The 144,179-nt window shown below is 31.7% G+C and overlaps 1 protein-coding gene across 1 annotated transcript; it reads right to left on the minus strand.

The window, feature by feature from the left end:
* Positions 1–23,126: 23,126 nt before the first annotated feature.
* On the minus strand, positions 23,127–117,963 carry LOC129957400 (uncharacterized). Its single transcript, XM_056069701.1, has 4 exons — positions 117,866–117,963; positions 102,724–103,728; positions 40,398–40,579; positions 23,127–26,880 (listed from the first exon to the last, which is right to left on the minus strand). Exons 2-4 carry the CDS (start codon positions 103,691–103,693, stop codon positions 26,827–26,829), a joined length of 1,206 nt encoding a protein of 401 aa, XP_055925676.1. The 5' UTR covers positions 103,694–103,728; positions 117,866–117,963; the 3' UTR covers positions 23,127–26,826.
* Positions 117,964–144,179: the final 26,216 nt, after the last annotated feature.

Below are 144,179 nucleotides of genomic sequence, written 5' to 3' on the forward strand. Positions count from 1 at the left end.
CCATGAGACTTCGATGAACTCCTCTTTTAGACTTCTCTGAGTTCGAGAAACACATTTTTGGAAAATGTGCATCTCTCTGTCTATGAAAGATAACTCAAAAACATTTTGAGCTAGACTAATGAAATTTGGAATGCAGCATTTATTACAAATTTGTAGATTTCTATCAAATTTTGTGCAAACTCCCTTCATTAAAGGTCTGTCTGTCCGGCTGTTTGAATATATTTTAATACGATAACCACAATATAAAAAGAGCTAAATAAATAAAATTCAGTGCTGGAATTTAACATCTGTAAAGTAGACACCTATCAAAGTTTGAGGCAAATCCGACAAGGGGTTGATCGTCTGTCGGTCTTTAATTTCAAAAATATGTAAACGCGATAACTCAAAAGCGGAAGCACTTAGATATATCGATTTTGGTATGATATTTTGTGACTGCAAGTGTAGTTCTGTTTCACATTTTTATTTCAGTGGTTTGAGAATAATGCATCTAAAACGCAAATTCAATTTCAATTCCGAGATCTATCGCCAATAAAATCGCCGAGGATTACACATATATTCAGTAAAAAATGCTAAATTCACTTTGAAGGTTAATATTTCGTAACTTTTTTACGCCAATGCCATGCAAAGCGTTCTCTGGCATGAGAAGTTTGCAAGCATTTAAAGTTTACTTTGCAGAAGGATATCTGCAATTTAAAGGTTTTATTACTATTGTTTTTCGTAATATTATCTCTTAAAATCTGCTTATATAGATATTATATTAAAATCAATTAAAATAAATATGGATTTTATGTAAGAATATGAGGGATGTAAGAATTAAAAAAAAAATCTGCACTATCTGAAGGCCCCTACAGACCTTAATAGAGCTGTCTGTGATATGCCTTAGAATAAAATATAAGAAAGCGCAAAATATACTTTCATCATGACCAAACATGTCCGCCCTTTGTATTCTATCTCCTGATACTAACTGTAAGCCCTACAATCTGTTGAATTGCATTCCCCAATCTCGGCCACCGTATTTACTCCGCGGTCCTATCAGGGCTCGGATATGGGAAGAGCAAGTGCTGTGTATAAGCGCAAGAAGCATGATGAATTTATCCTTCCAAGGGTAATCTATCACTTGACACAGCGGTAGCAGCTGAGATATGTATTCTATGATCAAGAATGCAGCGTCTCTCCCGATTTTCAAATATTAGACAGCGGGGAGATACAGAGACGCCTAAAAAATGGATAGGGGCAAGAAGTTAAGTGAGACCGAGAGTAGATATCTGTCAGAATGAATTGGAATCGTTGTGTTGGCGTATACACAGGAAATATGCACTATACACCTCCGATGACCAACTATATATATATATATATATATATATATATATATATATATATATAATGTCAATTAAATTAAAACTAGCTTGGTTTCTGAACATTCCAAAATGACTAATTTAAATAATAGCTGCACAATAAACTTAGAATATTCTGATTGGTCAGCTATGTATGCAAAATCAGTGGACGAAATTCATTGGCGAAATCAGTCCAATGACTCAGATTGGGGAAACTATGACAAAATATTATTTTGGGATATCCATCGAAAATGGTGAGGAGAGAGTGTAGACGATTAAGGATAATGTATCTATACTTAGTGGGATTTCAAATAAAATAAAAATTGGCGAATTCGATACAGTCATTTGAGGTGGGGGGTTCTGCCAATATTCCCCACCTCCTTCATCCAGTCAGTGACATAGTATCTTTGATATTTCTATCGAAACTAGAGAATGGTGATGGTAAGAACTATCGAAAACATGTCTTGAATCAAGACCTTTCACATGAAATAAAAATTGGTGAAATCGGAGCAATAATTGGTGCTGTTTGTTTGTTTGTTTGTTTGATGTTGATGCAAACTGTTTCTTTGTTTGATGTTCCTTACTATTTAAATTTATTATTGAATCTTTCAAGTTATTAATCAATTTCTCGTAAAGGGGGTCATCCTAATAGATTTGAGCTCTCTGGGCTGGAGGTATTTAGCACCCAATCAGAACCCTTATTAAGAAATGGAGTGTCCAATAATTTGAGTATAATTAAAAATAACTGTCTCATAAAATAATAACACATCAAACCAGCCCCCCCCCCAACTCTCCAATACAGGCCTTATTCCTTAATAATTACAGATCCTTGAGTGAAGCCGTGAGTGGCTTGCATTGCATTGATTAACAATGGTTATAAAATATAGGTCTTTGGCGAAAATCTAGCATTTTTACTGAATATTTCGCATTAATATAATATTTTCATGCTCATAATAATGTTTAAAATTAAAAATACATTTCTAAATAAGTTTGTGAAAGGAATCGTTCTTGGGCCTATCTGTTTGATTGAATGCATGATTTCAAAATGGTGTAAAATCGTTTTCTTCCAAATGATAATTATGAAATATTTTCGCAATTATCGTCTGAAAATTTAAATTAAAATGAAAAATATATATATATATCAGCAAAAGAGGTAATTTCGTAAGCGTTCATAAGATTTGGATATTTAGCAGTTGAAAATATTCGAGAAAATTGCTCAACAAAATCATTTTTGTCCAAAGATTATAAACTTTCCTTTGTTGCCATCATTCTTGACGAAATTACTTTCGCTCAAAAATTATAAATTTCTCTTTGTTAAAAAATGTGGGAAAGTAAAAGAAAAATTCTACTTTTTTTTTTTTTTTTCCCTTGGAAGTCTAAGAGATTTAAAAAAAAATATCCCAATCTCTGCACCTGCTTGTACCAAACATAAAACAATCACTTTTCAATTCAAGCGTGAAAAAAGACAATAATTTTCTACAGTTTCACCGTAACTGTTTCTTTCCCATCGACATCTTTCTCAAATTTCTTCAGATATCAGATACATTTTTCGAAACAAGATGGCGATGCTTTCCTTTTGTTCCAAATTTCAGCGATGTCATGTGATATCCTTCCGAAAAAGCAAACACCTGCACCAACAAAGAGGAGGGGGGTTGTCCTACAGCTGCAGGCGATATGCGGTCAGTTTCTCAGCGGGGTGGAGGAGGGACAAAACCTCTTTTCAGGTCCGTTTACACTTGTTGGTGGGCTGAATAGACACAGCCAAGGGGATGGATGCAGTTATAGGCTGTTGATGGAAAAGGGGTGGACGTTATTTTGTTTTTGAAAGAGTTGTGACGCTGTTTGACATTTATTACTGCAACATGGGGTTGTGGTTTATGATTTAGTTTGAAATCTGTCCTCGGTGTCATTCTCTGTTGTACCAAACAATTTCGCTAGAAATCTTTAAATGAATTGGTTGTAAAATATACAGGTACTAAAGTTGCTTTTAAAGTAAAACTTTGGAATATAGGCTACATAAATTTTTAAGGAATTCAAGTAATCAATGTAGTAAAAATTCGAACTTATTATTTAATCAGCCGAATTCACCCATAAATCGAATTTATTCTCTGGCACTTTGAAGTTCGATTTGCGGTGGTAAGAACTAAAAAAAAAAAAAAAAAATGACATGCAAATGTTGTTTAGTTTAAGATCCTTCTCTAAAACATTATGGCGGCTCTTTCCAGGCAGGTCGAATCATTTTGGGCCATGGCAAAAGAATGATCTCTTAACAGGCATCCCACAATCCAAACCTCCCCTACCAGAGAATAATTTATCATCGCATAAACTAGAACACAATTCGCGATTGATTTTGGTTGAATTCGGGCCTCGAATCAGAGATTTTTTTAGTATTGTAGTGTGATTCTACCACAAGTCACTGTGGCGACGGGTAGATACAAAAAGAGAAGTCAAGAAAACTGGGAAAGATTTTTTTTAAAAAATACTGCGCTTCACTCGCCAACCCTTATGTTGTCCGATATTGTACCCAAAGTTCGTCATTCTGTAAGCTTAATCCTTCCATAATGAAAACATATGTTTTCCGATTGTCCTATTTTCGATTCAAAACTCAAAGCCCCATAATGAGAACCTTAATAGTTTATATCTCCAATATCTAAATATTGAATCAATATTCCATATTTTGTAGCCAATTTAGCAGTTTCACAATCGGATTTTCTTTTCAAATTGGCAGATTCTCGCTCGGTCTTTGTGCGCATTTTTTTTTTTTTTCTTCATCTGATATCGCTGGACACCTCATTACTATTTGAAAAGAACAATGCAGAGTTAACACATTTGCTACCCAAGAAACGAAAAATTTCCGTTACTCGGAAGAAGTCAACAAATAAGAAAGTTATTTATTAGTATTGCCGCAAACGGTGTGTGAAAAAATAAAATTAACAAATAATACTGTTTTAAACTAATTTGCCTTAAATTAAAACTTTACCATCTCCCCCCCCCTTTTTTTTTTGCAGAGCCATTTTACCATCAAGTGCAATATAAATACTGCACTGCGACGTATAATAATTTCTGTTAAATATTTCAAACAATACTGGTAAAACAAACCTCGAATACCATAGATCAGATGACTCGTTATCTACCAATCGCAAAGAGAATAAAACGCGTTTATATATATATAAAAAATTATATAATGGATAGGTGATTTTTTTTTGTCAGATGTTTATGTAAATCTACAATTATTCTCATTTTAACATCACAAACAGGGAAAACTTTGTTCAAAATAACGGAAAGTTCTTTTTCTGAATGAAATTTTCTTTGGTGACGATACAAGTTTTTTCTGGCTGAAAAACTTATGCTACATTCATAGCAAACAATGCCATATTAGTCTAATGAATCTTCAACTTGGTTGTTACTTCCTACAGCTGAATGATCCATATTGTTATCCGCATCCAGAGTTTATATCAAAGGAAGACGGGATTAAATGTTTTTCTCCAGTTCATGCTCCAAATTATTCGTAATTTGTGGAAGGTTAAAAAATTTTTAAAAACAATTACGACAATTCAAAAGAAGAAGAAAGAAAGACAGATGGAACAAAAGAATTTTAAAACAGCATTAATTTTCATGCGAAGCAAGAACAAAAAAAAAAAAAAAAACTTTATCAAAATTGCGTCTGTTTATACCAACTGTATGTTTTGATTTTCAAATAACAAAACACCTCATGCCACGCGCGTAGTATATCGCGTCTGTTTATACCAACCGTATGTTTTGATTTTCAAACAAAAACATTGCATGCCTCGCGCGCAATCTCCATTTTTCCCTCTTTCCCCACCTGTGATTTTAATAGATTAAGCTAATCGGATAGGGAGCCACTATGGAAAAGATCCGCTAGTTAACTTCTATCTCACTGATTACAGATATATGTTCAAGCTTGAAAAGTTGAAAGATTTTAACTTCTTTTAAAAATCTAGTTAGTAGAAGCACTTATAATAGAAAAGCATAATTTTTTGCCTTTTTCTCAAAACATGTTTTTTTATATAGTTTTTTTTTTTTTTTTTCAAACTTTGAACACACATACGGGATTCTTCACTTCTATAAAATTTTATAATGCAACATTTATAAGCATTTTTCATCTATGAGACCAATTTTTATGCATTTTTTTTCTAAATGATATGTTTTTAAGGAGCTATTTATAGTGAAAAACATGACACATTTTCTTTCATTTTCAAATTTTATGATATATATTTTTTTAAATTTTGTAGTATGCTAAAGTAAAAAAAAGGTTCACTGCATTTATTGAACGTATATTCAGAATTTTGTGCCCATTTTGAAGTAATTTTATTTGAAAATTCCGAGAGTGCTGTTTTGTAGATTTGAATTTAAAATTTATCACATCACATATTCTCGTTTGGCCTTTAAAAAACAAAAACTTCAAAAGCAACATTTTTTTTGTGTTTGTTTTTATAATGAAAACTGCTCATTCTCAACATTGTCACACTGAAAAAATAAATAATGAAATCTGTACGAAATAAGAAATATAATTTCAGAAATGATTTAACTCACATAAAGAATAGGTTTATTAGCTGGAGGCTAAAAGAATGATTGGATAAATGAAAATAAAGAAACATTAACTTCCTTTGGCAACATCGCGTAGAAAATGATCGGAAGTTTCTGAAAGCTGCACGTGTTTTCTTTTGATTTTGATGTTTAATCTTGTTCTAAAAATCGATATTGTGAGCATTCCTTTTTATTCTCTTTTTTTTTTTCTTTTACCTTTAAAAATTATTTTAAATTAATAGAATTTATTTTAAATTAATAAAATTAATAGAATTATTTTGTTAAATAGTATGCGCATAAGTTTTATTCGCAAAAATATATACTAAATTTTACATAAACTATAATATTTACATGGTGAGAAAAAAACTTATTTACAACTCATATTTTGATAAATTTTTTCGTCGAGAGTTTCCCAGTTGTTTAAAAAATATTATCAACAAAACGAAAAAGAAATTAATTTTCTTTACATTTTTGTAGCATAATAATTTTAAATGCAAAGAACAACAACACGGTTATCATTAGAAACAATAATAATAATAATAATAATAGTAATAGTAATAATAATAAATTGTCATAATGTATTCTAAAATCACAGTATGGCATTTCTGAATACTAAAACCAGGGTTCTTTTATATTTGAACACCATTGGAATTGAGTGCAGAATTAATGGCTTTGCAGCAATCGTAAAATCGTTTGTTGACAGATTTGTAGAAACAATAAATAACAAGTGAAAACAGAAGGCAGACGATATGAGGGGATGTTCAGGGTTGCACTTGTTCATGACTCAGCCTACTGTCATTACCGTTCGAAAAATAAAATAAACTCCTTTTGATTTATCAGTATGATGGAGTTAAATAAGTTGGAATCTCGTACCTCTAAAAAAAATAAATTGATTTAGTTATTGAAAAAGGAATTTCGGAAGCGGAAAAAAGATTTATAAAAGTGGAAAACAATGTTAAATCAGCAGAAATATGATTCTTTGTGGAATTAACGAACTCCTGATTCTTGTATTTAAAAGTTTCAGCTTTATTTCAAAGTACCTTTGAATCTAATTTGTTTGCTTTATGAACAATAAAAATAGTAAACATTCATTTCCTGATTCTAAACATTAATAATTTTTCTATCTACCGCTATTCGGAAATTGATAACTTACGCAATTGGGAAGTGCACCAAATGCAGATAATCAACATAATGAAAGGGAAAGGGATGCGAATGAGTACATAAATTCTTTTGTACCATTTTTATTTACTTTAGAGTCTCTTATTAAGTCATTAGTTATGACTTGATATGACTTATTATGATCACTTAATTATGACTTGATATGACTTATTATGATCACTTAATTATGACTTAATAAACAGTAGATTTCTTTGAACATAAGTTCATAGGTACACTTTTTTTCCCCTTCGTATGCGAAATATAAAAAAAGAAACCTTTAAAATCGTCAAAAATAATTCGAACTTGGTTTGTTGAATCTCCATATTTCAAACACGAATCCAAAATATGCATTTTTGGAATTTTATCTGTCTGAAATTGTGTTTATTTGTCAATGAATATAAATCAAAAAGTTTTGAGTGTGATGGATAAAGTAATCCATATGATAATTACACCAAATTTTTAAATTTCTATCAAATTTTGAACGAAATCTATTCATAACAAAATTTGTCTGGTCCGTAACAACAAGCCATAAAGTATGAAATAAATACAATTTATATCAAAGTTTTAGCATCTAAAGATATATCCGTAAGAAATGTTAAACCAAATCTATCAAAAGATTATAAGATTATGGTGACCTAATTGTAAACTCTCGCCTTCAAGGTCAAAATCTGATTCTACAAGATCTATCATATAGAAAACCTGATGCACAATAAATCTGACTTCGTAAGCCAATACCCTCCCGTTAGTATGATACAAAAATTTGGAGAGGAGATGCCAGCTCAGAAGTCGTCCTCAAAATCCGATTGGGCTTCGAAATTACAAGATCTGTTGAATCCAAATAGGATGTTAATATGATTAAAAGAAATTAAACCGCCTCTGGGGTGTCCGTTTGTCGGTCTGTACATTCACATACATGTAAACATGATAATTCAAATTGCAGTAAGTTGGATTAATGAAATTTGGTATTGATTTGGCACTAAAATGACAGTTCCGTATTCACTTTAGGTTTTAATTGTTTGTAAAAAAAAGTGGGGGGGGGGCGTCTCAATGCATACTCCTTTTATACAGTTTTGTACATGTAAAATGCGTTTTTTTTTTTGTTTTTTTTATATATATATATATCCTCGTTTGTTTAATTTGCAACAAGCCTTGGAAAAAAATCCAAAATAAGAACTTATTAAGACTTTAATTTGTTTATAAATTTAACACCATTTTAAATCGTTAGCTGCTCATATTAATTCAAAGTAATTAATTAAATTAATTAATGTAAATTTCTTCTGAACTATGTTAAAAGCACCAAGATCAAGATAACTGTCAAGTAAAATTAAATTCCAAACTTTTTTTAAACAACATTTGCAAACAAAATCTGTAAAAAATTATATTAAAAACTTCTTTAGGTATTATATTATTTTAATATATATATATATATATAAAATAAAAATTATTTTCAAATATTTTTCATTCCCCCCCCCCCAAATAAATAAGAAAAAATAATAAATTTCGAAATGATGATACTTTGCCTTAAAAATTTGGTTAATGCGTGGGTGTGTATTAGTAAAAAGGTTTGAATTTTTATATGTATTTCGATTTATTTGATGAAGTAAATATAAATAAATAAATAAAAATAAGAAAATGTATTCGGTTTAACCACGGAATTGAAATGTTAGAATTCTATAAATCGAACAGTGTTATTAACGAGTTAACCCTTTAAAGGGCCATTTTTTTCTAGTCATATTATGTTAAAATATTTTTAGGCTTGAAATTAGAATAAGAAAAGGGATTCATTTAGCTTATTAGATAAATTTAATTTTATTAATTAATTAATTTGGTTAATTAATAATTAAGTAACAAATCAAGACACATCATTTTGTGTGAAATAAAGAACTACAGCATCTAAGTTTCTGTCTTTCTAAAAAAAATTTTCAGAACTTATGCCAGTCTACATAAATTCATTCAAAGATTGATAAATTTGGTGGGAAGCATACTTCCCACGGCCTTAGAAAGGGTTAATATAACGAATCTCCCCAACAAAAATAATTTCACAACAGAGAAAAGTAAAATATTTCTTTTGCTTCAGATAAACACGAATTTCATATCGAAATCGAAACCGCGGAATACTTTTAAACCCCAAACTCGAAGAATTTTTTAATAAAATCTACCCATTACACTCTGCGCTTGTCTGCTGAGAGAACGAATTCTCTGCGATAATATGAACTGCTTCACACAAGGCAAACTCAAATTCCACAGTCAGTCTCCAAAGCTTTATTTTTCCACCATTTGGTTTCAAATCTTGACAGATATTTGTTTTGATATCCCTCCACTCCTTATTTTAAATTTATGCTCTGTAATTTAACAATAAACTTGTAAATGAAATAAATTCCAAACAAAAATTGTGGAATTTATGTAAAAAGAGCGGCAAGTCCAATTTGAATACTCCCAGTTTTTATTTGTCGTTTACTTTCATTATGCAGAATTTTAGTCTTCCAGAATTTTTTTCCCCTCTTCCATTTATTTAACTGAAGGATCCGATATCGTAAAACTGTCCACTTTCTTTTTGACATATATTCTTAGTTTAACTCGGGAATAACTTATCGGGAAATTTCTGAATGCTGGTCTACTGAAGGATGGAAATAAGAATTCCGAAACAAAGTTAGATCCCCCAAAATATTTATTTGTTCATCAACTTTTAAAAGAATGTCTGTAAAATATTACTAGATTAGAAGTAATCATATGATTTGTATCTCAAACATTAACTAAAATATTCATAGATGCATACGATTTTTATTTTATTGAAGTGTATTACAAAAAAGAAGAGGGGGGGGGGACCTGAAGTAATAAAAAAAATGTAAAATAAATAATAATAAAAAAAATCAACGTCGAAAATAAGGTGAATTTCCTCATTTCAGCGCTCCTTGAGTCTAAAACTTACCGAGTGGTGCCTTCAAAACTTTCTCTAATGAAGGTGTTATTTCTTTTTCTCGGCATAAAATTGTGGAACTTGGGCTAGGTAAATGTCATGAGTACTCAGATGCTTATTTTCACACTTTATAGTTGTAAAATTTGCTAGTGTTAAAATATCACTGCTTAGTTGAAATATCACAGTAAATTCTCTTTCCTTATTGGATTATGCAAAAAGATTATATATATGTTGCAAATCTGTAATGTTGTTTCTCAACACGGTTAGTTCAATTACTGGAAAGACCATATTACTACCAACTCTGTTGCATGCTGATCGGGTGCCGAATCAGTGATCCCAGATCTTCGCAACCATTTGATGACTTTGGCGAAAAAATAGATAATATTGGAATCTTTCATAATTTTGACGATGAAGCCGATAGGAACTGAGATATGCCTGATTGTTCCTAAGAGGCCGGCAGTCTAAGCTAAGACAATCGTGGAAAGAGTGCTCAAAAGGCTTAGCAGTGGAATAGTTGGATCAGTCCAGCGAAGCGCTGGCGTTGTGTGGACCTCAAGCATTTGCTGAATTGAGCTGTGTGTTGAGTCCTGGTGTTTATTGTGGTAGCAGCATCGAGTCATGTGAGGAGTAGCTAGTCGTGTAGTAGTGAGTCGGCAGTTGGATACAGCTAAAGCGAGGAGACAGTGGAGAATTGCAACCGTTTGGAGAGACCGTAGAGTGAAGCTATGTTGATTCCCTCCTTCTGCTGAATTCTATTTGGCCGCTTCGTGTGCTGTGGTTGTTATTACTACCGATTATTGCATGTGGGCTACTGTTTGTTGTCGTGTGCTGTTATGTGTACTTGTGAACGTCTCCGCTGTGCATTTGCTGCCCGCGTATTCTTGTCTTCGTGTTAATAAAAATCGTCGTTTGTTACTGAGGCCTATTGGTTGTGTTTCTTCATCGACTAACAAACTGAAAGAACCTCGAATTCATAACAATATATATATATATAGTATTTCTCTTTTTTGAAAGCGATTTACATAACTGGATTTCCGATAATTAAGAAGTTGCCTTTTGCGTATCATTTTGTTCGCCCAGAGAATTTACTTTTTAAGTTGTTACACGATTAACATGGAATGTAGTTTTTGAAAAAATCTGAACTTGTTGTTTGATAAGACTGTAAAACATGAATTTAATTGAATCAGTCTACTACAAAATACTGCTCGCATAACTTAAGAATGTCTATACAACGAAACAAAAAGGGAAATTGAAGTAACCTACTTCGAAAGTATTGTCCAAAGAAAGCAATTTTTTAATCTTAATTTTAACACTGGCAAAGGCACACTATTGAATTTGATGGAGAAGTAGGAATTTTGTCATTACGTTTAAAACAGATAGTGTATATTAATTGATATTATTGTTACCAGATTGTGTATTAATTTTTTTAAAAAGTCCATTAAGAATTTAAAAAATGCATATAATTGAAATCGATATCAATAGAAAGGTAATTTTTTGAGTTTTAAGATAATGCCAATATCACTTTTGTGAAATAATAGCTTTGGAAGATATGATCATCAGTTTCCCAGAAGCAAGTCATGACTATGTCGATTGCATCTAGTGACAGTTAAATCTATTTTCGTGCTCTATTAAATCTTTTATTTGATGTTTATTGCTCTTATCTTGTTTTTTATATATATATATATCCTCTAACGTACTTGTTGCTTCTTATTCCTTGCTGCTGAGTGGTGGGACGGCGAGCCTTCTCCGAGCATTTCTAATAATATTTTACATCTCCATTCATTAATTAAGATAAGTGTTATATTAAACTCAGCTGTAGAAGTGTTCAATTTCTGTGCCATGTACGTCAGCGTATATATACTCTATTCATTATCAGATTCTGAAACCTTCCGCGCTTTTGCGCATGCGCCAGAAGGCCTTTATTTCCAGTTATTAGTCAAAATAGAGGTGAGAGAAACGATAATAAGAGGAAATGTTTACATTTAGCAATAAGGGGATCTCATATTATTTCCAGAATTAGTATCCGTATTAACCGCTTATTTTTCTGCGTTTCACTCCTTAGCGAAAAAGAAGCATCGAATAGTGGTCTGGGGATTTTGAAACGAACAGTATATACATGTAGAGACATGTTAACTCTGGCTCGAAAAACAGGCCCCTACTAACCGGATTATATATCATATCAAATATCTCTCTCGGGTCTTAGGGGAAGTCCGGTTCAGATGAATGCTTAGAAATGGTTCATATTACAAGAATCACACACTAATTTAACATAAACGAATTTAATTAACGGACGGCTGGGCCGCTTTACATCGACGAACGCTATTACAGCACTGAATAAAGTTTTAATGGCGGGGATCAGATAGCTTCTTATTGGCTGTTGAGTGATGACGCGAGCGCCGCCAGGATGACGCTCTGTACACGACATACATGTATAGATGGGGCTTTCGGGCTCAGATGTAAATGAAGAAGATATGGATAAAAATCTCGAAAACGAATTGTTTAAAGATTGCAACACTTTCTTATTCTTTTTTTTTTTTTTTTTTTTTTTTTTTCATGATTACAATATTTTCACATTTTTTCCATCATTAAAATACTACCTCACTTTTTTTCATGATTACAATATTTTCTCATTTTTTTCATGATTACAATATTTTCTCATTTTTTTCATGATTAAAATACTACCTCACTTTTTTTCATGATTACAATACTTTCTCATTTTTTTCATGATTACAGTACTGTCTCATTTTTTTCATGATTACAATACTGTCTCATTTTTTTTCATGATTACAATATTTTCTCATTTTTTTCATGATTAAAATACTACCTCACTTTTTTTCATGATTACAATACTTTCTCATTTTTTTCATGATTAAAATACTACCTCACTTTTTTTCATGATTACAATACTTTCTCATTTTTTTTTCATGATTAAAATACTACCTCACTTTTTTTTATGATTACAATACTTTCTCATTTTTTTCATGATTAAAATACTACCTCACTTTTTTTCATGATTATAATACCTTCTCATTTTTTTTCATGATTACAATACTTTCTCATTTTTTTCATGATTAAAATACTACCTCACTTTTTTTCATGATTACAATACTTTCTCATTTTTTTCATGATTAAAATACTACCTCACCTTTTTTCATGATTACAATACTTTCGCATTTTTTTCATGATTAAAATACTACCACACTTTTTTTCATGATTACAATTCTTTCTCATTTTTTTCATGATTAAAATACTACCTCACTTTTTTTCATGATTACAATACTTTCTCATTTTTTTCATGATTAAAATACTACCACACTTTTTTTCATAATTACAAAACTATCTTTTTTTTTTTTTTTTGATGATGATGATTGCAACGATTTTTTATGTTTTGCCATGGTTGCATTATTTTTCATTTTTTTTATTGGTGATTCCAACACTTTCTCAATTGCATGATTAGTAAGCGAGAAAGTATACAAAATGTAACTGTTGCCATTTGCTAATTTTATGAAACTATAATGTCTCATTTTCATACAAGAGCTAAAGGAGGCCAACAGCTAGCTCTATTTTACAATCATTGAGGCGAAGATAGAAAAAAAAGAAAATAATAATAAAGGGAAAAAAGGGTGGAAAAGAGAGAAGATGAACGAAAGAGGGGAGATAAAGAGAGAGAGAGAGAAAAAAAAGAAGAAACTCGACACCTCTCCAAGCGTCTCTCATTTCACTTCTTCCACCTGAAAAAGGGGTCTATTTAAGAACAGTAACTGGTGCACCAGCACGAGCGCGCACCCTCCTTTCTTCTGTAAGCAATCCCCACATCTGTCAGGACCACTAAATCCAGTTGCATCTTACAGGAGGGGGGGATTCAACGCAGACGATATCAGCCCCTAGTGAACCCCCTTTTGGGGAATCATCCATCACTTCGAAGGCCAAGAGAAACGTGGCAAAGGTTAAGACCAAACGACAACGCACGCGTGAGACAAATGATCGTCTGCCAGAGCAAAAGCAATCGCAATATTGGCAACGGGGGAATGTTGGGACAATTCCGACCACCCACTCAATTAAGTTCTATAGAATAAAATCTTTAGAGAGGGAACCTTTCTTATTCATATTCGCAACGCTATCTGATTTGGCGCGGGGGCTATCCAGGGGAGTGCCAGCCACTTAAAATATTATCTGATTTGTGGCACAAATTGCATCGGGGGTGTAGTGGTCTATTTATCTACATCCTTTCCCAAAGTTTATCGTTTGCTTGCATGGATTGAAGCCTGAGATTGTGTGTAAATGGGCTATTATAATTAAGGGCTTTTTGTTTTTATCTAATTCTCATCTTTGGATTGATGCCTTCAGTAATCATGGGAAAGTAATCAGCAGTGAAGCACTGTATTACTAGGCACAGAATATATTAGAATATTCTGTACAGCTTTTAAAAAGGAACGTGAGGAAAGTTGCCATATTAGGATCATATAAATAAATTCGTTTTACTTTAATACAAAATAATTTTAATTTTACAAAATGGAGCAAAATTTTTCGTAATTTACTTATCTTTAAAAATATACGATTGAATTTTTAAGAAATATTCTTTAGTAAGCAATTTAGTTAGAAATATTCTTATTTTTTAAATTTAAACATCAACAAAAAAATGTATGGTTGAATTTTTAAAAAATATTCTTTAGTAAAAAAATAAAAATTATAGCACATTGAAATTATTATCAGTTTATTTAAAATTGGTCCACTGATTTCTTTAAGTTCAGTTAAAGCAAACGTATTTTATTTATAGTGTATACACTCAATTGTAATTGTTCAGAGCATAATGTATAAACTCAATTGTAATTGCTCAGAACATAGTGTATAAACTCAAGCATAACATTTTGACCAACACACAGTGTATGGACTCAATTGAAGTATTTAATTCAGCTCATAGTATATGAACTGATGCATAACATTTATTTCAGCTCATAGTATATGAACTCAAGTTTAACATTTATTTCAGCTCATAGTATATGAACTGATGCATAACATTTATTTCAGCTCATAGTATATGAACTGATGCATAACATTTATTTCAGCTCATAGTATATGAACTCAAGTTTAACATATATTTCAGCTCATTGATATGAACTCAAGTATAACATTTAATTCAGCTCATAGTATATGAACTCAAGTTTAACATATATTTCAGCTCATTGATATGAACTCAAGTTTAACATATATTTCAGCTCATAGTATATGAACTCAAGTTTAACATTTATTTCAGCTCATAGTATATGAACTGATGCATAACATTTATTTCAGCTCATAGTATATGAACTCAAGTTTAACATATATTTCAGCTCATAGTATATGAACTCAAGTTTAACATTTTTTTCAGCTCATAGTATATGAACTGATGCATAACATTTATTTCAGCTCATAGTATATGAACTCAAGTATAACATTTATTTCAGCTCATAGTATATGAACTCAAGTATAACATTTATTTCAACTCATAGTATATGAACTCAAGTATAACATTAATTTCAGCTCATAGTATATGAACTCAAGTATAATATTTATTTCAGCTTATAATATATGAAGTTTATAGTAGCATTTTGTGAATAGAGTTTGAACTGAAGTATAATACTTTGTTCAATACATAGTATATGAACACAGTTGTAATATTTTGTTCAGGGCATACTGTATGAACCCACTTATAAAATTTATTTCGGAACAGATTATATGAATTCAAGTATTCTTTTATGATAAAAAAAAAATGTTATTTGATGTTCCATACTAATTTTGAAGTGGTGGGAATACATATTAAAAAAAGTAAAGGTCCCTGTAAAAAAAGACCTTGAATTTTTTTTTATTTTTTTTATTTTGAGTAATGTTATAAATTAAATAATCGACATGAGTGCAATTGGTGTCTTTATTTTCTTTAAATCGTTTGCCTCAAAGCGTTAAAGGAACAGCATACTTTCAAACTTGGAAACTGAACTGAATTGGAAACTTGGAACTGAATTCAACAGTACGACCAGTCACTATATTTTATAATTTGGCAATCATTTTTCTTGTTGATGGTGTAACTGTTCCATTGTAGTTGAAGAGCTGCAGCATCCCATGAAATTATATAAAAGACTTGTATTCTCGTATTTATTATTTTTTAGTCATTTTGGTTTTTGTCTTCCTAAAAATTCAATGATTAAAAAAAAAGTGAGGGGCTGGAGGACCTAGATAGTTAAAACAATTAAGGAAAACTAAAGAATTAGCCGCCATTAGCCCTAATCATTGAACTGATTTCGCCAATTTTTATTGCACACAGGACTCCTACATACCACATCAGTAATCGCCTACCTTTACTTTTTAGAATAACCAGTTGGAGTAGTCTCGCCAACACTTTCTCGTATACATTCTAATAAAGATGTTACCCCAGTAAATGCCTTGCATGGTATTTGCGTGCAATAGTTACGGAATATTAACCTTTGGCGTGAGCTTATGATTTTTACTGAATCTATCGGGTGGCCTTTGGCGAGTATTTTGGCAATAAATGTCTGGCATGCCATCAAAAGTTTCTAAAAATTGAATTTGGGTTTCAGATGCATTCTTCCCAATCAATTGAAACAAAAATTTGTCATAAATTCACTGAATCACGTAACAAATATGATATATTTAAGTCATTGCTTTTTTGAGTTATCACTGTTACTTGTTTCTGAAAGTACAGACCGACAGATGGTAAACCTTGCTGGATTTCCTTCAAACTTTAATATACGTTTATACTAGAGATATTAAATCTGTGCATCTAATTTTATCTAACTATTTTCGTTTCTTTGTTATCGTGCTAACTTATATTCGAACCACCGGATGGACAGACTTCTTTTGAACGGATTTTGCTCAAAATTTGACAAGAATCTACACATCTTGTCTTAATTCCATGCATCGAATTTTATCCGTCTAGCTCAAATCAGTGTTTTTGAGTTATCTTTGTCATAGACATACAGACAGACATTTTCCAAAAATGTGTTTTTTCGAGCTCAGGTGGGTCTAAAAATCTCGTCAAAATCTCGAGCTTCATTTTTTTGACAATTACTATAGTCTGTGTATTCTTTGTAAGTGGTTCAAGGTCACATTTTCTACCTCATTACTGATTGTCTGCCTCGCAACGCTGAGGCAGATAATAATAGTCTCTCTCTCTCTCTTTTTTTACACAGCTGTTAAGGTATTTGAGGAACATACTTTGTCGAAACCATGGCAACGGAGAAAGAGGAAGTGTGAAGAGTAGGAAAAATGAGTGTCCTTGAAACGCGTACGGGGAATTACAGACTATATACTTTATACATAAAAAAGTAAAAAAAAAAAAAAAAAATTGGCATGGTGTTAAATCTTAACGACTAGACCGATTTCGCCCGTTTTCGTTCATAGCCGACCCATTGGAATGTTCTATATTTATTGTGTAAATATAATTTAAAAGAACACTTTCATTTTAATTTTCTTTTTGATGTAACATGTAATTCATCTGAGTTTGTTGCAATCCGTTTGTTGGCAATTTCTACCAAGCTTTAGATAAAAACCTGTCTTTCATTCAGTAACGTAATTATTAATAAAAAAAATGGATTAAAAGGTATATATAAAATATATTATATAAAAAGTATATTATATAGTATAAAAAAAGTATATTAAAAAGTATATATATTTATCATTAGAACTGCAAACTTGTTACACATTTTTGGCCCAAATCAGTCAAAGGATTGACCGATTTTCTTTCCGTATGTTTACGATTGCCTGAATGCTATGACTGAAAATGCGACGACCAGAATTGAAGCCAATCAACAATATAAATCTGTATCAGATTTCGAACCAAATCGGTGAGAATGAAGACATTCAGAATGCCGGTACTCAATTTGCTCCAAATTTACTAGTACATAACAGAGCATGCTTTCTGTACTCTAGAACAGAAAACATAATCTATTATGTTCTAGTCACCAGTTATATTAGTTTTCAGTTCAGTCGTTTAGATATAACTTCAAGTCCAAGATTATACCAAATTATTTTATGTCAAAGTCACGTTATCTTAATTTAATTCTATATATTGTATAATAATGACAGTCCCATGATATCATAGAGCTATTACAAAAATGAATACCTGTTTCATCTATCTTTTAAATTTAATGATATTGTAATTTCACTTTCTTTAATCTGTTTTGTAACAGACACGAATATTAAACAGAATTCTTCTTCCTTAGCTTTTAATTAAGTAGTAAATCACGTGATTAAATATTTGATGGAACAATGAATATCAGGGTATATCAGTATGAATTTCAGGGTAACAATGTAATCTACTGTTAGAAATTAGTCAAACTATATTTTATAAATATTGTCAAAGTTCCACAAAAATGTCCAGAATTATTAAATTTATATCATTAAAAAGACCATTTTTTAAAACGGTATAAAATGTATTTTTGTGCATAGTATTTTTGTAAGTTATCGTGAAATAAACGCCAAAAGTCACCTTAATTTTTAACGAATTAAAATTTTTAAAAAATCATTCCATAGTGAACATTTCTCCAAGATATACATATGCCAAAATTAGAAGCTGAAATTTAAATGTCCTTACCTATAAAGTGCCAACACGCACACACTTTCATCTTTATTAGTAGTATATAAATATATGCATAGATTAGAGAACCGAAGGAAAAACAATCTCACTACAGTAATTGTCGCTTAATGCGATTATTTTCAGACTTAAGAATTTTGATGCTATTAATCGATAGATAAAAATAACAAAATGAAATAAAATCATTTACATTTTAATCGCACCAAAATAAAAAGGGAATAAATAACATTTAAATTAGAAAGATTTATATAAAAAAATAACAATAAAAATTTCTTGCTTATTGCTTATCGATAAATATTCCTCAAGATTTTACTTATATTTTGTTTGTAGTTGTACTGTTTGTTTTAATTATTATTATTATTATTATTTTTAATCATGTGAGAGCATGAATTTGTTTTGGTTAGGACGTTTTGAAGCTCGAAATTGATTATGCAATGAATAAAGCATAAATGGCAATTTTCACCATCTTTTAATTGCATATATTTTTTTTCCTGCTTTTACCAGTATTGCATTATTATTATGCATGCTTCTTTGAAAGCAGATGTGCTTTTAAAAGGTTGACCTGCTTTTAACAGTATTGCTTTATTATTACGTATGCTTCTTTGACAGCAGATGCGTTTTTAAAAGGTTGACATAGAACTGTGACATCATAGCTGTTATTTTCATGGAATATAATTTTTTTGGAGGAAATTAAATAATTTAATTTTTATAAAATATTAAAAAAAACTTCACTCGCGTTGAATAACAGTTTTGATTAAAGTATTTTCTCTTTCCCCCAATGGGGAAATATCACTTCATTCATTCTTAAGTGGGAAACATTGACGGATTTGACTCCTGTTTTAAGATTAATCCATTATGGAACTGTTTTATGATCTCAGAAATTAGAAAATAGCAGTTTGTGTTTACAAAAATAGTGTTTTCATCAAAATTCCATATAAATTAATATGTTTCAAAATTTATTGGTAAATAATTTATCGTTTGGAAATCGCATTGCGACGGAAACGCTTGTTATTCAGCTTCCAAACGTGGCATTCCTTTTAGTTTGTTGTTCCTTTTAGTTTAGTTTAGTTCCTGTAGTTAGTTTATGATGTTGTTTTGGTTAGGAGGTTTTTGAAGCTCAAAATCGCGTAGGCAATGAATAAAGCATAAATGGCAATTTTCATTTTCAATTTTTTCTTGAATGGCAAAAAAGTTTTGGAGCTCTCATAAACTGGTTAATGACTTAAATTAATTAAGACAAATAATGACTTAAAAAATAATAATGTTCTCACATGATAATTTGAAATGTGCGATCGTAGATTTCATTTTTTTTTTACTTAAATTAATTAAGACAAATAATGACTTAAAAAATAATAAAGTTCTGGCATAATAACTTGAAATTTGCAATCGTAGATTTTTTTTTTTTTTTTTTAATGAATTTGCACGTCAGGTTTTAAACTGCCAAATGATTGATTCATTTCGATGTTTATTTATTATAATTTTTTTTTTTCAGCACGTTAATCTTTTTCGGAATCATCGTCTGTTGTTTGGTCTTGATAAAGGAAACTCACGATTTTTCAAAACTTTGCGAAAAGGAGTTTGTGAAATTTTCAACTGCGCCGCGTCGTTACATTGACTTACTTTTGGTAAGTTTTCATACCTGTTAAGGATATCGGTTTTATAGTTAACACTTAGATCAATTTTTAAACAATTTAATTTATATTTAACACTTAGATTATTTTTAAATAATTTTATTTTATTTACTATCAATTTTTATCAGTTTTATTTCCTTTACTATCCTATCCTCTGTGTTTATTTTGCTTTCGTAATTCAATCGCAAGCAAAATTTTATGGTGTTCAATAAGCTTCCGATGACAGGGTGGCTATCCTTTAAACTAATCCAGATCACTCTAGTTCATACAAAAGAATGTGAATTCCCATCCCACTGGAAAAATGATACAAAAATTGTTTCTTTACAACCGAAACAAGAAATTTCGCTACTTGTTGAAGGATCGATTAATTCTCTATTTCAAACATAACATTAAACGATGCAGTAATCATACTAGAGAAGTAAGTATTTCTGCTTGCGTTTGAATACGCTAGTTCGGGGCCAGAAGATTTTGTGAATATAAAACGATTGGTAACACTAACCGTGGCCGTACTGAGCAGCGTTCACTGTATTATATTTTCTAGAGAAAATTAATAATAATATTAATTAATAAAAGATAATAATTAATAAATTATATTTTCTAGAGAAATATTTTTTAGCAGCACACTCTTCGTTTATGAGTTGAAAACATTGATTCATCTCATAAGTTTTTTTAATTTGTTTTAACACGTTAATTGCCGCGCTGTATTTCTTGCAGTGTAATTAATATGGGCCCTTTGGTCATCGGTGACCCACAGGGCAGACAAAGTGTTAGTTAATTACATTAATGCTCCATTTGAAAGCAACCTAATGGCGTTTTCTGAGTGGATTTCGTAAGCTGCGGGTTTTAGAGCTGCGGTTAAATGACGAGGGCGTTTCATGAGCTAGTACCCTCCAATTTTCACACCTCTCCAGCGAGAGGAGATTTAGCCCACGCTTTCGTGCTTAAGGCGCACCAGACTCGCATAATGGAATCTCAGTGGATTTGAGCTTCGAACCTGGAACCTTCCGGCTCTGAGGTCGAGACCTTACCACTAGGCAACCACAGCTCTCTCACCTTTCGTCTGATTGTTACCATTTTCCTACCATCGACAGAAAGTGCATCGTGAGAAAGTATTATTAATTAGCTTTTTTGTCCCGTGTAATTTCATAGAAAAACCGTCTAACTTGAATACCGTATAGTAAGCATGACTTTAATCAGAAATTGTCTTTAATGATTTTGCTTTTTTATTATCTAATTAAATGACCTTTCCATTTCGGGAATGTGCTATCTAACTTATTTGATTCACATGACCACTCCCAAGATTCACGTCTGATATTCGGATAATCTATCTAATTAAGTGATCCCTTCTTTGATATTTTTTAATTATAAAAAGAAAAGATCCTCATTTAATAGGCACGTATCATAGGCAAATAACTCGGCAGTGTGAATACTTGCTTTTTGAGGATTCAGTCATTTTTGCATCGAATTATATAGTCTTTCTTAAATTCTTTTTTTCAAGTTCGAGAAACGATCATTTGCTCGTGTAACGCACGAGCATACCGGTTAAGGGGTTAAATTATTAACAGGAGAGTGCCATTCTCTGGACTTGCGTAATAGCGTTTGTATTTAGCTTCGTAGAATAATGAAGAGTAACCTAGTGATCGTTGATAGATTAGATCAAAATTTTGGATGACAAATCCACAGATTTCATTTTGCTTTTTCAGCTATCGTATTTATATATAAATGGATAAACAATTTACTAGTTGGATTTACTACAATTTTTGTAATAAAAAGAGATGCCAATTTTTATCTATCTCGTTCCTTTTATAATTAACTGCTTGTCATAATAGTCTGCATTTGGAAAAGTAATTCGATGCGTAACCATTTACCTATACAAGACTCCGAAAAATGAACCCTTTGCATGAGAGATGACCCATGGTCACTACGCAAGACGGTGCATCATTTGACGTTTTATTTACTTTATTTTTCAATTTTGATTGTTAAAATCAACTTTTGAGGAAATTCAACTTGAAACAATTATATATATTTATCTTTCGAAACGATAAACAAGCCCTTGTATTAGGTGAATAATTATGCATCGAATTACTTTTCCGAGTGCAAAGGGTTAATCGTCTGCACTTGGAAAAGTAATTCGACGCGCAACTATTCACCTAATACAAGGGCTTGTTTATTACCCCGAAAAATTACTACTTCTCTGTAGGTACTTTTAACAATCAAAACGTCAAAATGACAGTCTAGTTGTATTAACGTCCCTCTAATACAACCAGGCTATTTTGGGACGGATTTCGTAAATTTGAACCGTGGTCAGATGACGAGAAAGATACTTGAGCTGCCCCCCCCCCCTCTCACTCCAACTTCGGAACCACACTAGCGAGAGGACACAAAATGGCAACCATCCTTAATGGTGCCCGAGAAGAACCAAGGATTAAATTTTCAAGATCTTAAGGAAAGTTGTGGTTTGTACAAAGGAAGATTTAGGTACTTTGCGACTCTAGGCAGTGCCTATTATTAAAATCCCTCATTCAATGTGATGGCCAATTTAGTTTCATATTTTAAATTTTTTAGGTTAATATTTTTTTTAACACTGAATACTTTACATCTTGACCAACAACCATGTTTTTGCATAATATTTTTGACCAGATGTTCAGGTTCTCATTAGAAATGAATACGTAAACTTGACCAATCATACTTGATGTATATGTTATTTTGTCATGAAGGGAATGTATTTTCCTAGTTTCCAAATAAATTGTGAGAAAGTACAGATTTTTTTTTTAATCGAACTGCTTGCTGTCCTCTTGTTGGAAATCCGGCACTCATTCTATATATAATTACTTTTGCACAATTATAATAGGGTATATTGTGAGTAATGCTGTACGTGTGGATAGCTAAACATTCACGAGAAAGTCATTTATAGCAAAAAACGAATAACTTTATTATTCTAATTAACTTCACATTACACAAAAAACACAATCATAGAAGTACACACTTTAGGCAAAATCATTTCTTAAGAACATTAATATCTTTGTTGTCGTCGTTCGTCCATGTAAATGTACGACACAAAAATATTTCAGATACATAAAAAAAACATCCAATTTCAGTAATAAGTGTACATTTTCATGTAATATAATATATTGGTATCAAAGGTTATGTGAAATAACCATCACAGCAACATTTACAGAATATTTACAAGTTGACGAATGAAACAGATTTTTTTTTTTTTTTAACATACAAAATTTAATGCATCAAAAATTCGTATTTAAAATCTTTTAGTGAGATTAATGATTTGATTACACCAATTTTTTTAAAATCATTTATTAAAAATTAAATTTTATAAATTCGTTTCAGCCGTCAAATTGTTAAGATAAAACTAAACAGCCGGATCTACGCAGAATATTCTATAATAAGCCACTGACGTAAGTAGATGACACTTTTCAAATCTTTTACAAAAAAAAGAAAAATTTTAAATTCTCATTTCTCAATGCGAGTTCACGGAGAAATTTTCCAATTACGTAACATTTTAATAGTGTAAGCCTTAACCATTTTTGAGAAAAACGTTTTCTGGTTTTTAACTGGAATCCAATTTCTCTATTTGGTTACCTAAATATATTTAATAACCATTTACTAATTACATTTATGTGCAGCTAATTCTAAAAACTAACACTTAATAATACGATAAATTTTGATAATTATGACGTAATCGGACTGCTTCTTTAGAATATATAATTCTTGAAAAACGTGCCCGGAAATTTATAACCAGAAAACACTGTTTCAAAAACAAAATAGAACTCGCAATTTTACCCAAAGCTTTATCCTATTAAAACAAAAACATTTCCAGGATCTTTGACTACAGATACTGTCTATGTTTATCACAATGGTTGAGATCATGATTGAAAGTCAAGTTACCATGGAAACCAAGTATCAGATAACATATGAGAAAACATCAAGAAGCTGAAACTCGGATTGTGACACGATATAAAGTTCCAATGCCTAACATGAGTTATTTCTTTTCATAATAATAAACATAAAATGAGCACACAAAAAAAAAACATCTTGATTACAAGCAAATAAGTAAGTTGATTAAGAAAAAAAAGTATATAGAAATAACATTAAAAAAAAGATTATATACAACTGAAAAATAAGGAACATGTACGTATGGCTAAAAACAAAAGAAAACACAATGGTAGTATCATACAAGCGCAAGAAGCATATAAAGTTGAAATATGAATTGGCGAAACCTCTCACATTTGGCGATATTAAAAATATTTTTAAATCTATTATAGTTAGATTTACACTATTATGCAAGAACTTCTTTTTGTTTGTTTTTTTACATTCTAATATAAAAAGCTTCTAGTTTTAAAAATCCTGAACAACACGCTATTTAGTTTTTTTCTTCAGTTGTGCGTTAAGTGGGCAGTAAAGAGCTATTACAATTTACATTTCTATTATAAGATGTTTGATTGTTCACACTAAAACCATTTAGCATTCGAAGTGCGAAAAAAAAATTCGACCTCAAAATTTTTCCAATAAAATTTATAAATTCATCCCTACATTTTAAAAAATGAAATCAATATTCAATTATATTACGAATATTTAAAAAAAAAAAACCCGAAATCTATATTTTATTGCAAAGCTGCGATACAATTTTCAGCGAATGCTGTTTAAAATCTTATTAATTTTGATTTCATGCTACAAAAAAATAAAAATAAAAATAATAATTGAATAAAAGTTAATCGTGCTTTTAATTTAATAACTTCTCTATGTTTATATAACATATGTTTATTTAACATTCACAATTAAAATAATTTTCTATATTCAAGCCAAGAATATAGGAAAAATACATTTAATGCCTCTATAAAAAGGAAATTAAATCGCGTACGGTAATTAAAAGCTAATAACTATTTAGCTTTAAAGTGTAGTTCATAAATTACTATGAGTAGTCAATTTGAATTTCAACCCTTTCAACTCGGATGTCTGCTCTCAAGTACCATTCAAGACGATGCATTTTATTTTTTTTAAATTTAATTGTTTAAAATACCTACAAAATGGTAAAAAGATGAATTTCCCTTAAAAAAATGAATCTGCAACTTAAAATAATTGCATGTATTTTTTTTTGTTTGTTGTTGTAATAAACAAGTACATGTATTAAATAAATAATTATGCATCGAATTACTTTTCCGAGAGCAAAGGATTAAAAAATCAAATTCAGCACTCGTAGTAATAATGAATGTATAAGAAAAACATTACTCTATTTCAAAAGTTTTAACCCTACATTCAGTCTTAATACTTTTAACAGATTTTACGTTAATACTGAACGCAAATCTTTTTTTTTTTTTTATACAAGAAAATAGCTCGTTTAACAAAAGTTAGTATAAATTTCTCATTAAAAAATTCATCCAAAAAATAAGAATCTAGAGATGCAGATTGGAAACTTCACTGTGTATAAAATACTGGCTAGATTAAACTTTGGCTATTTTAGGAAGAGTCGATTTTTTTTTTCTTCAGTTCTTTAAAAAAGAGTCTTACAAAATTCGACATATTTATGTTAAATACAAAACTGGAGTATTTTTATTAGTCTATTTTTTCCAAGCACATAAAGCACAAAACAAACAAAAAATCCACATAAAAATGCATTGCTTATGATCTCAAATAAATACCACAAATGCAAAATGATTTTTTTAATAATGTTATAAACGTTAAAAAATGTTAGTGATTATTGTCAATAACTTTGGTTAAATACAAATGATATTAATATAAGAAACATAACGACAAGAATTAAATACACAAACAGTATAAAACAATGAAGGTTTCTGCTCGCAGACAAACAATGAATCCAAAACCTCGAATCAGATGCAAGGTGCTTTTAAAATGTATTAAAACTTTAAGTCTTAAAAAAGGGCACTAATATCAATTCAATTTAAAACTATGATAAGCTTCGGCAAAATTTTTTACTTTCATTATGAAATAAATTTTAACTTTAAAAGTGATAATGGAATCAAAATGATTATCTATAAAAAAAATTGAGCAAATATATTACATGAATTCTTTGGTAGGAAAAAAAAATGACCTTTGGTTGCTTTTTATAAAAGTAAATAAGATTTTAAGTTAGTTTCAAACTATGATGGTTTCATCCAATATATGCATAATAATAGTAATAATAAAAATAAAAAAAATCATACTCATCAAAAATTAGAATACATTTTCATATCAAATATCAGTCTTGTTTCAAATAAATTTTGCAATTATAATCATACACTTAAATTTTTCAATCCAACATAAAAATAAAAAAAAGGCATTTAAAAAAATTTTACGAATACATATAAAGAAAGAAAAAATAAATCAAGTAAAATTATGACAAATAGAATCAAATACCACGTCTCTCCAAATAAAACAAAAGGTAACAGCACAATTTTTTTTTTAAAGAAAATTCGCCAAAAATATTTTTTCTGAAACTTTTGTTTCAAAGGAATACATGAAAATTTTCAGAACTACAGAGGCATTTGAATCAATGCTCATACATTGGTCAGAATGCTACATGATCGCTCTCCAGATGAATATTTTGAGCAGGGACAAATTGGCAATAATACTTCGACTTGCAGGAAAAATGACAGCTGAATTCTGCCTCCATTACAGAATAAAAATTCTGCATTAGGATCACCAGTAGAAGTATTGAGCTAGCGACGACCTCCGCCGTTGACGATTCCGTTCCTGGAAAACAACAAAAAAAAAAGAAACTTAGCACAAAATGCGATTTCAAGTTTTCAATCAAAACGAATATGAATTAAATGAATTTTATTTTTAACCGCCAACAAATATTTTCAAAACATTGGAATAAAAGCAGTTGTAGTCTTTAAGTAGAAACAACATCTCTCTAAATGGAACTATAAGTTTTGTATATAACTAGCAAATTACCAAATGTTATGCATTTATATATATTATGTATTTTTTATATATAGTATATAATAATAATCATATATATTATGCATTTATCACTATGGCGGTAAAATTTTCCTTTCCCAATATGAGATGACATTGTTTGTATATGATAAATTGCCGTTCGTTTCAGTATTCTGAGACGACTACTTTTCGTCGATTCTATCTCATTAAGGGGTGAGACGCGGGCGCATTTCCAGAATACTTCGTCATTCTTTGACCTTGATTTTCGCCCTATTAGACACTTTTTTCGTTCAATTTTTTTCCATGTATATGTGAGTATCGTTTCGTTTCGTTTCATGTTATTTTATTTTAATTCAGTCCACGAGTAATCTGAGTTTATTTTATTGTTAAATGTAAACATCATATCTTCTCCTTTCATCTTTCCTCTCACCCCTATTTTGACGAATTAAACCCATCCTAACGCATGCGCAAAAGGATGAAGGGTTTCAGAATCCGTTGCCAAACAATACATTTGAAATTTAAATACATTTGAATTTTTAAATAGTTGGTAACTGGCAGTAAAAATATCAACAAAATATAAATATACAAATAACGGGGGGGAAAGTTTTTATTAAAATATAGTAGCCTTTATCATGGAATAAGTATGGTTACTTGTCAGATTTTCTCCAAACAATACATCTTTTCAAAAGAATAATAATAAAAAAAAAAAAGAATTCAACCCAACTTTACCATAATCTTTTTAATAAGTTGATTTAAGATCGCTTTATCAAGTATAGGAATGAAAATTGGAAGAAAAAAATTATGAGAAATCAAGTCGATATTATAGATTTGCTTTCAAAATCTTTTTTAATGAAATTAAATTTACTTGGATTCCAACTGAAAAAAAAAAAATCGATATATAACTATTTTATAAAATCTTGTGAGACAATTAACCCTCTGACTGCATAATTTTTTAAAACCACTATTTAAATGCGTTGTTTGCAAATAACTTCAAATATTTTTCAAACTAATTACACTGATACTATATGTTGCACGATATTATATAATAAAAATCTATAATCGTAAAAATAAACACTCTTAAAATGCGAAAAACACGAGATGCAACAGAAAATAAACTGATTACCCGCGAGATAAGCAGCTGGAGGGATAATCGGATTAATGCTGTAAATGGACATTTTAAACAGTTATTAATGATTTTTTTTTTTTACTTGCATGATTTTTAAACCAAGCAGACGATATTTTGTCCTCCTCCCCTCTACACGCATAAAAAAAAAATCGAACGTTTATTTTTACCAACTCGAAGCTTTTTTTTTTTTTTTTTTTTTTTTTTTTCCCACGGTTCACTTGTTTTAAACAAAACTTCAAAAAAGCATCTGACATTCACTTGATGGCAATTTTCAACTGAAAAAAAAAAAGCTATATTTTTTAACTGGGATATATCTGACAGATGTTTACACTAAGAGCAGATGAAGATAATATTAAAAGGATTCACCACCTTATAAAAACAGCGACTTTTTTTTTCATCAACTGCCCTTTTAAGCAAGATGAATCGAATGATTTAAAGCTGTTCCTCATCAAGTTTTAAAAAATCATCCTGTCAGTGTTGAAAAGCGAAGCTCAGTTTGATAAATAAAGAAAAGGGTATTTAATTCTTATCAGTACTGGAGATGTATGAATAACTAACCGTATTAAATCCTATACTTCAAATAATCTTGTTTGGCTAGAATTGTAAGATTTCAACAATAGATTAAAGAAGATGCATCGTTTTATATGGCAAACGATATTAAAACGACACTAAGAATAACGCTTAGTGAAGTGGAGTGTGTATGGTTTTTCTTAGTTTTGCTACTTTTTTTTTTTTTTTTTTACATGATTTGGTAGTTTATCGCTGTCGCCGTGGGAATCAAGTTGTACCGTGAAAAATTTTCCAATTGCATTCACAGTAAGCTAAAATGCAGTACTAAGCAATGTGCAATTTAATAGGGGGGGGACTAGTAAAAGTTTTAGTTCTTTAGCCATAGTTCCATAAATTTAAATTCTTTAAAACGAAATTCCGAAATGAGTTTCAATTACGTTTAGCAAAAGATATTCATTTTTCAACCCTCCCCCCCCCCAAATATATAATACCAGTTTTTCTAACAAAAAGAGGCGATTAAAAAGTTTCACAGAATAGCTAGAAAATATAACAAATAAGCTTAGTAATACAAAAGACAAAAAACGCCGTTACACACAGTCCGAGTGTGTTTACAAATTCAGGCGAGCACGTACCAGAAGTATTGACAAAAATCAATACAGCAGAGCGGTTACCGTTAATAGCCAACATAGTGAACAACAGAAGAGGGAAGACCGTTTTAGAATAATAGAAGTCTGGCGGTGTTATTAGAATAAAGAATAAATGGTACTTTACGCCTGACTTTTACATTCCGTCTTTTATAATAAACATAATAGAGAATTGCATGGGAAAGGGTGAAATCACTGGATGTATGAAAGCGCCATTAATGCTACGATGGGTTAGTAATCGTGGGAACTGTTTCAGGTAGACTAGGAAATAATTATCGAGTTGTGAAGGGATTTTTAACAGAATATTTGAGCACGGAACAAAAAGGAATCAGAGTGGATGGCTACATTTTCGAATCTATAAATGCTATATTTTACAGCAACCGCTTTTAGAAAATATCTTCGAGATAGCCTATCATTCAAAGATAATCTATGATGAATTTTCTAAAGTTCTAGAACAGTTTTCAGAAAACGAATTGTTCACTGCAATTTATATTTTATATCAAAATATAAAAGATATCTCGCATTACTTCAAATAATTGCATAAAAATTCAGTGGATTACTTTTATTACATATAAAAATTTTATAATATAAAAACTTTATTTTGTGGTGAAATGGAGATTATGATCCGTGCAGTGGAAGCAAGAGGACCAAAGTCTTCGAGAACATTTCTTTAATGATCACATTTCACACAAAACCCGAAAGACAAGACATTAATGCGCATATCTAAACAGAACAACATATCATGACATTACATTACATGGCATGCGTACCTAATCAGGCATCGCCATCTATTATCCAAAAGAAAAGATAGAGTAATGCAACTGCTAAAACTTGCGAATTTCAGATTATTTGGATATTAAAATGACATTTTTTCCAATTTCTATTTTGACAATAGCAGATTTTCTAGAGCAATTCTTTGCAATGATTTATGTAAACGACAATCAAACATTGCATTTTTTAAAACATTTTTGAATACATATTTGTCAATTATTTCAAAACTTTTTTTTACATAATTATTGGCAATAATATAGTCAAGATATTGAATTTACTTCTCATATTCCAAATATTTTGTGTGTGTGTGTGTGTGTGTGTGTCTAAACAACCAAAAATGCTCTTAAAAATGTTCCATTATCAAAGTCTACATTAGATGCCCCATAAATAAATGTTTACAAATTTAAAAAAATTAAAAACTTTCTCCAACAATAATTAATAATATTCGTATAAAAGAAGATAGTAAACTGCTATCAAAATTTTCGATGCTTTCTTATAACGGAAAGTATAACATTCTCCCCACGTATCAACCACCCCGGCACAAAAGCCAAACGAATTACCGCCTCCACAAATCGTGTGCTGCGCGATCCTAACCGACAGCGGCAGGTGTTGCGAGCCCTCCCCCCTTCAGCTTTTTATGACGTTAAACAGAATAGCGAACAGGGGCACTGAGCTCAGACGATTTTACTTCCAGGTGAGGGAGGAACCCCAGAAGCAGTTAGAATAAGAGAAGCCTCTCGCTGCAACCGTGGGAATTTTCTTGCTTCGAACTCCCTCACCTGTTTGGGCAACCTTGAAGGGGAGGTTTGGAGTTATGGAACAGTCATAGTTTTGAGTCAGCAGCGTTTGTTGCACCCCGCATTTGGAGCGAATATCGTTTGCTGTTTTTGCCGCGGAGCGAGAGACCAGGTGTTTTGTTTTCGAAGAGTATAGAAAAAGGAGGGAACTTTTGGAACTTCGGTGTTGACAAAAGAATGCGACACCGCTCAAATCGTCGAGTGACATCATTCGAGCTTTATGTTCACACCTGTTGCATTAGTCACATTAACTGTCAGACGATTTTTTTTATATTATTTTTATTTAAGATAATTGACGAAGCAAGGAAAAAAAAAGTGAAATCAGGGTTAAAAACTAACAGTAAACAATACTTCCAATGACAACGCACAATGTATATTCGACAATTATCAACCCCCTTTTTTTATTTATTCATTTCAAAACATACTTTTACATTAAGATTCCCTAAATAAACCTTGTGAAATGCTTCATTGAAGTCTGACATTGGCGAACTATTTAATTACACTTATATCAAGAATCTGGAAAAATAGGTCAACCAAAATGAGAAACTATTCAAGTTTCTAATCATTAAAATTTTTTTTTCCATCTCGTTAAAAAAAATTTAATAACAACATTATATTTATTGCAGAAAACTTTTTCGATTTCATCGAAACGTTCCGTATTACAGTTAAGAATTCATTATTTTTGCAATGACATCTCTCTCTCTCTCTCTCTCTCTCTCTCCAGTCCCTTTCTTTCCTTGAGGTGAATACCATGAAACCTTGAAGTGAATGTTCTCACCTTGAAGTTAATATATTTTTTTTTCGTTCAAATAATAAAAAAACGTTTCAAAATAATAGTGAAAGATTTATTTTTTATATTTATATAGTAAATAAATTATAACGATTTATAAATGTTATTAGAATGTAAATTATTTTCGTATTTCAACTGCATTACTGTGACAAGAACATTAAAACCAATAATATTCCTGCATGTTGAAAATTGCACTGCGCGTTTTGCATAATGATTTAACCTAGCCGACCCATCCATAAAACCTTCTACAAATTATAATTTGATAAATTTATACATTTTTTGCAGCGGGGATGGTGGGATTTGAACAGTGTAGCTAATCAACATAAAAGGTAACAATGTGCTAACGTAAAGTAATTAAGAGATGTATGGTTCTAATTACATTTGCCCTTTTTGTTTGTTTTAGTCGTGTTGTAACATAGTCCTGAAAACGATATCTCCAAGAAATAAATTAATCTTCTCAAAAGTCAAAGAATTCTTGAATTATCTTCTATGACTTCTTAATAGGATATATATTGTGTGTTTTTTTAGTTACAATATCGTCCTTTTTTAATGCAACATTAGGGTTATTTTTTGGAGGACCTAGTAAATTTGAAACGCGGTCAAATGGCGAGAACGACAACTGAGCAGGTACCCCCTCTCCAAACTTCTACACCATACCAGCGGGAAGACGTTCGAGCCCGACGACTTTAACGTGCACCAAACCCGTTTACACGACGGCTCTTCGGTGGAATTGGGTCTCGAACCTGAAACCCACTGGTTCAGAAACCGAGACGTCTTGTCTTTTTTTTTTTTTTTTTTAAGTACAATTAGTATAAAAGAAACGACTCTTTCATGACATCTACCGAATAATTATTTAAAAGTCGATTACTTTTCACTTGTTAACATATAAATTCTTAATTGCCAATTAAAGGATCACGGAAAAAGGGTCTTTAGAAGGAAAACTTTCGAGCAGGCGATAATCACAGCAATCCAGATTTTAAAAAAAAGTGAAGCGAAAAGCGATACGCTAGTAATTGCATAAAAAAAAGTAAAAGTTCGAAATCGAAACGAAGCATTGCATTAGACACTTTTACCCACAAAGTTATTACAACCCTAAGGGGAAAAAAAAAAAAAAAAAAAAAAAACGATTTTTTTCTTCTTTTATTTTTAGACAAGATGGAAGGAGCAGCTGAGTTTTGTTTACATTAGCCACCTGGCTTCTCCTCCCCTTTCGTCTAAGCTTGAGCTTTCATCGTCTGACCAGATAGAGCGAGTTCCCCCCCCCTTCCATACTGGAGTGATGGACATGTAATATCACTACTTGGCATCACTGCTATTATTAACAAACATGGAAAAAGAATTAGCCCATGACAGCTGATGGTTCGACATTTCTTTTTGTGATATTATTTACTTTTCGAGCTACTGATACCGTCAAGATCAGCTGCTAACCGCAGGGCTCTGTCTCTCCTCTCAGAGTAAATAGTGAATGAGTAGCAATTATAAGCCTCATTAAATTTTTGGCCATGATCTCAATAGAAATAAAAGCAGGTTTCAATAACTTTTCTAAGCAATATTTGTTAAATAAATAATGTGGACTTTAGATATTTCAGTTAAATTATCTGTTTAGTAATTCAAGTTATTGAATAATTTGTCTATTTATAATTCGACGTATTATTGGTATACCAAAAATATTCACTTAAAAAAAAAAAGAAACTTCAAAACTTTTGATTTATAGCAAAAATAGCAGGAGACAAAAATTTAACGATACAGCACCTGACTGAGATAAAAAGATACCCGAAAAGCTTCAAGAGGAGAAAAAAATATTCAAATTTCAACCCCTTTAAACTTCAAAAATTCACCAAGTTTTCCATTTAATCATGACTGAAAATTTTGCTCGCAAAATCTTTGACGTCATCAAATGTTTCGAACAAAACTTAAACATTTAAATAGAACTACATGACAACTAATTCCCCTCTCCCCCCATTAATACATTCTATAATATGGGCCTGATAAATTAAAGGAACCAAAAAAATACACATTCATTTTAGAATTAAAAATTATGAATTTTCTAGATTTTATTCTTATTAAGCGCACCACATACTATGGTATCAGATTCAGGAAATCAAAAACAAAAAATAGATAAGTAGTACAATAAGAAATAATGTTAATAATTTGGTGTAAACTTAAACGTCCCCTCAAAAGTCCCTTATCAAATTCGAAAATAACATAATAAATGACTATGTAACCGCAGTTGGGGGAGAACCTAGGACAATACCATGGAGTTGGGGAGGGGGGGGGGCATTTCTTCTTAAACAAGAGAAACGCTCCAAAATAATTACGCAAAACAGTCGCCCATTTATCAAACAAAACCTGTAATTTAATCCATCTCCAACTCCAGCAATGTCAAGGAACGGAGGAGATGGAATCAAACGATAACCGGCCAGAAATCCCCCTCCAAACGATTAGTCACTCCATCTCTGAATCATCCAAGCAGATCCACACTTTCACCATGCACCAGTGCGACTCAAATCTCCTTCACCCCCTCCTTTCCACCACCTTCTTAAAGGTCAACAGGTGGCCAAATACTTATCACGCATAACGAACAAAAAAAAAAAAAAAAAAAATGGAGCCTCTCTCTAACCTGAATTTAAGACACCCTTAAAAGTACTTACCGAAAAAATAATATGCAAGAGGGGTAGGCAAGAGATAGTGGTTAATCATCAACTTCCGGTAAGACTTCAGGTATGACATGCCCAACAAACGGAACAAGTGAGTCATACCTGCAGCTTATTAAATAAATAGATTAAAAAAAAAAAAAAAAAGCACACCCATCTTTCAACCTATAAACTGTCCTAAACCGAAAGGAAACGGATATTGACAGTAAGAAGCGAGAAAGGAAATGCATTAATCGCTTCAAAAAATTAAAAGAAAGGAAATGCCATCACGAACAAGGGCAGTTTGTTAAAAAAAAAGTATAAATTATCAGAATTGAGCGACGGAGCGTTTAAAAATAACTACACGTCCAGAATCGTTGCGATTAACTTGACAGCTGCATTTTGACGCGATTTGTGGAAAGATAAACGTGGTTTTTTTTTTTGGAGTAACATTACAGTGATTAAATCACTCTTTATAATTGTTTGAAATCACTGTTATTTCCGGAATTTTCTAAACGGTGATTTTATGATGGCATTTGAGAACCAATTATATAAACTGAAGTAAAAATTTTCACTAAAAAAAAATAAAACGCTAATTTTTTTTTTATTTGTATATCGTTTTTTTTTTTATATTTGCATTTTATTCTGTTTATTGAAGAAACAGTGATTAAATCACTCTTTATAACTGTTTGAAATCACTATTATTTTCAGAATTTTCTAAGCGGTGATTACATAATCAGAATCAATTATACGAATTGAAGTAAAATGTTTCTCTTTTAAAATGGAAAACTGTAAATTTTTATTAGCATATATTTTTGTGATAAAATTTATGATTCTAAAACCTACATTTAATTTGCGAATTTTTTTCTATCGTTAATATTTAATGAATGTAAAATATTCTTATGAATAGTTGTGCACTGTTTAGTTTAGATCACAATTCAATAAATCTTAAAATCGGAAGAATAAAGGGAATTTTTCGCTAAAGGCTTTGGCGCCAGAAATTTAAAAATAAAAGGAAATCTCAAAAATGAATCTAAAACAGAATTTATGCATCTAATAGCAAGAAAAAATGAATATCGAAATCTTATTTTAAGTTGAATTCCTTTTTAAAAAGAACTCAATCTTTTCTCCATGGAATCGAGTTTTGTTCAAGGAAGAAACAGTAATAAATAGATCAAAATCACAGAAAGAAAACACTACCATTCTATGACCAATACAGCTTTAATTGTCGAAATAAATTATACGCAATTACAACAATACCCACTTTTACTGGTAAATCAAACTTCTCTATAAAAAACATCCAATCTTCCACTTAAAAAAAAGTCTGCGGTTTTTCAATTAATCGACAAATTAAACCATTTATATTCCATTCGCTGACCTTCTGAAAGTGGAATTGAACATGACAATGGCCTATTTGTTTGTTCGCCAAAGCAAAAGTGAGTGAAATATGACATCCCATGACAAGCAATCTGTTGCTCAGTACACAAAATATAAATCACAACTGCGCAACAAGCGTCAAAGACACAACACACTGCGCCCCCCCCCTCCCCTGCAACAAAACAATGGCTCTTCCAAGAGGATGGACGGACTAAAAATAAGAGAATTAAAATAAAATCTGCTGGAGAAGATGGTTTGTTGACTCATCTATACCTCCTACCTCTTCCCCACTTTCTGTTCCATCCGAGTTGAGTTATCCAGCTTCTTTTTCGTTTGATTTTATTCAGTAAAACCGCAGAAAGGTTACACGTGAGTGCATGATGCGAGAGAGGGGACGCGGAGCTTTTTTCATATGCGAATCGTCTGCTTTTTTTTTATTCCTTTCTTTTTCTTTGCTGCTGTTTCTAATCGTCCCCCCTCCCCTCCAACCAAACTGCAAGCATCTCTTGACGACCTTTTTTTTTTTTTTTTTTTTGCTTTCCTTCAGACTTATGGTCCCAACACGTGCGTGCAGAACGAAAAGAAGAGTCGTGCCGTGCACACACACCCTCCCAGAAAGAAGCACTTCTTCTTATGCCCCCTCTTCCCCTCCCAGAACCTGTTTGGGTTTGGGGGAAAACTGAACGATACCGTTGTTACGGATTGCTTCAAAAGATCAAGGTCCTTTTTACCTTTATATGGTTGTATTCATATGTCAACCTAACCATAAATGGTAAAAATGAAAAATAGCGGACGATGAGGTTGTTCTATGAATAACAAATAGAAAGATCAGTCACTTGGGAATACTGCAAACTAGAATTTGTTTTAATACCTAAATAAAAGTTTCACTTATTGAAAATCACGGAACAAACACCAAGGATTAGATTCCGACTGCTATCATCAACTCGGATAAGCCTTAACTTAAAATATTAACAAAGAGGTTCCTAATCCTAGTAACAAGATCTGGTTGTAAAACACAATGGTTCGATGTCTTGTTTTGATGCATCAGCTTATTTTTTGGTAGAGATCTTGATATTAAACAGTGTGGTCAATTGACAAAGTAACGTTTGCACCAGCATCTAATCTCGCACTTTTTTTACACCATGCAAGCAAGAAACTTATAATCAATGGCAGATTTAAAAATATCAGTGCAAGACGCTTAGCGAATCAATAAAATCGGGTATGGAATCTGAGCAGGGCTTTACTAACAGGTCACCAACACTATATTATACAATACTATGACAACCTGAATTCTTATATATTTTTGCTTACTGCATTCAAAATCAAAAAAATAAAATGTCCTTATAAAATTATGGAAAAAACCGCTAGACAACGGCAATGATGTTTCGGAGTTCCGGGGTGTGACAAAGTGGTTATGAGCACCTCGACATCATAATTCGGAATAATTATTATAATTTGCAAGATTAAAACTAATTGAAGCTAGTTTAGACAAGCGCATAAAGCTGTAAGTCATGAAATTTGGTAGAATTGTTAGATTAAAACTTTTATGATATATTTATTAATATAAAATAATATTTTGTTTACTTATGAGGGAAACAGAACTTTAATGGACTGGTTTTAACTATTTTGATTAGTTATTTTTGGAAAAAAACAGAAATCGCATGCGTGTAGCTAGCTCATCGTAGTTATCTAAGGCCGAAACAGGAATAATTGAGATTGTAATCCACCAGATTGATAACAGAATTAGTAAATTCTTTTTTCCAGACGGAAAATTAATGCAAGAGTTGTCTATTGCCGACCTAAGTCTTTCTAGATTTGGGCACCGCCGGATTTGATTTGAAGTAATTCGTTACGAATCTGGAATAGTTTTTCGAAGAACTTAATCGATGTTCTTTTAATAAATTCTGAAACAGGTTCAATTTGGAGGTCAATCATGCAGTATTTTCCTTCTGACGTACCACGACGCAGTAACCATCTTCATCCGATGTTTATTTTGGAAAAATTGCAATGTTTATAGCGGATAGATTGAAATAGATTCTATTTCTATAATTTCTCAACGCCTGCTTCTACAACTCTATCGCGTTATTCCCCAATCCGGTATCAACTCTGAATTCCATTTCTTCGAACGCGCAACGATTTAGAAATGTTTTCATTTAACATTCAAAAAGACCTCAGAAAACAGTTCCATGCGATATACATAACTCACCTGCCAGACTTAAAAACCCCATCCACGCTATGAATGGAAACACAATTTGAACCCACATCTACAAATACAAAAACTCGCATTCCCAAACATCCCAGGAACGATTGAAAAAGAACCTCCTCCGGATAATTCAAATGAACACGTAATAGGGCAGTGCAATCGATTGCTGAAAAGAAACATGTTACTGCTCGGTACTTATGCTCGTTGGGCAATTGATAGCGGTTTGGGGTTCTTTTAAATGGGCCGGCATCTATCTTGTCAGATGCATTTAATGGCCCGGCTGGAAAAGATGTCTGAATCTCCTGGGTACAATCGACAGAGGCAAGTTGCTTTCATGGAACAATCCGGTGAGTCGTTGGTATAGATTTAAGGGCGATGCCACATGAAGGCTGAATTGGATTTAGAAGGGGAAAAGATTTAATAAAAATTTCAATGGGTCTTAAAAATATAGAGTTTGAATTGAGATGGCAAGAATTCCTGTTATTAAAGTAGCATAAATAAAGTGGATTTCAGTTTTCGAGTAGGGTTATGGTGGATATAAAACGGCAGAGGCTTATTTTACAGCACTTGGAGATTTAATAAATCGATTTTTATAGTAGTCGATGTATTGAATATAGACAATATTAATTTTTCAGTAATGGAAATCACATTCATTGAAACAATCTACTAATGTTTAGTTAAGATTTCACCATGTATATGTTACCGTTAAAGTATGAAATCTGTTATTTTATAGAATACCTAGTTATTCCATGAAATAACTGATCGTGCCCGTTAAAGTGTAAAACTCTCATGTATTTCATGGTTTAACTAGTTATTTCATAGAATAACGATCTGCAGCCCGTTAAAGTGTAAAATAATCTATATCATATATCTCGCACGACAAATACATTTTACCTTCCACCCCTACTGCATTTATGTTTTTGTTTGTTTGTTTTAGAAATAAAATATTTATGTTTTAGAAATAATGTTCTTTGTAATTCCAAGTGTCATTTTAGTAATCCTTGTTGTAACAAATGATTTTATGGTACGTTTCCATAAATACCATTTATACGCTGCATAAATGAGATAAATGGCTTCTTTTTCATTTTAATTGTCTATCATTAGTTTCATTTCATTTTAGATAAATTGTTTATTTTACACTTTAACTGTTTCTCATTAGTTAATTTATAGAATACCTAGTTATTTCATAGAATAACTAGTTAAAGTGTCAAATGAATAACATATTACACACTTTAACGGACACGATCAGTTAGTTCATGGAATAACTAGGTATTCTATGAAATAACTGCATTATATACCTTAACGGTAACATATATACTAAACCAACGAGATAAAATCATTTACATATTTCACTAAATTTTTTTCCCCACCCTTTAATGAAACAAAGCTTCAGAATTTATGAAAAATAAGTATATCGAATAAATACTCAAGCCCTCCCGGCGAATTTAACTTGTCTCGATATCACTGTCGTAACAGATGCAATTTAAAGTGTAATAGCACAATGGAGACTTCTGTTTAATAATGTTTTCTTTCTAAGTCAAAGATCATACATCAGAGCGAAAAATTAAACTTTGGTGCGAATTTAGCATTTTTACTGTCATTCTTGGCGAGTTATTTGGCGATTAATCCCTGTCATGCGGTTAATAGTATCCAAAAATCGAATTTGAATTTTAGACACGCTCTTCACAACCGATCGGAATAAAAATCTGACACAAAACTACACTTGTAGTCCCAAAAATGATGTACCGAATTCGGTATATTTGACTCATTGCGTTTTTCAGTTATCGCGTTTATATGTTTTTGAAAGTAAAGACCGACAGACGGTCAATCTCTTGTCAAATTTGACTCAAAACTTGATAAGTATCTATATACATGTCAATTGTGTGCACATTGATTTTCACCTATTTAGCTTTCTTTGTTCTGTCGTTATAGTGTTAAATTAAATTCGAATAGCCGGACAGACTTCCTCTGAGCGGACTGTGCACAAAATTTGATAAAAATCCTGTATATCCAATCTCATCCGTTTATATCAAAGCGTTTTTTTTTTTTTTTTTTAGATATATTTGTCACAGACAGACGGACATCTTTGAAAAATGTATTTTTCGAAGCCAGGGTGATCTAAAACGTGGAGATTCGTCAAAATCTCGCGTTCGATTTTTCTCACGTTTACTGTTCTTTCTCGATACTACATATATGAGAAAGTAAAAAGATATTGGCTTCTTTCTTGCATTTTCAATTCACTGAAATCATTGTGGCCTGCTGACATTAAATAACTCGCCAAGATTATTACAACCGGGATACCCTCTGGCAAATAAGATATCCAATTTCTTTTGACTGACAAAAAAAAAAAAAAAAAAAAAAAAAAATCAATTTCTACGCCAAACTATGCAAATAACCATCTGGACTTAGCAGGAAAACGCAACACAGAAGAATCCACCATAAAATGAGCGACAACAAAGAAAAGAACTATACCTTACCGCGAGCCTGTTCTCGAAATCGTTGCTCAGCCTTCTGAGGGAGATGCCGATTTCTCTGAGATAGTCATGGTCAAGGGGTATGCTGACGGATTGGGATCGAGCTCTCCTGGAGGACGATTCCGAGGGCAGCGCCAAGTGTTCGGGAGAGTCCACTCTCAATTCCTCCGGCTCTGCCATGGTTCCTGTGGAGAAAAAACAACCAAAGATAAGTTAAACAAGAATAAGGATTAACAATTAAGGATAAGATATTAACACACTGCGTGCGAGTCACGAGAAATCTCGTTTCAGATCACGAGAAATCTCGTTTCCATGTTTCTTCGGCTATATCGATGCATAACCAACCAGAAGGCAAATATTTAATACATTTAGGACTTGGAAAGAAATCTGTAAGGCATACGCCTGGGACAGCACGTTTTGTGCGTTCTAAAATCATCACAACTTTGTTATATATGAAGCAATAACAGACGAGACACGCAACACGAGAAAACTCGTGAGCGGTCCTTAATGTCTTAAAAGAAGATACTGCTGCAAATCGTACCGAACAACATTGCACAAGGGAATATACTTGACCAAATATCACATTCTAAAGAATTATTCAAGTATAAAATAAATAGTTAAAATGTAAAAAAAAAAAAATCTTGTATAATAAATACATGCATAAAATATATAGTAATATTTAAGAACATTACTATATATTTTATGCATGTATTTATCATATAAAATTACTACTCAGGGCTTATTACTCAATAAGAAGTCAGAAAATACATATTATAACAGTGAGCGTTGGTATAAAAACTTTGCCTTCTGGTATTGGTTGTCAAAGAAATGAATTCATAGAGCTGAGGCTTATCTGGCTTCTTTGTTATCCGGCCTGTTCTTCCGCCACATAAGGTCGGATACTTGGGAGTGTACTGTATTACGTATCAGATAATAATTTCATACAATAAAGACAAAAGTACAAGACCATGTACAAAAAGTAGTAGACCGTAAACAAGACCATGTACTAGATGGAAAAGTAATTCGGTTTATATTTGAGTGCAATTTATTGAGTTGCAATAAAAACCTTGTTTTAAGCAATGCTGATTCGATTTTAATTGGGAGAAAAAGTAAAAAAGAATTTTCATTTGTAACAAAATTATTCGAGAATATTTTGAATCGTTGATTTTTTCCCCCCTCTACAAAGAGATTCTTTTATTACCAAGAAAAAAAAATCGCTGAATAATTATTGACATAAGTTTGAGTGACAGCTGAAAGACACTACATTTTCAGTCACTTCATTGTATTCTACTTTTGAACCATTCTCCTTAGTGATGGAAGACTAACTTTTAGCAATCGAAAAAGTAATTCGATGCAGAATTATTCAGTTAATACAAGGGCTTGTTCATTGCTTCAAAATATATATATATATATATATAAGTTGAATTTCCATTGAAAAATTAATCTACGTTTTTTTACCATTCTGCAAGTATTTTTTAAAAATCAAAATTAAATTAGAATCACCGTTCGAGTGCAACGGGTTAAAAACAGAAGCAATATATATGTATAATAAGACACTAATAGTAAGAAGAAAAAAAAAAAAAAGTAAAATTCAGTTTTATACTGGCAACACAAACCATCGAATTTAATTTTCCTCCTTAATCTTTTTAACCCCATTTTAAATTTCATTTTATTCACAACAAATAACTTGACATCAGAACATTCATAATCGACCTTCGATAAAAGAATTATAGGAAAACAACAACAACGAAAAAAAAAAAAAAAAAAAAAGGCCGCTGCATTTATTTCATCCAATAGTATTCCGCCGTTTAAGATATCATATATCACACATCTTCATATTCACTTCCTTATTTGATTCCGTAGATTAATTTAAGTGTCGACAGCTGATTCGACAACAACAGCAGCAGCACGCCTTATTTTGTCTGAACAGCACTGATAACGCGCGTGCCCTGTTCCAAGTTCCGAATAAATATTTAAATTAAGTGTTGATTAACGCTGACACGGGCACGCGCCAAGCAGACTGTTTGCGAATGCAGTTTTAAAAGCAAACGATTTCGTAATGGCATAGAGTAACCCTGAAAAACTAAGCTCTGTAATAACACGATGCTTGATATAAACAGTTGTTCTTGACATCGTGGCTTGGAAAACACAATTAATCTACTACTAGAATAAACAACACGAAGCTTCTTTTTTTAAATTTTATATTCTTAAAATTGAAATTGCGCCAAATGTTTTTACTGCATAATGCGTTGATCGTAATTTTTAAGTACTAAGTTTTATATTGTAAATGTTCGATAATTAAAAAATGACAGCTAAAGAATACTTTTTGAATGACGAATCGGATTAAAATGTATTGATTTTCAACCAATAATTTTATTTAGTTAAATTTAATTCATTCCATTACAATTTTTTTAAAGATTTTTTTCCTTTCTGAAAAATTACTTTCTAGCAATATAAAAATGTTTATTAGAATAATAATGAAATCTGATATACTAAATTGCAATGTTAAAGAACATTACAATAATTAGAATGAATTAAATTGAAATAAAATAAAATCCCCCCCCTTTTTTGAAAAATCTAGCATTATATAAAATTTTTATTACAATAATAATGAAATCTTATATGCTAAATTACAATGTTAACGAACATTACATTAATGACAATATTTTTAAATGACGAATCAGATTAAAATTGCATTAATTGCCAACCCATAATTTTATTCACTTACAATTCCAAAAGATTTTTCTGGAGATTTTTCCTTTTTTGAGAAATTGTTTTCTAACAATATGTAAAATTTTTAGTGTATTAATGAATGAACGAAAATGTATTAATTAATATGTAATTAAAATGTATTAATTTTCAACCAATAATTTTATTTAATTAAATTTAATTCATTGCAATATGATTTTTTTTGAGATTTATCCTTTTTTTATTGAAATAATGAAATCTTATATATTAAATTATAATATGCATTACATCATAACAATAATAAATCATTGTAATAATTTTTTTATACATTTCTTTAAAATTTTGAATTTACATTCGATATTGATATCGAGAAAACTGCCGGATGTTTTCATTTTGTTCTTACGTTTGTGTAGTGTAAAGTTTAGAAAGTAAAGCACTAACCCCAAATGTTATTTCATAACCAAATACAAGTATGCTTCAAACCCTCAAGTACTGCTAAGAAATTAAATAATTAAATGCATGGAATTTATAAAAAAGCATCGCAAGCAAATTGTCACGGCACTAAAATATACGCTACAGTCAACTGCTATGAAAAATCATCCTATTCATAAAGATCTAACATTAATTCATACTATCCGAAAAATAATACTCTCTAAAAGAGAGGCGACTGACTGGTGGTGAAATATATAAAGACAATATAAATAATAAATACACAAAAAAAAAGCAGCGAACATGAAAAGGTGGGAGGATGGCCATTAAAAATGGGACCGGGTGATCTAGTCTTTTGTGAATGGGCGCAATTAATAACGTGGCATCGCCCATAATGATCGCCATGCGCCAAAATTAATGCAGCGTGACTCGCCTTTTATTTCGGGCTTCGCTATAAAGGGTTACAAGAAAGCGTCGCCAATGGGTTTCGCAAATTGGCGATGGATCTTGAGACAATGCCAACAGGGGGAGGGGGGGATTAGTGTCATTTGTCTTTGTGGAAAGTTTGGTGTTTTGTTTCTGGTTGATTTTGAAACGCAATCAGTCAAGTTTCAAATTAAAACATTTTAATGATGCATGTATTTATATAGTCACATCAGCTCTCAAAATGAATGTGTGGAAATGTGTAATTATAGCATGTGTCGCCAAATGTTGCGTGTCGCTATCGTTTGCAATTGACACAAAAATTTCAAATATTTTCATGTTTAAAGCATTGATATAAATGCGAAGATGCATTATTTTTACTGATTTATGTTTTAAATTCTTATGCATCGTTCTGGCTATAATGGTGCCCCTTTTCACAAGTGGACATTTCTAAAGACGAGATGATATTTTTAATAGTTAAAAGAAAGATTTATAGTTATATTTCTCTTGACGAACTTAAGAGTTAATTTAGCTGAATTAAAAACGGACAGAATAATAAGGAAATGACACAGCATTTGATTCGTATTCAACTAAGAAAATATAAGGACGAAATATGAATAAATTGATGGCAAAATAAAACTACTAAAATTCAAGCTAAAAGTTACAACGTATTACTTTCTAAATTCGTGCGCCTCAAGATATTACAAATTGAAGAATAAGCAATATTTAATAAATAAAATATGAGAAAACGAAATTTCAATCCTGTCATTGTTCTAGTTAAAGGCTGGCTAAAACATACTACCGTAGGTAGCATCTCTGGTATATTTCGAAAATATGGGAAAAGCAACACTGCTAACGAAATTCACATTTATAAATGTTTCCTAAGATCCTATTAAATTATATAATAGACTCGACAAACAAAAAATACACCCGTTCATACATAACGCATTAAAAATCTATTCATAATGTTTAGTCTTTAAGTACAATAAATAATAACGGATTATCCTAACACTATAAATTCGTTCACGTATCAAGTACTGATTTTTGCCGGCGATAAAGTCGCCAATATGGTAAACCGGCGACCCAGTCAAAGATATCTTTGAACTGCTGTCGTAAAGGCGCGGGGTGGCATCGTGTTGATGGGCTGAGTATAATAACTCGGTGAATGTCGTACTACAGACGGGGGTGCTTTTTATATTTATTCCGGGGGCATCAATTTCGCACTGACCGGCTCCCAAGGATGCGTCGAAAGAGAACATTATTTTTTATTCTGCGTCGTAGGGTTAGTGCCCGCGATGGGCGATAAAAGTGGTCATAAGGTCAGGATGGTTTGTGCCACGAAGTTTTCGAATGGATTATACGAGTATGAAATAATGATTTGATGGCATATATCTGTTGCTTGATGATTTAATTTAGAATTCATATAGTTCGCTATACTTGTTAACGCGGTTTGACTCCGGATCTTTAAATTTTGATGCAAAAACTCATCAGATGAAAATGAAATAGTAAATTTATCTTACATTCATTAAAATTTTACGGAAATCAATAAATATCAACACGAAAAAAAATTATTCCAATATTTGAAATTAACTTGATTAATGATATATATATTTTTTGCAGGGGAAAAAAGTTCATTAATACACATTTTTCTTCAAAAATGTTTCTTATAGTAATATTAAAATTAAGAAAAAAAAAATATTTTTATAATGTCAATGTATGCCTCAAATCCTATAGGCGGGCAATTCTTGAATATATATAAATTTATTTCGTGTATCTCGAAACCGACTCTAAAGATTAGGTTCAAATATTATATTTAGATAAGGTTTTGCTTTCTAAGTTTATCTATATGGGTGCCTTTTCTGATTTTAGAAAAAAACTTTTTTATTTAAAACTAAAGTAGAGATTAGTTTAGTTTAGTTTAGTTTAGTTATATTAACGTCCCGTTGAAAAGCAACACTAGGGCTATTTTGGGACGGACCTCGTAATTTAGAACCGCGGTCAGATGACGAGGACGACACCTTGGCTGGCACCCCCCTCTCCACGCCACACCACACCAGCGGGAGGACGTTTGGCATGACGAATTTAACGTGCATCAGACCCCCTTACACGACGGTTCTTCGGTGGAATCGGGTCTCGAACCTGAAACGCTATGGCTCACAAGCCGAGACCTTACCACCAGGCCATCGCGGCCTGAAGTAGTGATTAGAGCTTCAGACTTCCGTGCAATTTTCTCATATTCGATCTAGGATTTGCAATTCAATAAGATTTCGCTTATAACCTTAAACGAACAATACGATAGGACTTTATTTACGATTTTACAAAAACGCCGAACTAAGCTCGGTCACCCAAGTACTCTTTGACTAAATGAAAGTATGGTAAAATTATGGGCGAAGTTTAATTTGACACGCAAACATCGACCAATAGCCATTTCATTATCTGCATAATCAAATTTCGGCAATTTCTCCTAAAATAGAAGTCATTTTTGTACAAGACAATCCTCTTAAGAATCTCCATGGAATATTAAAAATATATCAAAGTCATCACTCAATTTCCAATCAAACTAAAATTACAAAAGCCAAAGTTCACAAACAACGATGATCAAAACTATCAATCCTACATAAGTATTACTTAAAAATTTAGAATAACAAAGTCCTTGCATTTTAGTTTTTTAAAATTATTCAATCTTAAAATATCTGTATGCATCTTCTGAATTAAAAATTCTTACCAAGAGCAGAAAACGCTGGGATGGATTGCTTGAAATATTTTCAATAGATTAAATTTCGTTTAAATTCATATAAAACAGAAGAAATGGTTTTTCTTTACTATCTCGATTAATATTTTAAACCAGGAAGTATATGATGAATGTATTTTCAATGTGAAGATACCAATTTTCACTCCGCTGTGTATAAGTGGGTACTTGGACTAATTAGACTTTCTCTTACAATATCTGGAATCAAAATCTGTTAAGCTACATTTCCTAAAAATTTTCAATCAAAACACACGCCAAAATATCGCCAAATATTAACAAAATAGACAACATTTTCAATTCAATTCAATATAGCTCGCATCTCATAACTGTCTCAAAACAGTTGCACTTGATCCCCCTCCCCCATTTTCTTGAAAATGTTACATGGAAATTACATTTTTGCTTTTCAATTTCGAAAAGAGGCCAATATTTCAACACCGGAACGACCACACATCGGGGGAGGTCCACGGAAAAACTATTTCTTTAAAACTTTAAAAATCCCGTATAAAATATCCACAGGCTATTGTTTATGGCTTGGCGCGTGCAAGAATTCCATAACTCTACCCGTTTGTATGTAAAAACTCGACGCCTTTATACTCCTTATGAATTTTCTAACAGATCCCCAAAAACACCAGTGGGGTTCTTTATATATGGGTATATACATACATATGCAGGCTCTATTTACGCGAAAGGCCATTTTTGATATAGAAGCAACAGATCAGAAACGAAGTTTTATGGGCAGGCAGAATCAGTGGGACCCCCCAAACAAAGTGCTACACAGCAAGTCGGAACCCGTTTTTATAACCGAAGCTCTTGAATTTTGTGGCACGAGTGTATATAAGTTTGAGCGATCGTAAAAAATGGTTCGGGTTTTTATGGAATCCCTGCCTTATGTTCGGTGGAAGGGCCAGATCTGGCACAAGCGCGCGGGAACTGTGACCGTGCTCGTAAAAAAATCGGGAGGGGGTTAGCAGTGGAAGTTTTCGGCCGGCAGAAAATAGACTTGTGGAATGGCAGGGTCATATAGAAAATTTGACACTTCTCGAATCCAATAAATGTCCAGGTCAAACATAAAGCAGGTTCAGGTTTTGTTGATGGATGGTGTGATAACTCGAATTCCGCTTCATTTTTATTTATTTCAAAGGCAGAAATCGAAAGTCGTATATTAAGGGATGATAACAGAAACATTTATTGAACTCAAGTCACGGAATCTTTCAAGATAGCGTATCAAATTATATAAACAGTCAATTTGATAGTATCTCCGTTTGTTCAAATATTAACGACTTGCCGCCCACTGTCTTTCTTAAATGAAAAACACCAAATAGAATAGAATTTTTATACCGATAGAATTTCTTTCAGATAATAAGTTTATGACTAGTAACACCAACTAAAGCATGCTAGCTGAACAATCAATCGATATCTCAGTTTGTGCGTTTCTTTATCGATAGCTCTAATATTTCATATTAACAAAGCTTATCAGTATGAATAATTTAATTTCAACTTTATTTTGTTTAAGAATGTTAATAATTGTTTATAGTAATCATCCTTGTATTCATCAGTAACTCTGATATATACCATTTTTACCAAGATGACTAATTTGTAATCAGATTTATTTTGTTAAAGGAAAATAAAAGCCCCCTTACGTTGACGATTAATTTCTCAAAAACGAAATTTCACTATTCAAATTTCCCTAATTTCGATTAAAACGCCAATTACTAACAAACAGATAGAATTAATAATAAGTTACAAAAAGATTTCCTATTTAAAATTTATTCTTAAAGCAGCTTTACTATAAGCTATACTATCTTCCACTTTCGCAAAACGATTTATTTAACTTTAATGAGCTTTACGTATTTTTTAGGATATCTACTCCTTTTTATTTAACCCTTTCTAGGCCATGGGAAGTAGGCTTCCCACCAAATTCATCCATCTTTGTGTGAAGTTATGCAGGTTGTCATAAGTTCTGACAAAATTTTCAATAACACAGAAGCTTAGAATCTTCAATTTCTTATCTCACACAAAATGTTATCTAGATTTGTAACTGAATTATTAATTAACCAAATTAATTTAAATTAAATTTATCTAATACGCTGAATAAATCCCTTTTCTTAAGACAATCTCAATCTAAAAATATTTTAATATACTACGATTAGAAAAAAAAATTGCCTTTTAAAAGGTTAATGAAAGATGCAACACATTTACAATTTAAACATAAACAAACTAATTAACTAATTTTTAATTATAGTAGTAATGGAACTTCACAATGAGCAGCTAAACCATGTTCAGCACTTAATTATCGAAAAATTCGCAGCTTTCCATACGATTTTTTAATAATCTTGTATGCAAAAATTTGTAAACATTAATAAATATCCTATATAATTTGGATATATATACTTTTAGAAGCAGCAAATCATAGTAAAAATATCAAAACGAACTCAAATAAAACATGGACTATTAGACTAACTGCGAAGGTTAAATTCAATAATTCTCAACAGTCCATTCCATTGAACCCCCTTTTCTACATCAAATAAATCCCAACAGCATAAATTCTATAACATACCTTCTCCAGGAATTGTTGCACTTCGAGTTTTAATTTGCAACCCCATCACGACCACAAGTTCGATAACAAATGAATGCGGAAACTCCAAGGCGGTCTTAAAGTCAACAAAGCACACTCGCTTCACCCCCACAATCTCAATGGACAGTTGGAAAGTATTTTAAAGTGATCCTTAGTGAGCAAACACTGCAGTGCGGTGGTGCCAATAAAAGAATTGCCACACCAACGCATGGTGGTTAGAGACTTCGGTTGTGTACACTTTGGACAAGATGGAAGATATGCAAGCTGAGTAACCGCAAGGCAAACACGGATTGGTAGTATCCGTTGCCACCCCTGCTTGGTAAAGTTAATGAATCTTTTCATTATCGGACGTTTAGAGGTCTGATGTGGTGGTCTTTGAAAACGTTTCCGTGTTTTGGTCTTTAAGCCCAAAGCGGTTTCCTTTTGTGTGAGATAAATATAGACGCAGGTTGTTACGGAATGTGATTTGTTGCCAAATAAATCGCCAGCGTCGCGCAGAGAAATAGGATATTAGCATTTAATTAGCTGGAAATACGAATTTTTGATCGGTTGTTATTTTAACCAGAATGATTCAAGTGCGATAGGAATGATTTTGGTAACTAAATGAAAAATTATGGAATATTTCATGCTCAAAATTATACCTAACAGATTTTGAATTTGTCAGATAAGCCTTAATTAACCTCTAGCATTCAAAATTATACCAACGATCAGCAAAGCTTTATAGCATCTAATTAATTTTTAGATTATACAAAGGTTTATGATTACAATGATGTTTGGTAAGAACAATTTAAACAAGAATTTGCAATTGTAAATTTTTCAAATTCATATCAAGTTTAGTTTACACAATTCATAAATTTGTAGGTTTCAAATATTTTTTAATATTTGATACTTTAAGATTTTCAAAAAGTAAAAAAAAAAAAGTTCTTTAATTAAATTTTATTTAGCGAAAAATATATCTAATTATTATTCAATTAATAAATACTCTACATAATTGATAAATTTCATATTTAATGCAAATATATTTATCATGATCCAAAGATTTGCAAAATAGCGCCTCGCCAAATTACAATGAAACAAATTATATCTTGACAGTATCGAACTGATACTGGAAAACATGATTTTTTGAGCATTACTGACATTAATGACTTAGACACTTAATGCTATTTATACAGCAATAGAAATGCAAAATAAACTGGTATATTCTCGAATCAATTCAAAGGCTTTAAAATGTTTTTATGTATATAAAAGCCAAAATCCATCCATCAATTACAAGACTAAAACTGAAATTACGCCACGTTTTAAATTCCACCCCATTCAAAACTAGCAACAAAAAAAAAAAAACATTCTGGCGAACTTTAAAAGCTTTCATCAATACAAAATTTACATAAAGCACCCAAAACTTTCTTCACCACGAAGCAACATCCTCGGTCAAATCGAGAACCACAACAATACATCAAACCCCCACGCGCAAACAATTGCACCCACTTTAGACGACACGACCACCCTAATGTAAATGGGTTCTCCTGTATCTTCAACCATCCCTGAATGGGTTTACAAAGGCCTGGCATGCAAATCGGCAGGAAAGACATCACTTTAAGGTTAGCGGGCGCATATATCCATCTCTCTATATCATCGCTCGCACACATAGATCTCCGGATAGATTTTAATGGGTTGCCATACGTCACCACTCGCGGGCCCACATAGACCAGGGCAATCTATTACATGCCGTGTTTATTGCAAGGGCTACAGAAATCTGCATACGAATCGAGGCACGATAACAAAGGGTCGTGCAACCGAATATGGGGTTATCAATCATTATTTAAAAGATACTTTGCTATGCTGTGTGGTTATTTATGTGAATGGGAAGTGAAAAGGCAGATTTCTCGACAAATACCATCTTCGGCAAATTCCAGCGGGGTGGGTTTTAAAGGGTAGAGTTGGGAGGGTCTGAACGGTGGTCTTAAAATCAATTTTTAAGGCATGCGATGGTATAAGATCAAAATGCAGAAGAAAAAAAAAATGCTGTTAAAACGACATTCGATAGAGGAAAGTGGAAACTCCTTAAGATTTCATTAAATAACTGAGAAGCTTAATACTTTCTTTAATTGATTACTTGCAATGGTTATCTGTAGAACTTAAGACCACTATTAATAAATGCAATGCTCAAAATTAAATTTTTTCAATAGTTTGATATCAAAAAATTGTTAAAAAGTATAAGAAGTCATGCAATGGAATGATCAAAATGCACGAGAAAAAAAAACTTGCTACTAAAACGACATTCGATGGGGAGAAGTGAAACCCCCTAAATTTCAACAGATTTCATTAAATAAATGAGAAGTTGAAAATTATTTTAATTGATTTTTGATAATGATCATCTGCAGAACTTAGGACCATTGTCACTGACCTCGATGCTCAAAATTTAAATATTTCTATAGTTTGATATCAAAAGTTGCAGAAATGTGAAAGAACAGAAAACAAACAAACAATAGAAATGAATTGACAGAATGAAGATAAAATCGAAAATAAAGGAACATATCGGTACAGGGTATAAAAACGAATTCAGAAATTTTTGAAATGCTTCTATTTTCCCCAAAAACGATTAAACCAATTATAAACTGAAAAATATGATTAAAGAAAAAGTTAAAAACACACACAAAAAAAAGCAATTATCAGTAAAGATTCAAATAAATAAAACTAAGAAATAATTGCTACAAACTTCCAATTACCCAATTTCTATGATATCTAATTTAAATAAAAAACAAAATTAATAATAAAAAATGAATCGAAGACTGCGAAGACAACAAAACAAACAACCAGCACTTACCCGATCCGCACAATAAAATTAATCGAATAAACCATCGTCTGCTCGAAGCGGTGTAGAAACGCGGACACCTCACGATCATGACCAAACGATAAAATCCAGTCTAAACCCTTGATGCGAATAAAAACCCGACTGCTGCATAAACCGTATCAAGATGTAAATGAAGATCAGCAGGAAGTACAGAAAGACATGCCAAAACAAAACCCGGCACCGTTAACCGGAAAAAAGAAAGAACGAAAACGACTACAAAAGACCCTCAGGGTGACTGGTATCCAACCCACCGTAGATCCTCGTCATAAGAAATAAGATGTCAGGTAAAACGATTTTATTAGTCATTGCCAGGAACGAACATGAGTCAACATGTTGTTAACTGTAAATTAAAACATTTGGAATGTCTTTTATATAAAAATGTGTATTGAGCAGATGTAACATGTAACATAAGACGTATCATAAAACACAGACAAGTAGGTTGTTACATGGAATAACTGCCAAAGGCAATGTTTTATAACTGGCAATTAGCAACTAATGTACACAGATGTGTAATTATAGAGTAATCAAATATCATCAGGTGTGTCACAACTTAAAAAAAATCGAATCGAAGATTTTTTTTTCCTGAAGGTAATTGAAGGACATTTTTTATTCAGGGTTGGGACAGTTATTATTTTATTTTAGCAAATTATAACAAGCTTTTTCCAAATTGATGCATCATATGCTTTCTCTCCTTTTTAAAGGTCAAATAAATAATATAATCAACAAAATAATTATGTAATAAAATTTTCGAAACTCGGATATAATTTTTAAATAATTGAAATTTGATTTTCAAGTATAAAATTTAAGAATAATCATATTTAAATAATGTTCCATATGATTTTGAAAAATCATCCATTTTTTTATAAGACTAGAAGTGGTATGCATATTAAAAAAAAGTAATTTAACAAAGATATGAATTTTAATCTTAACACAAATGATTTTTTTTAAATAATTTGTTTGTTTGTTTGATAACTTACATATATTTTACATTTAAAAATGCAATGAAATAGAGAGAATAAAACTTTTTCATTTCAAATAATTTAAGTAAATAAACAAATATAACAAGCATACAGTGTCGGTATTTTTAAAGAAATTATATTTGAATCATTGAACTCAAATTTTTCTAATAATTTCGTAATATTTTCTAATAATTTTCTCTTCTAACCTTTATAAAAAAAAATCTTAATCTTAGTTTTATTATTTCAATACTTAGTTTTTACAAGGGAAAATAAAAAAAGGCAACGACCACGTCTTGGTCCAAATACGTGAGAAAAAAACGTGGCCATACGTAAATTTTGACCACGTACATTCTGCCACATCATCAAGAACAAGAAATACGTAAAGATAACCTAATCTAGTTTCATTTCATTCAAGTTTCGATTTCAAGATGAACCGAAACAAAAATGCATAAAACCCACCACAAAACCAAGTATCTTTCATCCACAATAGATGGCGCTGCATCTTAGGCAAACGGAACTTGCTATCACAAAGTGACAATGCTCTAGATTCAACAGTTGGATCAATTGATGCCTGTTGCAATACTTTCTTCCGCTTTCATTTATTTATTTATTTTTAATAAACATTGACATTCAAATGAACTGTTCCGTCGCTTCCGTAGCGAAATGCGGTTAGTAAAAAGGTCAAAGACAAAATTAACATCAGTAACATAACTTCAGGAAATTATTATTGCAAGTTATTAAGAATTTCGCAACGAATTTGCGATAAATAAAGGTTTCATAAAATGGAAACAATTAAGCGTTAATAAAAACTTAATGAATGGTCGATACAACTTAGGTGTTTTTCAGTAATACGTCGTTTCAGTTGCCAATAGTAAATAATAAGCTAATAAGTAATAACATTTAATCACCTAAGATATATAGAGACATTATGGGATATAATAGTAGATAAGCTTCTTTATTTTATTAATAGCCGCAATATTTATATTTTATGTTTACAAACAATGATGGTTTAAATTATTATTTGTGTAAGAGAAACTGATGAAACTTACTGTTCAACTGCAATTTAACCTTTTCTGAGGCCGTGGGAAGTATGCTTCCCACCAAATTTATCAATCTTTGTATGAAATTATGTTATGTTCATAAGTTCTGACAAATTTTTTTAGTAAGTCAGATGCTTAAGTTCTTTAACTCAGACAAAATGATGTGTCTTGATTTGTTACTTAATTATTAATGAACCAAATTAATGAATGAATCAAATCAAATTTATCTAATAAGCTAAATGAATCCCTTTTCTTATTCTAATTTCAAGCCTAAAAACATTTTAACATAATATGACTAGAAAAAAATGGCCCTTTAAAGGGTTAAAACTTAATTATTTATGGAGGGTTTTGTTTTTTATAAACAGGTAAAAAATGGTTGATTTAGATTTCAAACACTTATTTTGTATGTTTATTTGTTTAACAAGATTTTTTTTCATTTCAAACAAAGGGAAAAATATTTATGTTATGCAAAATATAATTATGATAAATTGGTATTAACCGAAATACAGTAATTCAATCTCACTTCCAATATATTCATATATATCGAATATTATTGGAAAATAAATTAATATTCCGAAGCTAGAGTAATTTTTTATTATTGTCACTTATGTTTTTAGATACATATTTACAATCAATTTTAGTTTCATTTTATTCTTTTTTTGCTTTTTCGCAGTTTCCGTTTTGACTACATGGTCATGACGTGAGTTTATAATCATAAAATGCATAAGTTATTTTTTTAATAGCACCATGAATTCGCTTAAAAATTCTTTAAAATAAATAAAAAAGAAAATACAGAACGTCCATTTCTATTTTTATTTTACTTATGTGCTTAATATAATATGAACAATAATAATTTGTATATGCCCTATGAAATACAATGCAGCTCTTTAAAACTTAGAGCTACCGTACACGTGTACACAATAAAATCTTACCACCAGACAATGACCAAACAGAAAATTTAAATATTGCAGAATTTTCCCACAAAACGAATCGGCAGATTAACAATAACCTATCACTAAGCTAAAGCGGTTAGCCTTAGGCTAGAAACTTAACCCCACAATCCGGATTATCAAGCATTAACAAAAAGACCACTGGCCTTATTTTTGGGCACTTTGACACAACCAAAACCACCCATCTTCCTAATCATGCGTTTATCCGTCAAATTCCACTTTCGACGAAATTAAAACTGCCTTTGGCACATCGAAATCCTCCAGTTGCCCAAACCCAATCGCAGGGGACACGTGTACTTGTGTCAGACGATATCCTGGGGTGGGTTTATAGCCCGCAGGGGTTATTTTTAGATGCGCAACACCCCGGGAAGGAAAACGTGCTCCGGATTATTAAAGGTGATAGTGATCTGCAACATTTGCATACGTTAATCACCAAGATGCGAGCGAGTGTTTATGGGGTTTTTGGCTCTGAATGGTAAAAAAAGGCAGTGTTCGATCAAGCATAACGGCCAATGAAATGAGGGAGCTGTTCTGCCTGGAAATGCCGGGATGCCAATTAGGTAAAAAAATAGATTTGTATACACCTGCTGATAGTATCGGTTTGGATCCGTATCATTAGGAATGGCTGGAGGCAGAACTGTGATCATTTAGTCTACTAGATGAGTGATTGTATTATTAAATTCATTTGCAGTAGCTGTTGGAAAATGAATGTGGTTTAATGATGTTTCGGTTTTGACAATTGAGGAGGATGGATTGTTCCGTGATCGTGACGAAATTTGCATAAAAATTCAGAGGGATATGAAACAAATTTTGTTTTTTCAAAAAAAAAAAAAAAAAAAAATCACGGTATTAAAAAGATAGATAAAAACATAAAGATGTACAAAAAGAAAAAAAATTAAAGGAAACCCCTTCATTTAATGAAATTAGTGCCGAAAAATACAAAAATAATTTTTTTTATTAAAATTCTTAAAATTGGAAGTTATTGGAATAATCTAAAGGCATGCAAGCTTTTTTTTTTGCAAAAATATCACTTTTTACTATGTGGTACAGAGAAAGTAAAGTAAGCGTCAAAAAAATAAAGGAAACCCCTTCATTTAATGAAATTAGTGCCGAAAAATACAAAAATAAATCTTTTCTATTAAAATTCTTAAAATTGGAAGTTTTTGGAATAATCTGAAGGCATGCAAGCCTTTTTTGCAAAAATATCACTTTTCACTACGTGGTACAAAGAAAGTAAAGTAATCGTCAAAAATATTCCAATTCGAGATTTCGACGAATCACCACTTTTCAGACCTCCTTCAGTTCGAAAAACACATTTTTAGAAATTATCCGTCTGTCTGTCTATTTATCTGTGACAAAGATAATTAAAAAAATGCTTTGAGTTAGACAGATAAATTTGGTATACGGTTAATACGCCAAATTTTTATATTTTTATCAAATGTTGAGTAAAATCTGTTCCAAGGAAGTCCGGTTGTTCGAATATAAGATAGCACGGTGACAATAAAACGAAGAGAGCTAGATAGATAAAATTTGGTGCACAGATTTAGCATTTATACTGTAGACACCTGTCAAATTTTGAACTAAATCCAAAACCGGGTTGACTGTCTATCGGTCTGTAATTTCAGAAACATGTAAATACGATATTTCAAAATCTAAATATATTGAATTTGGTATTGTGACTACAAGTACAGTTTTGTGTCAAGCTTTTGTTTCAATCGGTTGCGAAAAATGTATCAAAAGCACAAATACGATTTTTGGATACCATTAACTAGGGATTAACTAACTCGCCAAAAATGACACAACAGATTCGGTAAAAATGCGAAATTCACGTCACAGGTGAGTATTTCTTAACTATTGTATGCCAAGGCCATTCAAAGTATTTAAACTGGGAACTCTGGAAAATTTAGTTATTAGTAAGAAAATCAATTAAAATAGCTAAAAATATAAACACTCATAAACAGTGCAGTGCTCTGCTGCTGCAAAATAAGAAATCAAAATCTACTAGAACGAAGGAAAAAAACATCTTCATAGAAAACAAATTTCAATATCAAATACCAATTTGACATAATCCTTTTCAGGCCGCGGTGGCATGGTGGTAAGGTCTCGGCTTCGGAACCGGAGGGTTTCAGGTTCGAGACCCGATTCCACCGAAGAACCGTCGTGTAAGGGGGTCTGTTGCACGTTAATCAAACGTCCTCCCGCTAGTGTGGTGTGGAGAGGGGGGTGCCAGCTCAGGTATCGTTCTCGTCATCTGACCGCGGTTCAAAATGACGAGGTCCGTCCCAAAATAGCCCTAGTGTTGCTTCAAACGGGACGTTAATACAACTAAACTAAACCATAATCCTTTCACTTACTAAGAAAATCAAAAGAATACACACTCCAGACATACACCGCCCCTTAAGATATATCTCTTAATTTCTTCATAATCGTCACCGCAAAAAACATTAAGATTGAAAGAGCGCGCGATAAAAACAACAAAACCTGGCTCATCCTTTTCAAGGCAAATGGAAATGAAGCGTGCCATGTGCGTTTGGCACGACGCCAAGCACAACGCAACAGAGGGGAAAACTTTCTTGGCATTTTAAATTAAGTTTTTTCACTGCGGCGTTGGTTTTCATTACATACTGAATTGAATTCGTCAGTGTTTTTCCTTTTCTCTGTACATATAAATAAATAATTTAATGATGTAATCGTTAATGGAATAATACTAAAGAAACAGATAGCAGAGTTCTTTAAGGGTCACGGAGTAATGTTATTAAATATTTGTGCGGTTTGGATATGCTTGAACGATTATGCTTTATATTATGCATTTCTATTTACTCTCTTGATGTGACAATTATTATAGAAAGCGTAAGGCTTTGGGACTGACTGCCCAAATAGGCAGTTTTTAGGTTTGGTTTGGTTATATTAACGTCCCGTTTGAAGCAACACAAGGGCTATAGGCAGTTTTTAGAAAATTAAACCTATGCGAAAGATTTGTATAAATTAACTTAAATTTACTTATTAAAAAAACTCGATGTAAATTTTTCAAGTATATCAAATTTTAATTATAACGGGGGAAGTGGGCGAAATTATAGGCATTAACCCCTTAACTGTTTCGCCCGTATGCCGTACGTGAATCGATTTATCGAATTTTGATAGTTGTAAGCAAAAAATAAACCATTCATAACGATTATAATTCAATATAAAAATTACTTCGAATACATGGATAAGTGAAATATTCAATGTATTTCCATTTGAATCAAAATAAGAAAATATTCCCAAAATAGAAGGTGTCATCTTATTAGATAGTAAAGAAAATAAAACACTTAAGTGGTTAAAAAAAATTCCATTATTAAAATAATCGTTATAAATTCAAATTCACTGCCTATTTCTAAATAGCTTTCACATTGCTTTACATGCAGGATGCAATTATAGCTGAATTTAATTGAAAAAACAAAAATGCATCCGATTTACAAAAAAAATATAGAGAGTTTTTTTTTTTTTTTTTTTTTTGAAGTAAAAGGGAACAAATACACTATTAACACCATTTTTTTTTTCTGGGCACACGGCATATATTATTTGTTACCGTGTTTCTTATTTGAGAAAAATCTTGTTTGCACTGATTACATTAAAAACTAATAAGAAAGACAGTCAGTAGTCTAAGGATACATGCAATAAAATAATTTCTGTATTGTGAACCGTCTTGGTTAGGATGAGACATATACTAGTATATTGATACAGTGAGTCTCACAGTAAATATATATCTAAATTCTGAAAATGGTCTTTTTTGATTGGTAAAATTAATTCCAAATGTGAAACTAATTCTGCATATTAACAAAGTTTTAAAATATGTTTATTCTTATGCTTAAGTTAAGCAACTACTGTTCATTTTCGAATGCAGAAAACCTCCGTGCTATTGCGCGTGCGCCAGGAAGTTTTTATTTAGTTAGAAAAGGGATGAGAGGAAATCTTGCATCATATGTTGTTTATTTTGAAGGTTAGATTATCCAACTAATTATATAACTGATAACATTAGTTGAATAAACGTTAATATATAAATAAACAATAAGATAAATAATTTATTGAGTAAATTTGGTGTAAAAAATAAACATGCATAAGAACTGTGAAAAACGCAATGATATAAACTATATTTAAAATAATGATTCAAACATTTTCGAGCTTATGAATCGAGCACATGCAATCTACAGCATAATAATGGATCAGGTATAATTTAAAAGATTTTTTTTCCCGGTTCAGTTGTACAAATTATACGATATTTCGATTTTCAGTTTTTTTTTTTTTGGGGGGGGGGCATTATGTTGACCAAATTTGATATATACAAAACATAACTTTCGATAAAATAATTTTTCTTTTCCATAAATGCAGTATAGATAAAATAGAGTTATTTCCATTCCCATATCTATACCAAATTCATATATAAAATGAAAAAAAAAAAAAAAATACTGATATTTCATTATAAGAAAACACACACAAATACATATCAAAGCAATGTTATGTTGCAATGACTTTTTCCCTTCTAATTTAATACCATAATGAGAACGATACCATTACACAAGAAGAGCCAAGTTCTCCTTCATCCATCTAAGTTCAGAAAAGAAGGCACAAATTAATCACCCAGGTACAGCCTAAGACTGAAGAAGAATCACTAATCATTAGCCCGCGCGTCCCCTGGGGTCACAATTCACCCCAACGGGCCCAGCAGGTTCAACAAACCCAGCCTGAAGGAAGGAGCGACGAAAATTCATTAAAAGTGCCGCAGGTAACCACACCAGAGTAATAAAAATCGAGCACAAATTCGTACTGCTGGAAAAGTAAAGTGGTAAAACGACTTTTTGGTGACAAGGGCTATCTGGGGTCTTCCGAACATTGTTTCGCAAGGAAGTGGTTGCGCGATATCACTATTAGCAGATGGGTGAAACGTTTGGTCGAGGAAGTGGTTTGGTGGTTCCTAGTTTTTAATTAGTAATTCTTTGGAATTAGATTTTCTGTTGCGTAGAAAGGAAAATAGGATCTTAGAAAAGCTATTTTTGTAACGATAAACAACAATAATAAACAGTGCTTTCGTTGTAAGACATAAAAATAAGCAATTGTTTATAAACAGATTTATAAAAAACAATCGCATTTTCGGTTAGATTAACCACCATACATCCGATATTAAATCTTTTCTCTTCATCCGATATTAAATGTATCTTACGAAAGTAATGCAAGAACTGAAAACTGTGAAAAAGTTCCACATGGTAAATTTATGAATTTATAGTTCCACATGGTAAATTTATATATTTGCAGTTCCATATGATAAAATTATGAATTTATAGTTCCAAATGGTACATTTATGAATTTATAGTTCAAAATGGCAAATTTATAAACGTATATCTCAAAATGGCAAATTTATAAACGTATATCTCCAAATGGTAAATTTATGAATTTATAGTTCCACATTGTAAATTTATAGATTTATAGTTCCACGTGGTAAAATTATGAATTTATAGTTCCAATGGTACATTTATGAATTTATAGTTCCAATGGTACATTTATGAATTTATAGTTCCAAATGGTACATTTATGAATTTATAATTCCACATGGTAAATTTATGAATTTATAGTTCCAAATAGTAAATTTATAATTCCACATTGTAAATTTATAAATTCTTCAGGTTTTAGACTGATACTTCAATTTTTGAAAATAAGTCAGTAAATGCAATGACTTATAGCAATATTTTTCTTAAGTATTGTTTAGAAAGATACTTCGAAGAATTTATCTTTAGAATATTTCGCAATGGAACAATCAAATTATTTGAAGAACAATCTTAGTTTTAATGTCTAATAAGTTCACCTGAGATCTGTGAATAAGTTTATAACAAATATTGTTTTACTTGAAGTTAATGATTATATTATATTATACTATTTCTGTAAAAAGCATTTTAAAGTTAAAGAATTTAAATAACACTATTTAGAATAGAAGGCATCGTAACAATATAAATAATTATTAAAACAAATAATTTTTGATTGTTTGTTACTAAATGCAATGATGTAATGAAAATAGTTAAAACAAAAACTACAGCAAATCAATCAACTTAAAATAAAGCATTTTCGTACCGATATAAAAATGTATAACAGAATAATAATTTTAAACAAATAATAATCGGGAAAGACTTACCAGAAACTAACATTAACTGGTTTCTTCGTAAAGTGGCAAACATCCGTATCAAATCAGTGAAAACAACACGGAAAAGAGAAAAAAAATTCACCTCTATTCTATCCAACTTCAGTCACTACTGAATGATCGTTCGGAAAAACCTGTGTACCTAGCATCCACCTTATCTTATCATACCTTTACCTTCGCATATAATCGCTAATCATATTTAAAATGATTCACAACTTCTAAGTCGATACAAAAAGGCAGGTGATAAGCGAACTAATCATCCTCGAACTGTGAATGTAAAAGTTATTTTTCGAAAAAAAAAAAGTCGTCGAAAAAAAATCGTCTGTTGTTTTACCTAATATGGGTATGCGATGCTAGCATGGCATATTTTTAAATAAAAAAACAAATAGAGTAAGATAAAATGTATTTGAAAGTGATAAGAAAAATCACGCGATTAAAAATCTCGTGAAAATTTAAAATGCTTGTCAGTTAATGATTTATCAATGACTCTTTACTGAAGTTACTAATGATCACGTGACACACGTAAAGTGCGCATAATTTTGTTTTCCCCCTTCTTCAAAATCTGAATTGAAAAAACTACGTGACATTACAATATAGAATATGACTATGCCAGTACATGAATCGAATCAATTTTAGAATGATACATTCCTTTTCTCAGATATGAAGCCTGTAATTTAAGTGCTAGATTTGCGAAGAAATTAACGAGAAAATTTTTTTAATAATGACTACAAAAACTTCAAACATTTAACTTTAAATTTTTTTTCAAAAATTAAATAGTTTACAGAGCAGTAAATACTTATTTCTAAATTATCTACAAACGATAAATACAAATGCATAAAATGACAGAAAATTGTTAATTTGCAAAAGATATTACATTACAAAATACAAAAAAAGCAAAAAAGTTGATTTAAAAACAGGCTTCGAGCAAGAGGAAAAGTGTTTTTAACTTTACCCTGCAAGTTCTTTTTCCCACTTTAAATATGAAACTGTTGTGAAACAACTTCTACACTTCAGCCAAGACCGTTTAGACTTGCTTCTTACAGGAAAATGTTTCCTTACGTAAAATCTCATTACGTTAAGTCCTTAAATGAACAATACACCAAAAATAATATAAATTCGTTTAATGCAGCTATTGGATTTCAGTGCCTAAACAGGTGGTCATTCATAAGAATAAATAAATAAAAGTGAACAACATGATAAATTTAAAACATCAATGTCAAATATAATTAAAGCTCAGTAAAACGAATTTATTTTGGTTATCGATACATGTAATCAATTCATAATAATCGAAATTTTAATATTTAGTTAATTTTATTTTTCAATTTCGAAGAAATTTGCAGCCTTTTATTTATATTAAAGTTCTTTTAAAGCTAAATACGATATTCGATTTTTTATTCCCGCGCGCTGATTCCTACATACTTCATGTTTTTAAAAATTCTTATAGAAGACAATCGTTTATTAAGGGACGAAGTTTTGACTTAAAAAATGTTTTTGCATTCTAGAAATTCGCAAATCTTGTTACCGCGACATCAAATATATTGGAAACTTTTTATTTTTTATATATTTATTTTTTGCTTTAATTTTCTTCTTTCTGATCCCCCCCCCATCTTTTTCTGTTATGTTTGTCAGTAGGTGGGATTTGTAAATTAGAAAATTATTAAAAGAAAAAATTAAAAATTAAGAAAACTCTAGGGGGGGGCAATTTTGCGAGACAAATCAACTGATGCATCTTGCAACTGTCTAATAGTTAATAAATTGTCTAAAAAAAGCAATTAATTTAATTTTTAAAAGAGTATAAAAATGAGTTGTTTTTTTTAAAAAAAAAATCATATTTTTAGAAGTTATCGCAGGTACCAGCCTTAATTTTTCATTAAATAAAATTACAAAAAAAAATCAATCGTCGATTTGTACATTTTTTTTTTTTTATCAAATGCTATCTGTTCCTTTCTAAGAACATTTTCAGTTTTATCTTTGATAAATATGAGCATTAGAGCTCTAGTATGACTGGAGTTCTCATTTTGAAGAAAGCTTTTATTCTCAACTAAAGCTCTGATTGGCAATGAAATGTTCCCGAGTCATTAGACATGCTTAAAATATGATTTTTAAAGCATTTTTTCCCGATAATTTATTCAAAAAATAAAATTCCATTAAAATTTGAATTTGTTAAATTGTAAATATTTTAGGAAGAAATAAAAATAAAGTTAGAAATACTCTAAAATTTTTATTCCTTGAAATTACCTCATATATATAAGGTATTCACTGTCATCGTATGTAACACAAATAGCTAATTTTAACACTATTAAAGATAACACATTTTTTTTTAAGAAACTATTTCATAAACTAACTTTCCATAACCCGTTATTATTACGGTTGTCTGTCTGGGAATAAGCTAAACGAATGGAATTTGGTACATGGTCTTTACACTAAATTTGCCCATTTCCATCAAATTGTGAACATAATCCATTAAAAAAATCTGTGCGATGCAAGATGTTCTCTCTGGGATAATATCTTTATTTGATGGTATGCGAGAAAGTTTTGGGAGACCACCCCAATTGGTTCTTGTTATTATTGAGAATTTTTTAGCCTTGTTTAACAGTATTCGTGTTTATGCAGGGGGGAGGGGGGGGTAATACTTTCATTAGAAAGTAAGCAAAGAAGTTTTGAAGAGTCCACTCATGCTGGTTACATTTAAATAGCTGGTTTACGAATTTCACGATTTTCTCACAACTATATATTTTGTCAACTGCACCAAAAAAAATTTTATAATTTTTTTCAAAGAAAAAAGAAATTGAAAAGTAAGCAATAATGCGATGTCTACGTGCTCATATTCGAATTATACACAACTTTCTTAGAACATTTTTACACTCAGTAGTTCCTATAAGAATACATCAATAATACAGGTAGGCGTTCTCCTCTTTCACTGCTTTTAAGTGCGAGGGTTCAGAAGATGAAACGGCGGGGGATAAAAAAAAAAAAGAGTAAAGCAAAAACTATATAATTTCAACCTCCCCATCTTTCTAACAGACTTGCCTATTTCGACACCACCACCGCCGGAGCCACAATCGATTTCTACCCACCCCCTAGACATAGAGGGGGTAGCCTCCACGTCCAGACATGCATTAACATGACGACACTTCCTAGATGGGACAGCTCGAAACACCTGTTACGGAGAAGATTTTCGTTTTTGTGGGAAGTGGTTCCCACGGTTTTTCCCCTAACCTCTCCACCACACCGCTCAAGGTCGTTCAAAAGGATCAGCTGATCGGGTCACGTGGAAGAAATAAAAAAATAAAAACGAATGGAGGTTAGCCTTTATTTACAAACATTGGCTCCAGGAGAAGTTGGAACCAGGTTAAAAACATTTTGTTGCTAGGGTAGGCTGGGGCCTAAGTAGAGATTTTGATGCACGATGAGGGAGGCTTTCTAAAAGAAGGAGGATGGATGACAAAAGATACATAAGCAAACGATAAATCTATTTATCGGTAAAGGTTATTCAACTTTGTATGTTTGTGAGCATATTGCAGAATGACATTAAGCATTATTTATTTATATTATGTATCAGTTAAGAAGATATATTTAAAAAAAAGTATTGCAAAATTATAGTTAATAAAAGTTAATTAATCACGAGTTTTAACACTACTCACAAATGACAAAAAGATTTTACAGTACACTCCCGATTATCCGCTGAATTGGGTGGCGCGGCCGCCGCGGATAACAAAAATCGCGGATAATCCGAAAAAAGCTAAAAACGGGTATAGCAAAAGAGAAAACAGTCATTCCAACTTTGAAAAATCGTTTTATGTACAATAAAACGTAAAATAAACAGCAGGAAATGTTTAACTAACGCTTCATATTTTAGTATATCACTCAAAACGAACCTAAAATGCATTTTGTTAATAAAACAGAAAAGTGCTTTGTACTTACGAGAGGCGTCAAGGATACACAGAAAAATTAATACATATGTACTGTTTTATTACTGTAATGTATTATGTAATTACAAAAGCATAACTGTAAAACGACATCTTTTTGAAGAAATCAGTCATTTGTGTTTGCTTCTTGCTTCGGAAGCCTTTTCTCTTGATCCGAGATTGCATTTTTCGTAGCATAAGTTTCTCGGCCAACTCCGCGTCGCATAAATAAGCACGATGTTAGCAAATTTAACGTTTCGCTCAGTTTTGTGAACATTTTTATTTTCTTTGCTTTAAGCTTGTACATAAAAAAAAACTTTCTGCGCCAGGCGCGGATAATCAGGAATCTATTGTACTTCTCTTCAAAAAAAAAAAAAAAAAAAAAAAAAAGTTTTGTAATTACAACCCTTAGAGTATAAGCCTTCAAATTGCAATATTCAATTTGGTTTGTAAACAAAAAGGTATTTATAAGTTTTAAAAAGAAAGCAAAAGAAATATTAAGTATTTTAGCCTATATATTTTTTTCAATGATGAATTTAATTATTTAAAAAGGTAACTAATTGGATACTTTTAGTTAAATAATGAATTAGATATAGCACAAAAAGATTTTACTTCTTTGATAAAAAAGAAAAAATAAGTTCTGCAACTACAACCCTTAGAGTATAAGCCTTCAAATTGCAATATTCAATTTGGTTTGTAAACAAAAAGGTATTTATAAGTTTTTTTAAAAAAAGCAAAAGAAATTTTAAGTATTTTAGCCTACATAATTTTTTGTCAATGATAAATTTAATTATTTAAAAAGGTAACTAATTGGATACTTTTAGTTAAACAATAAATTAGATATAGTACAAAAAAAAAAAAAAACAGTTTTTTTTTTTTTGCATTTTTATAAAACAGAGGGATTTTCCCCCTTTTTTATAACTTAATTTTTACTAATACCTGCTAATTAAATCTTTATTATGTAAAGCCAAATTAAAAAGAAAATTTTTTTTCAATAATTAAGTTCAAATAATTGGTTTTTAAAATTGAATTAAATAGAATAATCTGTTTTCAATAATTAAGATTTTTTTCTCCATAAGTTAAGCAAGATTAAAAAAAATGTCTAATCGCTTAAAATCTTAAATTAAAAAAAAAAAAGACAAAAGCCTAAGGTAACAGAGACATAACTAAGTTCTAAAAACTTCAACGTAAATTTCAATAATTTGATGTTGTACATATAATAATAGCGGGAAATTTACAAGATTCAATCCATTCAAATTAATATATCTTTTTGAATTTATAGGTAATGCTTGTACTAAAAAAATACTTCTGGAAATTTTAGATAAACAAATCTCGCTATCATTACATGAGCAAAAAATAAACAATTAAAACCAAAGATTTAAGCTGGAGTAGTTTTACTTATTTTAAAAAATGATTTAAGAAATTATTACTTTTTACTTTAGTTAAAACAACACACCATGGGAAAAAACAACAATTCCGCATTTAGTTTTTTGAAAATAAAACAATATAGATTTTTCAAAATAAAAAAATGTTAAATAAAACAGAGTTTAAAATTTTTTAAAAAAATAGTATTTTATTTTTATAATGTTTTCAGTTAAAGTTAGGTAAAAACAGCAGCTAAATGTGGATCATATAACACAACATATTCTCTTTCTACAAGACAATAATAAACGCGAAGAACCTCATGACTAACTAAGCTTTTACGAAAACGCAGTAAACGTTGCACAGTAATATCACGATGAATACGTCGTGAAAATGAAGGATATTACACGTACAAATAATGGAAATGACTGTAAAATGATAACAACAAAAAGAAGCCTCAAATAATAGCAAAAATAATATTAGATTCATAATTTAAAAACAGTTTTAGCAATGATTAAATACGATAAATCAAGATGGCTTTTAATATTTTTATTCACAAATAACGAATAACAATAATAAAAAAAAAGACGAAATTTTTAGCGGTGAAACATTTGTTACCAATAACTTAAAGTTCGAAATGACAAATACGATATATCATTTACATCTTAGCTACGACTATTCACAAATCGCTTAAGGTGTAAACAAAATAAATAAATAAATAAAGTTTTTAAATTCGGATAAGAAATTAAAACAACGAACATTACATAATGATGGCGAAAACCAATCCAGAATAGCAACAACAATAATAAATAATATCAGCAACCGAAAGTTTTAAAATCCTCTGAAAAAATTATTATGTCCAATAAAAGAACAGATTAAACGCAACAAAATTAAAGTATTTCTGTTTCAAAACTCACCCTCTTCAATCGTCATTTCATCGTCGGTGTCGTTTAGGTTATTGTAAATGTCTGCAGATCTCGGCATCTTTCTTATCTAAGATAAAAACAGTGTTCTTCAGAATACGTTGTACCCAGAGTGAGCAGCGAATACGAGTCACGATGGTGATCTCTAAAGCACCTCTCTAGTGAGGTTCGAAACCCGTTCTGACCCCCCCTTGTTTTGGTTTAATCTTTCAGTGGTGACCCCCCTCTCTAATGACCAGCCCCTTTCCCCGCCTCCTAAAAAAATTTCACAAAGAACACTTCGTTGCTGGACATTAGAGAGGGGGGGATTCCAGGAGGAAAAGGGAAGAGTAGTAAGGAATTTCTAAAAAATAGGTCAGTAGTGCCAAACAAATAAAGATAATGTACGTTGCTCTGACCACCCCCTGGACGGCTGGACAATGAAATCTCTAGGGGGTTAGAGGAGTGGACTTCTTTGGGGTATGCAGTTTTTGAAAAGGGTGGTAGGAACAGGTAGAAAAACAGGTAGAAACAGGGAAGAAAAATCCAATAAGATGTTGGTAAGCGAGTTATGAGATTGACGTTGGGAAGATTCAAGTGCATTTCTCACTTTCATTTCAGTTTTAAGCAGAAAGTATAAAGACGAAATTTTCAGCAAATTTTTATAATCGAGCATATAAACAAGTATTTACAAAACAACATTAAAGAACTGATTATAAGTCACAGATTTATTAATGTTTCCCATCAGATGCCTAAGATAAATCTTAAAATGAATACGATTGACTTTCTCAAACTACTTTATTCGTTTAGAACAGATCTATTCAAACTTTAAAAGAAAAAAATCGATAAAAATTATAATTAGAATGGATCATTGCAATCGTTTGCTATAATTAAAAAAAAAATTGTAATACTTTATATACCATTCTTTTTCTCAATTTGCAATTAATTATTCGACTTAAAATTTACAGATTAACGTTCTGTCTTCTAAAGATTGATCTAAGAAAGTAATTTATTAATGAGTTGTTTGCTTTAATTACTTAACCAATACCTTGAAAATAAGTTTCAATAAGGGACAAATTCTACTTGAAAAGCAAACTGAAATAAATTAAGAATAACATGCATTTGATACTTATTTCTCAAAAAGAAAACACTCGAAAATCAAATCGTTCGCCGTTTCATTTTCTTTGTGACTTTTCTTTAATAAAATGAACTTATTTACGGATAAAATCCAATGAGAAACTGGATATTTTAATTCAATTCGTAAGCAAATATTTTCAAAAAAAAAAATCCAAGCAACCGAAATGTTTAAAAATATTCTTCAAAAATAAATTGCATAAAAAATAGAAAATATTTTAAATAATACTGTTTCCATTTCAGAGAAAACAATCATGCAGAATAAGCAAGAAAAGAAAACGAGGGACAGGGGAAACTAATATTCTGAAATTCTAGAAATGTTATTTAAAATGTAAACAGAAAAAAATTACATTTTTAACTTTACCTTTCCTTGAAAAATATGCAAGAACTGTGCTTATAAACACCCAAACTGGAAACTTTTTCACCCTAGTCCCTGGAATAATATAAAAATGTATGAAAAAATTTTACGTCTAGCCCGTTTATGCAGAAAACGCAAGACGGTAAATCACTGTATGGCGTGACGTTGAATAATGGTTTTCCGATGGCGTCGGCTTTACCTCAAATAACTCCTTTTTTTTTTAATCTCAAACTTTTTAATTGGAAAAATAAGATGCAAACGAAAAATAAATTGAGTTTGAATCTGAGCGTTACTTTCGTGATAAAATAAACAGTTTTTATAAGCAGACGATTTAATTTTCGTACAACATAAAAACGAGCTAATATTAATTGTAAAATTAAAATTATGTTAATTAAAGTACAATCATAGATTTATACAGTGCAATTTAAATAAACAATTAAGATTCCATGAAATTCTAAATATTTTTTTTCTCTTCCGAATCTTATTTTATTAACATGGAAACAAAACTAGCATATATTTCATGATCTAGCAATCAATATCAATTTCATAATAAAACTTTTTGAGAAGTTAATAAATCGTAATTACAGATAACTATTAAAAAAATATTTGAAAATCATTATCAAAACAAATGATTTTTTTTTAATTGACAAAAATAATGCATTCTTAAATAAATAATTTAGTTTATAGTAAGCTTCTAAAATATTCAGTTTAAATAAGAACATAAACAAAATTCATATTTTTTAAGAATATAATGTTGAATGCAATGCAAATATTAATTGAAATGAACTCACTTCTCAACGCCATCATCCTTTTAAATTGGAGTGATATTAATGTCACAATCATCATTAATCTAAAATCGCATAAGTCGTACATTTTGAAATTAGTTTTTTTACAAAGATGAAATAAAAGTTGCTTACTGTTAATTCAAATTAAAGTTTCAAAGAGATTCTCCTATTAGAACAGCAATGAAGAAACGAAACAGAAACTTTCAGTTCCAACAGAAGTTTCGGTTCCAACTGATGTTGCCAACTGCTTGTGAAGAAAGTCCAGCTCTTAATGCCATTCGTTTAGGCGTTTCTTTCGGTTGGTCAGAAATCGCCCCCCTCTTTCCCTGTACTAGACTGGTCAATTTTTCATTGGTCGGTAAAATTCTGGATTCTGGATTGGTTAACTTACGTGAAAGAAGTTTGTTAGTTTCTTTCTTTTCTTTTGAATGCTTAGAGAAAGAAAGAAAAGAAAAAAAAGGCGAAGGCCCTCCCAAAATTTTTGCCAACCTTTTATATATTTAGGTAGCCATATTGCCACTATTTTACTGAAAATTTGTATACTGCTGCAGATATATTATTATTATGGCTCCTATGGCCTTTCTCTTTTGTTTCGTCTGAAATAACCCCCCTCACGCTCCCCCTCTTATTTCATTGGTCAGATTTTCGCGGTCACTAAAATTTCAGATTCTGGATTGGTTAATCTCCATGAATCTCGGATTCTGGATTGGTTAACTTACGTGAAACAGGTTTGTTAGCTTTTTTTGTTGTTGCTTTTTTGAATGCTTAGAGAAAGAAAGAAAAGAAAAAAAAGGCGAAGGCCCTCCCAAAATTTTTGCCAACCTTTTACATATTTAGGTAGCTATATTGCCACTATTTTACTGAAAATTTGTATACTGCTGTAGATACATTATTATTATGGCTCTTATGGCCTTTCTCTTTTGTTTGGTCTGAAAATCACCCCCTTCACGCTCCGCCTTCTTATTTCATTGGTCAGAATTTCGCGGTCACAAAAATTTCAGATTCTGGATTGGTTAATCGTGAATCGGTTTTGTTAGTTCCATGTCTTTTTCAAATACTTTGAGTGGGAAAAAAGAAAGAAAGAAAAGTAGCCCTTTCCAAATTTAAATTGCATCCGTTACCCACACAATTTAAGTAGCCATATTGAAAATGCACCACTATATGTTTACCAGGCATGGAAATGCAAGATTTAGGCTGCCATATTGAAAATGCTGCCACTACTTTATTGGAATTTCTCATAATACTGCAGATACAATTATTGGCCGATAAAATTAGTTTTTCTTCTAAACTGAACGGTATGAGTAAAATTGGCATTACATATTCTATAGAGAATAAATAATGGATCTTCATTTAACGTAATTATATTACAAATATGTTTAATTAAATGTAATGTGAGTAATTTAAGTATTAGAAGCTATTTCAAATATTGATAAATTTATAGCATACTGCAGATTTAACATTTCGGAATATGAAATTACTTAACCTCAAAAACAAATATTTTCAACAAAAATCTATAAAAATCAAACAAAACTCGGATTTATGCATGCATATGCAAAAATGCATATTTTAAACGTTTCCCGCAACTTAGTACTTCATCAAAATATTTTTCTTAAAGTGATTAGAAAAAATAAAACTGCCTAATGTTTAAAATAAGATCTTTTGATTATAATAATATGAAAAGGATAATACTTCGCCTTTCAGACCTTTTTATCTTCAAACGATCGTTTTCCAAACTTTTTCAAACCAATACTATGAAAGTAAAATATATAACTGAATTACCTAATTAATATTTATTTCATTATATAACAGCATATTTAACAAAGAGTTTTACATTGTTTATTAAAATTTTAACGCAAGACAAAAAATAAGAAATGAAGCATTTGTGAAGGAAAGCAATTCAATTACTCTAATGTTATTGCTATATTATTATTACTAAGCAAATACAATTATTTGGAAAATTTTAATAAACATACGCAAGTCGAAATGGTCACTTTAATCATTTTTGCTCTTAGAAAAGAATGATTTGAGAGTAAGAATTTCTATCGTTGCTTTAATGAATCAAAACTTCAAAAAATATTTTTTTTTAATTTGATTTATTGGAGGATTGTTAAATGGAAGCAATGAAATTCGTAAAGATGCCCAAGACATTTCTGAAAAATACGCTATATGCCCAATGCCGGATTATAATCTTCTGAGCAAGCAGTAAACATTAAAGAAAATATGCAAAATTAAAACCAAAACAAGAAAAAATGTAGCTTTCATGAAAAACTCTTGAAAAAAAAAAGGAACAAAAAAATTGTAAGTTCCTAAAACTGGTTAGTTAAAATCTTTGGATTGCAACCCCTAATAAAATTCACGTAGCAGCATGAGAAAGATGAAAATTTGTTAATCTGTTATAAACTATTTAAGCAAATAAAATACAAAAAGCATTAAACAGAAAGAAAATTCTTTTTAATTTGAAATTTTACATATAATCGAAATACAATATTGTTATTTTAAAATGATTTTGATAGAAACTCACCCGCTTGCCCAAATACATCACTTTATCAATGAAAAAACTGCAAAGAATACCAACTGTAACTTTTTTCCACGCTCTTACAATTTTTTTTTAATTTGCCCTTCATTTTTTAAAATCATTTGATAAATAATATTAAAAAGAAAGACATGGAATTTATCGCTAGCTCGATTGTTTATCAACTGAAATCTCCTTGAAGTTCCTATTGTCTTTCAATATCCCAGTTCAATCGCGACTATAATCAGCCTTGAAAAACTGAGCAAGTTTGGACTTGAACGTATGCGTTTTAATTCGACGTGCAAAGCCTAACCTATTTTGTATTTACTAAATAATGTTGATTAAGATGGTCTTTTTATATTACGCAGATAAAATTTCGCAACACTAAGGTTAGAAAACTGATTTTGAGAAACAGAAAAAGATAAAAACAACGCTATTATAAACATGCATGTTTCGTTTTCTTTTAAATAAAAATTGTTGTTTAAAATTCATTATTTATGAAAAGAAGTTTAAATTTATATAATTTGCAGCATTCTAAAATATGATTGATAATCAATTGCTATTATCTTATAATTTTTATGTGTTTGTTAAATCATTGAAAATAATAACTATAACTGCGACAGAAACAATACACAATCATTCTCAAACAACAATTTTGTTTTCGTTAAATCTTAAATTCATACACAAAAAAATGTAGGATCCACATTTTAAATATAAATTAGGAGAAGTAATAATTTTCGGAAACGTGTTCCAGAATACATGAAAAAAAAATACGAACGATATACAAAATAAGTTAGGCTTGTTTACGATAAAAATTTAACAAGGATCATTATCTTTAAAATAAAAATAACAATAATTGAATTTATAATAGATGCCATTCTTTTTAAAATTGCAATCTATTAATCATATAAAATTTACAATATTTCAAATAATTAATTATTTTTTACAAACTTATTTAATTTTACAGATGTAATCAATTTTTCAAATATTTTTTTTTATTTAACTAACACCATTCCAGAACTAATCAAAACTTTATAAATTCAAAAAGATTTCCTATTAATAAAACATTCCTTTCATCACATTTCCAAACTGACGGTGGATATAATTTAAGGATGCAGGAAAAACAATTTGAAATTGCAAGGTGTTGAAAAAAAGAAATTATGTAATTCAAAATAAATAATTACAGTAAAGAAATATACGAGAGGCTTCGCAATTTAAATTATATTATGTATATCCCACAATAATTTTTATTTTTAAATGTAAAAAAAATAAATAATACTTGTTTGTTTTTTAGAATCGGTTTTTCGAATTTTGTCAGAAACACAATACTAATAATGAACATTTGAAATCGAAATTTCTGCTGCACTGCAACGAAAAGTCGCATTTTAAATGTCTATAAATACAGTAACAAACAAAACGCAAATATGACACATGTTTTTATACACGGTTGCCATGGTAGCAAATTCATTAAATTTACTTAACTGATGCATTTTTATTATCGCAGTTGTTAACAGTTAAGTTTCGGCGTCATACATTTTTCTTATTAATAACCAAACGATATCGTAAATCGTTTTTTTACGATGGTGATTTTTAATTAAAAGCTTTTCCTTGAATAAAATCAGTTTTAAGTCATAGAATCGAGATGAAAATTTCAAATATTTCAGACATTTCTGTTTTTTTATTGACAGTGATATTATTTCAGGCACTGTAATGTACGCTTAGCATATTTTAAATGCACCAAAAATATTGTTTACTATAAAGTTACTCGACTTTGAAAGATACAAAATTAGTATAAAATGAAATATGTAATTTGACTTAAAAAGAAATATTAAAATTTATGTATAAATGTATCCAATGAAATTTTGATTTTCTACTAATGAAATAACCAAACAAATGTTTCCGATGGTTCAAGTATTAGCGCTAAATGTATTGTGAACTGTTATATAATGGTTTCCAATTGCCCACTCAATATTTTAGAAATATGTCTGTTCATTAAGTTTAGTTGGATTAAAGCCCCGTTTTGAAGCTACGTGAGTCTTATTTGGAAAGGATCATATATTAGATTTAACTTGCAGTAAGTTTAGATATACAACAGATATGTGGTAGAATCGAATTTCAAACCTCAAACCGATTGGTCTGAAAGTTAACCAGCCATTAGATAATGGAATCAATTAATGTTCATATCATACCAATTTAATTTTGTAATCCATTGCACATTCTTCAGGAAAAAAAGAAAAGAGCGTAATATCAAAATACAAAATAAAGCAAATTTCGCTAAGATGCTATTGGCAATTGTGTGTCATGTGATTTTTTTTTTTTTTTTTTAATTTTAGCATACAAAAGGAATATATACTTCCGTGCAAGAAGTGATTGAAATTATCATATACAATAAACTGATAACTTTTATAATTACAGGGTGTTTATAAAGTCATTTACTAATTACAAAAAAAAATTATTATAAAACAACTATTGAATATATTGCTGTAATTTTTTTACTAAGAAATAATCATTTTTGCCACTCAACAAATAACGTAATTAATGTAGAAATAGTTTACATTAGATTATTATCAAAATGGCGCCAAAGAAGAAAGAAGTTCATAGTTTTCTTTGATTCTACGAATTCAAATCGGCCATTACTGTTCAGTGCCAATTTTTGAGGTTAGATAAAAGACAAAGCATTGGCAACGCTAATCGAAGACATTATTACACTCAAAGTTAAGCATTTAGGACAATAGCAAGAATTGGAATAATGTCTTGACATTCTTCGAGCTACCATATTGGAATATATTGACATAAGAGGTTTGATTAAAAATCTTATAAACGTCTTTACAACATATCGAAACAATTTTGTGCCAAATTATAACTTTTTTTTTTTTTTTTTTTTTGTAATAAAGGTGATTTTGTGACTACCCTATATATAGTATTCACTTATAGCTATTATTTTTCACAATACTTTCCGGAATATTTATTTAAATAATGTTTTATATATAATATTTATTTAAATGTATACAATGCTTCGATTGTTATATATAAACAGTATATATAACAAGCTATGAATTTTGTAGCCCATAAAAAACTTTTCATTATTTATAAATGAAGAGAAAATAATAACCAAAACTATTTACAAGTATTTTGCGAGTTGATTATATATTAAATAATTCGTCAAAATGGGTATCGTAAAGTAGACTTAAAAATAAATAAAAAGCATTTGCCATAAAATAAATTATCAAAACAACAGCAGAATCGAATTGAAATTATATAAAAATAAAAATTAAGAAATGTCAGTAGGTAAGTTTTGCAAACTGAGATCAAAAACTATTCCACTATTTCGGTTCAACTGATATTTGAATACGATTTATAAAAACATTACTTGCTCTTTCATTTTTGTAAAGTCCAAAAAGTTCATATAGAAGTATAAAACGAGGTGCTACGATTTAAAATTCAAAACCAGTTTCAAGAATTTAATTCCTTTCCGATCCATACACACACCATAGAATTAAAAAGCAATCAATCAAATCCCAAAGAATTACCAAACCTTCATTTCGGATACTTCGAACAAGTCGAGCCACTTTTTTTCAGATTGAAAACATATCACCTTATTTAACACACAGTTCCGGAACACTCACCTCTTTTCCCAATAATGGCCGGTTAGACAAACACAACCTCTGCTAATTCTCTTCAAAACAAACAAACATCAGGAAGAAAAATGAAAACAAAAGTGAAAAAGAAAACGGCCTTAAGACGTCAATGGAGTTCGTCACTTACACCCCTTTCTTCAAAAGGATCAAAGGACGCCGCCGTCGCCAATCCCGAAAAACAATTCCTTGGATATCGGGTATACCATAGAAAAAGGGGAGCAATTAGTAACGATGCCGCGACCAAGGTACAGACGGTTAGATAAACACGGAAGATTTTCAGAGAAGATTCGGTCTTTGAAGGGGGTCGTTCCAAGAAGATCTGGCGTATAATAAAAGCTCAGCTGTCAAAGAATTGTTCGTTAGTTCATTTTTCATGATGGGAGGGAGGATGAAGTGAAGATGGAAAAGTTAAGTTTTAGACATGTTTTGTATAATTAGGTGGTAGATTCGCCGAAGAATTGTAAGATACTAACTAAATTTAGGATCTGTAGCAGTAACAGTGCTTGATTTGCGATAGTTCGAATTTATTAAAAAGATATTTTGTTTGCTGAAATGTTCAAGTCTAGATTTGATTGGATAAAGCCAATATGTTTACTCCTTATCCCAATATTTGATTTTAAAATATAATTTAACTAGACCTGAAGAAAATTACTGTTAATATTTGTGGAATTTGTAGAAGACATAGTGCTTGTCAATAGCTCATTTGGATTCGAATTGAAATGTCCAAGACTAACCTGAATGTTAGTTAAAAATTGATATATGTCTTTAAATATAATTCAGTTTGAACAAATGCATTAATCGAAAGAGTATTTCCTCACATTGAATAATGCCGGTATAGTTTTAAAAAATCAGTACGATGTGAAGTTAATGAATTCATTGTTCAATTCATGCATATTGTTCATTGTTCATTAATGCACATTGTTCAATTTCGTATTCAACTATGTGCTAAATTTAATAGATTAATTTTAAAGGCAAATAATTCTCTTGATATAAATTCATAATTCAAAGGAATAAATTTTGGAGGAAAAGTAATATTAGGATACAGTAAAATATATAATTTACATTTTCTTTTCTTCTACAGGGTTTTTACTCACTTGCTCGATTTTTGCTGCTAATCTTTAAATATGTCTCACCAAGTTGGTCGGTTGGCTTTAAGTTTTATGGCATAATAGCCAATGCGTTTCTGCTCAGTGCCTAATATACAGCTTGTCGACATAACATACTAGGTCTTTAAATACAACTCATCAAGTTGGTTGGTTAAATTTAGGTTTTATGGCGCTAAAGCCAAAGAATCGTCCATTCCGCGCTAAACATAAGGCTAGTTGACGTAACAAACTAGATGCTTAAATACAACTCACCAAAGCACTCAATAAGGCGTCGACAAAACAAACTAGATTTTTAAATACAACTCATCAAGTTGGTTGGTTAACTTTAGGTTTTATGGCGCTAAAGCCAAAGAGTAGTCCATTCCGCGCTAAAAATAAGGCTTGTCGACGTAACAAACTAGATCCTTAAATACAGCTCACCAAAGCACTCAATATGGCTTTTCGACAAAACAAACTAGATCTTTAAATACAACCCATCAAGTTGGTTGGTTAACTTTAGGTTTTATGGCGCTGAAGCCAAAGAGTCGTCCATTCCGCGCTAAAAATAAGGCTTGTCGACGTAACAAACTAGATCCTTAAATACAGCTCACTAAAGCACTCAATAAGGCTTTTCCATAAAACAAACTAGATCTTTAAATACAACTCACCGAGTTGGTTGGCTAGGTTTTATGGCGCTAAAGCCAAAGAGTCGTCTATACTGCGCCAAAACAAGAGCTTAAGTAATCATGACATATTATACAGTCAATACGAATTTGAACTAGTGTGGTAAACTCTACAAAGCGCATAGCAACCATCTGCATGTTAAAATCAGCCCAGTCAACAAGCACTCAGAATCATACATAAACAAAATAACCATCGAAATCATACAAGAGAAGTCTTTAATACCATCAAAGACGTACCAAACAGAATAGGAAACTGATGAACCAGAACCGACAGATTTACACCAGAACAAAAATTAAGACCATATCCCCCCCCCCCTCTCCTTCTTATTGCACAGCCCTTGCTCGCATGTGTAACAAAAAGGTTGTAACAGCTGGGGTTAAAGAACAGAACAGAACGTTCACTCTCCGGCAGGTTATCTCGGCTTGGTGTTCAGCCATGCGTTAAATCACATCGTTAGAACTCTCTAAAAATCATATGGAGGTAGGAAAAAAAATGGCAGGCAAAAAGGGTTAATAATGAAATCCTAACACGTCGCGCTACCCCCCCCCCATTCGAGGTTCAGAACTTATTAGTTTTCTATCATCATGAGGACGGCATTTGTGACATACGCACCAGCACGTGCATAAGAAAGGTCAATGCTACTTATGGTACATTCAGCTACAATTGTTTCAGAAGAGGGTTATGCATCTAACCAATCCAGTTCCTGGTACTAGATCTGCAGGAATGGACCATGTTTGGGTGATTCTTAAAGACATTCTACAGGTGGAATCTTAATTGCTTTCTTTCGTGTCTTCGAAGCTTCAAACAATGTCTTATCTCATATTCAGATAAGAAAGACATACAATCCGAACCTTAATTGCATAGTTTACGATCTTGCGCAGTTCAACGGTGTTAGCAGAAAGTCTGAAGAATTAAAAGTGATCAAAACCTAATTTGGCGGCCACCATTCTGGAATTCTAAAATTTCTCAAGTCGGAGGATTTGAGATTTTGGTATAATTGTTTGCATTAAATGGCTTTAAATAGCCACTATAATGTTTAATATGCAGATCAACAAATGGAAAAATTATGTGTTATTTGAACAGTTTACAGTCAGAGCCTTAATTGCATACTGATGTTATTGCTCAATTTTTACACTTGTTGAATGTTGAAAAATGGAAATGATAAAAGTATAATTGAACCATTCTGGAATTCTAAAATTTCTCAAGTCGGAGGATTTGAGATTTTGGTATAATTGTTTGCATTAAATGGCTTTAAATAGCCACTATAATGTTTAATATGCAGATCAACAAATGGAAAAATTATGTGTTATTTGAACAGTTTACAGTCAGAGCCTTAATTGCATACTGATGTTATTGCTCAATTTTTACACTTGTTGAATGTTGAAAAATGGAAATGATAAAAGTATAATTGAACCATTCTGGAATTCTAAAATTTCTCAAGTCGGAGGATTTGAGATTTTGGTATAATTGTTTGCATTAAATGGCTTTAAATAGCCACTATAATGTTTAATATGCAGATCAACAAATGGAAAAATTATGTGTTATTTGAACAGTTTACAGTCAGAGCCTTAATTGCATACTGATGTTATTGCTCAATTTTTACACTTGTTGAATGTTGAAGAATGGAAATGATAAAAGTATAATTGAACCATTCTGGAATTCTAAAATTTCTCAAGTCGGAGGATTTGAGATTTTGGTATAATTGTTTGCATTAAATGGCTTTAAATAGCCACTATAATGTTTAATATGCAGATCAACAAATGGAAAAATTATGTGTTATTTGAACAGTTTACAGTCAGAGCCTTAATTGCATACTGATGTTATTGCTCAATTTTTACACTTGTTGAATGTTGAAAAATGGAAATGATAAAAGTATAATTGAACCATTCTGGAATTCTAAAATTTCTCAAGTCGGAGGATTTGAGATTTTGGTATAATTTTTTGCATTAAATGGCTTTAAATAGCCACTATAATGTTTAATATGCAGATCAACAAATGGAAAAATTATGTGTTATTTGAACAGTTTACAGTCAGAGCCTTAATTGCATACTGATGTTATTGCTCAATTTTTACACTTGTTGAATGTTGAAAAATGGAAATGATAAAAGTATAATTGAACCATTCTGGAATTCTAAAATTTCCAAGTTTGGTTATTTGAGAAGTTGATTTTAACAATCATTGTAGTTTTCCAGTGCTATGTAACTCAATACATTGGGGAGGGGCGGGGTCTAACTGTTGCTGTAAATAATTATCTACAATAAAGCGCAACTTCAAAAAATTATCAAATTAAAGTTAAGCCAGCAAAAGTGGTCACTAAAAACGACTGCAAATTTAAGGATCACATTTCATTATGGACCCGATATCGTTACCACAATGGCTCGAAAGTATGAAGTATAGATATCTTATTCGATAGCGATATCAAAACTTATCCTAGAAGGTGTCAAACTAAAATTAATAATATTTTAAACTGCACTCAAAAGTGTAAACACTTGAGGTATAGCGCATAGATAATATTTCAAAATAAAATTTTAGATATACGTGAGTCATTAAAAGATAGTTCAATTTTCAAAAACAGAAATGCTAAAAAAATAATGAATTTCTTACAAGCACGCAAACGCTCTATAATAATCCTGCATAGTAGCAGCTTCTAACCGTGTAAATGCACAACACAGACAGAGGTTTTATCTTATTTTTAGTATAGATTTTTTTTTTTTAAATTTTGCAAGAAATTATCGTCATTTAATTATTTTAACAAAAGCTATAATATATCGATTTATGTACGGAATAAAGTTATAGCGATTACGATACAGATTAAAATGATTTCTTTCTCGCCCGTCCCATAAATCTGAGTCCCGCAGACAATACGTGATAAAGAGCAAAAAAAAATCCTTCTCCGCTATTAGAAAAGTTTAAGGACCATAACTCACCAGACCACTTGCGAATTAAATAACAAAAAGAAGGGAAAAAAATTACATCCCAAACGATTATGAAATCTTAATTCCATCCGAGCAATAAAACTCCTCAACTCGAGAAGGCGCACTCGGAACTTCATTTGGAAAATTATATCTCGGACTCCCGTTCTTCCAAAAGATTTATAATAATGGCAAAGGCACGTCGGCGGGCACACACACGTTAGAAACTGTCGTTTGGTGATAACGGGGGTATGACAAGGGGTGGTTCTAGGGGTGGAAGAGAAAGGGTTGCGAGCCTAAATTAGCTCGGCGAGGAAAGAGCTTGAAGACTTCAAGGAATGAAGAGAGGAGGAAAAGGGAGAGTAATTAGTATGAAAGGGTTGGCGGTCGCGTCGCGGTGCATTATGGGTACCAAAGCGCAGTCATTATCTGTGTTAAAGGAAATCCCCTCTCTTTTTCAATTTGATTTTCCTTTCCTTTTTTTTTATTTTTTTAATCAACGCCAGCCCCTTATGATCTCGATTTACGATAGATCGTCTGCATAATGTGGATGAAATAATAAAAAGAAAGAAAAAAAAATCGTTTTTATTATCTCTGTTCGAAACTTTACTGGGGGAGGGGGGGTAGCGTAGGGGGTCAGGGAAAAGATTTAAGCAGGCGTTACGGGTAGCGTTTGCCTTCTGGCGGTTGCAAGCGATTGAAATTGAATGAAGCGTAACTTGGCATAGAAACCCCCATTTTTTAAAAAGTCGAATCAGCTTTGGATTATGAGTGGTGGGGGTAGAAAGCGTGATTTTTTAAAACTGATGAGGAGAAGGGAGGGACGGACGACCAGAAAAACAAGGTTTGAGCCTCATTCGGTGGTAGAAAAATTCATTTTCGTAATGACGGTATAAATTGCAGACTGGGTAGGGATGTATTAAAAGTTAAACTCATGAATGAATTCATGATGCCTGTTACTTTTTTTTTAATGCGATTTACCGGAATAGGATTTAATGAAGAACAGGCGATAGTTTGACTAGGCGATGAGTTGGAAACTTCTAAAAAAGTTTTTCAGAGCTCATGCAGAAAATCTAGTGTCTAAAAAAGTTAATAAAATGCAAGAACAAATTTTATTTATGTAAACAAATCTCTCTCCTCAACTCTAATTTTAAATGAAATAATCTATTATAAAATTTAATTATTATTTGACAATAAGCCTATAACAAAACATTTTTTTTTAATAATCATTACAAATTTGAAATCCCCAAAATTCTGCAATGTGTATGTGTGAGTGTAATGATGTCTCCTAATCTAATTTAAATAGTTAATTTCCTAATTTTTATCTTAATTCAACCCACAATAACTTCATTCTAAAAAATTCTCTTATCCAATTCCACTTTTTTTTTATTTAATTAATGCTACATGAGCTCTGTAAAACTGCTGAAATCAGCAAGTTCCCACAACCAAATTCTTTTAAAGAAACTTATATTATTATTTTTATTAGAAACTTATATTAAAAGAAACTTGTATAAAGGAAACTTGTATTTATATAGAAACTTGTATTTATATAGAAACTTATATATATCTAAATTGGCACATGCAAAGAAGTCCCTATCAGAATCTCATAATATATAATCATCGGGGGGGGGGAAATCTGCCTCTTCCGCTCTTGTGTCGCATTGGGGATTGACGTATCTCGTCGCTTCTTGCGCGTACATAAATTATGCCATCCGGGATGGAATAAACCAAAGTTTTAAAAATTCAAAATCTTATCTTCGGCCACGAAACTGGTTTAAGTAATTGTGTTTACACACACACAGGGGTGTTTGTGGGACCCCAAAAAATCCCCGGAAACTTTTACGGACTTACTACCGACATTTTGGAGTTTCGAGAAGGGGGGGGGGAGAAATGAAAAATTACGATTATGAAGTATTGAATGACCTAATTATAAAAGTTCAGTGAATTACTTTTTTTTGCAAAATTAAGACCTTTGAACCCAGGTCACGTGATCGCACATCTGGTCGAACGAAGTCTCTCCCTTTTTTTTCTGCCGCGCCTACTTGCCGAAAAGAATCCAGAAGAGAATGTCCGAGAACCGGGGGAATGAGTCATAACTCGCAATAAGGAAAGAACAAAAAAGAAGTTTTTCCCCCTTTTCACGCATTATCACTGCCTTTGGAGAAAGAAAGGAAAAGTTTTCACCACACACACTGACCTTGCGTTTTCTGCTTTCAAAGCAAACAAAATTACCCAGATCAAAATAAATAATTCATTATTATTCCTACTTCCTTTTGAACGACGATCCCCGGAATTTCCGGGTATCGAAGTTCAAAATCCCCGGAATTCCGGGGTTTCCCCGGAGCACAAACACCCCTGCACACACACATATATATATATCAAACGATTTCAAACGTTTTCGTTGAATGATAAAATATTTCCCATTTCATTTTGTTTAATTTTTCGATCTTTTATTTTTGCTATTTCAAATCTAAACTAATCAACCATTTGTTGAAATATGTTCCCAGATCTTATTATTTTAATAATCGAATTTCGCAATTCATTTTTAAGTAATGAATTTTATTTTAGTTATTCATTTATTTATTTTAATACTAATCAAAAAGACTTTAATGTGTGGTGTTTTAATTTTTATAATTATTCGCTTGTTTATACTTCGGTAGCTTCTAAACGCAACCATACCAGGCATTTATACTTTTTATCAACACTGTTCTGCAACTCAACTCGTTTTCGCATATCGTATTTGCGGAGAACACCGCTCAACCGAAGAAACTTAGCTGCATTTCACTGTTAACTGTAACTGCCGCCCCACTGCGCAAACAAAAATACTGCCCTTTTAACATACACTTTTCAAATTAAAATTTTGCTTCCCGATATGCAAACTTGGCGACAAAAATAGATCGCAACTATTACGCCAGAAACCCGACCTCTCAGGTCGGAGGAGTGTCTGCCGAAAAGGCCAACACAGTTGACATCTGCAACAACAAAGAAAAAAGTGACTCAAAAATTTTTTGGCGCGAAAGATAACACGGCAACTACGCGTTGGCATCTGGATGCTATAATTAAAAAAGTCCCGGGACCTGCACATATAAGACACTTTTTTAGTGTTTATTTTAAAATCAGAATCTTGTTTACATTTATTTCCTTCTTTTTATTGACACTGATGATAAGATGAGGTTAAGATAATTTTGACTTTGCTGGACAGCTACGTGATAATAAATGCGCATTATTTTTTTCTAATTCTGGAATATATGGAAATGAAGTGGACAAATGGCGACTTAACTACATTCGATCGCTAAAATTCAACAAATCTGGTAAAAAATTTTTTGTCAAACCAAAACAATTCAAGTGGATTGTACGCAGCTATCTATAAGCGACCACTTCACCGATGCATGACGTAATGGTATTCCTACGCCTCTTGGAGATAAAGAAAAGGTAATACAAGATTACATAATATTTAAATACAGTTTTATTAAAAAGAATACTGGTTCAAAAACCAAAACCTTTTCAAATGTGCTGATTGATTGAATAACACATGAATATAATATTCTGAAATATTCATTTAAATGAAATTCTATGATGCATCAACTTTAACTTGCTATTACAGTCAGTTTTCGTTTAACTACAAATGTGCAATGTTTTAGACAATTAATTTCCATAATCAAAAGGGTAAAAACTGCAACAAAACTTTATCTCCGCTCACTTCTTCCAATAATTTTTTCCAACTGTTGCCATCACAAATTATATAAATGATGAATCGCTCATACAAATGTTGCCAGATACTACAAATTCTAAGAAAAGAAAAAGTTTTTTTTTTAAAAAAAAAATACGTTAATTAATTTAATATTTTTATTTCGGAAAATTTTTTATAGTTAATAGTAATTATATAGTCATATAAAAGTAAGTAACAGTACTACTTTGCACATTTGTCAACAACTGAAGAAAAATATGCATAATAATATCTAGCATATTTTTATGCTAGCTAGCTAGAATGCATTCTTTTTCGAACTTTCTGCATGCATTCTTTTTCTAGACACAAATGCCTTCTTTTTCGAACTTCCTGCATGCATTCTTTTTCTATGCATTCTTTGCTAGAAAAATGCATTCTTTTTCTAGACACAAAATTAGGAAAAAACTATAATTATTAATTTATAAACAGTCGAGGCATGAAATCAAGAAAAAATATGAAGGTCAAAAATGTATAATTATGAAAAACTATCAAAATCAGCTCAAACATACACATTCGCAGTTTCGTAGTTTCAAAAAGCCTCCAATAAAAAAATAATAATTCCATAAATGGTTTCAATAAGCTGTATTTACAGAAATTTATACGACTCTTTAGAAGGCTATAATTTCAGTGAATAAAGAAAGTGAATTTAATTGAGCACAAAAGACAGGAGGAAAAAAAGCCTCCAGTAATATGCAGTTATTTTTAATTGATATCCGTAACATTTATCATGTTACAAAAACGAAAAAGAAAGAAAAAAGGAAACTTCACGGTTGAGCTAATTGCATTTGAGTGTTTATTTTTTACGCTATCGACAATAAAGCAACAACTTTCACTCCAGTATCAGTTCTGTTATTGCTTGCAGCGTCCACGCGTGCAGCGAGCTGCTCAACAGATCGCGAAGGTTGATATTCTGGTGGAAATATCGCCAAAATGGCGAGCGCCAAAGTAGGCGATTTTTCAGAACCGACTCGAGTGTAAACATTACACAGAAATGACTTTGCTTCAAATCGTTTTTTCTTTCAAAGCTATCGCGGAAAAAAAACAAGATCATTTGGTGGAATTTCCATAACATACAATAAACAAGATCGTAAATTCAAGTAATTCAATGACTGAATTTTGTTCGATTGTTAAAAAATGTGCAAAGGTGTGTACGTATGTTTTTGAGCGCGATTTCGCAGAAAACAATTTTCGTTTCTAGAATTTCGAATGTTTTTAGGAGTGAGGAGGGTAATTCGAAGAAAGGCTCAGTGAAAAGAAATGGTAACTAAAAATTAAGATGGAATACAGAAATAAAGCTCAGAAAATCCTTTAACTAATTCTTAGAATGCTTTCCAAAATATTTAGGTTATATTTTGGAAATTAAATTTTTATAATATATTTTATAAAGCATAAGTAATTTTGAATCATACTGAAATAATTCCAAATAAGATTTTTAAATAATTCTTAAATGGTAGCAGGCGCTTTTATATTTATTTTAAATAATTCTTAATCCTAGATAGCAGGCGCTTCGTATTGAAACTTTTCACTGCAAAACTTTCATTTTCTGTTCATTGCAAAATTAAAAGGTGTTTTTTTTTTTTTTTTTTTCTGTTTCCCTCTCCCCTCCCCAAACGAACGTTGACACTGTAATTTTAATTGGTAGAATCTTATTATATAGGTTGCGCGCATGCGTCGATTTGTATCCTTGATAAGAGGGTGCTTCGTATGGAACTTTTCACTGTTTAACACTCTAACAAAGCCAAACCATTAGTTTCTTTTTACAAAAGGGGCAGTTAGTAAAAAAATAATAAAAGAAAAGAAAGAAACTTCGTATCTAAAAGTGAGGCACAGACAGAATAGAAGGGAGGCGAGCAAGAAAAGGGGGAAAAAAGTAATAAAGAACCACTTTTCTTTGCCTCCCTCTTCAGCTAATAAAAAAAAAAAAAAAAAAAAAGAATAGTTAGAAGTCTCCTCGAGTCCCCCCCCCCCTCCAAAGCTCAGAGGTGCAGGACGGCCAGAAAGCCCGGGAAATAAAATACAAGTAAGAAAGAAATAATAATAATAAAAAAGAATATGAGTGATTGACCCCAAAGGGCCCATTTCGTCCAAACGCACGCACAATATTCAAGAAGAGGTTCTTGGCAGTGTGCCAACACGAGGTAGCAAACGATAAGGATTTGTTTTTGTTGTAACGGAGAAAACGTGGTTGCAGTTAAAAGAGGATAGAAACGTAAATAAAACGGATATCGTATTTTAACGTGTTGTTTTCGATAAAATGTGTATTAAATTAAGAAATAGCTATCTTAAAAAGAATTTAGTGAAATCTAAAAGCTGAATTATAAAAAGATAAAAGTTATTTGATAGGTAATATGTTCAGTAATTCTAAATCCATTTTGTTGAACATAGTAAAATAATGTAATAGTGGTTTTTTAAGTAAAAATAATGGAATATATATTATTCCGATGTGGAGACATGATTTGCACTGCAAAGGATATTTATTCGAATACTATATTTTTCAGGTTATTTTAGTTATAATAGGATAAATTTAGTTCTTAATTTCCACTTGAATATCAAATAAAATAAATTTAAAGTCAACTATCAAATAAAATAAATTTAATATATTATCAAATAAACATTATACTATCAAATAAAATAAATTTAAAGTCTCAAAATTTGAATTCGAACTATAAATTAAAAAAATATATAATAAAAATTAATAAGTCAGAGGATTACACATATACGTTTATGTTAATTATTTCAATAGGGTTCATGTGAAAATATTATTATTCAGGATGTCTATGTTCAATAAATATAAATATACAACATTTTTGTCTATAATAGTTTATGCAAAATAATTTTATCCATAATGAAAGTCATATCTTCAATAAGCATCAGATTTTACTAAAGTGAGCAATAAAAATGTTTGCAAGGGTTTTTTGTTTTAAATATAAAAAAAAACAAAGTTTCATTTAGTATTAGAAATAAATATAATATGTATTTAGGGAAAAAATATGTAGTTTGCAATTTTAAAAAAGCAAATTAAAACTTTTTCAAAAATGCAATTCGTAATACAAATAAAAATGGCGACGGTAACTAGTTCAACTTTCAACACTTTTGCCATTAAAAAGCATTTTAAAATTTAAATTTAACTTCGCACTTCTGACCACAGTCCAAAACCTCGCCAACTTAACTGAGGACCTATGACCTTCCGAAGAACAGAAAAAAACGCCAATGGCTCCAAAACCGCAAGAAAGCTGTGTTTACAATTTACAAGGGTCTCGACCCGAAGACTATGACCTGTCGCCGAGCCTGGTTGTATATCTACCCCTCTTTTCTTGCCTCCCTCCCTCTAAGAATACTAAGAGGGGGGGATGAAAGCAGGGTCGTCAATTCTCCCCGGGCCTCGAATCCCTGGATGTCCCCAGGGCTCGATGCTGTTTTGAACCAGTTTCCACTCCCCGCTTCACGAACCAGCACGCGACTAAACAGAAGGTTACCACAAATGGCAGTTCATCGCTACCTTCTTTTTTCTATTTGATGAGTTAGTTTTTTATTCGTTTTTAATGGTCTTAAATAACCATGTCTTGGCGCTTTTTTTTTCCCCTTCGTTTCTTTTCATTTTTTTAAGTTTTGTTTTTCGCAAGAATAAAAGGTCACGAAGTGTGGTTTCGGTTCGCAACCGTGAAACTTAGGTTATTTTTTTGAGGGTAAAATTAAAGCGTCTGTCAAGAATTACAATAAAAGGGAGGAGGTGTAGGTTCGAGACCCATCAGCGCTTTATTGCATGTGTTCATTTAGTGCAAATATGTCTGTACAATCATTTATGGCAATATTTATTTATTTATTTTCGTTTTGTAAAAAATGTAAAGAGAAGAAAAACTGAATGGCGTGAAAGGATTATGAAAACAAATCAGTGGCTTTTTTGCACATTTTCAAATGACAACCAGTGCCCATTATGGACTTCTGAATATAATGTATATATAATATCTTAGTTTCATCAGTTATATTTAATAAAATATTCTTGACTTATTAACAATTCCATTTATTTATTAGTTACTTATTGCAATCTAATTATGCATGTCATTTGGATCATTTTCCCTATTGAAAATATCTGTCTTTCTCTAGCGGCTAAATAATTAGCAACTGTGCCTCTATTAGATGGACACTCTACTTTAGGATAAAGAAAAGGTAGCATTTAAATCAGACATTTCGGTTTTTCAAAGAATAGGACAAAAGAGAAAGATTTAAAATTTACAGAAGACTTCAAAAAATTATGATGCATGTCATAAACAAATAACTTAGTTTAAATCAAGCTTAAGATGGTGAAAATGATATTTTTATAGGTTTTGCAATAAATAATTATTGCAATATGGCGGTACCAGTTACTAATTACGCTAATACTAAAATCAAACTTGTAGAAATACATAATTTTCAACTAATTTTCGTTGGCTCCTCACTAATTAGAAAATAAACAAATAGACAATATTAAGTTTAATATAATACAGCGCATTTTGTACCTACTGACAAGAATGAAGACCATGTTAGGATTGCATCAATCACTTCCCTTTTAAATCTGTTTTAAAATCAACACACTAAATTCAATAACGGTAGAAAAGTAATAAAATTACATACTTTCATACAACCAGCAGCACGAGTTTATGCGATCTTTAGAGCGTCATTCCTTCGATTAGTCGTAATTTCATGATTAATTACTAATTAGAAACTCGAATTTATTCCGAAAGATTTAAAATTATTTCATCGATCATAATCATGTAATAATATCTTTAAAAGTATCCAATTTTCTTTAATATCTTTAAAGTTAAAAGAGCAAATCCACAAATTTCAAAAACTCATTCTTTACAAGAATTATAATTAGTTAAAAGATCATAAAATTTTATAGGTTTCGATAAGGTATTTATTTAGAAAATTTTTTTAAAGGCAATTGAAAATTTAAAAAAAAAATCTGAAACAATTCAATAAACGTTGCCAGCATTATTTTATTAAACTTTTCGAGACATTTAGAAAATAAATTTTACAGAAGTAACTTTATTGAGAACAGATTTTACAATGAACGAATAAGGTGGCCATTCCCTCCATTTAAAAAAAAAAAAAAAAAGTTCTTCATTTTTAAAGGTCAACAAACCATTCTTAAATATCTATTAACATTCAAGGTATTAGCGCAGTAAGTGTTAACAGCATCCTGGGCATAATCCATAATTTTTCACAGATCATCGACATGTCATTAGACTTTTGTCTTAGATTTTTTTTCTTCGTGGCATCACCCCCTGCCCCTCCTTCCACTTGCTCCATTGGGTCTCCAATATTTATAATCTCTACTCCAACCTTGACATATCCATTGATCATGTTTCTATGAACCCCATATGTTTATTTGGGAGTTCAAGACACACCTTGTTCCCTTTTACTTGCCCTCATTTACATTTAGTATTTTCATATTTGTAAAAACAAATATGATTAAATGAAATAAATTATATAGCATAGTTGCAGCCAGAAAAACATCGGTTGAGAAGTGGGGAATAGGTCCCTTAAAAATAAAAAAATCAAGCAAAGAATACATAAAAAAAACTGTGCAAGAAATTACAGTTCGACGCCTCCAAGTCTACTAAAAAACTTTCCACACATCTTCTGCACAACCGTAGTCCCCCTCACTCATCCCTTCTTTTATGCAAGGGCTGCTCAGAACAAGGCTAGAATAAGAAAAACGAAACATCCCCAACAAGAAAAGTCCATTAAAAAAAAAACGAGAAGAAAAAGACCAGCTAATGGGCTATTGCGTAGCGAACCGAAGCCAGATGAGTCGTCGCGCGCCAAAACTTGGCGCGAATCTTAAAAAAGCGATAAAATCTTATCTCCAAAAGGAGAAGAAGAAATAATAAAAACACGACCATAACAACAAATAAAAAAATAAGATCCAATTTTATCAGGCAACCATATTTTCTTACTACTTACTTACTACGCTCGTAGTAGTTGGAGCGTGGTAAGATGAGGAGGGGGCAAGGGGCCACAGAACATCTTCTGGAATAAAATAAAAAAATAAAAAAAATAAAAAAAAAACAGCAAAGGGGGGCCCTCAAGGGAGCAAAAGGTCCAAGGGCAATGACGTTGAAGCTACATGCTGACTCGCTTTGCCAGGTCCACGTTGCACTGTTGACGTTCTTTTTTTTTTATCCACGCTGCTGCCAAAGATGGTAAAAGTAAAAAAGAAAGACGACCAACTAAAATACAAGACGAGGCTGCAGTAAAGTAATTTAATTTCATAGCCACAGCTGCTAGACACGATTTGTCCTTTTGAGGTGATATCTTTGAAGAGATAGCAGCCCAGTTTTTGGCTAATGCCCATTATGATCGATGAGTAGATGACGTCAGCTACCTGGGTCCTTTTGCAGAGCTGGCTCGTTAGCACTGTTTGCAAGGAGCGACCCTTCTTGTGGTCTTGTTGCCTGCCCTACTTTTAAGAATCTTTCCAGGGGGAGGGATGATATGATAGGGTGTTGGTGACGTCAGGAATGAACCAGGGATGCATCGATCTAAATTATTTTTCATTCAGGTGGTGGGAACTTAAAAAGCTCCAAGTCAAGGGTCAGCTTGAATCTTCTCTGATAATCGACTGCAAGATTTTTTTTAATTGCTTTATTATATCTTCAGACTTCTCAGCGCCTTTGCATTGCATTAAATTAACTAGCGTTTTTGCAATCGCATGGACCCATTTATTTTCAGAGTCACATGACATGATTCCAGATGAGTTATATATGTTATAATAGCACCTAATAAATTATTAATGAATACAATACAATTATACTCCTCAACTAACAACAGAAAAGAAATAAAAGTTAATTAAAGTAATAAATAAAATCGATGACTGATTTTATATATTCGTGAAATGATACGAAATATCAGAAATAAAAAACTAGGCAAAATAAAAAATATATATTATTTAAAATATTTGGAAAAGTATTCCATACAGAATTGAAATCGATTTTTTTTCAAATCGATGCCATTAACGAATCTTTATTAGATCAAGTGATTATGATTAAAATGAAGATTTTAATAGGACGAGACCGTCAAATATTATATATACTATATTGATCGTGGTGATATAAAAATTATCAAGGCTAAAGAGTAAGTAAAAATTAAATTTCAATTTAACTTAGCCTGAAAACATTAGAAGACTTTGCAAGTGTAACTTAAAAAATAATTATTCATACCGTTTTGAATAAAAGAAACAGTCAAAACCCATCTGGACGCAACTAAAATGTATGAAAGCATTGTTAAAAAGTATATTTTAAGACTGCTATGGTAATTTGTTAGCAATAATGAAATACTTCAAGCAAACTGGTTGCATTCTTTATCAAAATGCAATAAAAAATCATTTTGTTTTAAAAAAGAAAATACTTCGCATCATTCAGTCATCATGGTACCCACACGCAGGCAGGCAACCTATGAAACTCCATAAAGTAAAGGATATACGTATCTTTTTACGTAATGAGACAACGCTTTGAGCCACAAAATGACCCCTTTGAACCAGGAAACTACCATCCTTCCAAATCGACGATTCAATTAAAAGCTGCAGTTAGTTCGCGCGAGCAAGATATCCGATTACATTCTGATATTTCACAAGTGTCTGCGTCGTAAGTGAAGATAATTGATTGCACTCAGCTGTTTGAGGAAGCTCCTCTTCAGGACTCCCCGCTGACTCTTTGGACAATCAAATCATCAGCTTTAATTACAAAGATGGTACAACAGAAAATCCTATATGGCTCAAGATACCACCCATCTTGTAGAACTTAAGGATCACCCACTGAGTTGCTGCTACATACAGATGTGCATCTATCACACAATGATACTCACAAGTGGAATCAAGCCATCAAAAGAAAACACTGAGTGAGTCAACTGACCGTAGCCAAAATGGCAGAAATAAAAGATTACAGAGAAACTTTTGCCAACTGGGGATTGATTGCATTCAACTGCCTGAAAACAGTCTTCTGACTATTAAAAATTCGATTTCACCTGATAAAGATGCTTTGGTCAAAGTCAGTTGCAAATGCTTTAAGATGCCTGCCACCCACCTTGCAGAGAAGTTGTCCGCAACTCATGTTAAAGTTGCTTTTACATGAATCTGGGTATGTGCATATTGCATTTACCATTCGTAGAATCAGTGGCAACAATAACAATACCGAATGAGTCACTCGGAAGTAATGGAGGAAGAAAGATTTTAGAGATAAAATATATTGTTCGTAGTAGCAGCTTGTAGATAACAAACATTTCTGGAAAAGAAAAGATTGTGTGTGGGGTAGAGGGGATATTCTTAACAAAAGAAAGTGTTCCAAGAGTATATATACAAGAAAACCAATCGATTATCTGAGGGTCTCTTGTTCGAAAGTTCTTAATCCGAAACGTTTGACTGAGATGTTTGAGATAATCGATGTGGAAGAAAGTGATTTCAGCAATTACTGTGAATATATATTACATTAAATGAATGATGTCTACAATAATTCAGTTATGCAATCAGTTGATTAGCTATAGTTCACTCAATGTCACAGAAATTAGATATTTTCTCAATGTATTAAGCTTTAAATGATAATCCTTTAAAAATTTATTTCTCGTTTCAAAATACTGCAAAATTTTAATTTAATTCTTTTAGTACTGCATTCCTAATACTACGCTTCATTTCATATACTACTTATATACAAATTTAAATACCTAAATTCGGAGTAAACTGAAGCTTTGAGATTTATCTATGGATAGAAGTCAGGCTTTCTTAAATTGATCTCCAATATGGAAATGCTTGTTTATTATATTCCAAATAGAAAGCATTTATATTTAAGTGCTTGTAAAAATTAAATAACGTGATATCCAAACTAAATCAGGCTGCATTTACAAATAAATTAGGATTCGCATGAAGTTTTAACCACAAATTCTATAATGCGTATTCATTTTTATTAGCAGGATAAATTCCCCATTTTGAAGCTTACGATTGTTATATCTGGAAGGGTTTTATAATTTTGAACTATAGTTACATGAAGCACAACTAGGTTAAGTCTCTTTATATCTCTCCTTAAAGCTCTGCACCATAGTTCTCTATAAATATTGGGTTGGCAACTAAGTAATTGTGGATTTTTTTTAGAAAATCAGACAATTTTTTCATGCAGCTAAATAACTTTATTCTGTAATGTATTGCCCATTTTGATCAATGACCTTTTGCCATCTTTCAGGCAGCATCATAATCCCACGTTCATAAAACTTCTGGTTTTTATTAGCAAAAAAACTGAATCAGGTACGATTTGACATCATCATCATTATTGAAATTTTTACCATTCAAGGAGTTTTGTAAAGACCAAAACAAAAAGTAATCGGATGGTGCAAGGTCAGGACTATATGGTGGATGTGGCAAAACATCCCAACCAAGCTCCAATAATTTTTGCCGAGTGACCAAAGATGTGTGTGGCCTTGCATTGTCATGATGGAATACAACACCTTTTCAATTTGTCAATTCGGGCCGCTTTTCTTCAACTGCATTGTTTAATTTCGTTAGTTGTTCAATGCAGACATCAGAATGGATCGTTCGGTTGGGTGGTAAGAGTTCAAAGTAGACAATTCCTTTGTAATCCCACCAAACTGATAACAAGACCTTCTTTTGATGAATATCAGCTTTTGATGTTGTTTGAGTTGGTTCACCTGGCCTGCTCCACGATCTTTTCCGCTTGATACTGTTGTAAACAACCCATTTTTCATCGCCAGTTATCAGTCGTTTTAAAAATGGATCAGTTTCTTTAGCAAATCGCAGCTGTTAATGCGTTGCGTTAAATGCGTTTCTTTCAGTTCGTGAGGAACCCATGTATCGAGTTTTTGAATATAGCCAAGTTGTTTTAAGTGATTTTCAATGCATGTATGTGATACATGAAGCTTCTCTGCAATCTCACGTGTTGTACTGTGACGATCCGAATCGATTATTGCTTTGATTAGGTCGTCATCCACTTCAACTGGACGACCAGAGCGTTTTTCATCTTTGAGTGAAAAATCACCAGAACGAAATTTGGCAAACCAATTTTGACACTGCCGTTCTTTTAAGGCTTCGTCACCATAAACAGCACATCACTTTTTATGAGCTTGCGATGCGTTTTTCCCTTTGCGGAAATAAAAAAGCAAAATATGACGAAAATGTTCCTTTTGATTTTCCATTTTTCAACGAACGCCAAACGAAAACTACGCAACCGATAAAAAAACTTTTTTTACTGATTGACAGCTGAATTGCCAACTATCAAATAACAAAATGTGTTTTACATTTGTACTACGTCTGCAAATCTAAAAATTCAACTGAAGCCATCTATGAGTGAAATCCGCAATTACTTAGTTGCCAACCCAATATGATTCATATATGAAAACAATATTCATCCACTTTCTGTTTTGGTAATCTTAACCACAACATTGCACTTCACCTGATTCCTTCTAAGAAATGGTTAAGGGAATTATCAGAGCATGGCATGGCAATCGAAAAGCGACATCAATCAAATCACCCCAATTCCGCAACCAAATCTTCAAAAATCACTAATAATAAACACAAAGTGCAACGCACCACCACAAAATAAAACTACAACAAATCATGTTCGTTTCGCTCTGCAATTCTGTACTAAGCTGCGTGGCCAATGAGCACTGTGATACCCATCTCAAAGAGTGAACCAGGGTGACAAATCGCATAAGGCCTGACAAATAATCCGACTAGTTCATTAATTCCGTTCCATCCCCCCACCCACACTCCTCAATCGGGAACCCTCTGCATTATCAGATAATGGAAATCCCCCCCCCTCCTGACCCATTATCCAAAGCATCTTCCACTTGAGGACCATGAAACAAAAAAGATCAGTCGCTGCTACTGAGGAATAAAACTCCACAAATGGATTTGTGGAGTGGAATCAGATAAGAAATAGAAAAAGAAAGTTTCTTTAAAAAAAAAAAAAAATACAGTCTCCTCAGGCGGAACAGATTGCACGGATAGGATGGAAAGTGACGCATGAACGAGAAGCCTAGGACATCTAAAAAGCATTGTGTGGCGCCAGTGGGGGTCAAGTTAAAAAACACTTCTGTCCCACAGTGGTGCTTTGGTACGGATAGGGTGGAAGGGTCTTATTTCCATCGCTGACCGTTTCAAGGGAAGCATTACAATTCCCAAAAGGAGTGCTCCAGAAAAAACGGTCAAACGGTGTTGGAGATACACGGTTAGATAATGAAGGACAGGCGCCAGTTTGGAAACATTGGAACATGTACAACACCGATTAGACGTCTGCCTTTTTTTTCTTTTTTTTTCCTGCTTCAATCTTTTGATAATAGAAGCCTTTTGTGACAGTTTAATCTTTCAAAATGTTATTTGGGAGACAATTTTTACAATGAAATATATATGTTACCGTTAAAGTATATAATGCAGTTATTTCATAGAATACTTAGTTATTCCATGAAATAACTGATCGTGTCCGTTAAAGTGTATAATATGTTATTCATTTGACCCTTTAACTAGTTATTCTATGAAATAACTAGGTATTCTATAAATTAACTAATGCGAGACAGTTAAAGTGTAAAATAAACAATTTATCTAAAATGAAATTAAACTAATGATGGACAGTTAAAATGAAAAAGAAGCAATTTATCTAATTTATGCAGCGTATAAATGGTATTTATGGAAACGTACCATAAAATCATTTGTTACAACAAGGATTACTAAAATGACACTTGGAATTACAAAGGACATTATTTCTAAAACAAAAACATTTTTTATTTCTAAAACAAACAAACAAAAACAAATGCAGTAGGGGTGGAAGGTAAATGTATTTGTCTTGCGAGATATATGATATAGATTATTTTACACTTTAACGGGCTGCAGATCGTTATTCTATGAAATAACTAGTTAAACCATGAAATACAAGAGAGTTTTATACTTTAACGGACACGATCAGTTATTTCATGGAATAACTAGGTATTCTATAAAATAATGGATTTCATACTTTAACGGTAACATATATAATAAGTAATGTTAAGCATTTTTTATTTCATATATAATATATATTGAAAAAATTTTGTAAGTTAAAGCTTTATTGATATTAAAAGTAATTTCACCAGAAGTGTACTAAAAATAGAAATTACAAAAACATGCATTTTTAAATGCCAAACCAAAATGTTATGCAAGTTTAAAAATGTTGCGATGTCTGCATTCTGTGAGCATGTGTATAGTAATTAGTTTTTAATTCCTGGAATAAGCTTATAACAAAATATAAATTTTGGACTGAAGAAACAAAGTTTGTAAAACAAAACAGAGAAAGAGATTAAAAAAAATAAAATTCTTCTGTTCTGGCACAGTTTGATCATCCATCTTAAAACAGAATTTATGGAACTCTTAAATTCTTTAAAATCTTAGGGTATTTTTTCAACAAAACTCTTTAAGTTTATAATCTCCGCAAAGAAATAAAAAAAAAATAATGCATTTCTGGCGATTTCAGACAATAAAATTAAAATACAAAAAAACAAAAGCATAGTAATAGGCACTATCGTGGACCTAATCCACTAGACCAAAACGAGAAATCCCGCATACACTATCAAATTACTGTCACCTGCACACCTATCACAGACACTAATCATTCACAGTTCTAGAACCCTACATTATCTAATCCCTGAAAAAAACTAACCTACCGTCACCTTACACCCTCCTCAGAACGCAAAAACTAGACAACACCTAATGGCTGGTCCACTCACGGAAATGCCACAATACCGTCTGCGGATGAGTCAAATGGGCTACTTCAATTCAAGATCAACAATCAAATATGTTTTCGCCACAACAAAACACACGCTAATGACCTGTCCATTGTGCAATTGGTGAAAGGTGACGCTGCGCCAAAGAGGTTGGCGCGATTTTTATCTTGGCATCAACGGACCATGTCGTGGTTAATTAGAGTAACGGGATAAGTGGAGGGTGAAAATCTAATGTAGCCAACCAACTTGGCATCCACCACCACAACAACAGAGATTGTAAGTAAATCGTCCATGGAGTCTCTTCCGCTATTATCTAAGCCTTCCACAAGTTTTTTTTTAGTATTCATTCCACAAGAATACATATCACACCTGTTTGAGGTTATATAATATCAATATGATCCCAATTAATTAATGATCTAATGAATCATATAGGTCAACAGATGGTAGTGACGGAAACATGATGACGAGGTAGAAATGTGTTCATCTCGGGAAAAATGTGGTGAAAGAGGGTCAGTTGGTTTGGAATGAAATAATTAATAATACCAGGATGTTAGTAGGGGAAAAAACAAGAAGCATTAGTCATGTCGAAAATATGTACCTGCAAGTATTTCACACGTGCGTAGCAAAATAGCGAAAGATTGAAGCCCGGATTTGCAATATCAGATCAACAAGTGGTTTCTAAAGACACTCCTCAACAATTTCACAGTAACTATTGTAACATCAATGTTTGAAATGCTTTTGGATAATATTATTCATAAAGATGGGGGGAAATAATAATAGCTTAATTTATAGCAAAAAATTAATATAATAAAAAGAAGAAATTTAAATAATTTAACTTATGCGCTTAACTTTAAAAAATGGGTGAAGTGTGAATTAAAAAGTGATACAGAATAGAAATTTTAATGCTACTCGCATTTTCAAAACCTCTTCTCATAACGTTAGCCCCCTCCCCTCAAAGTAAGCATCATACTGAACTCTTTTTAGTCTAATGTTTTCTTTTTCAAACAGTATTCGAATATTGAAATTTCAATTTTCAGCACGCATGAGATAAAATACAAATTAAATATTTTAAGGCTACATTTAAATTGATTGATCTTAACACATTTTTACATAAAAAAATACAAGAATTATTATTCAGTAACAATTAATAAGCCTAACTTTTAAATTTTGATATTTTTTCAAGGTGAAATTGTACATTGTCAGTAAAAAAACGTCATATAGTAAGATTTTTCCACAAATGAAAATAAACACTGGACCCTTGCAAACAATAAAGAACCTTCTAGAGAAAAGACACATTGGTACAGAAAAAGAATAGAGAAAAACACCACATTTTACATTACATATTAAGTGGTGAAACATTAAAAATGCATAAAATACATTAAATGAGCGTTAATTTTTAGATTGGGAGAGAACTAAATACAAAAGCTTTGACAAAATGTCTCTAATAGAAGATTTAATGACTGGAATTTTTATGAGTTCTTCGACTTCAAGGGACGTCCAATTTCTTGAAAATGTAAATCACAAAGAATTTATTGATTTGTATTTCAGTAACCAGAACATAAAAATTCGGAAATATTAATATGCCAAAGCAAAAAGGATTTTAGAAAATTATTTTTTCACTCCCTTTTTTTTAAAGCCATACTTTTGAAATTCTATTCAAAAAAACATAGTAATCAACAAATATGTAGCAGAAGATAAGGAACTATATATTTTGACCAGCAACTGTAACACTCGAAACCCTCAGCTTTATTTTCCTTGATATTTATAGGAAATAGTTACCAGTCCTAACCTACCGGAACAATACAACAAAAAGAATTTCCATGTCAAAAGCTCTCACGTGTAATCAAACCAATTAGACAGCACGGTAACGACCACATTTCTAACAAAGCTATCACCTTTCATAATAAGAAGTAGCTACAAAAGTCATTATCACAGATTAAGCCACTGAAAAGTGCTACTAATAATAACAGCGTCTCATTTATCACTGGGGAACTAAAAACCGGAACCTTACGTTCGCCCTTCCTACACAATATAATCTTAGTTTACAGGGTGTGACTGACATGATTATGGCATCGAATGAACGAGTAGTTTGATGTATTTTTTTTATCAAGATTTGCGAACCGTGATGTTGGGATTATTAATACAGGATGTATGCAAATATAGAAGGAAATAGAATAGTTGGGGTCATCCTATTAAGACATAAGTTGTAAAACAAAACATTATGGTACAGAGTATAAAACTATAATGATATGGAAAGAGTTTTGAAAGCTTTCATATTAGCAGGTAACTCAACAGAAAAAGGCATAACAGATTATATGCCGTTCTCATACTGTTGTTTCAATTTTGCAACATATAAAAAATCATCTAAAATGAAAACCTGATCTAATAAATCTTATATTCGATAATGATAGGGTTACTAATTAGAAGTCTTCCATGGTATGAAAAATTTTAAAGCCAATTGAGGCACCTATTATACAAGAAAAAGCATTCATTGCCAATTCATTACACTAAAAATGATATAACTCTGGTTTATAAATTTCTAACCTTTAATTTATCACAAAATATCAATGTGATTACAGAAAGTGATTATCTGTAGTATTCGAGATGGATTTGATTTAGTTTGACTTAATGGCACATAGACTAGTTTGGCCATACTACGTCAACTCGTAGTTATTTTTCAGATTATAGTAATAAAATTTAAAAAAAGATACTGTTAAAATTAGATCAGTTTAAAGTTGAATTTCATGAAGGAAAGAAAAAACATTGACATTGGGATTACTAAAGATGGTAGTTCTAGTACGTCAATATCATAAAAACAAAACCAAAAGTTGATATATTATGTAAGATGATAAATATTATAATAATTCAAACTTTTTTATTTTAAATTATTATCATTATTATTTACAATTACAAAAACATTTTATGTATTCGTTATCTCATTCTCTTATTTTTCGTGTCACTTAAAATTTTGATTTGACTTAAATTTTGATCACTGCAATTTGTTCAGATAGATATATGTGTTAAACAAATAGAAACTTCTTTCTCTGTAAATTTTATATATAGAAATGGCATTGCGTGTTAAAGCAATTACATATTTGACAATCGGAAACTCTACCACTGATAAATTGTTGTCGTGAAGGCAAAGAAAAACGATATCCCTGCCATTAAAGCCAGAAAGGGTGGGAATGATGACAAAACGATACATTATTTTATAGCAATATATTGTATAACGTTAATTACACCCTGAAAATCTTTTCTCCAAAAGCTCTAATGTATGAAGACGCAAAGATTTCGACAGAATGGGGAGGGTCCATCCATCCAACATACCCAATATACCATCCAATATACCCAAGGTAATCGCGATTACCTAAAAGATCATTAGCAATGGCAAAAACCAACAGGTCAAAACGCCATCCAAATTCTGCAACAGTCGTTAAAAGCCATTTCGCAACGTTATAATAACGCTGCCCAGCGAAATGTCTCTCTGCATCATGATCATCCTATCGAATAATTGGCGAGCAGCAGTAGAAGAAAAGTGTCCTCTGCAGGGACTGCGAAATTAAAGCGCTTATCAAGACTCGACCAGTCGTTCGACAACAAATGGATGAGGTAATTTAGCAGGTCATTGTTCTGACCTTGGAGAAAATCCAGTTCACTTCGCTTCCCTCTCCCTTTCCTTCCCTCTCTTCTTATTCTGTTTGCTCTCTGGTACCGTTGTGATTTAGAACGCATCACCAAAGAGAGCAATTTAAAAAGTAAACGCCTCACCTCCTTGCTGCTATCAGTTTTTTGAGATCTCCCAGATTTGGGGATGTTTTAATCATGACCGATCGCCTCAGTCCCATTTAGTATGAATGAACATTTGACGTCTCAAGTGATAGCTGGACTTTTTTAACGATGGATCGCGATTCCCAAGAAGATCGTTCAAAACAATGCAAAGATTTAAAAAATTCCCTAAAGTTTTTTCATGCTTGTAAGCAAAAATTACTAAAAATGTATATTTTTCTTTTTTTAGATTTTGATAAATCACTGTAATTACTGTAAATTAATTTATTAATTAACAGAATAAAAATGGCTAATAATGTAATGGCTCTTTGGGATGAAAAAACAACTAAGATCCCACTTAATTAGTTGGAAAATGAAACTAAGAATTTATAAGCCTCTTATTATGCCTATTCTTCTCTATGCAAGTGAAACCTGGACTCTTAATATGGACACTCAGCGTTCTCAGAACATATCTGATAAAAAGATCCTTAGAACTATCTTTGGCCCAGTACTAGGGAGAGAATGTTGGCAAACTAAATTCAATTTTGAATTATACAAATTCTATAGGCAACCACAGATGACACTGGCTATCCGGAGCAATAGGTTAAGATGGCTCGGCCATATCTGGGGAAGCCCTGAAAACAGCAATCTCAAACTATAGACTTTTAAAATTCCTATGGGATTCTGGGCCAGAGGAAAACCTCCAACTGGATGGCTAGATGATGTGGAAAGAGACCTGAGTGTTCTGAGGATAAAGAACTGGAAGGGTTGGTTTGTGTGGTTTATTGGCGCAAAAGCCACATTTGGCCATACTGCGCCAATCAAATGGTAAAATTATAAAAGATATACTAATCTAACAAATGAGTGTTTTAAATAAGTGTACAAAGATAAAATTGTATAATGTAAAAAGTTATCTTAGTATCTGAACATTTAAAAAACATGGTTCATAGAACTGGAAGGGAGTTGCGGGAGATAGAAAGGGCTGGAAAGTGAGCGTGGTTGAGGCAACCAATGCCTGCAGGAGGCTGTTTTGCTGATGAAGAAGAATTTATTAATTATTATCTACAACTTCTGCTCTTCATAATTTATGTCGTTATTTTAGAACTCTCAGTATAAAAATTTCAGATGCCATGGTCTAGAGCTGGGGTGGACATTAAGTCGATCGCGATCGACCGATGATCCACCAAAACATTTTGATGTGACCACCTTTACTAATAGAAACTAATTGTTACATTCATGTATTAACCATTTGGCCATGCTGATGTGGAAGAAATAACTAAAAATATAAATTATATATATCTTTATCTCAGAGTTTTTCTCCTTCAAAATGATAATTTTAAAAGCACGTAGTTTAGAACCTAAGAATAACTTTTTTTTAATCTAATAGACGAAGTAAAATAACCTAATTTAAAAAAAAGTTGCGCATTATTTAACATCGTTCTTTGACTCTACCTATATATGTGAATCTGCATTTTAAATGATGAATGTAATTAAGACAACATATTGTTCCCATCTCCCAGATTACCACGCAGATTCCACTGCAAGATTAGCAGTTAATGATTATATACCGAGATATGCAAAATTGGACAGTATGCAGACTGTCTCTTATTAACTATAACGACTAGAACAAAGTTTAGATGAAAATTATTTATTTTTTTAATGTTTTTTAATTGCTTGATATTAAATGAATCAATTGATATTATTATATTTGTGACTATTATTACTACGTTTGCAGTTATGTAGGTAAGTACCTATTTCGTATTTATTATAACGTTGTAATAAACACTGTAGACCTTTATCTTAATTCACCACACCTACGCCACTGGATGGACCGCAACACCTTGAAAAAATTAGAAGTAGCCCGTACCCTGGGAAATTCTGCCTACCCCTGGTCCAGAGGAAAATAGGATTTCGCGATATCTGAAAGTCGCATAACCAAAGAACTACTAATCCCTATATTGCAAAAAAAGGTGAAAAGATTTAAAAAAAACTTACCCAAGTCATCTAAGTAAGCCCCTCCTTCGCATGACGTAGGGAATAGTTCGTCATCAGAATGTTCATCACAGGATAGAGAGGAGATCGATGAGGCATCGCTGTCTATCTGTCTCCTTCTGCTGCTTCTGCGGTCATCTGATCTGTTGGAGGTCCTACTTAGAGCAGCAGCCACCCTTGGTGAAAACACTGATGCAGATGGTGAGCTCTGGTTCCACCAGTGCAGTAAGCTGGCTGGATAGGAGCCTGGGTAGGATCTGCTTGCCACCATATCATGAAGGTAGGACATGGAGGACGTTGGTGTCTGCAATGACTCTCTCCCGCTGCAGCGTGGACAAGGCAGTCTGTCGTTGTGAATATGATTACAAGATGCCGGTATGGGCCAGCTGGACGGTGGTGGTGATTGAGGTGAGGAAGACCTGTTGCTGGAGTCACTATCACAGGTGTTTGGATCGGTGTAGCTGGTCATGGCAGCACGGACAGTAGCTGAAGACTCTGCTCTGCTGCAAGAGCAGGATGAAACCTCGTTACAATTTGGACAACAGTCGTCGTCGTCGTCCACTCGCTCAAGCAGAATTGAAGATGCGGCGTCCACTCGCTCAAGCAGAATTGAAGATGCGTCGTCCTCGAAGACGTCATCGAAACCGACGTCATTGTCATCAGGAAAGAAGGGGAAGTTGCTGCATACCGGATCATTCAAGCTACTAGGGGATGCCTCGAATCCGGAATCTGATTCGAAAGGCGCAGATTGGGTTCGGATTAAAGGAAGTTGACGGCCAGCTATACCGATTTCAGTTGCTGGTTGGTTAGTGGATGTACTTTTTGATTCCACGGGAGCTGACAGTGAACGAGTTATAGCTTCCATCTTCTGATTTTGGGGCTGCTCACGAGGGGTTATTTCAATTTCAGCAGTTGATGGGTTGACGGTGGTACTTGGAGGGGTTGGAGGCTCGCCTTTGCTTATGGAAAACATGATGACTGCAGTTCTGAAGCAAGAAAACAAAGAACCTACAAAAGAATAATAATAATAATAACCTTCAACTGAAAAACATGTGAAGGATCGCTTTATTACTATATGAGGCTGATCAAGAAAAAAAAGAACAAAATTCCTACCTGATAGCAAAGGAAATCGGCAGAATATCAAACGATATTTCAACGAATTACTTATAGATCCATCGTAACGTAATAATAAATATAAAGGTACGAATTTAGGAAAAGTACCGTCAGCTAATTTATGTGACATTTGTGTAGAATAAATGAAAATCAAATCCAGCGGAATATAAAGGATTATATATCAAATCAGGCACAATGAATTGCGTCATAAAATAGATAGCAAATCTTAACTGCCTTTGCAACATAATTAAAACAGAAGATAGCGTTGCTTTTTTTTTTTTAATAAAATAAAAGTATTCAAAGTGACTAATTTCAAAACAACTAAAGTGAAAACCTTAGCAATAAACAAGATGTTTATGTTTACAGATTCTAAGATTACCGATAATCAACTGGCTGTATTAATTTCGATTGATTTAATTGTAACGAGTGATTAAAAAGTAATGAATCATTCGTTGATAGAAATGATTCACTGATATCTAACGGCGGTTTATCTAAATAAAGAGAATATTTTCAACCAAACATTCGATTCAGAACATAACAAATCAGTTCAGTAAATGATGTTCGTTTTTCTTTGAGATTCAAGGTGGGGTCTTCCCAGGCGATGATTCTTCTTTCAAAGTGGGAAAAAACATATATAAATTCAACGGAATTTGATTATTAAAAAAATAGTCTGACAGATAAATGGATGCGAATGTTGGTTTTTCTATAAAAGTGGGGAAAACTGCGAAAATAATGAAATTTCCTTTATTTTGTATTAAACGTTAACTGAAGAGATAAACGTTACAAAAAAAGGCCAATGAGGTTCCAGTGAATTGTGGAAAAATCAACATATATAAAGAAAACCGTGGCAAATGAAAAAAATGTAATATAAAAGAGCTGACGCCTGAGTAGGATCATAAACTCTTCAACGATGCAATGGCAGGTTTATAAATTATATGATTAAATGCGGAAGGTAAGTAAAATTATAATTTGTATTATTTACAAATATTTAAAATAAGATAAGATGGTGGTTAGGCAGTTTTTGCGAGATGAATATATAACTATCGTTAGTAAAATTAAACTTTTCGAACTGAGAAAATTATGGTTATAGTTCTGCAACGGATTGTAAAACTTTCCGCGCTTTTGCGCGTGCGTTAGGATGGGTTGAATTCGTTAAAATAGGAGTGACAGAAAAAATGAAAGGAAGAAATGTTTACATTTACTAGTATCTAATAGGGGAAATCCAAGGTCAAAGTGAATACCGGAAATGCACTTATCGTTCCGCGTTTCACACCTTAATGAGATGGAATCATCGAAATGCGGTCGTTTCAGAATCTATTGACGAATTATACTTGGATTGAAGTCTATGTTGCTTTTCTCGGAGATGGGGAGCGTCTGGGCACGCTCCTATTTCTGCAACCAGGCACACAATAAGCAATCGCTCTTAGAGTTGAAAAGTGTTGGAATTACCAGTTAATATTTAAGGAAATCAGAGAGCTTTTATAATACGTTATATGTTTTGCTGAGACTCTTGTATAAATAAATGAATAAATCATAAAAGATTCTGAAAACAAAAATGTATTGAAAAGCTGTTTAAAGGAAACTGGTCCGATTTATGGTAAAACTAGCAGCCTTTGGCGATCAAAGGGTTCGCCGGGAATATTAGTTGCGTTCAATTTTAATTATATCACTTCGACATGATGAGCATTATTAGTACAACGAGTCATTTTTATAAATTAAATTATGAAAACAATTTTAATAGCTTTACGCCATATCATATTATGAAAATTTATTCTTTGCATAATAACCTAACCTAATGCAATCATGATATAGTAGTCATGCTATTAAAAGTATATCTGTACAGATAATCTATTTTCTAAGTGCGCGCTTCTTTTACGGTACTGCAGCTATTTGTAACTAAGCCTTAATACAATTTTCCTCAGAATCGTTTTTCATTCAAAATTAGATATATATCTACAAATATGTAGTGAAGACGATGTCCGAAATTTCAAGCTCTTAACTCAAAGTGTTTTGGGTTTATCGTGTTCACAGGCAAACATAATTCTAAAAATGTGCTTTGGAACTCAGGGAGATCTGTAACAAGGAGATTTCGTCAATATCTCGAGTTCGAATTTTTTAATGACTAAAATATTTTTTTCTGTTAAGGTCAGCACCACTGTTTAAAGAGCTCTGACCTGATATAAGAAGGCCTGCGCGTTTAAACCGTCTGCCCACGCGAAAACATCCGCCACCAAATCACACCAATGACACCAAACCAATTAACATTACGGTGTTGTACAGTCAGTCCCTCCCAGCCTCCGCTGTTAAAGGAGTCGATCGCTTGACATATTCAAATCATTCCGGATTGTTTATCATCACTGCATCGAGTAACAGTGGCTTTTCAAGGTTGAAAGGCACTTTCTCTGACCCACTTCTGGGGTGAAAGTGTAGACAAGGCAGAAAACCAGTTCTGGCGAACGCCTCGTCTCACTCCTGTCTGTTTTGTTGTCTGTTTACACACGCCACGGCGCGCGAACTCGTGGGGACTTCACGAAAGAGAGAGCGAAAGCACAAGGGGTCATTATGAACTTGTTGGGTTGCAGGTATTAGACGTCAACGCTTTCCTTATTAAAATTAAACACATTCTACTTATTTATCAAATAAAAACTTTCTCAAATACAAAATACTGTAATAGTCAAAACATTCGATATTGGAATTATGAAGGTTCTTCACGTTTTAGATTCCTCCTCCTGAGTACGAAAAACACATTTCCAGAAAATGTTCGTCTACCTGTGTTTGTCTGACTGTGACAAAAGTAACCCAAAAACGTTTTGAGTTAGACAGTTGAGGTTTGAAAGCGATTTTTACACCGAATCTGCAGATTTCTATCAACTTTTGAGTAAAATCTGTTTAGGGTCAGTCAGTCAGTCCGTCCGGTTGTTCGAATATAACTAGAAATATATTATATCAGTCTTCCTATGAATACTCAGAGACGCTCTAAGTTAGACAATTGAAATTTAGTATATTTTTATAAAATGTTGAATGAAATCCATAAAGAGAAAGTCAGTCTGTCCGACTGTTCAAATATACGTTAACTAGGTAACTACAAAACGGAAAGGATAAAATCTGGTACATAGATTTAGCTTTCAAAATCTATAAATCGGTACCAAATCTGAGATCAAATCTGTCGAGTGCTTTATCATATGTAGATTTGTATTTTCACAAGCGTGTGAAATCGATAAAGCGGAAACATAATGGCTTAAATATATGAAATTTAGTATGCGATTTTGTGACTATAATTGTAGTTCTTCGGCAAATTTTGGTTTTAATCGCACAGAAAAAAAATGCGTCAGAAATATTTATTTGGTTTTCTGGTACTTGTGCATTAAACACATCCCAGCGATTAATCGCCAAAGATTAGGTTGTTTCATAACTATTATGCACAATGGATTCATTTAAGAATACAAAAATACATTGATTAGAGAGCATGAGGGAAAGTTTCAAGGAGACCATTACCGCTTTCTTTTTATACCAACGAAATTCGCTTTTGTTAAATCTTTTCGTTTTATAGAATTGATTAAGTCTAATATTTTCCCGTTTAAATAAATATGAACTAAATAAAGGGACATTAACTAGTAATAAATATGTTATGCACTTCTGTTATGCAGTTTAAATAAAGATGACCTAAGCTAGTTTTGTTTGATAAATATGAAAAATAGTCTATAGTACAAGCTGTCAAGTTTTAGAAACCTGAAAATTCTCTATGTGAATATTGAATGCTCAAAAAAAAAAAAAAAAAAAAAAAAAAACTGAGCTCAAATCCTAATCTTTGAAATTTTTAACTAAAATTACAATGCGGTAAAGGGCGAGACATGAAAATATTTTAACGAAATAAATTTAAATAAACATCAGCTTTTAAACACGTACTATTTTAGTAAACTACTGAATAACAGCTTTATTTCAATTATATTCCACTTTTTAATACTGAGAGTTATTATTTTTATTTCATTGTCAGATTCCACGATTCCAGAATGGCGAAAAGAGATTTATAACAACTTGTCTCCGGAGCACAGAAATATAACTATGCTGCACAACAGGATGATGACAAAATTTGTATGTAACCAATCACAAACAGAGAACGCCTTATGACACTGGCAATATTAACTTTTGGCGTGAATTTAGCATTTTTATTGCATTTACAGCATATACCTTGGCGAGTTATTTGGCGATTAATTAACCGAATAATAAGTGTTAATAATAACCGAAAATCGAATTTGTGTTTTAGACACGCTTTTCTCAATGGATTGAGACATAAATTTGACACAAAATTGAATTTGAAGTTACAATTTCCCATACTAAATTTGATATATTTAAATCATTGCATTTTTTAATTATCGCGTTTAATTATTTCTGCACGTATAGACCGACAAACAATCAACTCGCAGTTGGATTTGGCTCATAATTTGACAGGTGTTTATACTATGGATGTTAAATCTATGTGCGGAATTATATTCGGACAGACGGACTTTCTAAAACGGATTTTACTCATAATTTGACAAAAATCTGCAAATTTGGTATCAAAGCCGTAAACCAATTTTCAGCCCTCAAATCTTTTTTTAGTTATCTTCATCACAGACAGACAGACAGACGGACATTTTCCAAAAATGTGTTTTTCGAACTCAGGAAGATCTAAAATGTGGAGATTTGTCGAAATCTCGAGTTCGAATTTTCTGACGTTAACTGTACATTCTTTGTACTGCGTATACGAGCAAATAAAAACGAAAGAGGATCTACAGAAAAATGAAACTTGTGTGCGTAGAACTGAATCATCCAAGGCCAAAGAAAGAAGTATTACACAATATATTAATCATCAATTTGAGAAAGGTGATTTTACTAACCGATTGATTGACAACTACAACATTATGTTAACAAAACACACACACACACACACACAAACGATAATGCGTTATCGCCAACTTACCCCGAGAGAAAATTCGCTATCTATAACAATGAAAAACAAAACAAAAAGGGAGGAGAAAGATAAAACCTGCGAGAGCAATTCGAAAATAACACCAAAATAAATAGGGATTGCCAGACTGCGTGGAACCGTGCAGTTACAGTGACTTGCGCAATTTTATTCAGCCAGTAAAGCAGCGTGGAAGTCTAAATTTAACAGTTAAGAAATAGCTACGGGGTTCTTACATGAAACCACAGTGTAGTATTTAAAAAAAGGAAAGAATTCGAATAATTTGAGTTATCGTACACGTAGAATTAGGTTATGAAACAGTAATGGCGTGTGTAGTGTTTCTGTAATTAAGTGCTATGGCATGGGGTTTCTTAAATTTAGAGTTACTACTTCTGCGTGGGGTTATGAGGAACAAAAGGGGTGTTACCAGAAACAGCAATGCCCGAAATTTGTAATCAAACATGACAAACACTTTCAATAATTTTGTTAAAAATCAGTGACTATCTATTTTAATTTGGTCTTGGTCTATCTACCCACGACGACTCAACCTACCCGATAGGGTGTAAGACCTTGAAAGTCGCCGGGGAGAGAACCATTATTTATTTATGGAAACGCTTACAGTCATCGCCAGAATATGGGCGATAAATAAGGGTATACATTATAGTTCATTTCACTAAAATAAAATATTTAAATTAAATAGTAAACGAACCAATTCTGGGGTCAGGAGATTAAGTTGAAAAGCACATATAGAAAGCAATAACATTAAAAAAATATCACAATGTCCAAAGGATGGAAGACAGTAGATATAGTATAGTTCAGCGACGGATTGTAAAACCCTCCGCGCTTTTGCGCATGCGTTAGGATGGGTTTAATTCGTCAAAATAGAAGTGAGAGGAAAGATGAAAGGAGGGGATGTTTACATTTAACAATAAAATAAACTCGGATTACTCGCGGACTGAATTAAAGTAATACAGACAGAAACGACACTATACTTACATACACTAGGGGAAAAAAAAGTTGAATGAAAAAATATCTAATAGGGCGAAAATCAAGGTCAAAGAGTGACGAAGAATTCCGGAAATATGTTCATCCTTCCGCGTCTATCCCCTTAATGAGACAAAATCGTCGAAAAGTGGTCGTCTCAGAATCCTGAAGCGAACAGTATAGTTTTCATTGCCCGATTTGGAATAACGTTAAATCATTTTTAGAAACCATTTTCTGAAACGTTAAATCCTCCACGTGGCCAGTATTTCCAAACAATTGATAATCGCACTGACCAACGAAAGTCAATGTTTGGGTACTGCGTGGTTTGTAAATAAAAATTAATAAACGTCGATAACTTATCAATAATACATCTTTAGTTTCTACATTCTTGCATCAAATGAGCAAATACATATGGCGCCCCTAAATGTTTAACTTAACTCTACTTTCAGATAATTCTGGTCTAGTTAGTTTTGCTTAGTGTAGTTTTATTTCATAATATTCTTACTCTGGTGATTGCATTGATTAAAATCTATTTTCGTAGATGCATTGTCCATTCACCAATCTTTTCCTGTAGTACGAAATTAACAGATTTGTTACTACAGGAATATTGATGTTATGTTAACATATTCGTAATAAAACTGTAGACAATTCTATTTAAAATAATCATTCTTGGATACTCTATACAGTAAGCACTAATAGTTAAAAATAATGCTTAAAATGGCTAAAATCAAAAGGCTGAAAAGCAATGAATGGTGTATGTTTCATAAGTGCACAAATAATTCAGAAAAGTTTAAAAATTTTAATTTCAAAAATAGGTTTATTTTTACTTCACTTAATATTAAATTATTTTCAAAATATATGAAGTGTCATATATACTATGTTCAATTTCAGGACTATTTTACTCGATTTTATAGCATTTCCTTGTACTGCCAACAATAACCATATATAATTTCATTTTTTGAAATTAAAGTTGTTATTTCTAGAAAATAAATTTTACAGATTATTTTCAAGCAGATAACTTTTTTTTCGTTCTATTATTTTGTCAAAAAGAATAAACAATTCCAATAAAATAAAATGTTCTATTTTTAACTTTCACTGAAGCCAAGGATAGGATCAACTGTCTCGTTTGAGCACTTTCAATGTCTCAAATCGTCTGTTTGAGGGTATTCGATGTGCAAAACAAACATCCTAATTGTATTCAAAACCCGGAAATGAAGAAAGTCAGACGATTTCTAGGTCACAGCAAGCGATTCAGACAGGGATGGACCTTGAAAAAAGCATGCATGACACAACGACGGGGAAACACGGAAGCGAAAACTTTCGAAAAACCAGACACTCTGGAAACTTTTTTTTCAGGTGTAATACACCCTCCCCCGTCAGAATATTTAAAAGGTAGAGTATTATGCAATATTTCTTACTAAGCTGTTGGCATTGGCTGCAGATCTTAATAAACTGAATGAGGGTACCCAAGGTTAAACAGGTGGCAATATTTAAAATCTAAACCACCGTTTTAGGCAATCAGCCAACATGAGATAACTATTTTTTCTCAAATATTATTAACTACAGAACAAACGTACGCATTAGCTACAACTAATAGCGAATGCGTCGCGCGAGCAGTGTTGATAAAAAATAAAGTCGTGGAATAATTGTGAAACAATACAGGTGTGCAGACGGTCCAAAGTCGTTTGCTTGTCAATTATGGCGGGAAAAAATAGAAGAGCTTAGAATTAAAAAGGACCAAATAAAAACAACGCATTGTAAAATAAATATCAACAGCGTGACCTTGAGAAGTTGGCTGAAACGAAGAGATTTCATGTTGTGGCCAGTTAACAGACGCCACGGTTTTATTTTGGCGGGCTTGATAAGGACCAGTGGAACCTTTTTAAATGAACATCACTTATAAATCTGAAATTATGTCTATTATTCATATAGATTTTAGAACTATGCAATTTTTCTTGTTTAAATAAGACTTCATTTAAATGAATGAAGATAAAACAGGTATAATTCTTATGTTTAAAATGTTACTATTTAACTAACATTTACTAAAATCTGTCATGAAAAGAAATATAGCAATTCAACAATAATTTGATTTCCACTTAAAAATTTATTTAAAAAGCACACAAAAAAACAATTCACTGGAAAAATCAAAATATTTGGCGTTTTTCCAATTTCGATTGATTTGATAAGTTAATGCTCCAAGATATTTCCAAAGACACTCTAATGCTAAAGCTGATGAAACAACAAAGAAAATGCTTGAGTTTGCACACCACACTCCGCATAAATACGTCATTAAAATAGAAGTATACTTCTCTCCCAAAATTAGAATTAGACAGCATCATGTTACGTCCTTAATTTTCAATGAAATTCGGTCATGAACACATGACCCTCCAATCAGGACAAATAAATTCGACTTAAAATCGTATTCGAATTAAATGTCGATATTATTTAGAAGCCATTTATACACCGAAAATTGAATTAAGGAAAACATTCGATTTCATTTCTGTAAGAGTGGTAAAAACCTTAAAAGATAGTTGTAAAAAAATGCCTACCGATTTTGTTATAATTCCGTTAAGTTAAACTAACATTTCATTCACAAACCTAAGAAACTTAAGATTATCTTGAGACGAACTTCGTAATTTTAAATTATGTCATATGACGAGGATGATATGGCCACTTCCCTTAGTAAATTTTACACTAATTTAACATCAGCAGACCTACATATACGATAAATCTTTGAAAGAATCAATTTTCGAACTCATGGCCTCCTTGAAGCCGAAGCCAAGACTTATCTCTGAAATCCTGAAATCCCAATAATTCTAATGCAATCTTGCAACGATCAGTACAACAACACGCTGCACATTTTAAAAACAAATGTCTCATAATTTTATTTATTATGTTTAAAATGCTTTAATTATTTACGAACTAAATCATTAAAATATTTATTACACAAGAATCGAAGCTAAATTAAGCTTAGGTCCTTTAGAATCTTAAGATTTAAATTCAAATGAAAGCCATTTTGCAATAAAGACCCAATTAAAGTAAATAAGCAAAAATCTTCCAGCCGATAATAAATGCATATCGCACTCATCACAATTTTTATAACTCGTATTACACGCTCGGTCCGAAAATAATGACCTGCTGCAACAGGACAGCTGACAATTGCAACTAAGCCATATTAATCAACAAATAGCATAATGAAAATACATCTGCTATTTATATAGAATAAATTCATTAATTGTATCATTCGAAATTTGCATAACAATCAACGTTGTTACAGGGGGAAAAAAAAATAATTCGTCGCGGTTCATCTCAGTATTTAAGTTAATAGAAACAAAACACGTCGGTAAATTAAACGCTTGAGTGACGCTGACCTTTGCCCCACCAAACCCAATAATAATGTTTAATATCCTTCATAATTTTTTTAATGTTTCAACTCGGGAGTCTGAAAATTAACTAGTCTCCTGATTCTATCCAAGTTTAAAGACAAATAATAACACTTTAAATCAGAAAAAAATCAAACAGCTAAGAAACAATAAACGATTAATTATCTCAAATAATAATAATAAAGATGTGCGTGTGTGTGCTTTGGTTAGCGACCACATTTGGTACATATATAATTTGAAAGGTGAAAATGTGCACCTTGGATTGTTTTTTGTTTTTTTGAAATTTTAATTAGATTTTTTAATTGAAAATTAAGCTAGATTCGGTTTTCCAAGCAATAACTTTAGATAATATTATTGAATAAAAATAAATATTACGTCATTTTAAAATTTAAAAAAAAAGTTTTTTTAATGTTACCAAATGAATAGCAGTGCAAATGTTTCCCAAATTTTAGTAAATTCTTTTTTTTTTTTTTTTTTTTAATTTTACCTTATTTTAATCATGGGTTACATCATTGATCTGAAAAACCAAACCGCTTTCATTGTTTCATTAAATATTTAATCGCGTGATTTTATTTTCCACTGTTGGAAACAAAAGAAGGATTCTATTTAATATCTGTGTAGTTTGAAAGATGAATAACAAAGAATGGCAACACCGAGAAAATTAGAAGAAATTTGAATCGCAGATTTACGTTTCTAATAGCTCTATGACGTCATGCAAGTGGTTTCCATTAGGAAAGTCCATGTATACAATGAACAGAGCATACGAATGACAACTGAAAATAATACAGCTTTAATGTTTGTCAATTTGATAGAATCATAGACATGAAGTTATATTCTAACGATTTAACTGAAATTAAATATAACTATTATCTTTAGCAAACTTGCTACCGCCAAAGGCGATTCTAAATAAAAAGAAAATCCTAAAGAAAATAAAGATTCGATTCCTTTACAAAAACAAAAAAAAGAAATACAAATACTTTTATAAAAAATTTTCCGCAGAAAATCAAAATTTCATGAATACGAATTGATACACATAATAACGCTCGTAAAGATACCAAATTATCTACTTACTCATTGAAAGATACCTTTTTTTTAATATCAATAATCTATGGTTCATATCCTACATTTTATCTCAGGAGTGCAAAAGTGTTATAAAAAATATTCCAAGCGAAGAATACAAAAAAAATCACACGATAACATTCTTTTCGATGTCGGTTTAATTTAAATTTAGATCTACAGAAATCGAAGAAGAATGTTTATGTTAAAAATAGACGCCGAATACTGGAACATCGATAACTTAAACCTTTCTTTATTTTTCCCCCTTGTTGAATGAAGGCGCACTTTCTTTAATCAAAACAGAACCGAGTTCCACAAAACGATTTCGATAATTCTTCGTCTGCGGATTTTTATTTCTTTTTTTTTTCCCCCCGTTCTCTAGCTTACAGGAAATTCGTTTTTTGTCGTTTTCACGATGCGCAGTTAATCTAATAACGGAAGTTACTCGCGTCTCTCGGACGTTAACGCATGTCCCGAATGATGCAATTAACCGCATAGTGGTTAATCACGTGATTGATCCGTTTGGTTCTATTTTTAGACATACTGCTTAATTGAGACAATTTCTCAAAATTTCTTATCATGTTAAACATCTCTCACGTTTATTAACAACGTGAGAAATCCTTAAACGAGATGTAAAAGAAATCCACATTTTCGTTTTTAACTTCTGAACTTTTTGGCTAACTTTTTCTCCATATTATTATTTTAAATTACTTGTTACAACGATATTATATTCTTCCCGTTCTTTAATTCATTATCATTAATCAATTAATTAATTAATTTTCGATGTGAAAAACAATTTTGATCGCGTGTTTGAAAGCTGAAATTAATCTCAGATTAGTCACGTGACTGATCAGCCTTTGTCCTATTTTTAGAGGTTTTCTTTGTGACAGAAATTCTGAAAATTTTCTTTACGTGTCGTTTAATCTGAAGTATGTCTCGCGTTTTAGGATAACGTAATTTTTTTTTAGATGTAAAATAATTCTAAATTTCCATTTCTTCTAAATTTTTACTTTGCGCTGCATATTTGTATTACTTCCAAGTAACTAATCATGGTCGTTCTTCTAATGAAGTTATTAAATAAATTTTTTCAGTACTTAAAAATTCTAGAAAGTTTAATTTTTTGCGAGAAATATTTCACCTGGATTTTTATTTCTTCATACAATCACCCCTCCCCCTCATTTTTTAAGGAAGAAATTAAAATTTAAAATAATTTTAATGAAGAAAAAATTATTTATTTTATATTGCAATATTTCCATTTACAAGTTTCAAAAAAACGTAATCATCTGATAATTTTTTTTTCTAAAGAATTTCACACAAAAAAACTGAACAAAAATTTATATTATCCTATTTTGATAGTTGTAAATTGAAATGAAAAGCCAGAGACTTAAGATCTAATTACTTTAATGTTATATTTATTTACTAAATCTGAAGCAAATCTGTTGCTTCTAAACTATCATTTGACATATTTTTTTTTGGAAGTTTAAAATTTAATAAGAAACAAAAAGAAAAAATAAATAAGAATCTCCTAATAGTTTTCAGGAATTGGTAAACTAAAGATGAAATATACGAATTAAAATAATTTAATAATTGATCAAATAATCATTGATATAAATACATCATAATTTTATTCTGCTAGCAAAATATTTGAATTAAATTAAATGGAAATAATTTAAATACAAAATATAGTCAATGGCAACTCAACTTGAAAGCATGAAGGAAGGTTAAATATACAACTTCAGAACACAGTATTTCAATAATAAGAATTAAAGATGATATTTTGTTCAAATATCCATCAGCTTTTAAATGCAATAAAATAATATTTGGGATTAATTAAATAAACATAAGAATATATGATTGACTTTCCCTTATGCTTTTGACTCACTGCATTACTTTGCCACTCATTGCAAAACCCACAAAATCAATTGTCTGAGAAATAAAGAAACCCCATCAGGTGATCCAATCATATTTCATTCTTGTTTTTGACCATACTGCCAAAACTCACACCACACTTTTTGTGCAAAGGTGCAATATTTCACCACAAAGAAAAGATAACATGATAGTTCTGTCAAAACAAGATCATTAGCTACTTCTATTTGTCATCATAGGCATAATAAATGACCACACTACAGTTGACATAGAATTATCAGAAAGAACAAAGAGATGGATGGCAGTGCAGATAAAATTAATGGAGTTGCCAGAAAAAAGACAAAACTTTGACATTTCTTTAACCTAATAATCTTCCATTTTATTAAAACACACAATTCCATGCCAATAATACCTAATATTCATTTTAACATTCAAGTTTATATTCAAAAATGCATTTAGATATTGGAATTCTCTGGAAATTTTGAGTGTTTTGCATTATAATAATTACTATTTTAATTATATTATACTCTATCATATGAATGTATCAGTAATTTGATATCTCCCCATATTAGTAAGAATATGAATTATTATTATCTGAACATGATTTTGTATCAAAGTACTTAATTTTTAAAGTATAATAGCTAAAAATTTTTAAAAGATATACACAGACACACTTTATTACATTTCAGCACAGAATGTTAAATATTAAATGAATGATACTGAAAATTACTGCACATAACTTTTAAAAATAGAAGAAAAATTAAAAATAGAAGATTATAAAGAAATGATACAAGCTAATTTTCTTCAACAAGATAACATCAAATTCAACAGAAAATGGTTTAACTAAATAAAATTTTTAAAAATATACAATACTTAATTGAATACAGATGATTAAATTATTATTGAAGTTGAAATAAAATTAAATTGATGTTGCATGCACTCTAAGAATGATTAAAAATAATTAAACAAGATTGTATATAACTATATCAATAAATCTATCACTTTTAAGTATAATAAAAACTTAATTCTTAGTATTTGATAAAAAGTAAACAATTGAAATTACTAATATGCATGCAATTACAAAAGAGATGTTTGAATATAACAGAGTTTTAAAAACACTTTAACAAAAATAAAGAAAATTGCGATATGAGAAAATAAAACCAAGTTTTCTTTATTTGACATTGTATCAACAAACAATCAAGAAATTCATAAACAATCGATTTCTGGATAAAGGTAAAATATTATTAAATATTTATGATAAATTCAATCGGTAAAAAAATAATCGAGTATTAACATATATTCATTGCATTGTAAATTTCCCAGAATTTTAAAATTTATTTCAAAAAATTTCTGAAATAAAGAACATTTTATAAAATAATTAATCATCAGATTTTTAATAATAATTTTTTATGATTAGCCGGTAATGGTAAAAACCGCAGCATCCGACGAAATACTATCACTATGTTTTTCAAAACAAAATTGTAAAGGATTTACTACATGCTGGATCACGTGACTAAACAGAAGAACAAGTGCAGTGACATGCCAAAACATGATGTGCTCGAAGTCAATGCACCGTCCAGTGCTGCACATTTTAAAATAATTACGTATGCACATTCAATTTTTGCATTAAAAATTTCTTATGCAACCTTACTTTTTGCAAAACTATATATTTTGCGCGAAAACGTGGTTTTTTATAAGAAGCAAAACACGTTCTATAAAATGCGAATAATATCATAAAAATGCATCAATTATTTATTCAACATAACATCGAATATGTTTAAGTCAGAAAATAACATACCTTTAAATGATCCAAATGAAATAATTTTCAAAAACAACACTAGGAAATTCCTAAACAGTCGCACAGAATTTTCAAACACCTTGCCTGATCGAGGTTTACTCAGCTTATGAAGCTTGACAGACTAACTTTTCCGTAGTTCCAAACAGAGCGACCAAAACAAAAGGTTGCTACAAAGTTTTTCTTCGCGCCAACTTCGCTTAGTAAAGTCGCCAAAGGGAATGTCAACAGGCAGTAAACTTCTTTTTTTCCACATTTTAGCTTCTTTTTAGCGCATTGTTTCGAAAAATCATATTTGTGAAACCTTTTACAATTATAACAGTTACTTTTTTAGGTTGCATATTATTTTTTAAGATGTTAATAATTAATAAATGGCTTCTGCACACTGAAGCGATAATCTGCCAAGTTGGAAGCCATCGTAAGTCTTTGAGGTTTTTGACGTCATGCCCGTGTTCGCGGGAAAAGCATCCAATGGGAGAAGCTACAGGTTCGACAGTGGTGATTGGACAGAAGTCGCACGATGAACACGTGGCGCCACTTTTTCTCCCTTTTTTGTTCTTGGCGACTTTTTTTTATTATTTTTTATTCTCTTTGCTCCACCGTCACTTGGAGGGTAGCTCACGCTACGAGAGTGATGCCCGGTGGAAAGTTGAGCACGCCTGTTTCGAGCCAATGCCCGCAAAGCAAAACTCAGGCAGACGAATATCAGTTCATGGGGTTTTTCTACATCAGTTCTTTTTTTTTTTATACCTCTTTCTTTTTTTTTCTCCTTTCTTCAAAACTAAGTGTTTATTTTCTCTGCTCGTTCATTGTTTACGACTGAAAGACAAAAACTCGTTAGTGCTTTTAGATTTGTTTTTATTATTATTGTATGAATTTCGCTTTTTCTTTCAGTTGCGAGATCCACCCAATTTTGCTGTTCGATTAGTTCTTACTTTCTAATTTTTTTTTCCTCCTTTCTGGACGATTTTTTTTTTTTTTTTCTGAGCGATGAACATTAGTTTATTGCACTCGGCTTATATTTTATAATGTGTGAAATAAAAAAGAATTTAATTAATTAGATTTTTTAGATAAAAAAATTAATTTACAATCATAAAACACATTCCAATTTTTGAATTTTTAGCTTAAAATCAAAACTTGGCGCTGGTCTATCAAACTTTGAATAAAATCCGTCTGTCAAATTTGGAGCCAAATGAAACAATGCATTGATTGTCTATCTGTACTTTCAGAAACATGCAAACGCGATAGTTAAAAAATGCAATGACTTAAGTATATGAAATTTAGTATGAGATCTTGTGACTACAAGTGCAGTTTTGTGTTAAATCTTTGTATAAATCGATTGTGAAAAACATGTCTAAAGCAAAAGTTCGATTTTTGGATTCTATTAACAACACGCCAGGGATTAATCGCCAAAATGCTCGCCAAAATTGGTACGATAGATTCAGTAAAAATGGTAAATTCACGCGAAGTTAGATTTCGTAACTGTTGTACGCCAGTGTTTTTTCTGTCCTAATAAGTATATTAGAAAGTATGTGAGAAAATTTCGAGGAAACCACTCGCGCTGGTTAATCTTAAAATATTGTGATAATTATCTTTGGGAAGTAGCATTTTGGGGAGTAATTACGTAGAACGCAGAAATCTCGTTTAATTTTTAATTAATTAAAATTTTTAAAAAAACTCAACCAAAGTGCACATTCCCATCCTTTAAAGCATGCTTGTGCCAAATTTAGTAGCTCTTAGATCAAAAGAATAGCTCTTTAGAACGTCAACAAATTCACATAAACACACATTCTTCGTTATTATAAATAGAGATAAAAGAATTAGCATTTAGTATAAATATTCGAATATATCCCAAATATTGTAAACGTCACGCAAACTGTGATTCTTACAATTTTAATAACATCTAATATAACTCGAATACAATAAATAAAACTTACCTTAAAGATTTTAACAAATTTGTAAAGATGATCGCTGGACAAATATTAAACTTTCTGTTGAATGATTTGATTTACACGCAGTTATAGAAAATCGAAACACGAAACAAAATAAACCTCAGCAGAAAATTCTGTACAAGTCTTGAAGCTGAAATGTTTAGCTTTTCTGTTTTTGTTTCTATTTATAGTAAACCGTCAACGTGTTTGTGATTATTTGTGGAACTAAACCAAATACGTTATTGGTTAGCGGTATTTCTTTCATCCAAGATATGTTCTGTGATTGGCTGAGGATAACAGAAGACTACTGGTGATAACGTCAGAAGTATTTAGCTGACACTTTGCATTTTCAAAAGATTGAAACAGATGCTCTTTACACGCTAATGATCAGTGTACATAGTTAAGGTATGATAAGAATTTATCTTATCAAAACTGAATAATAAATAGATAGATGTTTGAAAATATTTATCATTAAACCATTGAAAGGCATTTTGCACAAGATTTTCTATTTAAAATTACCCAGTGGCCAAATTCACCAAACAGGAAATCTATTCGGGATTCAATCAGTTGATTCCTTTATTCAACAAACCGTGAATCTACTCGCGAGTCAATCACTTGAAGATTTTATTAATCATCAATCAATAATTTTTATTAATCGAATCAATCAATTTCGCTAGTCAATCAATTATTCATCAATATATTCGTGAATCAATCAGTTCATTCTTTTATTCACCAAACAGTGAGTCTACTCGCTAGTCAATCAGTTGATTTATTCTTTTTTTCACCAAACAGCGAGTCAATCAGTTGATTTCTTTATTCATCAAACAGTGAGTCTACTCGTTAATCAATCAGTTTATTCCTTTATTCACCAAAAAGTGAGTCTACTCGCGAGTCAATCAGTTGATTTCTTTATTCATCAAACAGTGAGTCTACTCGTGTATCAATCAGTTTATTCCTTTATTCACCAAACAGTGTGTCAACTCGCTAGTCAATCAGTTGATTTCTTTATTCATCAAAGAATGAGTCTACTCGTGAATCAGTCAGTTTATTCCTTTATTCACTAACTAGTCTGTCAACTCGCGAGTCAATCAGTTGATTTCTTTATTCATCAAAGAGTGAGTCTACTCGTGAATCAATCAGTTTATTCCTTTATTCACTAACTAGTCTGTCAACTCGCGAGTCAATCAGTTGATTTCTTTATTCACCAAACAGTGAGTCTACTCGTGAATCAATCAGTTGATTTTTTTTATTCATCAAACAGTGAGTCTACTCGCTAGTCAATCAGTTGATTTCTTTATTCATCAAAGAGTGAGTCTACTCGTGAATCAATCAGTTTATTCCTTTATTCACCAAACAGTGAGTCTACTCGCGAGTCAATCAGTTGGTTCCTTTATTCATCAAACAGTGAATCTACTCGCGAGTCAATCATTTGATTCCTTTATTCACTAAACAGTGTGTCAACTCGCTAGTCAATCAGTTGATTTCTTTATTCATCAAAGAATGAGTCTACTCGTTAATCAAGCAGTTTATTCCTTTATTCACCAAACAGTGAGTCTACTCGTGAATCAATCATTTGATTCCTTTATTCACCCAACAGTGAGTCTACTCGCTAGTCAATCAGTTAATTTCTTTATTCATCAGAGTGAGTCTACTCGTGAATCGACTAGTTTATTCCTTTATTCACCAAAGGAGGAAGCATTTTTTTTTAGGAGTAGTCCAGAAAATTTTGGTGTGACCCCTCTTTAGATGCCGAATTCTCTACCAAATTGCATATATTTAGATCTTTACGTTTTGTATTTATCCTGTGGATATGCATTTGATCATATTGTCGTACTATCTGTAAATACATCTCGCTAAAAATTTGATGGAGATGTACAAAGCAAAGCAAATACCATGGAGAGCAAATACCATATACCAAATTTCATCCATTTAGCTCAAAAACATTTTTGAGTGATCATATTCACCGATGGACAACCATAATTCCAAAAATATGTCTTTCAAAATCAGGGAAATCTGATTCGTCAAAATCGTGAAATCGAATTTGTTGGAGATTACAATACTTTTTCTTTCTATACTTCATATAGAAAGAATATTTAACCCAGTTCCTTTTATCCACGAAAAATACATGAAAACTACAATAAAATACACTCACTATATTTAGAGAGGGAGAGAATAAGATATATAGATAAACACAGATATAGATATAATAATTTTGCAGATCGATGGCCTAAAAGAGAAATTTAACCTTCATTTTATTTCTTCATGGGAAGGGAAGATTTGTATTTCGGGACTCAACGTGTGACGCGTCAGTTCGCTTCAAAACATAAGATGAAAGTGAGAAAAAGGTTTCCCTTAAGTGATTTTACTAATAGATTCTGATATGGAATTCTTTGACACGTATTGATTCAGTAAAGAGAATCAGAAAGGTATGCGTGGGCGTTAGGGATTTTATCTCTTCTCTCGGAACTTGAGAACTTAAAGTATCAGCCAATTTTTTAGCCGCGTATTAGAAATAATTAAATTTAAAAAGTGGGTTTTGGATTAAGAAATAAGGGAGCATTTTAGAACAAATAAATTGGGGCTAATCTAAGACAAAAATTAGGAATTGTATTAGGATATAAACTAAATTAAGAGATATCATTATAAACATATATATAAAAAGAATACCACTAAAATCTTAAAGAAGCAGTCACTGGGGAATTATCCTTTTCAACTTTCATTATACATAGAATCTGATCTGTTTAATGTGATTTGATAGAAAAAAATGACAAAAATATTCATAAAATGCCTTATTTATGTTTTTTAGTTGCTTCTAGCTTTTTCTATATTTCATATATTCTTAATAATCGTCTTCTTCAGCAATGCTGAATTTTATTTCATTTATTTAACTATCGTATGCTGCCTGATATCCTCACCAATTTTCTTTGTCAATTTGAGTTCCAAGATGCAAGCGCAATTTCTAGAAACTCCCAAAGGAAGCACAGAGAATCCAGTCATAACCTGCTTAATATGATTTGAAAAGTAAAATGGCAAAAGTATTAATAAAATGCTTTATTTATGCTGCTTAAACTCTTCTAGCTTTTTGTTTATTTCATATGTTCTTAATAATCGTCTTCTTCGTAAATTCTGAATTTTATTTTATTTATTTAATTATCGTAAGCTGGCCATTATCCTCACCCCTTTCCTTTATCAACCTGAATTCTAGAATGCAAGTTCTATTTCTAGAATCTCCCAAAGGAAGCACAGAAAATCTGGCCATTCAGTTTAATCAAAAGTGAGAACAAACAATAAAGGTGAGAACTGATAAGACTCTCATTTAGGTGGACAGAAAAAACAGGTGTTCTTTGAATGAAAGTGTCCGCTTAGACTTTGGTAAGAAATTAGTATTAGATACTAAATACAGGCTGCAAAAAAAAAAAAAAAAAAAAAAAAGCTGAGAAGAAAGAAGGGACAGGGGAGGTCAGATTTTGTAGAGCATTTTGAAAAGCTGATAAGAGTTTTTCGGATCAACTGGTAAGAGATAAGGCTTTTTCAGCTCTTTTGAAAAGTATTTTACTTTCGGCCAAGTTGAAAACGAATGTGGGACTTTAGGGGCGGTCCGACCGAAACGATGCGTGTGGTTTTTCTTATTGTGATTCTCTTCTTGACCGCTCCGATGACAAATCAGGAATGACTCATGCAGTGCGTTCTCACCTGCTTTGAAATCAACTCAACTCCGGAACTATTCCATTCCGGTTACAGAAATATTCCGTTAGCCGAGATATATTTATAAGGGAGCGAAAATATAGAATAAAGGAACAGTGTTTTTTTCTAAATATATAGCAATATGTGTGTGTGTTTGGACACCCATTTGTCAGAACCTTATTGCTAAGACTTTCTGCTAACTAACTACCATGGAACAAATATCTTTTGGAAGATAAGAATGTTCACCTTGGAATGATTATAATTATTAATTTTAAATTTTATGCCAATATCTGATGTTTTTTTTAGTTTTTCCGCAATAATTCCCTGAATGATGACTGCACGAAAAAAATTACGTCATTTCAAAATTTGATTTTTTTTTATATTTATTTCTTAATTTTGATTATATATATTAAATATTCCTAAACTTCAGTAACTTTCTAAAAGCTTTTCCTTTCCCTTCCTTTCTTTTCTTTCTTTCTTTTGCCTAAATATAATAATAAGTTTTATTGTTACATCGAACTTCAAATCATTACAAATAATAATATTGTGTGTGTGTGTTAGAGCTCTCCAGGCAAGACTGTTTGACTTGCAGCTGTCAAATTTGCTGCAATCATACCTTGGGGGGGGGGGGGAATGTGCATCTCCGGACGATTTTTTTTCCAATTTTAATTAATTAAAAAGGAATTTAAATTTTTCGCAGTAACTTTCGAAAATATTGCTACATAAAAATAAATTTTACATCATTTCAAAATTTTAAAAACTTGACTTTTTAATGATATCAATTTAATAGTCCAGCAAATGTTTCCTGAATTTTGCTTGCTTTAACTTCCCCCCCCCTCATTTTGATCAATAGATTATATAGTTGCCCTGAAATTCTAACCATTTTCTTTGCATCATCAAATATGTAATCACGTGATTTTCTTTTATTGTTTAAATCTACAGAAGAAGGATTTTGTTTAACATCAGTGCAATTTAGTAAACGAATAAAAAAAGTGAAATTTACAATTCCCCAGAAGATAAATGAATCCCCATTAGAAAGATTTATGCATGCAATGAACAAACAGAACATATGTAAGACAATTAAATAACACGACTCTAATGTCTTGGTTTTGGTCTACCCCACAACGACGCGCCTACCCGAAAGGGTGTAAGACCTTGACAGCCGCCGGGGAGAGAACCATTATTCATTTACTGAAAGGTTTACAGTCTTCGCCAGAATAGGGCGGTAAATAAGGGTATAAATTATAATTCATTTGACTAAAATAAAATATTTAAATTAAATAGTAAGCGAACCAATTCAGGGGTCAGGAGATTAAGTTGAAAAGCACATATAGAAAACAGTAACACATTTAAGCATAATAAAAATATCACAATGTCCAAAGGATGGAAGACACAGTAAATAAAGCAGTATAGTAGACATAGACATATAGCAATATCAAACATTGTAAAGATATCTAAAATCATATATCTATCCCATTATATAAAGTGAAAAATCAGTGAATGACGCAAATGCGAGTTTAGTTATATTAACGTCCCGTTGTAAAGCAACACTAGGGCTATTTTGGGACAGGACCTCGTAACTTTGAACCGTGGTCAGATGACGAGGACGACACCTGAGCTGGCACCCCCCTCTCCACACCACACCAGCGGGAGGAAGTTTGGCATGACGGATTTAACGCGCAACAGACCCTCTTACACGACGGTTCTTCGGTGGAATCGGTTCTCGAACCTGAAACCCTACGGCTCATAAGCCGATAGCTTACCACCAAGCCACCGTTGCCACATGCAAAGGTGAAAATACACAGCAGATTTAGAATGACAAACACATAAAAAAAGCAGAACCACTAGAAGGCAAATCAAGAATTTGAGCAGAAACGTGATAAGTTTTTAAAAGCTATAATCCTACATAATAAACAACAGAAGCTGTGCCAGAATAATTACATAAATAAAGAATCAATTAAAACAAGACTGCAAACAACCTGAGACACAAATCCGTCACCCTAGCCTCTTCAGAATTTCCTTACAATTAATTATCTGTCTAAAACCTCGAATTCGAATTTTTTGACTATTACTATACTTTCTCTATACTAAGTATGAGAGAAAATAAAAATAAGGGAATTAATTAAAAGGTGAACAAGTTTTCGATGATTTTCCGCTACATCTTTGAATAATATTATCTCTTAAAAATTATTTTTACACTAATATTAAATTCAAAAAAATTATATCGTTTATTGATACCAATTATATTTTAGAACAATATTTCTCTTTTTTTAATAAGTTTTTTTTAAATAATTTGAAATACAATCTGTAATAATATTTTCATTATTATGATGAAATTCGAACTAATTAATTTTATTATTACATCAGAACCATTTTTGACTGTGTCAAAATTAAGATCAAAAATTACTTTCTGTAGTTATTACCTCCGATGTAAGACGATTTAAAGACGCCTAAAATTTACTCTAATGATGTTATTTTAGTCTATTTTCAATCAAAATTCGTAATTAATATTTTAAATATATCGAAAGTAAAAACCTAACAATTTGTAACTAAACAGCCATTAATTCTTCAGTGTTAAACATCTGAATTATTTCAAAAAATAGTCATTGAGCTAACGCACGAACATTTTGTTATGTTCATTACTTAGCCTTTAAAACAGATCTGATTTTAAATCTGAAAAGGCGACGAATCCCAAAACTGTAAAGCGCTAAACGAAGAACATAGGACTTTTTCTCCCACTTTCCTCTATTATTTAATTAGGTAGATATTTTATATGATTTTAAAGCTGTACCTATAAAGATATACTGGAGCGATTTCATCATAATCGTACAGGCACGATTCGAAAAGGATATAGTACTACTCAATGATGTAGTAATTCCATAAGAAACTGTACAGGTTTTTCAGCAATTTTATTATCTTTGTTGCAATGCTATTTGATAAAAGTATTTTACCGTTTTTAATATTAAAAAAGTAGTTATTTTTTTATAATGTTTTTTGTCATTCTATTTTTTTTTTTTTTTTTTTTGGTATATGATAAAAGTATTTTACTGTTTTTAATATTAAAAAAGTAGAGTTATTTTATTTTATAATGTTTTTTGTAATTCTATTTTTTTATCTCTCTTTTTTCTTCCGTACACAATTGGTTTTATTTGCTGATACTAACTGTTTTGAAAAATAAAAATTTATCATCGGGTTGTTTTTGTCACACCGTAACCTTGAAGCACCTGCTGTAAAAGAAAACCAAAAGAGGGGTAAGGATAAAGGTCACGTGAAGGTCAGGGTCGCTGTCCTATGACTCACATCGGAGCTCTATGGATTTCGGAGAAACTGAATCATCAAGCATTCGTTCTAGTTATTTGAAATGGCATTGTAAGAATTGAATTTCTAAAACATAAAATAAATATGTATATTTTATTAATTTCGGCAAAATAAATAAATAAAAATAAAAATAAATGGATATTTGTCCTACGGAAATTTTAGAATTTAAGGTGGTTATATAATACTGCTAAAAGTTTTCACATTTGTGGTGTATTTTTAGGTCGAAAAAAATTTTAAGGCCCAATTTTACTTGGAAACAAAGCAAAATTTCTACTACTAATAATAATTAATGTGTGAGTAATAGGTGCTCTACAGGACCGTTAGACCTACAGATATCACATTTAGCACTATACAGGGTGCGGCACAAAAACTCGGACAAAATTTTTACATCAAAGAATAGAAGTTCATTAATTTCTTTTTAATTTTTGTTCATTTCTTTTTGTCTACCACATCAATTATAACATATTTTATAATGTATTTTTTAGTTTATGTACTGATTTTTGGCCTTTTTACAATGCCAAGCAAAAGATATACTATTTGAAAGTTGGAAAACGAACAGTATGAAGTCGTTCGTTTGCTTAATGTGCCTCGGAAAACAGTGTCTGATGCAATCTATCGTTTCAAGGAGCTTGGCAGTGATGGTCAAAGTCCAGGAAGTGAACAAAAATGTATGATGAACTCTTTCAGTAACCGTAAGATTATCAAAAAGAAATTTCAATGAAATTTGAAGGTTTCTATGAGAAGATCGCTCGTGAATTGTAAATAAGGGACCAACGAATGGCAAAATCAGAGCTTGGACTGAAGCCTTACAAGGTCCAGAAAGTTAAACTTCTCACTGAAAAAAACAAACTCGTGCGGCACCAAAGATGCCGATAACTGTTGAAGCGGGCCGCATGTCAGCACTGAGAGAGATTTCTTTTCACTAATGAGAAGCTCTTTGCCGTTTAAAAGCTCGTAATTCTTAGAACCACAGGATCTGGTCTGTAGACGCACTTCAGCAATTGTTGAACATCGCACAAATCCGAAGTTCGTCATGATCTGGGGCGGAATTTGCGAAAGCTGCAAAACATCTCTAGTTTTTGTGGATGAAGAAGTTAAAATAATTCAAAAAAGTGTACCAGTGGGACATTCTAGAAGCTGTTATTTATATAAGAAGCCATATTTTCCAAAAATATGTTTTTCGAATTAAGAGAGATCCAAAGCGTGAAGATTCGTCAAAATTTCGAGTTCAAATTTTTTGACGTTTACGGTACTTTCTCTATACTACGCATACGAAAAATTGGATGACTATTAATTTATGTATTATTATTATTATTATTATTATTTTAATTTTAAAATGCTGTGATGGTTAGTTTTGTAGTCGGTAATTACTGAGAAATACAAAGAAAAAAAAGGCCGAAATTTCCTTTAATTTTAAATTAAATAAACTCATTCTGAATCGCCAAATTCTCCAGAGTATATATGTGCCAAATATGATAATTATAGGCCAAACGGCCTTACTTGTAGAACATACACTTTACTCAGACAAATGTTTTCCTTTATTATTAGGTAAATATACAATATTAAATGGATACTCGTTCAGTTTACAATGGCACATAATGGATACAGTATTATCCATTTTTAGTGACAAAGATAACAAGTGGTGGCGAAGTGATAACATGTTTAAATATTCTTTTAGACACAATTTTATCTTTTTGCGCAGGATTAGAGAAATGCGAAGCTGATTATCGTCTAGTTGATTGGGACCCCGCTTTCGCTCCAAGTACAGATAAGTGGTTTTTGAAGTGCTAGATAAACAGCTTGGGGAATCACTTTCTTTGAGGGGGGGGGGAGGCTGTTTCACAATCCATTTCCCAAGGTGTGAAGTTCATTTGTTGATTGTTTCTTAAATTGCTTCATTTCCATTTTCGGTAACCAGATATGGCGAAGCAAAATACGCATTTTTATTTACAGCATACAGAGTGAGTACAAATTATGGACTCGATTTAAAAAAATCATATTTTCGAAACTACTGCGCATATTACAATAAGTAATGCACGAATTTAAAGAGAAATGTACCATGTTTTTTCAGTTACAAATATTCGATGTGTGACCCTCTTGTTACACGGTATACGTCCAATCTGCAATCCAGTTTGTTCCAAACTTTTTGTAACATCACTCTGTCAATCGTTCTGAATGTTGCACAAATGCGTTCTTTAAGTTCTGGAATTGTTTTCGGCATTGGTGGTACATAAACAATGTCTTGTCCTAATGATTTTTTTTTTGTGGGGGTCGTGTCAAAGATAACAGACAAAACAAAATGCTACAAAATGCTTGTAACGAACTGGATTACAGATTGGACGTATACCGTGTAACAAGAGGGTCACACTCGGACATTTTTAACTGAAAAAAACTTGGTATATTTCTCTTTCAATTCATGTATCACTTATTGTAATATGTGCAGCATTTTCGAAAATATGATTTTTTAAAATCGGGTTTATCATTTGTATTCATCCTATAGATAAGCAGGGTGGTCATAAAGTCTTACTCTGATGTCAAAAAATTATTGTAAAAAAAACTATTATAATTTTATGTATGATTATGTTCGATACATTGTAAAGACATTTATAAAAGCCAATTAAGTCAGTGAATTTCAATGTGTGCACCCTTGGTGATTAGAAGAATTTCAAAGCGGGTTCTTGTTCCTGCCACTTGTTCAACATTTCGACTATCACATTAGATAGCATATGAGGTCCTAACTTCGAATCAGAATCTCAAACTGGCTTTCCAAATATTTCTTTCTTTATGCAACTCCAAAACATTGAATTTTAATGGCCTATTTGAATTCATGGAACCACAAAACAAATTGTAGTTTTTCCTTCGTTTGACGCCATTTTGATAATGGTCGAATGCAAAATCACTATTTCTTCATTAATTGTGTTATCTGTTAGACTAAAAAAAGCCCTTAAGAAAGTGGTTATACTATAGAAAAATTTTGTTGTTGCTTATAATGGCACTTCCCATGGACTTCGATTCTAAGCCAAGGGAGCGCTTTTGTTTTAGTAGCTCCAACTAGGGCCAAGAGTACGTCTTAGCCACTTACGCATCACAATCGCTTGCACAACCCCTTTTTACAGAGGGGCACATTCACACATCTCACAGATAGAACAGATGAAGAACAACCATCTCCGAACCGAGAATCGAACCCAGGACGCCCAGGTCATGGGGAAGACGAGCTACCCCTATGCCAGGACGCCGGCATAGCAAAGTTTTTATTATATCTAATGATTCTTTTCTAATAATTTTTAAATCATGGAAGGATGTAATAACATCCCTATAGAACACACGGCTCTTTTTTATCATTACTTTTTTTTTTGGCACTTATATTTAAGATATACAGAAAATATGACAGCTGAATAATAAATGTTGCTATCTTAACTTTCTCTAAGATCGACAAAAACATTTGAAAAAATCATTATATGGTGCGATTTAAGGTTTCGATTACCTCAGTTGATTTTATGTGGTAATTTGGCTGTTTTATAACCATCCAAGGTCACGACGAACTTCTGTTTTTGAATGATTGGTATGATTTTGCATAACGAACGCTATTGAGTCTTGCCCATTATACCGCTCTATATATGAATCAAAGTGTTAATGACTAGATAGGGATACCTCAGTTGATTTTATGTGGTAATTTGGCTGTTTTATAACCATCCAAGGTCACGACGAACTTCTGTTTTTGAATGATTGGTATGATTTTGCATAACGAACGCTATTGAGTCTTGCCCATTATACCGCTCTATATATGAATCAAAGTGTTAATGACTAGATAGGGATACCTCAGTTGATTTTATGTGGTAATTTGGCTGTTTTATAACCATCCAAGGTCACGACGAACTTCTGTTTCTGAATAATTGGTATGATTTTGCATAACGAACGCTATTAAGTCTTGCCCATTATACCACTCTATATGTAAATCAAAGTGTTTATGACTAGATAGGGATACCTCAGTTGATTTTATGTGGTAATTTGGCTATTTTATAACCATCCAAGGTCACAACGAACTTCTGTTTCTGAATAATTGGTATGATTTTGTAAAATGAACGCTATTAAGTCTTGCCCATTATACCACTCTATATGTAAATCAAAGTGTTAATGACTAGATAGGGATACCTCAGTTGATTTTATGTGGTAATTTGGCTATTTTATAACCATCCAAGGTCACGACGAACTTCTGTTTCTGAATAATTGGTATGATTTTGTAAAATGAACGCTATTAAGTCTTGCCCATTATACCGCTCTATATGTGAATCAAAGTGTTAATGACTAGATAGGGATACCTCAGTTGATTTTATGTGGTAATTTGTCGGTTTTATAACTATCCTGATATCTGCTATATATCTGCATTTGATATCTACTATATACAATAAATTTGTAGATTTCTATCAAATTTTGAACGAAATCCATTCAAAGAAAAATCCATCTATCCAAATGAAAAGAGACTCAATAACTACAAAATGCAAAGAGCTGCATGAATATAATTCGGTATATAATTTTAGCAACCAAAGCACGGATCCACCTCAAATAGGAAACCAAATTCGCTAAGGGGTTGACTGTCTGTCAGTCTGTGTATTTGTTTGCTGCAAATGCCATAACTCTAAAAAGCAAAGACTTATATGGAATAGGATCTTGTTACTGGAATCCCAGTTTTGTTGCAAATTGGTCGACAAGGAGGCGTTCAAAACACATGCAAAATTTTTCTTCGTTACATTACAAAGCATAAAACGTTCATGCGCGAGAAATACAAAGAAAAAAAAGTGAGCCCTCATTATAATCACATTCAGTTCAAGGTCCAGAATTTTGTCCAAATCAGTCGACAACACACGCTCACTTTCCTTCATTACGTTGCGAAGCATAAAACATTCATGCGTGAGAAAGAAAAAAAATAACACTCATTATGATCACGATTGCTTTAAAAAATGCTTTATCTTTTCCATTCTTCATTTTTCTAACCATTTAACGATATCACTATTCGTGTTTACATTCAATAATGATTTAACGTCTCAATATTTTCGAAAGAGTATTTTATTTTTGTATTAATATATTATTTCCCGTTACGATTTTAATTATTTCAGTCTCCCCCCCCCACATCTCTATTTACTTCTTTTCTTCTGTTATTTCCCCGCCGAACTTAAAGGGGAGAAAGGACAGTAACTCTCTAAGGTGAGATTCACAGAACAAACCGTAACAGCTTTCAGCGTTTTTCGGCATGCACCTGCAAAGACTGCTCCCCCTCTGCTGGGTCTTAACGTCAACCTGTGGAAAAGCTCTTTCAATTCTTAACTCAACCCTCCTAATTTGACCAACCGCCCCGGATTTTGACTTTCCGTCTTGCCAAGAAAAAAATACTCTGCATTTGTTTGTTTTCCAATAAAATGATGGAAAATGTAATCTCTACCTCGCTTTTTAAATCAGTATGTTATTTAAGAAAAAAGAAAAATGAATGTGCGTTGAAAATAATTAAAATTCAAATAAATAGTTATTTTAAAGATATTTACACTCGGAATGATACGCATCTATAAACTATTATGTTTTTTTCTTTAAAGCATTTTTTTGACAAAGAAAAAAAACACATTAAAAACAATTTCTCTCTTAACGAAAATTAGACTAGACTCAAAATATTTAACAAGAAAATTTGCTTTCAAAAAAAAAAAAAAAAAAAAAAGGAAAAAATAAATAAAGGAAAAAAAAAAAGGAAAAATGAACTATCTATTTAATTCCCCCCTTGAATTTGTTGTTTTTAATAATGGAACGTGTATTTTTTTTTCAACCCACAGCTAATAAATACTTCATAATATAATAAAAAAAAATTGCATAATAAAACCCATCAAAATTAATTTTAAAAGAAAAAAAAACTTGAAAAATCTTTGTTTCTATTTTTTCCTCCTTCAAAAAAATATGGTCATTCAAAGACCATGTTAATGGTTAAATATTATGGCTGAAGTTTCATTTCAAATATTAATTGCAAAAAGTTTCATTTAAAATTAATTAATTTAAATGAAACTTTAAATATTAATTGCAAATTTTTAAAAAATGCAAATATTTATTTAAAATATTAATTTAAAAAAATAGGATGCTAACAAATGCTGCTGGTTTTAGCAAAAAATATTAAGATCCATTTTTAAAACAGAAGCACATCGTTAATAACTAATTTCAAAATAAGTAATTACAATATAATAGTTTCGATCTACTTCGAAATGCGCTTTTTTTAATCTGTTTTTATAACCAGGAGAATAAATTTCATAAAAGTTGACGCTAGTAAGCATTGAAGTTGCATCAGATCCGAAAACTCACAAGATAACAACTTTCAAAAGTTGATATTTTAGTTTTCTTGCTCGACTTCGAACCATCACACTATCAGCGGCAGCGCCATCTATGGATTATTTTTTCATCTTATCAGTGACTGGAGTTACGATCGGTTGGATGTGGTTACATAAGTTTTTTTAGCATAGAGAATTAATTTACAAATTATTAATAAAAGCAGTTCATTTATAAACTATTTTTAAATTGTTTAAAAAAATTCGTTATCATGAGAAAATATTAAAGCATTTAAAAGTTCCAATTTCCTTTTTCGTAATTTTTATGTGTTATTTGAAAAGTTTCTAAAGTTCATTCCAACATTCTTTAGATATTGTGCCCTGATACTTTATGATTGTTAATTGGAACTATGATTGTTAAATGGAAAATTAACTTTTTGTTAAATATTGGAAATACTATTTTATCTAAAAAAGGTTTTTGCATAAACACGGTGAAGCATTAAATTAATTACAACAATTGATTCGAATAATTTAAGGAATTATTTGGGGAATTTTTTTGCTTGTTTGTTTTGCAGTTTACTTATACTATTAGGTGTTTGCATGTGTTTTAATCAGTGACATCTATTGGTAAACATGCGAAGTATCGATATAAACGACAAAAATTTTGGGTTTTACCAATTTACTATTACTTTATTGTTATCATTTTGAAAGTTTTCCTTGTAATATTATTGAGTTATTCAGCGTATAAAGACACTAATCATAGAACCGCTACAATTTGCATTTTCGACATTCATTGTTTTTTGTTTGTTTGTTTGATTTGAAGAAATCTGCAGCCGAATCCCATCAGACACTCTTAAAAATTTACAATAATGCTGCTACGTCATATCCCAATTGTCGGTTTTGATCTCAACAATTTCAGAGTGGTGATTTCGATGTCAATGACAAAGGACCAAAAAACTTCGAAGACAATCAGTTGCAAGACTTATTGGACGAAGATGGGAAACAGTTGTAGAAAATGATGTAAAATATTTTGATTGATATATATTGTACCAATATTTCTCAATAAATTGCATTTTTAAAGTTACAAAACGATAAAAAAAAATACATGAAATCACCTAATAAATAAAGCAAAAGAAAATAATTTAACCTTTATATTATTTGATTTTTTTTTCCGCAAAAGTAAAATATATTTATATAATAAACAGAAATGATAAAATTAAACTGAAAAATACTCCTAAAATTGCATTTCAAATCAAACTTTAAAAAACGAATTTCAGAGCAAAAAAGAAAAGTCAACTTTCGGGGTAATTTAAGGATAAATGTCGCAACATAAGCTCTACATCACCAATAAGGCAAACCTAAGGCTTGTTGACCACAAGCCAAGAATTTTTCAAGTCAAGAAAATGTTTAACACAATGGATAGATGTCCTAGGGCTGAAACTGGAGTAGATTTTGTCTGACCGTTGGTCATTTTCTTTCTTAAACATCACTCCCCCTTCCCCTTTGCTGGTTTTTGGCGACCCCTCCTCCAGTGGCAAGGAGAGTGTCTTCCTTTGTGTTACGGGTGATTCATTGAATTGAGGCTTGGAAGCTTTGTATATCTTCCATATAGCTCTGCAAAAATAAATAGCTTTTCTACAATTCAAGCTACTGTGAAATAGTGTATGATGACTCAGCTAGTCAAAAGGCCACTTGTTAGTGGTGAGGTAAGATTCACTACTGATGTTCTAATTCAGGTGTAATAAAGAAATATACATTCTAGAAGGAAGAAATAAAAATGAAGGGAATAAATATTGTGGAAGAAGATAATAAAAACTTTGTGGTGGAAATTTTGGGAGAGCGCAACTCTAATTCCGCTGTGATAAAGAGATAAACATTATGAGTAAAGAAAATAATAAAGGAACAAACATCGTGCTGCGTAAGTTTTAGAAACTAAAGCTCTAATTTTGGTGTAATAAGGAAAAGAAAATTTTTGAATGAAGAAAATATATATATATATAAAGGGGAAAGCATTGTGGAATAGGAAATAAAAGCAAAAGGAATAAAAAAATAAGGAATAAAAATTTAAAAAATTATAAATAAAAAAATACTATAAAATAAATAATTAATATTAAATAAATAAATAATAAACTAAATAAAAACAATAAAAACTGAATGAAATAAAAATAGAAGTAAAAATAAATATAATTTATATAAAATAAAAAAATAAATTAACAAAATCATATGAAATAAAAATAAAATAAATAAATAAGGAAAAAAAGAAAAATAATAATAAAGAAATAAAAGCAAAAGTATCTTAGAATAAAGAAATGGAAGTATCAACAAATATATACTGTGTCTTAAAGAAACACAAAAATAAGAAAAGCAATATTACGGAATAAAGAAATGCAAACAAAAGAAAATAAATAAGTTTTTGAAGTTGAAAAGCAAAATAAATATTTCTTTAATTTTGGTCAATGTGGGATGTTGGATAAAAAATAATTATAAATTAATTGTAATAATAAATAATCTTAGAGTCTTCCTCTAAGATCGTGGATAAATCATTCTGATGGAAAAAATAAAATAACACTGATTATCATTTATTGTTTAGCTGCCAGTACTCTTTAGATGGTTAACTATTTCATATTTATAAATTTGTATTTTATTTTATTTAATACGCCTTTGGAAATTAGTTTTTACCTCTGCAATATTGGTTGCGTCTAGTTTAATAAATAACTTGACGATCACGAATTCATCAAAAAAGTATTTTCAAATTGCGACAGATATAAAATCCATGTTATTTAAAAGGCCTTATAACGGTTCTATTCATTCTGTATATAAAATATCCTAATGGCATCAGTCCAATGACATTATAATGATATGAAAAACGTAAATGTACAAACGTAAATGTGATTTTCGCTTTACTGTAATTTATTTTCTTTATTCAACCTGCATTAAATAATAGAAAAAAAAACACAACAGAAAAAAATAAATAAATAAACAATAAAAAAAGCAATTAATCATATGTTTGATAAAAAATGAAAATTGTTTGAATTTCGTTGCAAAAATAAAACTGAGCAACAACAACAACAAAAAAATCCGAAATCAGAATTTTTTTTTTTTTTTTTTTCACATTTAGATTAGTACCACCAAAAAGACGTTTTAAAAAATTTAAATTGTTATAAAAATCAATTTTTCGCAGCAATATTTTTGGGTGGGAATCATTATAAGAAAACATGATTTATTGATACTGTTCATTCTCGGATTTGGAGACACTCCGCAATTTTACGCATGCGTCACCCCTTATTTTATCAAAGAAGGGGTGGCGGAAAAGATGAAAGCACGAAGGAGATTTAGTAATAAATTGAATTCAGAGTATTGCAAAATTAGGAGGCGTCATAACTGTTCATCTTTCTGCGTATCACACCTTAGCGAAGTAGAGTTGTCGAAAAATGCTAATCTCAAGATCATGAAACGAATGAAATCCATTATTTTGGATTTGACACTGCTCAAAACAATTAGGGAATATTGTGAGTTCAGTATGAAACAACCATATAAATGACAGCTTTTTTAACAAAACTGAAAAAGAAGAGTTCAAAAGGAAATTTATAATGTTTACAAAGTCGGGAATATACCATTTTTTCTGTGACGTAGAAAACTAGATTAGGAGTGAACAGCGCCCTGTTGCATTCCTTCAGTACGGGAAGATTAAAAACAATTGATACGTGTTGAACGTTCTGTAATAGTGAATGCTATGTCTCAGCAACACAGCAACATGATTTAGATGTATCTGTAGCTTGGAGGGCTATCGGCTATATCGGTTTAGAGGCGGGCCAAACACAATCCGATGTAGCGCAAGCTTTAGGAGTTTCCCTAAGTGTGATTTCTAGACCATGGAATGTTTGACTATGGTTTTTGGAAACTTGGAAGTGTTCACCAAAGATCAGGACAAGATCGTACACCTGCGACAACACAAAACGAAGATCGATTTGTAACATTAAAGAAGAAACCAGAAGAAATCGCATTATGAATGCCACTTTATTGTAACAGTACCTTCAGAGCACTACTGCATAAGGCCTTTAATCTACTTTGTCATAAACGGCTATAAATATATGGTGACGAATTATATTATGAATTTGTAAATTTTTGTCACTATAATTTTTCAAATTCAAGTTGTTGTAAGATTCCTCCATCAGATTTATGATTGTCAACGCTACTGATTTTCTGTATGTTTGAGTTCTACAACAATTCTTTGTCAAATACATATTTTAATTTTTTTAGGATAAAAAATATATAATTCTTAAGTATATCTAAAAAAAACATTGCAGTTGTTGCTACCATAAATACACGTTCTGCATGTTCTGAATTTGATGATTGTAATGAAATTTTGTAGCATTAAAACACAAAATCAAAAATTAGGTATGTAGTTTTGTGAAACTAAATAAAAAGTTCATTATTTGCTTCATACTTGAGTAGCCTCTTAGCCGATGCAGTTCTCAAGAACTGCACCGTTGCCCAGGGAACAAAACGTGGAGGTGGGCTACTTTTGTTCACCGCCCACCCACCCTCCATCGCTGCATCCGAAGACATTTCTGATCTGAAAACTGCATCGGGCAGCCGACGACAGTTTTGATGTTAAACTGCTTCCTTCTGCGATCGGTATCTCACTGGAATATCCAAGGCTAAGCAGAACTGGTAGATCTCAAAGGATTCACGGATGGCACTCCGACAGGAGCCATCCGTGCAGGCAAACCCAGAGCAGAACACAGCTTGTAGATCGTATAGGATTCTACAACAGGGATATCAGACATCTGGGTTGCAGATGGAGTCAGTTTCGCTCGAAGTTCTAAAGCCTGGCAAATCCTAAATACCGTGTAGGAGCAAACCACTGGGACGGATTCTACTCTAGTCGCAGGTGGATCAGATGGTGTATCGACATCTTGATCCAAATCGGGATCGAAAAACAGATCTCCGATTGAGGGTAAGTGGGGGAACATGTAATATTTCAACAGTTCCCAGATCGTCCATAGGACGATCCACCCAACGATGGCCGTAGCCTCATTGAAATGTACAGAAAACGCACCATGCATAGTTCAGCAAAAAAAAAGTCACACAACGATCAGTTGCAAAAAGAGAAATGATTCTTAATAGAGCAGCAGAAGATGGATTCATTGTTTCATTTATTATATTGTTTGTATTTTGTGCATTTGTTTAACATTAAACAGTAATATTTCTGCTAACAACAATAATAAGAGTGATTGTTGAAACCTTTTGCATCCAATAACAACTGAAATATAACCAATGATTATTACTAAGTTAACAATGGAATGGATCTGATAATCGAGCATAAAATACTATAGGGGGGCTAAGAGGGGAGTTAATATTTATTAAATTATGTGGGTTTTAATTTATATATTTTTTCGAATATTAACTAGATTTTCCATGAGGGATTTAAAACAAATACTTTCGATCGAGATTGAAATTGATTAAAATTTGTAAAAAATGTGTTATGTTAAAAAAAAAATGTTAACCAAATTAAGTTTATCTAATAAGCTAAATGAATGCCTTTTCTTATTTCAAGCCTAAAAATATTTTAACATAATATGACTAGAAAAAAATGATCCTTTAAAGGGTTAAGCATGAATTGTGCAATTTTTATTTTAACGCTAAATATCATCAATAAAATTTAACTATTCCCCGTTCGTTGTTCCTTTCCTTTTTCACGTACCTTACATCTATACATAATAAATTAGTAACGAAGACATTTCTTTATTCTTAGTTTATGTCCAAAATCATAATATCCCCTAACTGTTTTGAATAGTGTATTTAATATTCTTTGTTAACATCCCCTTTCTTTTAATCGCTTTAATTAAAGAATTATCGTGGAAAAATATAATTTATTGACATAATCTTAAATGTTTATCTAATACCCCTCCCCCCTCCTTTTTTTTTTTTTTTTTTTTTTTTTAGCCATCGTCCTGAACAGAAGTTCAAAATTTATGATTCACTTCATACAAGGAGACTCTTATGATATAAAATGTTGCAACTGAAGAATTAATTTTAGGCTTCCACCTCTAAGTAGGTTATGATGAAATCGGATAGAAGAAAATATAACGTCATATACCCTTTGCTACCCTTTTACATCATAATTATTTTCATCTCCTTTAATAAATAAATTTAAAAAAAAACTAAATTGCAATCTCAAGTGTTTTAGTCTCAAAAAGAAGCTTTGATGCCAAAGCGCCCCAAAAATAGCTTACACAAGAGCGCGGAAGATAGGGTTGTGTTATAACCCATTTGTATGGCAAAGAGGATTTTTTAAACGTTCTCCACGACACATCCGAGCAGCTGATAAGATCTCCGAGCTGTGATAAGACCCCAGCAATCTCTCAACATAACCTCAGCGTCGGTAAGTACATCCACATGGGTATCGGTTATCGCTGCAGTTTTTGCAGCAAAATGAAACATACCGTAGCAGAAGCAGGGTTGGACAGATAAGATGCGGAGTGATGTATGGGTCAGTAAAAAAGAATTCGCAGCGATCCTGCGACCTACGCAAGAGATGGACGATTTTATTGCGATGATTCGCAAATATTAACACTGTTTGCTAGGGTTCATGGACAAGTGAGGTTGGTTTTATGGCACGATTAGTAGTCAGAGCCTCGTGTCGTGGAGCTTGCGATACGAAGCGTGGATTGCGAAGATATTGTCAAAAGATTGAAGCTCTTAAGTAGAGGCTACAAATTTCTTTAAAGTATAACTCCGATGCAATCCATTAAAAGAAGATATCATTTCGCGAATGGTTCATTAATCGGTCGTAGATTTAACATAAATAATTATGGTAATTTGGTTAATTGAATATGACAATGTGGAAACATGATAAGAAGGAATACAATGTTCATGGACAAGTGAAGTTAGTTTCAAGGCACCATTAATGGTTAGAGACTCGTGTCGTGGAGCTTTCGATGAGAAGCTTGGATTGTGAAGATAAGTGTTAAGCTCTAAATAGAGGCATCAAATTCCTTTAAAATATATCCCCGGGTTGTGAACACAATTAATTTAGAAAAGATATTATTTACTCGAATAGCGCATTAATCGATCAACGATCTGAAATGATTCTGCTGATTTCATTAATATAAGGGAAAATATAATAAAAGTAGTGAAGAATTTCCGATGAAGCTGACTAAGCACCTGCCTAAGGCTGAGCTAAGGGGGGAATTCAGGCAGGTCGGTTCACACGTTTCACTGCCGCACGCTTCATCCGTGAGTCACACCTACTTTCTAATTGTACCGAATCATCTATCTGACCCCTTCTGATTTATAACTAAGAGAAAGCTAAGAAAGGGCCATTTGTTGAGATAGGTGGTCCAAATATCAAACTTGAGCCGTGGCAGTGAAAGTGTTCAGAAAATGTTATTAACCTGGTAACTTAAAAAATAAATTTACAATTTAAAAAATATTCATTGAATTATAAAATATAAGGATAATTGTAAATTATTATTGCATTTCTTGATTACACAATAATTTATTCGATAGTGAAGATTGTGGTCTGGGTGAAATGACTTGAAGACACAGGTTGTCTTTTATATGGTTTATTGGTAACATCAAAAACAAAAGGCACATGATTACGTCATAGTATAGTAGGCCTAGAGAACTACACATAAAATTTCTCGAGAGAGAGAGAGAGAGAGCAGAGATCACACTCCCCCTAGTACAAGAGTCAAATTCGCTTCTACTGGGAAAAAAAAATATATTAAACAACAACAGGAAGACCACGTGATACATGATTGGCAGCTAGTTCCGCCCAGGAAGATCACGTGATTAACAGAATTCTTAACAATAATATTTATACTTTTTAAAATATAACCGGTCAGTTCCTTATCTCTTTTATTATGTTCGTTTCAGTATTACATTAATTATAAACAGCAAGCATGTGTTTAAATGTCCATAAATTTAGATATTGCGTTCTTTATATCTCTACGATTTTAAGGCAATCATTCGCACGAATGGTTAGTTAATCAATCGTAGATTAAGCATGAAGTTTTATGATAGTTAAATGAATTGAACAGATATGATGAGCAAGAATGCCATAGCAAAAGTAAATATCTCCTTAAAGTAAGGCGATATTTTTTTCCGTTCTTAGTCATTATTTGTGATCATAAGGGTAAATGATTACCGGACCATAGAATTATTTTAAAGGCCTGTAGTACCTCTTTTTCCCCTTGAGCAGAGAGCGCCCCCTTGTGGCGTTTACAGACTAGCAGTGGAACGAGAGATCGACATCCTGAGGTCAACTTTTTTTCTATGCGCAACCTTTGCGCTAACGCCGAATGCTTTCGGTTGGAAACGGTGGAATCCCTCCACCATACTGTTTACTTTAACTTACTTGTCTATGTGTTTTTTTTTGTAGTGTAGCTGCGTTTGTGTAGATTAAAAATATTATATTTAAAACCGGGCAGTTCAGTAGAAAATCGCAACACACTCACTATAGGCCTCATAAAAAAATGACCTTTAAAGGTGATACTATTAATAGTTGTTTTATAAATTAATGCTCAAATATTATGCAGAAAATAAAAGTTATTTCTTGAAAAGTATTTTTTAAAGAAAAATTCAGTTATTAGTTTAGTTTTTAAAAACTAGTGTGAATGGTCTCCCCGAAACTTTCGCGCATCCTTTCTTGTAAATATCTTATCCTCCATTGCCGAACAATAACTATGAAATATATATTTTGGCGTGAATGTAATATTTTCATTGATTCTGTTGTGACTTATGGTACTTTTTTTTATAAGCTCACTGACAGTTATCTGTCAGCGATTTAAGCTGAGTGAGCGTCTCTTGTTTTTTCAGCAGCACCAACAAGGGCCAAGAGTGCCGGCGTCCTGGCATAGGGTAGCGCGTCTTCCCTGTGATCTGGGCGTCCTGAGTTCGGGTCCTGGTTTGGGTATAGTTGTTCTTCCGTTGTTCTATGTGTGAATGTGCCCTCCTGTAAAAAGGGGTTGTGCAAGCGAATGAGTGATGCGTGAGTAGCTAGGTCATGCTCTTGACCCTAGTTGGCGCTACTAAAAAACAAGAGACAAGATTATAGTTGTAATCATAAGATAACATATCGAATTTCATTGACTTTTAGTTACTGTGGGGATACACAGACGGCCAATCCTTTGTCGAAGGTGATTTTAAATTTTATAAGAATCTAATATTTTAAGTACTAAATCTATTTAAACCAAATTTTATCTACATATTTAACCCTTTGCATTTTTCTGCTTAATGAAACTTCTTGTGCTCGAACAGCCGGGTAGATAGACTTCCTGCGAATGAATCTTTGCCACAGACACACAGTCAGACAGACAGGCGGACATCTTTCAAAAATGCGTTTTTCTAACTCAGGGAGAGCTGAAATATGGAAATTCGTCAATGTTTCAAATTGGAATTGTTTGACGATACGAGAAGTAAAAATGAATACTCGAATTGTTTTATACTTTCTTTGATAGCTTTTTTTAAGTACGCATATATAAGAAACAAAAACAAAACTACTCAATTCAAAGGACCTAATATGGTAGAAATCGTTGAATTGAAAGCGCCATCAATGATGGCTAATTAAATTGATTATAAAAATTAAATAATATAAAAATATTATGTTAAAAATATAGTTATAATGAAATAAGGTTTCCTCAGGTGAACTATTTTTAAATGTAATGATGATAGCAATATATTGCTTGTGGATGTACATAGATGCGATATTATCAGAGAGACTCTCCAAAAAAATCAGCTTTAGATCGCCAAAAAGTTTAAACACACTATATTTTCAATCACGTTTCAACACGCAAAGGGAATTTAAAAAAACACAGGGACGGCTCTAGATATTTTGTAGCCCTAGTCATTTCATGCTATAAGACAACTCTTGTAATAAGATGGTGAGTTTAGGTTCACATTTCATCAGGTTTTTACCTTCTAATAAGTTATTTTATATTAATAATTTTTATTTTATTAACTTTTTGAATATGTATTTGTTTTTTGTTCTTCTAAATTAACTCCAAATTGTCCAACATCCACGTTTGTAAGTAGGATTATTCAAACAGATTTCCGGTTTTATACATATTTTAATAACAAAGTGAATGTAAAGAAATTCAACCAATTATACTTCATAAAGTGGTAATATTATCAAATTCGACCAATTATACTTTATAAAGTGGTAATATTACCCAATTATTTTATCATTCATAAAATTCGAATTTTTTACAAACTTATTAATTTAGAAACAAAGCGAATATAGTTTTAGATAGATTCCTATAGGAAGAGTACCTATATCATTGATTCTCATGACAAGACTTCGGGAAAATTTCTTCAGTTCTTTACCGATCATGATCCCTATATGATCCCTAGAACTCAAAAACCACCCTTCGCTCAATAGTATATATATATATGTAATGATATTTTAAACTCTTAATTTAAATTTAATTAATTTCCAAGATTTTATCTTAATTTAGCCCATAGTAACTTCATTCTAAAATATTCTCTTATTTCGTGATCCAATTCCACTTTCTCTATTTAATTAATTCAAGAGAGCTTTGTAAAATTGCTGAATCGGCTAAAAGCTTAACTTTCCCACACTCCGCGTGAAGGAACAAATACCGCTGACGAGACAAATTCTTTTTTAAAACCTCTCTGTGTTCACCCTGCCTTGTCGGCGTGTGTAGCGAAAATCCCTATCGAAATCTCATTATATTAGCACTATGAAGAAATATTTTCCCTGTCCATTTCTCAGGTTATATAAGACCAGGGATAAAATGTCCAAGAGCTTTTTCCTCATTCCTTTCTGTGTCGTTCTGTGTTGCTCGTCGCTTCTACATATGTCTGCTTCTTCAAAAGGAAATAAAACGACGTCACGAAATCGAAAGTCTCTAGACTCTCTTCAAACCTGCATCCTGCTTCACATAATATAATGCTTATATATATATATGTGTGTGTGTGCGTATAATTCTTTGTTCTTTGCCCCTATTGTCTTGTAAATTTGTTGGGATTTTAATTGGCGCTTGGAATATGTTGTCGGAAATGTAAAAATCGCGGACAAATTCGTAAATGTCCGCGATCTCTATCTTGCTCAAAGGAGTC

Source organism: Argiope bruennichi, chromosome 11, assembly GCF_947563725.1.
Source record: "Argiope bruennichi chromosome 11, qqArgBrue1.1, whole genome shotgun sequence".
Taxonomy (NCBI): Eukaryota; Metazoa; Arthropoda; class Arachnida; order Araneae; family Araneidae; genus Argiope; species Argiope bruennichi.

Bases quoted from the DNA above. Each gene is read 5' to 3' on its own strand.
- LOC129957400 (XM_056069701.1), bottom strand. From the start codon at position 103,693: ATGTTTTCCATAAGCAAAGGCGAGCCTCCAACCCCTCCAAGTACCACC. The intron at 40,580-102,723 runs GTAAGTTTTTTT...TTTTCTCCACAG, and splicing joins GGCTTACTTAGATGACTTGG to GAACCATGGCAGAGCCGGAG. The intron at 26,881-40,397 runs GTAAGGTATAGT...GTTGTTTTCCAG, and splicing joins ATTTCGAGAACAGGCTCGCG to GAACGGAATCGTCAACGGCG.